We start from the raw sequence: 120,579 nt of genomic DNA, 5'->3' as shown, positions 1-120,579 counted from the left end.
ACAGTTTGAACTCAATTCGCACTCTGAATTCACGGAATCATCCAAACAGGAAATGGTAAAAAAAATCCCACAGGCATTAAGAGGGTGACGAACGAACAGAAAGAACAGTTCTTACTGACCATCATATACACTGTGCTTTCCCAACGATCTGATCATTTTCTTTTCCCCTTCTCCCATTTGTTTGCCAAGAGGACTCTATCACACAACTCCAATGAATGACCCTTGCACTTGTGATTATAATATTCAGCCTGTTTTTTTCTGCTGCTGACGTGCATTTTGTTCTGCAAGTAGCATTGCCTCCCTTAAATCCTTTCCCAGAATGGACATATTAACTCACAGCAACAGTCCCCCATCCAAATTACACTCTCAAACAAAACATCCACTGGCAATCTCGGGGAACGGACAAACATCAAAAAGAATGGTGGGTAGCCAGTTGTCTCATGCCTAGTGCAATTGTATTAGTAGGTCGGTGTGTTATGTGGCCAGTTAGCTTTAAACCGACCTCAGAGGCAAGGACCTTCACATGTCACCAAGAGTATGATTAAACCTTTCAGTCTGAACGTTACCCTATAGGGTGATGGGGCGTGGTATGAGATTTGGCAACACATGACAATTTCTACATTTACACAATCAGATCTTTCCAAATTTGCACTCTTGTCTGAATGGATCCATCCTGGAAACCCATATATACAAAATAAATTGTTCCACAGAACACGGGCAACAGACATTGCAGTTTGATTCAGACAAACATACAAACATGGAAGTTTTGTGAAGTGGTCGGTTATTACCAACACATCAATAGACGTATTATTGACATCCTCAGCCGACCAGAAATCGATACAAACCAACTCTACCGGTGCTGTTGTGGTTACAGACACAAGTAGTGCTCTGGCCTCAGGCCTTTGGAAAGACCTGTAACCACTGTTGTGAGTCCTGTTCTTGATCATGTCTTATTTTGAGTTTTCATGCCATGCCACGCCATGTTTTTGTTTCATGTTTGGTTTTATTTACAATAAACTGCACTTGGGTTCTCATCTTTCAACTTGCCTCCAGTGGACCTTTACAACTAGAATGAGTTCAAATGACAGCAAGGTCCTTTGTCTACTCGAGGAGTGGTCGTTCCTCAACTAGTTTTTCCAGTTTTACATCTCTTCTCTTTATTCCAGAGCATTTTATGTTTTGTATTGATTATCTTTGAATTGATATACCTAACATAATAAACTGTAAACATTTGATTTTATTCTAAGAACGTAATATTAATTTTGTTTGTATATGTCAAAACACATCAGCATGTTGAAACTTTGCATGCATGTTCATGATGATAAATGAGAAAAAGTCACAAAATATCAAGAAGAGCCTTACTGCTGTACACAGTGTGCCCTGTTGGTTGTTTCCATCAACTCTCAAGTCTTTCTGGATTCTTTTGCTTTATGTCTGCCTTCTCTCTGACAGTGACAAGGATCGTCACAGACCACCAGGCACTGCAGTTGAAACACGCAACAAAAAATTTGTTGTTATTCATTAGTATTACTTTTCATTTAATTCAGAGTCATTACATTTAAATCTTGGAACGCTGCCAGGCACACGTACAGAGACATCTCTAACTCGCATGCTCAGAATGCCTGCTCAGCTGACTCTCCAAGACTGCCAGAGAGTCCTCAGAGTGTCACAGACGGACATGCTGGACATCCACAGGAGGCTCCTGGTTCAGCAGCATGTGGAAGAAGACCAAAGGACACTGTTCTGGTACTTCTGCGAAGCCATCCTGGTCCTGAGATACTTCCAGCGACCAGAAGCAGTGAGGGCATTTACAGTAAGTACTTTTAATTTACAGTGTTTCCTCAGTGTGTATAAAGTCAGTCACTCACTGTGTTCTTTATTTGTTTTCCAGGCTTCAGACTGGGTCAACAATACAAATGTTGAGGGACGAATCCACATGGGGGTCAGTTAACCTTTCAGCGTCCACAAAGCAGAGTGCAACATTTTCCCTCACAGATGAGGACTCTGCTGTAAGTTCTCTAACAGGCTGAGTATGATTGGATAGATCTGTGTGTCGTCTGCATAGCTGTGGTAAGCATTTTAGTTCTTTCTCATTATTTGGGTCATTGGGAGCATGTACAGGTTGAACAGGAGTGGCACAAGAATCGAGCCTTGAGGGACTCCGCATGTCATGGATGTCCACTCAGACTTATGGTCTCCTATACTCACATAATAACCTCTCCCATCTAAGTATGTCCTTAACCATTTTAGGACTATCCCAGAAAGCCCCTCCCAGTTTTCCAGCCTGTCAAGAAGTATGTTATGATCAACAGTGTCAAATGCAGCACTGATGTCGAGTAGTACCAGCACTGATAATTTGCCTGAATCAGTATTTAAGCGAATATCATTTATTATCTTTATGAGCGCTGTCTCTGTGCTGTGGTGCGGTCGGAAACCAGATTGACAATTATCAAAGTATCCATTCGAGCATAAGAATTTGTTCAGCTGATTGAAGACAACTTTTTCAATGATCTTGCCTATGAAAGGAAGATTTGAGATCGGTCTATAGTTGCTTAATATGGTCTTATCCAGATTGCTCTTTTTCAGGAGGGGCTTGACATCTGCAGTTTTCAGGGACTTTACAGTGAGGCATTTACCACTTCTAGAAGATCTGCTTCTAAACTGTTAAACACACTTTTGAAAAAAGATGTGGGAAGTGTGTCAAGAGCACAGGTTGATGTTTTAAGACAGTGGTTTTCAATCCTGGTCCTGGGGACCCACAGCTCTGCACAGTTTGTATGTTTCCCTCATTTAACACACCTGATTCAGATCAACATCTCGTTAGGAAAGAGCTATAAACTGAACTGGGTGTGTCGGATAAAGGAGACATATAAAATGTGCAGAGCTGTGGGTCCCCAGGACCAGGATTGAAAACCACTGTTTTAAGGTGCTGTACAGTTTCTTCCAAAATTTTGCCATCAATTTCTTTGAAATCAGACATAGTAACTACTTTCTCGGGTGGTTTGATCTGTCTGACCTAGGGATGGGGAAATGAAGCCTCATGAATCACTGAGGCTTTCCCCTGACTGTTCCAGGAAAAGATTCAAAGCATCGAGAACAGCGCCATCTGGTGCTTATTATGACCGCCGCTAGCGTAGCTAGCGAAAGCGGTCATATAGGGATTGTCAAAGGTTTTTTTTTTTTTTTTTTCGTCATCTACTGAATTTTTCGTCAACGATACCAGGGACACCGAAACACCGGGGAACATGAAATTTGGTGGGCATGTAGCCCCACTAGACTTTTACGGAAAAATTTCGTTTGGTCCCCGAGGGCCACTCCCCCCCCCCCGCGCTGGGCCCCCCGAAACCCCAAAAATGCAGTTTTTCCTAAATAACTACCTGAACCGTGGCACCGAGGATGAAGAAATTTTTATGGTATGTTGGTCTTAAGGGCCCACATCAACCTAGCCCATAATCACTCATTTGTGATTTGCGCCCCTCCCATAAAAAATGAAAATGCAATATTATTCTGCTTTAATCGCCCCTATCTTCAGTTGAGATGTTCAGAACTGCACCATATTTCATGTGTATGATTAACTTGACATCCTCTGGGGGTATGCTAAGTTTCGTAGAATTTCATCCATGGGGGGGTATAAAATAATTTAATCTATGTGCACATTTAGTTACTGTACACTCATCGGCCTGTAGATGGTGTTGAGCGAAGGGTTGCTGGTTTAGGATGATACTGTCACACACACACGCAGGAATACAAACAAACGCAAGCATGCACACACACTGACATTCACACGCACAGACACACACCCATACACACACATACAAATCCACATGCACAGACACACACACACAAACACACATGCGCACACACATGTACGCACGCATACATACACGCACAGACACACACACACACAGACACACACACACACAAACACACACACAGACAGACATGCACATACTACTACTTTTTTTAGGTATATACATAAACACGCAATACAGCCAAATTGCTCCACGTCATTTATTTTTGTGGAAAGCCAGTGCAGGCCTGAGCGGCGGTCATATTTTGTACCGCCATGCGGTACATCTAGTTTAAAATAAAGCAGCCAGAAGCCTGTGTTAGAAGCTCTGGCAGATGAAGCAACCCCAACACACTCCATAGTTTCAATGTTATGTGTACAAATAAAAGCCTTACATGTTTGTGTTTGTAGCAACAATGGGTTGTACATTAATATTAATATTAGCTCAAATGATCTATAGGGAATTTTAATAATTAATCATGAATATGATTAATATTTTGTATGTTACAGTTACATTAATTTATCGCAGCTGAACTAGATTGATATATGAACGATTACCATAACGGGTTATGGTTCGTCATTAATACATCAATTGTTCTTATTTCAGCTCGAAGTTATGGGATAACTTTAATGGAATTAATTTAGTTATCAAACAATCTGTTTGTCCAGCAAACATACGTAAGATTAACTTAACTCTCAGGGAAAGTTATCCTTCTTACAAACACGAGAAAGAGTATCTTTTCCAGGCCTTGAAAAGACACTCTCGGTGTTTGTAGACTAAAATTAGGTTACTTAAATCGTAGCCTACCAAGATAAAGCATATAGCTAAGATCGAACATTTCAGGGACTAAGTAACATGGGCAATTAAAACAGAGTCAGTCAAGGACATATGGAATTTAATAATTAGACTAATACTACATTGAACTAAGGAATACAAGTTCTACAATTTACACAAGTAAATATGTATGTACAGGACACGTAAACAAAATACAAGACTAAACGGATAACAGATGAGAGAGGGAGAGGAAGGGAGAAAGTGAAACTAAAGTTCAGGATGAGAGAGATCACCGAGATGATCTCAGCATGGCAAAATCACAGACAGTAACCCGTAAGAGACAACAAAGAAATCACATTGTAAGTTCAATTCAATAATCGATACTTGCATGGCACATGGTTCTCTGTGTGTGAGGGAGGAAGGCAGGGTTCTGCGTGTCTTTCAAGCAGCGTGAGTCGTCTGAGGGGAGGTGTGCGCGTGCTGTGTCTTCCGGCGCGCGTGCGAGCGCGGGAGCTTCAAAGAGTCTTTCTTTGAGGTGAAGTTGCCGGGAATGATTCAGGCTAAGTTCATTCAGCTCGTGAATGAGCAGAGGCGAATAGGAAAATGAAAGAAATAAAAGAGAATAAAAGAGAAATTCATTCACGAGGACGGTGAATGAATGCTCCCTGAACGGGAGCCATATGGATCTTCTCGCTGGCGAGGCGGGTTCGTAAAAGTGCTCTCGAGGAAGTTCTGTGTCTGTCTCTTATGGAGAGGATGGGCTCACGCCTGCTCCACGTACGTGAACCAATCATCTCAGAGTATCTCGAGCGGGAAAAAGTTTCTTTGTCTTAGTTCCCAGTTTAATTTGCATGTTTTATGGCAGCGTTATTATGTGATCAGTTATACTCTAACGAGGGTAAAAATAGTATCATACATTTTACCAGATCCTGATGCATACATTTGGTTCCAGTACAAGGAGAGCTTTACGTGGATACCGAATTAGATATGTTTCGAAGGTACACGTCGAGATAGATTATTATTCTGTAAAAATAAGCTTAAAAGTTAAACTAACACCCTAGGAATAAAATGAACCCAACATGTGATGTACATTGATAAGTGGGCATTGAAGATTGGACTTTAGAAAGATCCACATGGCATATCTATGATTGCAACAGGGTGCACATCTGAAACATTATTCCTTTACGGTTTACAAGAATACAAAAACCCATCACAGAGAAGAACAATCATGAAAAAGAGAAATTACATTCAGGCTTACATATTTCTTCAATGGTTATACATATAAAATATCTAGGATGAACACCTAATTCTGCTCTTCTGCCAGGATCTCAGTGAGATTCCTGGCTGGCTAACATTCCGTTAGGTAATAAAACACAGTTCCACACAGGGGGGAAGGGATTGCCAGAGAATGTTAGTGAACCCTCTTTAACTAAAACACTATTGATTAAAGAATACATTTCAAAACCACACCTCTAGAAAATCATAATTATATGGTCAAACGAATTAATAAAACATGCATACAGGAAGATCAAACCCAAATCTGAGTTACATACATTAAAACTGTATTTCTATAGGAGGATGTTTGTTATGAAGGTAAAACAGTAGCAAAACTCGAGAGCATGTAAATGTGAATTTGAGAACTTGTACAATAAATATTCGTACTTGTACATGAACATTTACACTCACAGCTCCAATGTGAAAACCTGTAAAATAAAAATCTGAAGTTGAATGTTGAAATTTGCACTCGCAAACAATAGTCACAAACCTGTATTCTGAATCTGAAGCTGCAGACAAGTAGACACAAATGTGTAAAATGCCATTCACAGAAATACAACGACAGACACAAACTTGTAATATATATTTTGCGTTTAATCTTACGTTCACATTCGCGGTACTTCCTCAATTAAGCACTTGCAGCTTCTCAAATCTGTCACTGCAATTTCAAATTTCGCGCCTTGACTTTTGCTACTCTTTTCGCGATATATCAGGTGCAAAACTAACTTGTGCACTTGAAACTCAGAGGCGGTGAGAGGGAAAGGGGGGCGGGAGAAGGGGGGGTCAAAGGAGCCGTTTTATTGGTTGGCACCTAGCCAATGAAATGGGAGTTCGATGATGTCACGAAACCCGCGTGCACTGAAACACTAACATGGCTTAATGCATTAGACTGATATTAAAATAAATAAACGAAATTATCAAACTCAGTAGGCAAAATGCTAATGCATACTACAGAAAAGCAGATGAGCACAGAATATGACGTAAAACATATGACGTATGCCATATATATATATGCCCTATATATGGTATATATACCATATAGACTGTAAAAGAGTTTTGTGTGTCCAACAGTTAGGCTAGGGTGAATATTTAAAACATTTACATTTTTCCAAAGCGACTTACATTGCATATTAAGGTATACATTTTACATTCTTATCAGATAATTTAGGTGCATTTTCATATTGCAATGGAATTGGCACACACACACACACACACACACACACACACATATATATATATATATATATATGTATATATATATATATATATAGGCTATATATATATATATATATATATATATATATATATATATATATATATATATATATATATATATATATATATATATATATATATATGAAGAGTTCAGATGCAAAAGCCTCTAAATGCCATTTGAAATTTTCTTATAGAATGATAATTTTTATCAAGCTTGTATATTTAAGTTCAGTAATTTCACTTAAATGATAATTAATAGGTAATCTTCACTGCCATTTAAGTGAAATTATTGAATTTAAATATATGAGCATCTGAACTCTTCATTTATATATATATATATATATATATATATATATATATATATATATATATATATATATATATATATAAGCAAATGTGTGTTCAGTGCAAATAAACTTGCTGCCTAGTGTTTTATTAATAAAGTAACAAATTATGTGTTTTTTTTATTGTTTTTAATTTTTATTTTATAACTGTTAGTCCATTAAGCCTCATTAAGCGTTTTCTTGGGTTTCGAGGAAAACGTACAATTAAACGCGTTGCGTTCATATTCTGTGCTCAATTTTTTTCTGTATAGGCTATGCTTTATGGTGTTTCCTGTTTGGTCTTTTAATACCACTGTCTCAATTAAACGCGTTGCGTTCATATTCTGTTCATTGGTGAGGCATCGACCAATAAAATGACTTCATTCCGACCCCAGCCCCGCCCCCGACTCTGCTCTCGCAAGTCTGCATTTACAAGTGCACGAGTGAGTTTTGCTACAGGCATATCGCAAAAAGAGTAGCAAAAGTCAAAGCGCTAGGATTTGAAGTTGTACTGCCAGATATGAGAGGTTGTGAGTGCCGACTTGTGGTTGTACAACGAAACTGAACTAAAGCACAAAGATAAATGTGTAGTACACAATTGTGCCTGTCATTTTGTTTATGTAAATGACACTTTACACATTTGTAACTATTAATCTGCAACTTCGAATTCAAAACACAGGTGTTCTGAGTATTGTCTGTGTGTGCAAATCGATAGATGCAGCTTTTCACATCAGAGCTGCAAGTATAAATTTCAACTTACAAATACAAATATTAATTTTACAAGTTCTCACATTCAAATTAGCAAGCTCTCGAGTTTTGCTACTGTTTTACCTTCATAGTTTGTGTGTGTGTGTGTGTGTGTGTGTGTGTGTGTGTGTGTGTGTGTGTGTGTGTGTGTGTGTGTGTGTAGAAAGTTTCAAGTTTCGTTATCTCTCTGTGGTCCAGAGAGGGGAAGGGGGGGTTTGGAATGCAGAACTTATCCTCCAAGGTGCAATTAGTGTCGTAAAAGTCCAGTTGTCACCGACTAGCCGGAGCCAACACAACTGATTTACCTTCGGGGGTTCAGAGTGGGACAGCAAGAAGGAATGTGCTTAAACACAGAGAGTCCGAATTTGTTAATTCAGAATCAAACGAATGAATGATTCAAATAGCCCAGTCGCTACATGTTTGATTTGTTCATTAAATGAATTCATTTTCCCATTAAAGTGTGACAATAAAATATAATAGCTTATAAGCTTATGATTCAATAAGATTTAATGTAGGCATCTCTCTCTCTCTCTCTCTACACACACAATGAATAAGGACATTGTCTGATAGGATCATCTGTTATTAAATGTCAATATCAATAATTGTAAATATCAGCCAGACTGAGGCAACAATGACTCGTTAAATACGATCTGAAGTTCGAGCCTTCTGACACCCAAAGCGAAACGCGCACGTGACTGGACAGAAAGTGAGGCTTCGTTTGTCATCGATCACGTGACTCTGGTAAACCAATACACGCCTCGATACGGGGCTTCACTACAAATTGTGTCGCTTATGTGATACGCGCATCGAAGCTTCAGTGTCATATAACATCACTAGTCTGACCCCAGCGCAACTCAAGGATGTGCTGATCACCTTTCTGATATTATTGATTTTCTCAGAGAAGAAAGAAGCAAACTCACTGCACTTGTTCTCTGAGAGCATTTCACTGGGAATCTGGCTTGGAGGGTTTGTCAGTCTCTCTACAGTGGCAAAAAGAGTGCGTGTGTTGTTTAAATTGCTGTTTATAATATTTGAGAAGAAAGTCTGTCTAGCTTTGCCTAGTTCCATATTGAAAGCATGGATGCTGTCTTTGTAGATGTTATAATGGACTACAAGTTTAGTCTTCCGCCACATGCGCTCTGCTTTTCTGCATTGTCTTTTCATATTTTGCACTGCTGTTGAGTTTCTCCAAGGTGCTTTTTGTCTGCCACTCTTCTTCCTGACTTTCACAGGAGCAATATCATCAATTACACTTTTAACTTTTGAGTTAAAGGAATCAAGGAGAAAATCAACAGAGTCTGCAGATATGCTTGGTGTTAAGGATATAGCTTTCATAAATAGTACACTAGTGTTTTCATTTAAGCATCTCTTCTTGACAGACACAGATCTAGCTTCAGTGGCAGGAGAGATCAATATATCGAAGAAAATACAGAAATGATCAGACAGTGCTACATCCTTAATAACAATCGATGAAATGTTTAGACCCTTACTGATAAGTAAATCTAGAGTGTGTCCACGATTGTGTGTGGGTCCATGTACATGCTGAGTCAGATCAAAAGTTTTTAAAACAGTTGATTTCTTTTGCCATATTGAGAAGGTGCATGGAATAACTCAAAACATCTGATTCTTCATCATCGAAGCAATTTATTGAAAATCTCTCAGCAATGACTTGATCTTATTGTACTTGTTTTCAATGGATATTTCAGATGGTTAGCTTAATAACCTATACAGAAAACATATAAAAATATGAGTCACTACACACAGTATTGAGATAAATGTACATTCAAGGATATTTAAAGTACAAACAACATTGTTAAAATATTTGCAGTTTACATAGCATGTTAGAGGTTAAAACCGCTAGCATCAACAAACACCTTCCAAACATACACAATGAGTCTTTGTCCTACCAGTAGCATCTCCAAGTTGATGAACACATTGTGGCTTTTCCCAGCAGTCTTTTAACAAACTCAGCATGTGGTTTACTCCAAACTCAATTGTCACAATGCCGATTAGCAATCTTTCTCCTTTGGTTGTATAAACACTAAAACCACCAACATGGGTAGGAGAAGCACATCCACTGCTAACAAAGATCTCTCTGCCTGCTAGTAATCACACACACCTGGTTCTATGTGCCATGTGCAGTTTTAATGGCCAGTCAGCTTCCTTGTTTCTTCCAGGTTACAGTGTGCTCACAACCAATAGGCTGCACTCATTTTTTATCTCAAATATCTTTATTTAACAATGATGTGTATATATATATTATATATATATCTTCTTCAATTTAGCTAAACAATTAATGTAATGAAGAGAAAGTAAGAGACTCTATAACATCTTACTGCTACTGTCACGATTACCTGTATGTCTCGGTCTTCATGGACTCTTATTTTGAATTCCTTTTGTCTTGTTGTGCCTGGTTTTCAGTTCCTGTGGTTTAGTTCCTGGTTCCTGTGTTTCCATTTCCATAGCAACCCTTGTTTGTAACTATGACAACTTCTCACCATCACCTGTCCTTAATTTAGTCCCTTGTTATTTTGTGTATTTAAACACTCAGTCATTATATGTTAATTGTCTTTGTTTTAACGTTTCCTGCTGGGGTTTAACCCTAATGTTTATTAAATATAAGTGTTCATCGTCTTTCTGCATCAAGCCTCTTATCTTGGATTATCTAGTCAAGCCAGCGTGTGACAGTCACTGATTTATTATGAAACTCAAAGTATTATGTGTAGAATCTCTCTAAAGTCTATTCTGATTCATCAACAAGTTTCACTGATGATCTAGAATAAACCATAAACCCAGGATAGAGTGTGTCAGTGAATGTGGTCTGGACTGTGTGTATGAGGCTCATTGTGTCAGAGACGCTGTAGAAGGACAGAGTTCCTGCACTGTCATCCACATACACTCCTACTCTCCTGCTGATGAACTCTACAGGGAGTTTAGTCTCTATGTTATTGTGTTTGAATGAGTATCTGGAGTAAGAGCAGATCAAACTCCAGGACTGATCATTAGATCCAAACCGACACTCTTTACCATTTCCCTTCCTGCTGATGCTCTTATATGACACTGATATACACACATAATCACCACTCCACTCAATCTCCCAGTAACAGCGTCCCCACACACTCTCACTACACAACACCTGACGACACACATCAAATCTGTCTGGATGATCAGGATACGACTGCTCTGTGTTAATGTTAGCAATCACTCTTTTCCCCTCAGACAGATGGAGGAGTTTATGTGCTGTGTTCAGATCCAGAGTGAGCTGATGGAAATCTGATGGAGAGAAAACACACATCAGGAATTATGAATCTGATCTTTTAATGTACATCGAAACATTATTTTTGGTGCTTGTTAAACAATTACAAAGAGTTAAAACCACACAATTACTGAACATTTTGTCTTTACCTAATTTTGTTTAGTAAAATCCACTTGAATACGTAAAACTGAAGTTTACTTAATCCATTTGAACTTTCTGAATAACAAGTGTTGAATTAACTTAAACTGGACAGTGGATTTTTAGTTCCCAGCATGCTTTGCATAGGTCTTGATCAGGAGAGTAAATGTTGATATTAAGTGCTATAATTTGTTATGCCTGTTAGTGTTTAATGTTCAGTTATGTTTGACATGTAAAAGAGTTTCAGTTATGTCAGTGTTTGTGTTCAGGCTGTGGGAGGCCGACATCACAAACATCACGTGTGTCGCTTCACTCAATGAGCAAAAACTGCACTCATGCCAGCACTGAGACGAGTCTCTTCTTACTTCCTCATCCCGCATGTTACACACAATTACAATAAACATAAGTGTCTTTAGCATTTGCTAGTTATTATCTAGATCAGGACTTAAATCTATTTGGTTGGTTCAATAAAACATTATTTGTTTAAATGAACTTGTTTTAGTATTGTTGTACAGACCTAAACTAATTGTGTGGAAAAGTTTTTCTTAATTTAATTTAGTTCATTGAACAAACTATTTTTGAGTGTACAGAATAATTTCAAATGATGACATCTCAAAAATATTTTGTCTGTTCAATCTTTAATAATACCAGCTGATAGGGCTCTCTGTATGTTTACAGCATTATGTGAGATTTAACATGTAGGCTATCTACTGTAGCCTACCTAATATTTATCCAAATGAGTCAATATTGAATCAACATTGAAATCAAATCCCAAGAATTGAATTAAAATCGTGAAAATTGTGTTAAGCAATAATACAAACAGTAGCCTACCAGTCATTGTACCATGTAAACATTGTAACATGTTGTCACTAAACTTAATACAATTATGTTAAGTTACCAAATGTTTTGACAATCACAATTCCACCTATTGTGATGCAAGTTGGTTTTTTTACATCCCCCCCAATCCAAGTTTTATGGATGTCCTGTCTCTTAGACTGTAAAACAAGTTTACCTACGGGTACCAATAAAGTAACCTAACCTAACCTAACCTAACCTAACCTATCCATTTCTCTTGTGCAATTAAAATATCGTGATAATACCGTATACCGTGATAAAAGCTCAATCAATTAATCGCAGCACGAAAATTTTATACCGGCACATGCCTATTAATCTGTGCAAATAAATACCCAGATTTATTTATTTATTTATTTTTTTGTGGTAATTGAGAGATGGAGGGCAGGTGAGCTAAAGTAAAACCCCGTCATATTTTAAATTTTCTGTTTCACTTCTGTTTCAAAAAAATGAAGTAAAGTTGGTTGCAACTTCCGGCTCACAGGGACTTTAAAAGTTTAATCTCAAATCAATATATCTCTAATCAATATTTCATGTCTAATTATTAACTTATGTGTCAAGAAACCGTGTAATAAGCGGAATAATGTACATCCAGCTGGTTGTTATCCCAGAATAAACCCCTTCAGGCTAATGCAAGAACCCTCCGCTTCATGTCCTGATCAGCCTGTAGGAGTTTATTCTGCTATAACAACTGGCTGGATGTATTTCATCCCTTACATAATTGGTTAATGTTCCTCTTTGTATCGTTGATAAAAGAAATTCTACAGAAAAGACCAGGTGGAGCAAATGTGCTGAAGGAGTATGAAGATACAGGGACAATTAGCGATGACATGAGAAAACTGATGGTGAACATCTTGGTTGCACACATGATTGAGACAGAAGGGTAATTATCAAAATGTAATAGTCTTGGGTTATTTAATTTGTTAGTGATTATTATAGTATATAAATTGTGAACTATATTAGTTGGGTGCTACAAAATTTATTAAGTAATAAGCTGTTGATTGTTCTGAAAATAAGAGTAGTTTAATTATATATTTTTAAACAATTCTCATCAATGTAAAGTAACATTGAGTGTTTCCATTTTTCAGGAGAGTCCCACATCGACTTACCAAACAGAAGTATGGTTTGGGAATTATCACCTTGTTTCCCTCACTCAGAGATCCCCAAGGGAGGACTGGATATGTAAGTCATTATGTGAGATCAGAACATTCAGTATTTTTGTGATCATTTAGAAATGTCTTTCTAAGAAGTTGTCATTTTCGATGGAGGGTTACAATTTTTTCATCAGGAACATTTTTATGATGGCCAAAAAAACACTGGGTTCTTGTCATGGCGCCTCAAAACAGTACAAGGGGGGACAAAACCTTCTGCAAATAAGGATGATCCAAAAACAGAGGAAAAGGGAGGCCCTTTGCTTGACAGACAGCTGTGTCACCTTGAAGATCGGCTAGACAATCACCAAAGTTTAGAGGCTATCTCCTTGATGAATCATACAAATGACCGTGAGGTCATCATGCAGAAGATGAGGGCCACGTTTGAATACAGACAGCACCTTATCCATGATCCAGAGAGATCCACCACCATTCTCTCAGTTTTTCCTCGATTCCTGGATACTAAAGGATTGGTATCCTTTTTTTGACCAAATTGAAATGCTAGTGTAACCGGAATGAGTATGTTGCGCCTTTAAGTGGGCAGATGACGTAATGGGCAGGCTGTGTTTAAAGTCTCGCTGGCGTTAAGGAAACAGCGTTTGCTCTCGTTCTACGCTCGATGCACGAGTTTGTGTTTCTTCCTCTGCTGGCGCGTTGAAAGAACCGTTTGACCTACTGTGCCCGACAATTTAGAATGAGTAAACAAGTTTTAATAGTAGTCGATTTTAAAGGAGATATACCGGTATGTTAGTAAAAGTTGCGTTCACTATAGTAAATGTGTTCTAGGATTTCTCCTGCACCAATGACTGATGTGAGAACATAGTGCGCGTGCCATTTTGCGCTTGGCTTCAGCCACGAGTGAACGATCAAGCTTGTTTGTTTTATTTTAAATTGTTAAAATATTAAAATGTGTATTTTTAGGAGCATTATTAGTTGGCCGAGTTACAACTGCGTTGCAACACTTCTGCCTTTCATTGAGAGTATGCATCTTAATCATCCATTAAGTGAGCCTTAGCGTATCCGCAACGTGAGTATTTTTATGTTTGTTTTTAAATGTAGAATGTTGTATGTGTAATAAAAATTAAATGGTTTCGATTACAGGTCAAAACCTTTCTTGGCAAGTGGCCATTGTTTTTTTCCCCACCGAACTTTGGGATTTGGTTGCTTTATTTTTTGTTTATTTGTTATATTTTGATTTTTGTGGTATTCATTCTTTGCGAGGTCTGCCTGTCTTATTTAGTGGTATATCACTGTATGGGAGGTCTTGTTGGGTTGTGTGTTTTACATTTTATGGTTTGATTGGTTTTGATTTTTTTGGGGTTTGATTTGTTCCTCCCGTGTGGTGTATTTCCCATTTTATGATTTCAGGTTGATTTGTGTTATTTTGAGTGTCATTCATTCTTATCATTGTCTTTTCTTTATCTTTTGATCCAAATTATGAAGTGTCTGTTTAATTAATCTGAATTTTAGATTAATGATTTATTTCCTTAATTGTATTCCTTTAATTTGATTCTGATTTGTTTGGAGCATTGTTTTCATTTCTTTTGGAAATTATTTTGGTTAAGTCTACTTTAAATCCATAAAGTTGAATTGTTGTGGTTTGTTTATTTTTCTTTAAACATTGTGTTATGAATAACATTGTTACCAACCAAGTCATTTCAGCCATAAGAGAAGAACGGTACTTGTCATTTAATAAAGTAAAACAACTTTTTTGTACTCTGGATTCTAGATTATTTATTTAAACTGCCTGTGCAGAAAGATCGTTGTTGGGGTCCCCCATCCCAGAACGTGGGGGTGGGCGTAGTCAATTTGGTCGACAATTTGACAGACACGAAGTCTAGGTCACACTAGTTTCTGAGAATTGTCAAATAGTCTGCTTTGTTGAAAACACATTTAGCTTGTTAAGAAATGTAATATTTTATGGTAATTTCTTTACATGTTTTCTGCAAACTGCTTCAGATTCTTCGGGACTTCATGCTCCTCTTTGGGTCTGAAACTGCTTCCAGACTTTTTGAAAGGTGGCCAACTGTATTCAAAGCAAAGGTTATCAGGCTAGCAGAAACCTTGACTTCCACTCCACTGCTAAAAAGATTACTGTCATCTGCCAAAGAGAAAAGGGAGGAACAGGATTTCCCAGGTAGAGTTGTAGAGAACTAACTTGCAATGGCTTTGCAGTTAAAATCTGCTTAACTTAGTTATTGTAGTGTAGACATTTAACATATGTTTTGTGTTTTTCAGAATGGGACAGTGACATATCATCCTTCCTTCTACTTCTGCATCTCTTGTCACCCCAGGCTTCAGGAAGAAAGAAAACCCACAAGATCATTATTTCTCAGGCTGTTGACCACGTGGTGGTATTTCAAAAAGTAGGTAATTGGTGACAAAATACAAGGGCTATAAGAGTTATACTTAGATTTGCTCCGTTAATTTCTTCAGTTTATAATTCACTATTAGATGAACTTTAAAATGGGGGTAAATATAGTAAGTTATCTAAATGTGAATTATCTAAACCAGAGATGTTCGCAAGTCTTTAAGCTGAAGTCCGAGTCGAGTCTCAAGTCATTTCATGGCTTACAAAAAATAAATAAAAAATGTCATACTTAAAAATCACCCTTAACAGCCAGTTGGTGCATATACTGTTTTCTTACTCAGCTTCCTGCTCAGCTACTGTTCGGACGCTCTTGCTTACTGCTCCGCGCTTTGCTCTATCGCTTTTACATTTTATCTCCTATATTTTTATATTTTAGTTCCTTTTATCACCTAATTTTAACTTCAACAAACAGCACAGTGCTCAGACAACAAAGTTTTGATTACTACAAAAACGCAGAATTCTTTTACCCGACCAGTTACATTCCGGGAAAGGAAAACACAACTGCCTACACTCATAAGGATAAGAGAGAAAATGCCTCTTCAGGTTCAAGAATCTACTTGCTGCACTAACTGCCACGGACTTTTACAAAGGATTGCAGTTCTTGAAACAAAGTTACTTACGGGACCACCAAACCAGACGGAGCACACAACAGAGCTTCGTCATGGACACCCTCAGCATACCGGTGAGTCCCATGAAACTAGTGCTCCTCGACAGGTAGAGAAACAAGCCGATCGACTTACAAATCGATGGCACAAACAGGGAGCGAGACCCAAAGGCACTCGAGACATCAGATTGTCACGAGCCTCACATATTGCCGCAGTCGCATCCTCTACCCCAGATACAGCTCTGACAAGGATTGCAAACACTGGTCTCCTACCACCGCCTATACATCTTGAGAACAGATTTGAAGTACTAATGAATGTAAATGAGGAATCCCCAAATGTGATGAATGTGATCGAAAACAGACTGAATGGGCCAGTAGCTAACACTGATGCTAACTGGCGCTCAAGGTCGAGCAGACAGCGGCACTCAGCTCAGAGCGCAGCCGAGCCCAGGACTCCGATAGTGGGGGACTCCATAATCAGAAACATTAGCGGCAGGGATACAACTATGTGCTGCCTTCCACAAGCAACAACTTCTGATATAAACAGGGAACTTCAGAACATTCTGATGAAACATAAGACTGCAAATCGACTCATCATTCATGTGGGGAAGAATGATATTCACAAAGAGCAGTCAGAACTCCTTAAGAAGGATTTCAATGAACTTTTTGAAACACTTAAAAGACTGAAAGTTCAAACATTCATCAGTGGACCACTCCCAGCAAGAGGAACAAACAGGTTTTCACGGTTGCTTGGGCTAAATACATGGCTGCAAAAAACCTGCAATATAAAAGGAGTAAACTTCATTGACAATTTCAATCTTTTCTGGAGTCAGAGAGAGAGAGAGAGAGAGAGAGAGACTTTTTCATCGGGATGGCCATCACCCAAACAAACTTGGTTCAAGAGTGTTAAAGGACAATTTCTACTTCTCCCTCAATCATCCTTCTGCGATGTGTGCCAATCCACTTAATCTGAACGGCACACACACACCTGGACACAGTATGAATGATCACAGGACTTCACTTCAGCAGCAAAATGGACATGCGGTTGACATATCATACAAGGACAATGATAACACCACTCCGCCACAACAACCTCTGCTCACGGACTCAATCTCAGCTGAACCCTGCCCACAGAGCTCACCACAGACAGACACATTAGAACTGCTTCAAGATTCAGCACCCAAGGACAACTTCCTGGAAAACAGCCAGGGAAGCCAGGACAGCATATCACAGCCTCCTATAACACCAGAGCAACAGCCCCTTTCACCAGACACCTTTTCTCTCTCCCCAGCATCGCCACTACTGTGCTTCTCACAGAAAATGGAAGAACTGGTGTATGCTGGAACCAAACTATCCCACTCTTTTGCTGCAAGCCCCCAGATACCAACCAAAAAACGACAGGCACCATTACCACCCGCACCAAAGCCTGCGGGCCCAGCTCGCCCTCACCCTCTTGTGAGAGCTCTTCGGCCTCTGCCACAACGCCAGGGCCCACACCCTCCTCCATCTGCTCGAGGTGAACCAAAAACAACTGATACCAGCTCTCAGTGATATGTGTCGGGTCCCCACTCTGATAACAGTAACTTTCTCAAATGTTTACAGAACAAGCGGGAACCCAGTGTGCCTTTATCTTTCTCTATTGCTGTTCTATCACAAGAAAGAAAGTTTAAGGCCTTCAATAGCTGTACAGCAAACCCAACTAATCTGGTGCCTATTACATGTCAAAGTAAGATTGATGTGGGGACAAAAAGTAAGACTGTTAAGTTAGCACTTTTAAACATTTGTTTACTTAAAAATAAATCACTTCTAGTTAACGACTTAACCACAAACAACCTAGATTTTATGCTTCTAAATGAAACCTGGCTAGAAGACAGCTGCAGTGCAACAATCCTCAATGAAACATCCCCTCCTAACTTTACTTTTATGAGTGTCTGCAGAGCTGTTAAGAGAGTTGGGGGTCTAGCTGCTCTTTTTAAAGATATCTATCAATGTAAGCAAATATCATTTGGGAATTACCCTTCTTTCGAATATCTGTGTATTGTGTTAAAAGGTGCTCCACGCATTTTACTTATCATTAATTACTTAACAATAATTAGAAAACAGATATTCTAATTATTGGACAAAAAACTTCCTCACGTAATAACCTAGAATACTGTCTAACACTTGATGGCTGCTATGTTAAGTCTTCGTCGTCGGTTAGGAACCTGGGTGTGCTCTTTGATACCAATCTTTCACGTGTCTAGTATCTGTAAAACCGCATTTTTCCATCTTAAAAATATATCTAAATTACGTCATATGCTCTCATTGACAAATGCGGAAACAATTAGTTCATGCTTTCATGACATCAAGGCTAGATTATTGTAATGCTCTACTGGGTGGTTGCCCTGCACGCTTAATAAACAAACAGCTGGTCCAAAACGCAGCAGCTCGAGTTCTTACCAGAACCAGGAAGTATGACCATATTAGCCCAGTTCTGTCAAAACTGCACTGGCTCCCTATTAAACATCGCATCAATTTTTAAATATTGCTGATTACTTACAAAGCACTAAATGGTTTAGCTCCGCAGTACTTGAGCGAGCTCTTAACGCATTATAGTCCTTCATGTCTATTGCGATCTCAAAATTCCGGCCAGTTGATAATACCTAGAATATCAAAATCGACTGCTGGCGGTAGATCCTTTTCCTATTAAGCACCAAAACTTTGGAACAATCTTCCTAACATTGTCCGGGAAGCAGACACACTCTTGTCAGTTCAAAGCTAGATTAAAGACACATCTCTTTGACCTAGCTTTCACATAATACATTATAGACTTCTATAATTCAATGTTAGGCTACATAGATTAGGTCAGCTGGAACCGGGAACACTTCCCATAAATCCTGATGTACTCGTTACATCATGAGAAGAATGGCAACTACGCTAATTTTAGTGTCTTTGTTCATCCCGAGGTTTTCCCGCAGCCTGCCCGATCCAGGCCGTATCCAGATCTGACGAAGGACCTTCGCCTGGACCCAATGACAACGCAGTGCTGAAGTGCCAACTAGTCTCTCCCTATGGAGGATCCCTTTCCCACTCTACAGATAAAGCGTCGTCGGGAAAACTCAATTTGCGTATCTACCCCGAATTTATAAAATAAAATAAAATTCTGAATCAAAACTATAAGGAAACTCCAGTAATTTGTTTAGGCTTGGTTTGTAGGGAATTACAAACCTGCACACGTATTCAAACGCACATAACTATAGAACCAATTCTTAATGCGCATGTGAACTCCATCAGCGTTTCTCACAGGATCGCGTTTAAAGTTTGTGTAGAGAGAATGGTGTCGTCTTGGCGGCCCCTGATTTTAATAACATATGATCGTTGCGACGGAAGCGAATTAATCAAAACTAATTTTAGCTGTAAAATAATTTTATTAAAGAACCGCTATAAAGCCAAAACATTCTCTGTTACCTTAAATCATACGTTTATCTCTGTAAAGCTGCTTTGAAACAATCTACATTGTTACAAGCGCTATATAAATGAAGATGACTTGACTTGACATTATTTACAGGCCTCCAAAATACTCTCCAGCCTTCGCTGAGGACTTTACAGAACAGTTATCAACAATTACCTCAGAGTTTGACTGTTTTGCCATTGCTGGAGATTTTAACATTCACATAGATAATGCAGAAAACAATATGGCAAAAGAAATCAAAACTGTTTTAAAAACTTTTGATCTGACTCAGCATGTACATGGACCCACACACAATCGTGGACACAATCTAGATTTACTTATCAGTAAGGGTCTAAACATTTCATCGATTGTTATTAAGGATGTAGCACTGTCTGATCATTTCTGTATTTTCTTTGATATATTGATCTCTCCTGCCACTGAAGCGAGATCTGTGTCTGTCAAGAAGAGATGCTTAAATGAGACAACTGGTGTCCTATTTTCCTATTTATGAAGGCTATATCTTTAACACCAAGCATATCTGCAGACTCTGTTGATTTTCTCCTTGATTCTTTTAACTCAAAAGTTAAAGGTGTGATTGATGATATTGCTCCTGTGAAAGTCAGGAAGAAGAGTGGCAGACAAAAAGCACCTTGGAGAAACTCAACAGCAGTGCAAAATATGAAAAGACAATGCAGAAAAGCAGAGCGCATGTGGCGGAAGACAAAACTTGTAGTCCATTATAACATCTACAAAGACAGCCTTCATGCTTTCAATATGGAACTAGGCAAAGCTAGACAGACTTTCTTCTCAAATATTATAAACAGCAATTTAAACAACACACGCACTCTTTTTGCCACTGTAGAGAGACTGACAAACCCTCCAAGCCAGATTCCCAGTGAAATGCTCTCAGACAACAAGTGCAGTAAGTTTGCTTCTTTCTTCTCTGAGAAAATCAATAATATCAGAAAGGTGATCAGCACATCCTTGAGTTGCGCTGGGATCAGACAGATCAGACCACCTGAGAAAGTAGTTACTATGTCTGATTTTAAAGAAATTGATGGCAAAATTTTGGAAGAAGAAAAATGAAGCAAAAGCACGCACATCAGTCTCAAAAAGGGTGCTCGACTAAAAAACAACAAGTGAAAAGATAAAGTATAAAGTCGGCAACACCTAAGCTCCAAAATTATCAAAAATATTTATTTTTAAGACAATTATCGCATAGCGTATGTAACGTTTCGAGCACGCAGGCTCTTCATCAGACAAATTGACTACAGATGTGCAACATCTTTAAGGGTAGGAATGCCTCTTTGGACACTTATTGTAGGCTAGTAGAAAGCGATGTAACTTCTATATTAAAATCCAAAAGACAATATAAACTTGCACACAATTTATCAGAAGCACAACTGTCTGAATTGGCATTATTGAAACGAGATTCATCTATAGTTATTCAAAGTGCTGACAAAGGTGGTGCAGTGGTGATTTTGAATCGAAGAGACTATGAAGTTGAAATTCAGAGACAATTGTCTAATTCAACCTTTTATAAAAAATTGAGTACTAATCCTGTGATTAATTTTAAAACATCTGTACATAACACTTTCAAATTGTTTGTAGATTCAGGTCTGTTGACGAAAGCTGAATATGAATATATGTGTGTCGAACATCCGATTACACCGGTGTTATATACACTGCCCAAAATTCATAAACCTTATAGTGATATTCCCTCTGAGAGACCTATAGTGGCAGCAATTGGGTCACTTACAGAAAAAATTTCAGCTTTCGTTGATTTTCATTTACAACCTTTGGTGATGTCTTTACCATCTTATATTAGAGACATGATGCATTTTATTGAACTTGTCAACAATGTGAAATTACCGGATTGTCCTGTCCTTCTAGTCACTATGGATGTTGAATCGTTGTATACCAATGTTCCGTTTCAGGGTGGGCTAGAGGCAATTGAATTTTTTCTGAATCAACGGCTTTGTCAAACTCCTAGTACTGTATGTTTGAGTGATTTGGCAAAATTGGTACTTTCACATAATTATTTCTTGTTTGGGTCTGAGTATTATTTGCAGATTTCGGGGGTCAGTATGGGATCTAAGATGGCCCCAAGTTTTGCATCTTTGTTTTGTGGCATGTTTGAACATCAATTTGTGTTTAATCCGGTTAACGATTTTTTAAAGCACATTCTTTTATGGAAAAGATACATTGACGATGTTTTTCTATTGTGGAGTGGCACTGAAGCGGAGCTATTAGAGTTTCACAATTTGGTAAATAATAAATGCATTGCGTTAACATTTACCATTGATTTCCATAAAGAGAAAATGAATTTTTTGGATGTGCTTGTTCTTCATACCACATCGGGCATTGAGACCACTTTGTACCGAAAACCTACTGATCGTAACACTATCTTGCACGGACAATCCTATCATCCGGTGTCATTAAAACGTTCGTTACCTATTTCTCAATTTAGTCGGATTCGCCGTATCTGTAGTAGTGATGATGATTTCCAACAGCAGTCACATATTTTATCAGAGAGATTCAGACATCGATCGTATAAAGAAGAGTGGATTCAGTCTGCAGCGAGTCGTTTTAAAGATGTGTCACAAAAAGAGAGTCTAGTTAAAAAACATAAAAAAACGGATTGTCGTGTTAATTGTTATATGCAATATTCGCCTGTTACCAAAGATGTTAATAATGTTTTATCTAAACATTGGCATATTGTAGAGAGTGATCCCAATCTTAAAAAATGCTTCGAAAAACCACCTCGTTTAGTGTATAAAAAAACACCTAACCTTCGAAACATTTTAGTTAGAGCGGATTTAAAACCGGCTCCTCACTTCCTGAATAAAATACCTCATGGTAATTATAGATGTGGGAACTGTCAACAGTGCAATTTTACATACAAGACATCTACTTTTACACATCCTCATACGGCTAAAACTTTTAAAATTCAAGGCACCATTTCATGTAAGACGGCCAACGTTATTTATATGCTGCGTTGCCCTTGTGGCTTATGTTACATTGGTAAGACTAGTAGACCTTTGAAGAATCGCATTTCTGAACATCGATGTGCAATTAGACACCATGATCCAAAAAGTCCAGTCGCACAGCATTTTGCAGCTTTTAGACATTCAGTTTCTACTCTTCAATACATAGGCATCGAGGTAGTTAAGTATCCACGTCGTGGAGGTGACATTGATAAATTGCTTTTACAGCGTGAGGCTTTTTGGATTTTCACATTGGACACGTTGTCCCCTCGAGGACTTAATGAAGATTTTGATATTCGTCCATTTCTTTGAATTGTCATATAGATGTGTGTGTGTGTGTATTTTTTTTTTTTTTTTTCGTTTGTACATAATACATCAAAGGTTTTGGAGTGATTACTTTAATTTAGTTATTTTGATGTATATTTGCAGGTATCAAGAAAAGTGTTCTTTGAAGTGCATATTAATAATGATACTGTTGTATTTTGCATAGTTTCTTAGATATTTTTATGTGTGTGTAAATATATATATATATTTGTTTTTCTTTCTTCGTTTTGTATTGTTGTATTGATTAGTAATATGATGTTTGGACATGTGATCACCTGGAGATATAAAGGGTTGCACATCTGTAGTCAATTTGTCTGATGAAGAGCCTGCGTGCTCAAAATTTTGGAAGAAACCGTACAGCACCTTAAAACATCAACCTGTGCTCTTGAGACGCTTCCCACATCTTTTTTCAAAAGTGTGTTAAACAGTTTAGAAGCAGATCTTCTAGAAGTGGTAAATGCCTCACTTCTCTCTGGGAGTTTTCCAAACTCCCTGAAAACTGCAGTTGTCAAGCCCGTCCTGAAAAAGAGCAATCTGGATAAGACCATATTAAGCAAATTTAGACCGATCTCAAATCTTCCTTTCATAGGCAAGATCATTGAAAAAGTTGTCTTCAATCAGATGAACAAATTCTTGAGCTTGAATGGATCCTTTGACAATTTTCAATCTGGTTTCTGACCGCACCGCAGCACAGAGACAGCGCTCATAAAGATAATAAACGATATTCGCTTAAATACTGATTCAGGCAAATTATCAGTGCTGGTGTTACTCGACCTCAGTGCTGCATTTGACACTGTCGATCATAACATACTTCTGGACAGCCTGGAAAACTGGGTGGGGCTTTCTGGGATAGTCCTAAAATGGTTCAGGTCATACTTAGATGGGAGAGGTTATTATGTGAGTATAGGAGACCATAAGTCTGAGTGGACATCCATGACATGCGGAGTCCCTCAAGGCTCAATTCTTGCGCCACTCCTGTTCAACCTGTATATGCTCCCAATGAGCCAAATAATGAGAAAGAACCAAATTGCTTACCACAGCTATGCAGACGACACACAGATCTACTTAGCCCTATCGCCTAACGATTACAGCCCCATTGACTCCCTGTGCCAATGCATCGATGAAGTCAACAGTTGGATGTGTCAAAACTTTCTTCAGTTAAACAAAGACAAAACTGAAGTCATTGCGTTTGGAAACAAAGATGAAGTTCTTAAGGTGAACGCATACCTTCACTCTAGGGGTCAAACAACTAAAAATCAAGTCAGGAATCTTGGTGTGACACTAGAGTCAGACCTTAGTTTCAGTAGTCATGTCAAAGCAATAACTAAATCAGCATACTATCATCTGAAAAATATTGCAAGAATAAGATGCTTTGTTTCCAGACAAGACTTAGAGAAACTTGTGCATGCTTTCATCACCAGCAGGGTGGATTATTGTAATGGACTCCTCACTGGCCTTCCCAAAAAGACCATAAGACAGTTGCAGCTCATACAGAACGCTGCCGCCAGGATTCTGAGCAGAACCAGAAAATATGAACATCATATGCCAGTCCTCAGGTCTTTACACTGGCTCCCAGTTAGATTTAGGATTGATTTTAAAGTATTATTGCTGGTATATAAATCATTCAATGGCCTAGGACCTCAATACATTGCAGATATGCTCACTGAATATAAACCCAACAGATCACTCAGATCATTAGGATCACATCAGCTAGAAATACCAAGGGTTCACTCTAAGCATGGCGAGTCGGCTTTTAGCTATTATGCCAGCCGCAGCTGGAACCAGCTTCCAGAGGAGATCAGATGTGCTCCTACTGTAGTCACTTTCAAATCCAGACTCAAAACACATCTGTTTAGCTATGCATTTACTGAATGAGCACTGTGCCAATGTTCGTCCGACTGTTTGTACTGTACTGTATTTTATTTTATTTTTCTAAACTGTTTTAATTATTCTTATTTCTTTTATTATTTTAATTTCTTCTATGTAAAGCACTTTGAATTGCCATTGTGTATGAAATGTGCTATATAAATAAACTTGCCTTGCCTTGCCTTGCCTTCTTCTGGAGTGTCTCTTGTTCTTTACAATGTTCAATCGAGCTAGAAAGACTAAAACTTATGCTAACTGATAAACCTGTACTTGTTTGTCATTACTATTAATCAAATTTGTGTTTTTGTTTGTTTGTTTTCTTCATTCAGGCATGCCGGAGTATACAGGAACATCTTGAGGCGGAAGAGAATTGTCAACCATACATTCTTGCCTCAGGGAGCAGCAAGGAAGCTATCAGTCAGTTCTTCATTGTGGTTGATGAAAAGCTCATCCCCTGTCAAGAATCCTCTTCACTTGCAGCAATTGATGAACTCTTCAAGGTCCATTTTGTTTTCAGCATCAATATGATCTTCCACTCAAAAATATGTACACTTTTATATGTCCAGACTACAGTCTACGGAATTGATGTTGGCTCCACAAGTGAGAGCCCAAGGGTAAAGGAGCTCAGAGCTAAGTTATTGAATGATGTTTAGATGCTACATCTGTAAAACGCTGCTTGCTACAACATTAAAATGAATTCAGCACCTTAAACATGGTTTGTATCCTGGTAAGAAATTTGAGCTGGTTTGTGCTCAGGATGGTTGTTCCTTGCAATTTAAAAGTTATGCAGGGTTTAGAAAACATTTAACTAGATTTCATTTTAGTGGTGTAGCATCCAGCACTGAGAATGTATCACTACAAAATCAACAAGCTCCAAATCCCGGTGAAGCAGCATCACTTGTTGTGTCTAACACAGAGCAAAGTTCAGATAATGATGCAAGTTTGCATGAATGTTCTTCTGTTTCAAGGGATTGTTCCAAAGAAATGTATGCATCCATAATAGCTAAATTGCAGGGTAATGGTGTTGCAAACAGTGTTATTATGTCAGTTGTTGAAAGCATGGAGGATTTTGCCACTGATTTCCATACAAGTTTAAGTGAAAACATTTTAAACGTTGAGCCTGTTGACAGCACAAGTAGAAGTTCAGTTGAAGATGTTTTTAATAGTTTTCATAATCCATTCTCCGATTTTAATACCGATACAAAATGGAGAAAATATTTCAGCGAGAAAAGGGGGGTTGTTGAACCGACAGAAATACGCTTAGGTGTCAGATATGATTCAAGAAAGAATAAGATCTCTGGAATGTATGAACAGATTCCAGATGCCTGAATTTACTTACAATTAAATAAAAACATTTATTATGTGTGTTTCTGGCTCCAAGCTGATGCTAAATTAAGTTGAGATTGTTAATTTGTCTATACCATATAGAATAGATATAAATTTAGGTATGTTGCAAATTAGCGACAACAGGCATTTAGGGTAATTTTTTTACAAAATGGTAAAATTAATAAAACACATTTTCCCATCTCAGTTATGTAGATTTTATTCATGGCACAAAGTTATTAGAACTTTAATTGACAAATTAACCCCCTGAGGTCGGCAATCACGCCGGCGTGATCTGCTCGTTTTTTTTTTTTGTATATCAGTGCAAAATACTCTGTTGATTTTGATTTTACATACCTGTATTGTACATCTTTCAAAACTGTTAAATGTCTTCTTTTGTTTGTGTACACTCATAATAAAAACAAAATGTTGTGTTTTTCGTAAAACAAAGAAAATAAACATGATGCGCGTTCTGCCGTCTCTCTCAATGTGAAACTCATTCTGAAACGCGACAGAAAATGACCTGTAACTCAGCGAATGTTTGTCACACAGACTTGAAACGCATGTCTATACAACGCTTGGAATCTCTATTTTTAAAGTATGTAAATTATATAAAAAACAAATATTCTATTTTTAAGTAATCCATACGAAAGCAGCGGCATGTACAGTTTCTCAAACGCGTCCTCATTAAATTTAATTTGAACACGCCTACGAGCGCACGAGCGATTGACATGCAAATGATCCATGCGGAGAAACGCAGACCTGTAAACGCCCTCATCACCTCAAAACAAAGAAGCAGAGACTTCGTAACTTCGTTGTGTATCTTTGGGTTATGTTGTGTTGTATATATATATATATATATATATATATATGTGTGTGTGTGTGTGTGTGTGTGTGTGTGTGTGTGTGTGTGTGTGTGTGTGTGTGTGTGTTTAAAAGACGTGCCAGAGCTTACATTGGATTTAGGCTACCTCAGAAGAAGAAGAACGCGATTTGAAGACAAGAAAGATTTAAGGTAAGAAATTTTTACATATTAGTTTGTTATTGTTGCATAAATGTCACATTGCAGTTGAACTGTTGCTAGATATATGGGGAATATTATAATATTTAGACCCGTGTTTACTGTTAAGCCTACTGTGTTTGTGGATATCTGGTCAAACGTAGATATGTATGGTAACCATAATGTTTTATATTTGAGCGCGATCGCGTTTGAATGTATCAGATTTTGCAGCGCGATCGCGTTTGAATGTATCATTTGAAAATTTTAAAAGCAAAACACACCAAATGGCTTCATGTTTTTACTATAATCTCATTTCATATCATCATAACGAATGGAAACATTTGAAGTAACATGATAATCAATATATTTTTCTCTAGCTTGGTTGTTACTGAAATATTTTGGAAGATTTATACTGCTATCTATTGTTATTATTATTTTACCCAGCACTGCGCATAGCTTATGCCTACAAGGCACAACAAACCTGGTGTTCATTATATTATATATTGTTGGAAACATTTGTGTGTGTGTGTGTGTGTGTGTGTGTGTGTGTGTGTGTGTGTGTGTGTGTGTGTGTGTGTGTATTTTGTGAATTTTAAAAAGCAATTTTAACCAGAAAAATCTAATATTTGCAAAATCGTGCAGGCCTTTCTCTTGATATCAGTATGTTGACTTATTTTTCAGGGCCCAGATGCCACTGAGTCCTGCCGACTTCAACATTCACATGAGTCTCTGGAACATGAACATGGTAAAGTGAAAATCAAACACCTTGGAAACACCTTGTGAATCTTTGGGTTATGTTGTGTTGTAAATAAATCCAAACAATTTAAAAGCCATTCTTTTTTAAATCTCCTCATTTACAGTATTGTGCAAGGTTGCTCAGAATGACAGGGCTATTAGGAGCTATATTAGGATAGCTCCTAATAGGGCCGTTGGGGAGGTTCTTTGTCTTTCTCAGGTGAGAAAAGCTTACATATTAATGAACTTTCGCATAAGGCTTTTTCACACAAAACACGTCGTAAAATTTTTAAATCAATATATTGTCTTATCAGAATGAGCAGTCAGGGTGATTTTCACATTGTTTTGGAGCAAATATTCTAGGCTACGTCATACAATTTTCAAAAGTCTTGTGAAGAAATAATCAGTATGGGTTTCATGGCCTTATTTCAGTGAGATGTTTCTCTTACGAGAGATACTCTCGTACTGCGTAGAATACGCTAGGGGAAAATCCTTTTCCACGAGAATACTGAAACCAAAAAAATTATCCTTTAATTTTGCATTAATGTAAAACGCGTTGCGGCAGCATACAGACATAGGCGAGGCAGCTCGCGCGCCTATTGGCTGGTCTGCTGGCAACTGCTTAAGCCTATCGAGCGAGACCTAGAGTGACGTCAGACCCAATGAGGGCGCTTCGCGCCCTCTGCGTCACGTCCCGCCGAAACGGGCGTGGCTTAGGTCTATAAATACCGCTCGCAGGCATTATTTCTCTGATTTTTCATCCTTCAGCGAAGCAACTCACATCGCTGGATCCGAGAAGAAGCCGCGCTGTTGAAGAAGCACTTCAGCGGGACGAGTCGAGAAGCTGCTGGCCGCGCCGCCTTCATCGCCTTCCTGCTGCGCTATCCGGTGCTGTATCCTTTTCTCTTTTACTATGCCTTGTGTGTGTGCTCGCCACCGCGACACACACTCTCATTGCACTAAAAGAGCCGGGCGTCTTTTTCAAGACGCCCCTTTCCTGAGGATCACGCAGTTCTCGCGCTCGATGACGGCGACTGCCCTCACTGAGCTAGGTACTGCCTATGGTGACTCTGAGGACTCACCGGGCATCCTTCTCCGAGACTGCTCCTCCGTCCTTCCAAGCCGCAAAGCTCGCCGGTTCGCCCGCTTGCCTTGCCTGCTTGGGGGATGATACCTGCTCGCCCTCTGTTCGAGCCGCGCAACCGCGCCGTTCACAGGGGATGTCTGGAGCGGACCGTCACGCGTCACTCACCGGCGAAAGGAGAAAAGTGTTTACAGTCCCGTCGAGACCGGACTGAACACATTTCTCGCACACGTCTCAGTTCCCTGATCAGGCGACTGGAAGTGCCTATACTGCAGCAAACGTGCCTGTTTAATACACGCACGCCTGCAAGCAAACGCCGAAGAAAACATGTTGACGCTCTTTCATATGCTCGTGCATCTGAAAGCCTTTGTGTTTCCCCCCTGTGGCTCAGTGGCGGAATCCAAGGTTTTTTCACACGGGAGACCGGTGTTCGAATCCCGGTCTAACGGCAGATAAATTATGCCGCCAATGCTTCGTTCTGTCAGTTCCCTGGAAGGCGACTGCAGACGTGCATTTTGCAGCCGACGAGCGCGTTGTACAACCCGCTCGCCTGCATCCAGACACCGTTTCTATGGTTCCCGTGCGTCACTGGCGAAAGGAGAAAAGTGTTTACAGTCCCGTCGAGACCGGACTGACCTCATTTCTCACACATGTCTCAGTTCCCTGATCAGGCGACTGGAAATGTCTATACTGCAGCAAACGTGCCTGTTTATTATACACGCACGCCTGCAAGCAAATGCCGAAGTAAACATGTTGACGCTCTTTTATATACTCGTGCATCTGAAAGCTTTTGTGTTTCCCCCCCTGTGGCTCAGTGGCGGAAACCTAGGTTTTGTCACACGGGAGACCGGTGTTCGAATCCCGGTCTAACGGCAGAAAAATTATGCCGCCAATGCTTCGTTCTGTCAGTTCCCTGGAAGGCGACTGCAGACGTGCATTTTGCAGCCGACGAGCGCGTTGTGTAACCCGCTCGCCTGCACCCAGACACCGTTTCTATGGTTCCCGTGCGTCACTGGCGAAAGGAGAAAAGAGTGTTTTAGTCCCGCTGTGGCCGGGCCGATCTCAATCTCTTACACATTTCTCATTCCCCTCTGATATTCAGGCGACTGGAAATGTCTTTATTGCAGTGAGCGAGCCTGTTGTTACACGCACGCCTGCAATCAAACGCCAGCATGTTGACGCTCTCTGATAAAACTCGCGCTGACTGAAATCTTATGTGTCATCCCCTGTGGGCCAGTGGCAGAATCACAGATTTCCGCACGAGAGACCCGTGTTCGATCCCGGGTCTACCGGCAAATAAAATTATGCCGCCAATGCTCGCTCTGTCAGTTCCCTGAAGAGGCGACTGCAGATGTGTATTTTGCAGCCAACGAGTGCGTTGTACAACCCCCTCGCCTGCACCCAAACCTTGCCGCTCGTCCAGTTCCAAGAAATGTGACTGGTCCAGCGTATTTAGCAGCCAACAAGCCGGTTCCATTGCCCGCTTGCCTGCATAAAAAAAAAAAAAAAAAAAGCCTTTTTATGGCTACCCAGATAAATCCCTTAAAGAGTGTATTTTCTGGTGTCCCGGCCACGGCCGACGGTGTTTTCATGTGTAGAAAAAATGGCTACTACTCAGTGCCCATTCCTACACACAAACACAGCCCTTCACACAGGGCTTGCGCACATAAAATCGACTCAGATCGATTGCGCTTTAAACGTAGCAAACGTGCACACTACCCAGTGCCCACAAACGCTACTTCCCACATGTCTCACGGTCTCTGTAAATACAGGACCAGTATGCATACGCTCTGCTCACGCGAGCAATGCTGTAAAAGTGGTGTATGTGCCCGCTGCTCTGCGCCCACGCCCACATACAGACATGAAACTAGCCCAGCCCTCCTCCTCTCAGCTAAACACTGCGGAGGAGTCGAGCGCGGGCATTCTGCCCGCTGTTATCAGCGCGCCCCCTGCCTCAGATGTCATGAGCGCGACGCTTATGTCACAGCACGCAAAAGCCGTTGTATCGCGAGCCGATCAGAGCGCGCTTCGCATCCGGCCCCTAGCTACTCGCGCACCTGCGTGGGAAAAGCTTCCCGGGGTTTTCGAGATGGGTGCTGAACATCATAAAGGAGGCTATTCGCTGCAGTTTCGCCGACGCCCTCGCCGCTTCATGGCGCGCGTCGAGACCACGGTAGAATCGAAAGTAGCCCATCTACTTCGAGCCGAAATTTTGAAACTGTTGAGCAAAGGGGCTATAGAACCCCTATCTCAAGCTCAAAGCGAGGGGGGCTTTACAGCAGATACTTCCTGGTGCCCAAAAAAGACGGGGGTCTCAGACCCATACTAGATCTGCGGCAGTTGAACAGAGCGCTTATGAAGCGCCAGTTCAGGATGCTCACAACCAGAAAAATCCTCGCGCACGTCCGCCAGGGGGACTGGTTTGTGTCAATAGATCTAAAAGACGCGTATTTTCAAATACAGATAGCGTCACGTCACAGGCGATTTTTGAGATTCGCCTTCGAGGGCCAGGCATATCAGTACACAGTCCTGCCTTTCGGCTTGTCCCTGGCACCCCGTACATTTACGAGGTGCATGGATGCAGCGCTCGCACCCCTCAGATACGGGGCATACGAGTGCTGAACTATCTGGACGACTGGCTGATTCTAGCCCAATCTCACTCAGAGCTCTTAGAGCACAGGACCATTTTACTCGATCACCTCGAGAATCTCGGTCTCGCAGTGAATTGGGAGAAGAGCTCACTTTTCCCCAGACAGATTATATCTTTTCTGGGAATAGAGCTGAACTCGCTGCTAATGACAGCACGCCTGTCATCTCAGCGCACACTAGACATTCGTCGCGCAGCCGGCGCGTTCCGCTGCGGCGCGATAGTCCCTCTCAAAGCTTTTCAAAGGATGCTCGGCCTGATGGCCTCAGCATCTTCAGTTCTCCAGTTGGGCCTTCTGCGCATGCGCCCACTGCAGTTCTGGCTCAGAAAGAGAGTACCACGCTCAGCGTGGGCCTCCGGTCGGCTTCGCGTCAAGGTCAATCGAGCATGCATTGCAGCTTTGAAACCTTGGGAGGCAAAAGACTGGTACCAATCAGGTGTAAGCCTGGGGACTTCCTCGAGAGTGATGGTGGTGTCCACGGACGCATCCACCTCGGGATGGGGAGCGCTGCTCGAGGGCAGACCGTTTTTTGGCCTATGGTCAAAGCAGGAGAAGCTCTTACATATCAACTGCCTCGAAATGTTGGCAGTGAGCAAAGCGCTCACGCGCTTTTGTCCCCTCATACAGGGGCACCACGTGCTAATACGTTCAGACAACGTCTCAGTGGTGTCCTACATAAATCGCCAGGGCGGCCTCAGGTCCCTGACTCTGTACAGGCTAACCAGGCGCCTCCTGATATGGGCCCGCAGCAACCTGCTCTCGCTGAGAGCAGCGCACGTGCCAGGGCTCCTAAACATAGGACCAGACAGACTGTCCAGGAACCAAGTTCCGACAGGGGAATGGTCTTTGCACCCACAGACAGTCCAGCTGCTGTGGAAGAAATTCGGCAGAGCGGAAGTAGACCTGTTCGCGTCTCAGGAAAACGCTCACTGTCCAGAATTTTTCTCGAAGAGCAAGGACGCGCTGACCCACGAGTTGCCTCGCCGTCCTCTCTACGCTTTCCCCCCCGTCTCCCTCCTGACTCAGGTGATAGAACGGGTCAGGGAAGAAGGATGCTCAGTGCTGCTTGTAGCCCCACTTTGGATGAGCCAACCTTGGTTCCCAATCGCGATGCAGTTAGCAAGCACCGCCCCGTGGCCAGTGCCTCTGAGGAGGGATCTCCTCTCTCAAGCCAACGGCTCGATTTGGCATCCTCACCCAGAGCTGTGGTCCCTCCATGTGTGGGCCATCAATGGGTACCCGCTGACCTCCCACAGGGAGTGCTAAACACTATCACACAGGCCAGAGCTCCGTCTACGCGACGTCTCTATGCCTCAAAATGGTCAGTGTTCTCTAGCTGGTGCACAGCTCGTGGTGTGTCACACCTGTACTGCGGTGTGACGGAGGTTCTTTCCTTCCTACAGGAGCTGTTGGATAAGGGCAGGTCCCCTTCCACGCTCAAAGTCTATGTAGCGGCCATAGCAGTGTTCTCTTCGACCACGCTCGGCCAGTCTATTGGAAGGAATGATTTAGTTATTCGCTTCCTTCGTGGAGCTAAGAGACTGAATCCTCCCAGACCTCCCACAGTCCCTATATGGGACCTTTCTACGGTACTGGAAGCCATGAAAGGTCATCCATTTGAGCCCTTGCAGGAGATTGATCTTAAACACCTGTCTTTCAAGACGGCGTTTCTTCTGGCTCTCGCTTCAGTGAAGCGCATAGGGGACTTACACGCGCTCTCAGTAAGCGCGACGTGCATGGAATTTGGGCCGAATGACTCTAGAGTTATACTCAAACCTAAGCACGGTTATGTTCCTAAATCCCTCAATACACCGTTCAGAGCACAGGTCATTTCCCTGTCTGCCCTGCCGGTCACTGAAGGAAATATGGACGAAAGCTCCCTTTGCCCAGTCAGGGCGTTAAGAGCTTATGTGTCTCGCTCGTCTGTTTTCAGACAGACGGAGCAGCTATTTGTTTCGTTCAGCGGACGTTCTAAGGGACAAGCCGCTTCGAAACAGACCCTATCCAGATGGGTAGTGGACGCGATAGCGCTAGCTTACACAACCAAGGGCATGCAGTGCCCGCTGGGTGTCAAAGCGCACTCCACGAGAAGCATGGCTTCATCGTGGGCATGGTCAAGTGGGATTGCCTTGCAAGATATTTGTATGGCGGCAGGCTGGGCCTCTCCGTCTACATTTATAAGGTTTTACAACCTAGAGGTTCCCGCACTACAGGCCAGACTACTGTCGGTCTAGTATGGCCAAAATCTCATAGCTGGCGCTGTCAGTTATGCAGCTATTGAGTACTGCAATCCTTGCTCTATGCTGCTATAAGGAAGATAGTGGCTAACCCCCCTTTCTTCCAGGATTCCCTGTGGGTCCCCTGGGTGATTATGTACTGTATGAACTCCGGGCTGTCGCCCTTGAGTCTATGGTATCAGATCCCAGCACGCACGGCGTTTTACATTAGGTTCCCCTTGCGTATTCTACGCAGTACGAGAGTATCTCTCGTAAGAGAACGTACTCGGTTACTAACGTAACCTCGGTTCTCTCTAGAGAGAGGAACGAGTACTGCGTATCCTGCCGTGCCTGCACGCGCTCTGGTTGCTTCGACTATGAAAAACCAGAGAAATAATGCCTGCGAGCGGTATTTATAGACCTAAGCCACGCCCGTTTCGGCGGGACGTGACGCAGAGGGCGCGAAGCGCCCTCATTGGGTCTGACGTCACTCTAGGTCTCGCTCGATAGGCTTAAGCAGTTGCCAGCAGACCAGCCAATAGGCGCGCGAGCTGCCTCGCCTATGTCTGTATGCTGCCGCAACGCGTTTTACATTAATGCAAAATTAAAGGATAATTTTTTTGGCTTCAGTATTCTCGTGGAAAAGGATTTTCCCCTAGCGTATTCTACGCAGTACTCGTTCCTCTCTCTAGAGAGAACCGAGGTTACGTTAGTAACCGAGTACGTTTTTTGTATTTTCACAAACCATGCATAAATGTCATTATCTCAAAACTACAAACTTTTACATACATGCTGCTGATATATTATTGTAGCAGAGTTTGTGCTGAATACAGTTTAATTAGACTTTAGCCATGAAAATGTCACAAGTAACAGAAATAACCAGAAATGTCAGAGCATGTCAGAACACCTCCAGGGCCCAGAAAACAGCTCAGACCTCAGAGGGTTAATGAATCTTGACAACAGCAAGAAACAAAACACTCTCCTACTCCCTAACATTGACAGTAGTTTTTATACAATCCATGTTACACTCTGTTTAACTCTTTCCTTGTTTCTCCGGTGCATACATTATATATTCTTATAGTGTTATATCCTAACATATATTTTTTGTGAAAAAAAAAAAAAATTTTTTTGGCTGAAACCATCTAAATACAGCATTATTATAATAGCCCAATCCAGCCGTTATGGACGAATGTCGTGAATTTGCTACAAACAGAAAACCAGTGCGTGCAAAAGGTTCCTAGGTATGTATCGAATATGCACAAACAGGCATTGGGGGAAAACACACGCTATCTCGCCTGCAGTCTGAATGGAAGGGGTTTGATGCGAATTTGCGACAGTCGGCGTTAAGGGATGACACTTTCATACATATCTCTCTTCTGAAGACTCTTGAATTCATTTTTAGGAATAATGAGGTGTGTAATCTTATTCAAGAGAAACGGCAAAGTGACACGTATCGAGATTTGTGTGACGGACAGTATTACAAAAACCATCCTTTGTACTCCATCCATAGCAATGCACTTCAGATCCAAATTTACTACGATGATTTCGAAACGGCAAACCCATTAGGATCTAAACATGGGATTCATAAACTTGGCTGTTTATATTTTGTGCTTCGTAACCTGCCAGCACACATAAATTCTTCCTTAATGAACATACATCTAATTTTTTTGTTCCATTCTGAGGATGGAAAAAAGTACGGCAAATACTTGAGCAGGAGGGTATGAAGGTGTCATTTTCTGAGGAGCCCATCTTTGGTACTATTGCGCAATTTACTGGCAATAACCTAGGTCTAAATGGTATTCTTGGTTACGTTGAATCTTTTTCTGCGAAACATTACTGCAGACTGTGCCTCACTGACAAGGTGTTGGCACAGGAAGTATTTAGTGAGGATGATCCGCGGGTGATATTGCGTAACAGAAACCTAAATGAGGAACATCAGTGTTTCCCCTACCATTATATAAGGGGGGCGCCCTGCCCTCCTAGCGGCTCGCCCCGCCCCTCTTGAAGGTCAAGTAAATTTGATTTGACTTTCTTTATAGCGCCAGATTACAATTTGTTATTTTATTAAACAAACTAAATAGCCCTTAAGTAATATGTTATTTATCTTTTTTCCACGATGGCATGTCTTTTCTGTCTGTGTTTGCGTGTTTACAATTATCCCAATGAGTGCGCACGCGCGCACACTCACACACAAACAGACACTTGCTTCACATACAGATGAGCACTAGCGGACAGAGAGCGCGCGGCGGGAAATATGCATACTGCCTATGGAAATATGTTGCATCAACCAGATGAAAACCAGACAAAAATGTTTGCGTTTTTTAAACGCTCACAGGGAACTGAAGAAGGCAACACTCGCTCTACTGCGAGTAGCAGCCAGAGTAGCTCTCCTGCTCCAAGTCTAACGCCCGTTTCACACATACTCCGTTTGCAGTGCGTATTTTTTGTCCCGTACCCATGTTAACAGGTTAGAGCTTTCACACTGCACCCGGTTGCAGTCCGTCGATCCGTTCCAGGTGTGGTGCGTATACAGCAGTGTAGAGATTGTTTCCACACCGAGTCTATTTTTGCTGTGCTGCACGCGCTGAATTAAAGTGACAGCGCATGGTTCGTGGTCAAAATGAACAGATGAACAAAATGAATGAGCAATATATTTGTTAGTATTTATAAATCTCTTTTTAGTTGTTAGTTAAAAAATAAAACTATTTAAGCTCTGGTCCATTAATATTAACAAATACTTCTATAAATTTAACAAAGGTTATTTGCAAAAGTTCATTTTAAAAAGATTTAAATATGTTTATTTTATTTTTTTAAAGAGATATCTTATGCTAACGTATTTTAACTTTTACAAAGCATACACCCCCCCCCCCCCCCCCCAAAAAAAAAAAAAAGCTGTAAACCTAGGGGAAACACTGAACATTATAAGTATCTAGCTGACAGCCCAAATGAAAACTCCTGTTATGGTATTAAAAGAAATTCTGTACTCAATACCTTGACTTACTTTAATGTTTCAGGGAACTTTGTGCTGGATATTATGCATGATATCCTGGAGGGAGTTGCACAGGGAGGGAGGGAGGGAGGGAGGGAGTTTTATGAAGTGAAACTGCTTTTTGAATACATGAGTTGCAATCTAATTTCTGGCGATTCCATTCTTAAAAGATTGTATGCCTTCAACTATGGCTATTTGGATAAAAAATAATCGCCCAACTAAGGTCATCCTTCAACAAGCTGGAAACAGCATTGGACTCAACGCAAGTCAGACATTGTATCTCATTAGGAACATCCCCCTCATATTTGGAGATGTAGTCCCAGAGGGGGATAAGCACTGGCATTTGATGTTGCTCCTCTTACAAATTGTTAACATTATATTTTCTCCTCGTATCTCTGAAGGAATGACAATATTTTTGAAGCATCTGATAGTGGAGCATCATCGATTGTTCAAGGAGTTGTACCCTTCTAGGAATCTGATTCCAAAGCACCACCTTATGATTCACTACCCTGAATGCATCAGGCAAATTGGTCCATTAATTCATGTATGGACTATGAGGTATGAAGCAAAACAAAGTTTTTTTAAGAAAAATCAAAAAAATGTCAAAAACCTGACCAAATCACTTGCCAAAAAACACCAGCTAGCCATTGCCTTTTACTGGGAGCACTGTACTATCAAAGGTATTGAGTCTGGCCCTGTTTCAAAAGAATTGTTGTCCGACCTTGAAAACAGTGATTTTATTTCTGAGCAGCTCCACATTGATCTCTCAAGTGAATTAACGGTCACACCGTGGGTTAAGTGTCATGGTGCGGAGTATCATAGTGGTCTTGTTGTGTGCTTAGACTTGGTTGATGATGCACTGGTCTTTGAAATTTTTTTTAATTTTTATTATGGATGGAATTTTTTTTTGGCATCATGTATGGAATCAGAGAAGGTTGAACATCTTCATGCTTTCAATGTTCTTGCACAAGAGAACAGTCTTGTACTCAAAAAACCTGATTAATTGTTTTACCACAAGCCGTTTGATTTACAAATGTCCTATGGAAATGACAGTCTATTTTACATCGTTTTGGACTGTTTTTTGTAAAAAAAAAAAAAAAAAAAAAATTATTCATGTAATTTAAAGCACTGGCTAGATGGATTGGTGCTCTGTGCTAGAATAAAGTTTTGAAAGAGTAATACAGAGTGATGTTTATATTTCAACACAAGTAGGCTACCTTACATGCTGTTTCGGTTCATTTATGTATGAGACAAGCTCCAGTTCACGCGCCAGCGCCTCCGTGTCCTGATTATCTATTGACTGCTATATAGGGCTGTGACGGTGGCAGTTTTTTACCACCGCGGTAGTAATGGACCCAAATACCGGCGGTGTTGCGGTGGTTGGGGGGGGGGGGGGGGGGGTGTTTTGAAAAAAAAAAGAAAAAAAAAAAGAAACAACACACTAAAGCCTGAAAAGCATTGAAATAAATCTCAGTAAATACTGGTAACTTACATAATATAATAAAGTTGAGTCTAAAAAAAAAAAAAAAAAAAAATTTCCACACAAAGGCGCGTGATAAAGCCTACCGCTCTGCGCTTTGAGAGGGATGTGGACACGAGCAGGAAAGAGACCATCGATCTCGTTTCTGATATCCTCATGTTTTCTACTTGTAAAAGGTATGAAGAGCGAATTTTATCTTCCACAAGGGCAAGGCATTTAAGCTGTTTGCGCGCTGCCAGAGAAAGCAAAACTAAAATCACCCGCGCGTGTGAAACGCGCTTTACAAAATGAACTTGACGCGCCTTACCAATTATCATATGTCTAACAAGCACAAACTGTGTTAAAAATAATTTGACTTACAAGTAAAAATGTTGGCTATCTGTCCTACAGCGTTTTTCTACTTTAACACAGTAAAGAATACGAAAATAATCGACCTAAAAGCGAACAAAGGAAGAAACGTTTAACGCGTCTTTGGGTGAGACGCGAGTGAAGATATGGGAAAAGAAAAAAGAGATTCCATGCAGGGATGAGTCACGATTTTTGAATATTCGATTAGTTGATTTAATTATAGAATATCTAATGTTCTAATGTCTGTTGTGCGATCATTCTCTAAAATAAAATCTCCATGTTCTGGTGCTGATGCAGTGGTGACGCGTTCATGTAACCGGAGGGTGACGCAGTGCTGCAAATAACGCACATAACAGCTGTCACAAAGAACCGGCAAAAGTAATGATTATGAACGTGTCAAATATAACAAGGAGACATTTGAATTGTTTATTAATAAAGTGTTTTGTGTGCGTGTGTGTGTGTCAGTGTCGAGCTGCAAAGATGAAGTTGACGATGAGAAATGCACACTTCATACGGAAAACATAATGCTAGTCGGTTTATTTTCGTTTTGAATTGTTTTGTTTAAAAGTAGATAATTCAAGCTTTCTATAAGGAATAACTAATGGAATATTTTTAAATTCGCTAATAATCGGGTGACCAGATCGCAAACCAGAATTCAAAGCCGACAAAGCTTAAGTTTATAGTCTCACGTAGGCTACAACTCTCTCATTCGTCATGAATTCAAACTTTTCCATGGCTGCGATATAACATTTAATTGCTAAACCTATTATTTCTTTTGTAAACAAAGCTTTGTGTGTCATAATATTAATGTAAAACAGCATTCATATACAAACATTTTTTTTTTAGACAAAACACCGCCGTACTACTCAGCCACCGCGGTGGCGCTTTACAACCGCGGTGGTGCGGTTGTCAAGTTTACCGGCACAGCCCTACTGCTATATTCTGCTTATTTATTTAATCCAGGCAATTGGTTGATGAAACACTGATTAAAATTAAGATACAATTAATACAAAACGAATTCACTTTAAAGTCTTTGTGCTTTCTGTTTGAGGTCCCTATGAAAGCCAGGGCCGGCCCGCGGCATAGGCGGAATGGGCAAATGCTAGGGGCGCCACTCATCCATAGGGGCGCCAAAGAGTGAACGAGTGATTTTTTTTTTTTTATATATATATATAATTTTTTTTATAATACTATTTTAAAATCATTAATTCAAAATACTATCAAATAAAGCAAAAAAAAAAACTCCACAAAAACTTAACCAAGTCCCCCGACTCCGGTCAGGCACATCAATCTCCCCCCGCCCAGTGAGTGCTTGATGTGCGTCAGAAACAAAGCGCGCGCGATCAGTTGTTGTTAATTTGTTTTGTTGTCGCCTCTCGCCGCATCCAACGTAGACAGCATTGCTTTTGTTTGAGGCCGCTTAACACACTCATGCTCCCCTGTAGAAACGGGCCTGGAAGCTCGCGCCAGCTCTAGACACGGTGAAAGTTTCCTGATTGTGATGGGTGGCCGAGTTTACATGACACATTGTAAATTAGTATTATAGTGTGAGATAGATACAGTGCCAAAAAGAAGAGAAGAGGATAAAAGGGGATAAAGACAGAGGAAAAGTGATGTAATAATTGAACAGTTTATCTAATTGCATAGTAGTATGATACTATAATTTAATGGCAGTTATTTTTACCTTAAACTTCATGCTAGCAGTTGTTCTGAGTTCTCCAGAGGCTCCAGACAGTGTGATTTTGTAACAATCATGTCAGTTTTTAGATGCTTTTTTAAATATTTTTTAATAATTAATGTTTTACTCTAAAGTTGTGCAGTTTTGGGGGGGATATATGGTATTTTTGAAAATAATTTGCCAAAATTAGTAATGATATTTATATACAGGTTTATTAAAAATAGCAAAGTTTTATGTAAAATTCACATTAAATCTATATTGTAAAAAGCTCTATAAAGATAATGGGTATTTGACTTGAATGCTAAATGTAATGCTCTTGCTGAATGCTAAATGTAATGCTGTTTGTGTTTAGGCTGTATTTAGTAATGTATGTGTGTGTATATATATATATATAACTGTGATGCATGGGGCACCAGGTAAAATCTTGCCTAGGGCAGCAAATTGGTCAGGGCGCTTTCAGAGCGCTCACGTCCGTAACAGAGAACTGTCACGTCCGTAACATTGTTTTTTCCTCATAAATGCGAACACGAAAAATTTAATAAAATGAATATTTTATGTTCTGTGGAGAGCCAACCCTTCTTCATCCGGTGGGTAGTATTACTTTTGGTTTGCGCAGTATAATTCACAGAATTACTAAAAAATATTTTGCCACCTAAAAGTTAGATTTTTTTGTGTCATGCATGCATGGATGTCTATTTCCCTCATATTAAATATAAAACGCATGTGTAGACTGATATTTTCTGGACTCCTTTATTAAGGTAGTAGCCTATGGATATATAAACAGACGTTTATAAATAAGACGTTAAATGCATTTTCTGAGAATTTATATTTCAAGTTGTTACTGCAAATGTCACGTCCATAACGCTGGAATTGCCCAATTTTAAAGAATTTATCCTCAACTAGCTTTGTGGTGTAGGCCTACGTATTTTATAATGTTAAAGGTGCTGTATGTAACTTTTTTTATAAAATGAATCCTTTTTTTATTGCCCGTCTGTGAAGGGGTTGTAATCACACATTACATTGATCCACTTTTCGTGTTTTGCTATTACCTCTGAAGGCCAGTATTCCTATTTTTATGTGAAGTCTCCGGGTCGGATTTTCTGCGAAATCCACCGGATGTGACGTGCATGCGCGCTCCCGAGCCTACAGTCTATTGCAACTGCACTGCAGCTAACGACATGGAGTCTGATAACACCAAAAAACGACCTGCCTCCAGCACAACACAGACTCCAACACAAACTCCAAAAAAAAAAAAAAATATATATATATATATATATATATATATATATCTGCTGAAGCTCGTCAGGCCAAACGTCAATCGGATCGACTCAGGACGAAAACACGGATCAACATCGGCAGAGCGTTTGAATTGTGGAGAGACCTCCGTTTTGAAATAGCAAGGTAAAATATAACATACATAAGACATGAAATGAATACAAAAGACTGTTCCATGATAACAAAAAGCAGGTGCTTTAGGATGTAACTTTTATTTTATGTTCTAGATCTACTGTCTAACGTCACTCATCCCACTACTATCATATTGTTTATAATACACATTTCCAGACATGTTCAGTACAGTAATATTACTTACTGTCTTATTGTTACACTGAAATTGTCCAGTCTAGTTGACTAACCGTTTTCGTTTTCATTCATTGACCTTATATTGACATTGCTGATTGTGAAAGATACACAAATAGTTAGTAAAATAATGCTAGATAACACCACATGTCGGCAAAATACAGTCAATGTAACGTTATCATGGTACGAGCATGGAGCATTAGTTCTACGTCAAGCTGATAAAAGTAGCCTATTATGGTAATGTTGCAGTGGGAGTTTACATGAGTTTCCAGCATGTTGTGTGATGCTTTCTCCGTTGTGTTGAAAAGTGTGGCCGCCGGTAGTGAGTTCGCGCTCTTGAGTTTGAGCACGCGCACGAGCACTGTTGTTGCAATCTGAAACATCACCGCTAGAGGCCGCTGGATCCTACATACAGCACCTTTAACTTCAAATAATTTAGAGATGTGGTAGCATTGGATCTGGACGGGAAGGATAAATCTGGGAGTTGGAAGGTGTGCGTCGCGATTCTGCCTTCTCACACCGCGACACAGGTTTGTGGATCTGAGTGTCGCGATTTTGGTTTCAAATCGCATATCGTTACATCCCTAGTCATTTTAGAATGTTAAGTTCTACTTCTGTAGTCATTTTGGTGAAAGTAACTCAAAAGTAATACAGGAGTAATGTAACGCATTAAAATTCTCAGACAGTAATATTGTAAGGTAAAGAATTACTTTTAAATAACAGTAACAAGTAATCTATAATGTATTACAGTTTGGAAATAACTTGCACAACACTGGCTAAGACTGTAACCCTTGTTCCCTGAGAATAGGGAACGAGACACTGCATCTCGTTGCCATACCTCCGGACTGCCTGCACAGTCCCCTCAAACGAAAAGTGGATGACGTTCTCTAGGCGCCCCTTATATTTTTCCTGGTTGCACTAGTATGATGTCATAGGCTTTCGCTGGGCAATATGATTGCTGTGATTTGACAGTTGCTTCTGATACCTGTCACGATGAGGTGTTCCCTATAGGCGTCTTAGGTCGCAGATACAGTCGTAACCCAAGACTATTATTGCAACTACATTTAATCTCTCTCTAATCAAACATCCACACTAATAAATGGCTCACCACAAACCGTACCGGGGCAGATCCTAGACAGAGCTTTCTTCTGTTTACACATTAATTTGCGTGACGTGAAATACTCATTTATCGTTTTAAATATTAATTTACGTGACATCTGCTCTCACAACTAGTTTTACATATTTGGCAAACTTATAAGCCTACTTTTTTAGCTGACCAACTCTCAAAATCTGTGTGCCAAAGCTGCGCGACACAGTGGACAGTGTGGAGAGAATGCACAAGCGACATTGTAGTGAAGCGCAGAGCAGAATCGATTCAAGGGTAGACTATGAAATAACACTTCTTTTATTTTATTTTTTTTAATATTTATTGTCATCTATTACTGTCAGAAATTAAGCCTAGATACCTCAACTTTTTCTAATCGTATTAAATATATAGGCCCATGACATCTTTAAATTTAAACTCTTAAATGTAGTCAATAAAATGAGTTTGACACTATATAGGCTGTTTCAACCAAAGGCATCTTGTGCTGCAGAGGTGGCATAAAAGCAGCATCTGAAGTTGCTTTTAGATGTATGTACACAATTTAATGCTGCTCAGAGTTACACAGCAACTGCAAAAGCATGACACAATAGCCGCGTTTCCACTGTCGGGCCAGGGCCGGGCCGGGCCAGGGCTTTAAACGGGCCGTGGCGGGCTAATAGCCTCGGGCCAATAGCACCGGGCATGCGTTTCCACTGCCGGGCCAGAAGCTCCACAGCGCTTCACTAAAACACGCCCGTAACACGCCTCTCTGGGACAACGTCACACTAACCCATCATTTCACCAACAAATGGAAGTTTTTTTAGAAAACTAATCAGAAAGTTTTATTTTCTCCTATTCAAAGAATTTGGGTAAAATACCCCCAATGTCAACATTAGAACAGCTGACATTACAAAACTGCAACAATAAAGGATGGATTACTCAGTTATATGAAATATTAAGAGAAAATAATAAAGAAAGCTGTGAAAATAAAAGACAAGCTTGGATTCAGGATGTAAAAAACGATATCTCATTAGAAGAGTGGAATACAATTTGCTTAAAGTCGCAAACACAAACCATAAATACTCGTCTTAGACTTTTACAATATAATTGGATAATGAGGACCTATATAACCCCTGTAAGATTAAACAAATTTAACCCAAATATCCCAGATCTTTGTTTTAAATGCAATAAATTCCCAGGTACATTTTTTCACTGTGTTTGGGAATGTGAGGAGATTCAGAAATTTTGGGATGAGGTGACCCAATGCATTTCTCAGTTTACTTCTTCTCAAGTCACGACATGTCCTATGTTATGTGTATTGAATTTATATGCAGAAAATTGTTCCTTGTCTGTAAAAGAGAGAAAAATGGTGGATTTGTGTTTACTGCAAGCCAGACGATCTATTGCTTTATATTGGAAAAAGGCTGATTGCCCCTCTCTTGGACTATGGCTAAGAAACCTGTCATCTTGTTTGGCTCTTGAAAAGCTTACATATATAACAAAGAAGAAATCATCTGAATTTGCGAACATCTGGGAGGTGTTTCTGAATTTTCTTAAAAGTGGAAATATTGAAGATGCATTAGATGTGTGAAGTTTTATATGTAGGAAGAATCTAGCTAATTTTGTAACTTGCTACTTTGTATTTCTATATGCCTGCCTGGGGTTTGGTTGGGGAGTGAAATTTTTTTTTTTTTTTTTTTGTCCTAAAAATGTGAAAACTCAATAAAGACATGTTAAACAGAAAACTAATCAGAAATCACTGGAAACAGCGTTGAAAACAAACACGATAAAAGCGGCCGTTTGCTAGCTTTTTTTTTGTTTGTTTGTTTAGCAGCTACTTGAATATTTAAAACCCAAGCATCGATGTTTTACCACAGGTTTACAATAAAAAGTGATACATTGATCATAATGAATTAAATTTATGTAAAAATTGCACATTAGTCACTCAGAAATAAATTACCGTTAGGTCTATTTCACAAAAGAAAGAGGACACACTTAGGCCTACTTTTTCAGTCGCGTCTGTTTCTTTATCTGGTAACTTAGTTACAGGACATATTTACATCACATTTAGAAAAAAATGATACTTTCTACAAATATATGCCATACGACCTGAGGAGCTTTAGCACTCTCTCGACTCCCATACAGATATTTTCAGTCAGAGAAACAGAGGAAGCTCCCGAAAAAAAAAGTTACTTTATTTTTTGATAGTCCGGTTTAAAGAGACGAGACGTAGGCTATGACAGATAAAATAAAAACTGTGATAGCCTTTAAGATTGGTCTGATTTCTTCAAGCGTTCGATATGTTTTGTTTTTTTTACCATGCGTATCTTCAAGCGTTTACTATGTTTACTATGGTAACGGCTAGCGCGCATAGTCTTTTGCATCACAAACAGAAGGCATTCAAACATGAACGCGATTTAAATTATTTTATTTTTAAGTCTTAAATGCTGACAGAATCATCCGGCGCTGCCGTCTCCCAACGGTAAACTCCTCCTCTGTTGGTAACCACTCCTCTAGCCCGAGCTGGCCCGCTTTGGCCCAAGGTATTCGACGGGCCAGAAATCCTGGCCGTTGGCCCCGAGTAAGCCCCGATCAAGCCCCGGAAGTGACAGTGGAAACGCGACTGGCCCTGGCACGCACTAGCACGGCCCGGCCCTGGCCCGACAGTGGAAACGCGGCTAATGAGATTTTTTTTTTTATGTTTTAAACAACGTTTTGAATACAGAGCTATTACATAAATTACAAGATGAACACAATTATGAAATATCACCAGTATGTGGCAGCAAGTGACTGTGTTAATGAATGAGTCATTTTATTTAATCGATTCGCTCAAAACGCTGATTCATTCAGTAATAAAAGGCTGTATGGCTGGTGAATCACTCACTCAACAGATTTGTTCGAAGACACACAGATTTCAAGAGTTGGTCAGCCAAATAAAACTGGTGGTGTGCCAAATATGTAGGCTAGGGGTAGTTATGAGAGCAGATGCAACGTCAATTAATATTTAATACGATAAACTAATTTCACGGCACGCAAATGTGTGTGTACAGAAGGAAACGTGTCGAGCCATTTATTAGTGTGGCTGTTTGATGCGAAAGACATTAAATGTAGTTGCAATAAACTCTGTAATACAACTGTATCAGATGACTATTATTCTTTTGCACAAAGCTGAATAAGAGCTGATGACAGCACAGCTTTATCTTGGGTTGACAAATCAGCAGAAAGGGGCATTTTATTCCCGCCTATGTAGAGATTAAATATTCAAGCTGTTTATCCATTTTGGTTTTATTGTGTTTCCATTTGGAAGATTAGAACAAAGTGTGATGAAAACAAAAATACAAATATAAAAAATGAAGCTAGATTTGTTTATGTGTGTTCATGAGAAGGGTCGAATATGTGATAAATGAACGATTTCTTCATTTTTCCATTTCCATTTCGAAGAAATTCGAATTCATTTCTGCTTATTTATCCTTTAAATGTTTGATAAGTTGTAAATAATATGTTCAGTTCATTATTAATTGCTTGTTTGTTAATGCTTAACTACCGCATAATTATGGACCCTTAAAATAAAGTGTTACTCAGTGTTATTATTTTTTTCAGTGTATCTGAACTCTTCATGTTCAATATATCAGCAGTGTCTCAGTACAGTATACCAGATATCCTGTGCAAATCATCATTTACATGATCAACTCTAAAACTTTTCTGTCATGTTTTCTTTCACCTTCTACAGGAAGAACATGAACACACTCAGTGAGTTATTCTGCTTGTTTTCTTAGTGACTTACATTGTAGGAAGTCGTTCCTGGTCTTGGGAACAATGTTGGTGGAAGTGACTGTGGAAATCAACAGATGTGAAGAGTGTGATTATCATGTCAAGAGAAAATGATCCCTGCATCTGTTCCTAAGACATTTCTAATATGATCTTCCACATGATATGAGATGATGGAGGATCATTTCTGAGAGCAGAATCTCCTGGACTTTACCTCTGTTAGAGATCTTCTTCAGCTCCTCTTTGAAGAAATCCTCCAGTTTGTCTCTCAGCTGACGGACAGATTCTCTCACGCCATCATCAAAAGAGGAGAGAGAACTGAAGGGATTGTCATTTACGTCTGTAGATTCAGGAGGAGCTGAGAGAGACTGGAAACTCTACAGAAAACAGAAATCAAAGCTCATCACCTCCACACTTCATCAATAACCTGCACTGCTGTCAGATTTGTGCGGCTCTTGTTAATCTTTAGTAACTCTCGTCAATCCAGTCCCTCTCATATTCATTGTATGACATTAGAGCTACAAATTCTGGCGTTTGCCATTTACACTATATGTGAGCTTTCTAGGAAATCATTTGGATGATAAAGGATTTTCATAAATGTAACAGGTCAAGTGGATCAGTGGTGTCACATTGAGGGCTGTTTCTAGACACTGATTAAATAGTTAACACGGTAACATAATGACACTGCATTTTATCAGAAAATCACCATGTGCTAAGAAAATTTAAGCATAAGACACATATTAGCATAATAAAGATATGCTGAATGGGTCAATGGGAAGCTGTCAGTGGTATGGGGTAGTACTTATAAAAGCACATTAAAACCAATAGTAATGCTGCAAAAAAGAGCTATTCGATTAATTCATAAGGTTGGGTTTTTGGACCACACAAACTCATTATTTTTAAAATCAAAAATCATGAAGTTTTGTGACATTGTTGACTTTCAAATACTACAGATGCTATACAAAGTAAGGCACAAATTGTTACCAAGCCAAATACAAAGAAGGTTTCAGGAACGTACTGGTTATTATGAATTACGTGAAGAATTAAACTTTAGGATTCAGAAACATAGCACAACTTTGAAAAGTTTAAGCCCTACAGTTAATGGGGTTCAATTGTGGAATAATTTAGAGATGGAGATAAAAAGATGTCCAAATATCAATCTGTTCAAATATAAATACAAACAAAAGATTTTTGAAAAGTATAGAGAAGAAGAAATGAGTTGCCATTAGGGGTATTTAGGGGTATTTCTAGCATTATCAGATACTGAAAGTGTGTATAATCCATTTTTTTGTTTTTTGTTTGTTTCTCTCTCTTTTTTTGTTGTGGTTTCCTTGTTGTTTTGTTGCTTTTGCACTATGATTCTTTGTACTATTGTGAAATGAGTTTTTTATTGTATTAATTTGGGTGGGCGCTTATAAGCTCTTTTGCTTCGGCCCACTCCTTTTGAGCAGAATGTTTACTGCTCAAATAAACTAATAAACTAAGATATCATTTTAAATGTTATTAGAAAGACTGCGATCATGAATCCAAATATTTAGCGTATATTGAAATTATATATTAAAAAATTAATGACAGCAACAGCAAAATACCATGTTGGGTTGGACAACAACAAAAAAAAACCCACAATTTTCCAGAAACCACGAAAGTGATCCATTAACATGTGGAAATAAAACCTAAAGGTCAGTAATATACCAAAATCTATCTTGTATGAATTATTATGACCTTTTGACCTATTATGAATTTTTCGTCAACGATACCAGGGACACCGAAACACCGGGGAACATGAAATTTGGTGGGCATGTAGCCCCACTAGACTTTTACGGAAATATTTCGTTTGGTCCCCGGGGGCCACTCCCCCCCCCCCCCCCCCCCCCCCCCCCCCCCGCGCTGGGCCCCCCCAAACCCCAAAAATTCAGTTTTTCCTAAATAACTAGAATTTTTTATGGTATGTTGGTCTTTGTGATTTGCGCCCCTTCCCATAAAAAATGAAAATGCAATATTATTCTGCTTTAATCACCCCTATCTTCAGTTGAGATGTTCAGAACTGCACCATATATCATGTGTATGATTAACTTGACATCCTCTGGGGGTTTGCTTAGTTTCGTAGAATTTCATCCATGGGGGGGTATAAAATAAATTAATTTATGTGCACATTTAGTGACTGTACACTCATCGACCTGTAGATGGTGCTGCTGAGCGAAGGGTTACTGGTTTAGGATGATACTGTCACACACACACATGCAGGAATACAAACAAATGCAAGCATGCACACACACTGACATCCACACGCACAGACACACACACACAAACAAACACACGCGCACACACATGTACGCACGCATACATACACGCACAGCAGACATCCCAACCTACAAAAGTTCATTTCAGGGAGGTACACCCCCCCCCCCCCCTAAAAAATATAAAAGTATAATACATAATTTCTATAGGCTATAGGCCTATGCATTTATTTGTTCATAATGTTACAATGTGTAGATTACTTTACCATTTATGAGCTGCTTATAGGCTACTATTCATGTAAACTGCTTTTATTTATATTCCATTGCAGCTTTAAACAGGTCTAAGGAATAATATGCACGAATGAAATGAAACTTGTTGACAATCATTTAACCCGCCATGGGCAATGCTGAAGTCACTGTTACAAACTGTACAGCGTGCAAGACTATCATTATGTTTTACTCTTATAAGACAGGGGTACACTTTCATGTAGTCTGCCGTAAAATGTATCTTATACTTTCGTTTTTTGCATGTTTTTTGTGGCACTCTCCCTTTGCCATGGCGCTCCTGTTTCTAGATACACTGGGTTCGGGATAAGAGATAAAACCCGCCCACACTGACAATTGATTGGTTGATTTACCGAAACAGGCCAATCAGATGCTCTCTATCTTACATGCGCACAGATGCACACACGCAAGGTCTCTCGCTCCCTCTCCCTCTCTGCTGTGCACGCGCGCTCTGGCTCGCTCGCCCTAGATTCCGGGAGATTTTAACTCATTTGCGGGTATCAGGGAGCCGCTATCAATATGCGGGAGACTCCCGGAACTTCCGGAAGACTTGGGATGTCTGCGCACAGACACACACACACAGAGACACACACATACACAAACACACACACACACACACACACACACACACACACACACATACATACACACACACACACACAGACAGACTTGCACATACTACTACTTTTTTTAGGTATATACATAAACACGCAATACAGCCAAATTGCTCCAGGTCATTTATTTTTGTGGAAAGCCAGTGCAGGCCTGAGCGGCGGTCATATTTTGTACCGCCATGCGGTACATCTAGTTTTAATAATCATAACTTTATCTGCTAACACTTTACAATTATGTTCAGTTACACATTTTTAGTTATTGATGAACTAATAATTTACAAACATGACTTTACATTCATAAATTATTAAGTGGTATGCCAATGACTTACAAATTTGATTTAAATTCTCTTTAAAAATTTAATTTAGTAAATCATGAAATAATCTCCTGACTGTGAGTCATTCATAAATTATAATAATTCGTTACATTTATATAGCGCTTTATCTGAGACCTCAAAGCGCTTTACATAGAAGGGGGGAATCTCCTCAACCACCACCGATGTGCAGCATCCACCTGGATGATGCGACGGCAGCCATATTGCGCCAGAACGCCCACCACACACCAGCTTACTGGTGGAGAGGAGACAGTGATGAAGCCAATCAGTATATGGGGATGGTTAGGAGGCCATGATGGATAGAGGCCAAGGGGCAAATTTGGCCAGGATGCCGGGGTTACACCCCTACTCTTTTTCGAAGGGCATCCTGGGATTTTTAATGACCACAGAGAGTCAGGACCTCGGTTTAACGTCTCATCCGAAGGACGGTGCTCTTTTGGCAGTATAGTGTCCCCATCACTACACTGGGGTGTTAGGACCCACACAGACCACAGGGTGAGCACCCCCTGCTGGCCTCACTAACACAATGTTTATTTGATGAATGTTTATTTACTTGAAATCAAATAAATTATGCTTCTTAACCCTCTAAGTGTCAGGGTGTGGTGCAGTCAGAAGAAGATAAGGCAAAAGGGTCCAATACAAACTTTTACTTACAATATAATTCCAATAGGTACAGGCAGACAGGATGTACACACACACACTCACTAAGACTTAGAATGGACAAAGACTGACTGAACGGAAGGAACTTAAATGCTAACACTGATGAACACTAATGAAAGAAACACAGTTGGAACAGATAATTAACTAGACACAGGTGATACAGCTGAACTAATAATGACAGTGAAGAAGACACGTGATGACAGGCAGAAAAGTCCAATGAAAACAAACTAAACAAAACAACTGTGACATTACTCCCCCCTCCCGGTAAGCACGTTCTCGCGCCGTAGAAGGACTAACTGCGGAGGGAGGGTTCTCAGGAGGAGGACGAAGAGCAGGTGAGGGCAGACTGAAGGCAGGAGGGACCAGGGTGGAGCAGACAGTGCAGGCGCCCAGGGCGGAGCAGGCGGAGGGAGGAGCCATGGAGGAGGCAGGGCTGACGACTCCAGGGGGCCGACTAACGGGGTCGGAGCAGGAGGGAAAGGAGACCAGGGTGGAGCCTGAGAACCGACGTGTCCAGGCGACACCGAGGATCCGGCTGGACCGCCGACTCTGGCGACTGAGGTGCAGGCGGGGACACAGATGGGCAAAGTGGAGACAGAGAAAGTGAGGACCAAGGACGAACTGAAAGGAGTGAGGAGTCCAATAGAGCCGGGGGGACGAAGGGATGAGGCGTAGCCAGAGGAGTGCAGTCCAGAGGTGAGGGAAGGTTGACGAGTGAACAAGGTGGATTCAGGGGAACGAGGGAGCCTGCCGGAACTGGTGACCAGATAGTCCACAGTGGAGCTGAGGGAGGTAGGAGCCAAGGGGACGTTGATGGACCATTGGGCTCAGGTGGAGTCCTGGTTGCAGAGGTTGGAGGTGGAGACCGGGGATCCACCGACCAGGCTGGAGCTGTAGGCCAGCAGACCCACGGCGACTCCACCCCCCTGAAGGTGGTAGGAGGAGCTGAGGGGCTAACAGGCAGTGGTGGAAGAAGGGTTGAGAGGTGGTAGATGGGAGGAGGTGGAAGAGGGAGGCTGGGTGGGAATCCGGAGACAGACTTGGGGACAGAAGATTCAAACTCATCCGGACTGACGTGAAGGGCAGGCTCGGCAGGACTGACCTCTGGAAGGGCGGTCTCGGTTAGATAAGACCCAGGACGGGTGGTCTCGGCGGGACGAGACTCTGGACGGGGCATGGCCATGCCTATCCTGGCTGAGGGCTCAGACGGTGAGGCGGTGGCCTTCTTGGCTGAGGGCTCAGGTGGCAGCAATCTTGGCTGAGGGCTCAGGTGGCAGCAATCTTGGCTGAAGGCTCAGACAGTGAGGCGGCGCCCATCTTGGCTGAGGGCTCAGGCGGTGAGGTTTTGGCCTTCTTGGCTGAGGGCTCAGGCGGCGAGGCTTCGGCCATCTTGGCTGAGGGCTCAGGTGATGAGGCGGAGGCCATCTTGACTGAGGGCTCAAGCGGTGAGGCGGTGGCCATCTTGGCTGAAGACAAGGGCTCAGGCATGGCGTGAGGATTCCTGGCTCTGTTCCTGATCGAGGCCCGACACTTTCCGCACACTGGAGGACAGTTTCCCTCCAGTTCAGTCCTGTGGTGTAGGGGAGATCAATGGGACGGTTGAAAGTGGCCCCGATCAGGAACAAGATCCTCAGGCTTTCGTCGTCGAGGGTGCTGGTGACAGCAAGGCTGCAAAAGCCCAGGGTAAAGAAAAAAAGTTCTGGCTCTCCTGAGCCAATACGATCATTTTAACCCTATCGTCCATTTTAGGGCGGCCAGTTCTTCTGTCAGGGTGTGGTGCAGGCAGAAGAAGACGAGAAGGCAAAAGGCTCCAATTCCCACTTTGGTAACACTTTATTTTAAGGATCAGAAATTAGACACTAATTAATGACTAATAACTGCATTTGTAAGTAACTAGTTGTGTACTTGTATGCCATTACAAGCTATTTATAAGGCCTTTATTGGCTGTTGTCTTATTTTTGTCTTATAGCCCTTTTATACTTGTTTCTGTCCTAACAATGTAATAATTATCGGCAAGTGGACATGCTACAGGAAGGCATCACTGGAAGCTCTTATACACGGACTAAACTTGCTTATTGTCTGCGTGGAGTCTGCAAATCTGCAATTAAAAGAATAAAAAGAAGAGGTGACCTAAAAATTGGAAAAAAGACATGAAATTGTTTTTATTGATGAGAGCAAATTTGGCCACAAAAGAAAGGTCATATATTTTCAGTTACATCTGTTCACACTTTATAGTAAAGATGAATGATACAATAAATTCTTAAATTCTGTAATTTTAGTACAACCGAGGAAGACAAGGCATCATGGGTGTTTGGAATGCTTGGGGTCAAAGAGGAGTTCAGAAGACCCATTCTGAAAGTTGTCAATCAGCGTTCAGCTCAACAGAAGCACGTGCGACAAGGAAGCACTGTTGTGTCAGATGGGTGGAGAACCTATAACTGTCTCAGAGATGCTGAATATAACCATCTAACTATGAACCATAAAGAGGTTTTTGTTGATCCTCAGACAGGTGCTCACACTCAGAACATTGAGAGATTGTGGGGAGTTTGCAAGGCAACTGTGTGGAGATTTAGGGGGAACCGCACAGAAAGCAGGCTCAAAGACCACTTAAAAGTAATTGAGTGGATGTACTGGCGTGGTGACATACATAAAAATGGCCCCCTGGGAATGATTTTGCATGACATCAGAAGGAAGTATCCTTTGTGAAAAGATGTAAATGTTCAGTTTATTCTGTGACCATCATCATCTTTTGTGTTAAAAACAAATTTGTCAATGAACTGTTTGGCAATTGATTGTGATTATTCAAGATGTGTCTCATCAGTTTGTTCTCTTGAAGCATAAAAACAATAAACACTGAGTTGTTCACTGCAATATTACATGTCTCTTTTCTTATTGGAAAACAGCAAATGTTTACTTTAGAATAGGGAACAATAGGCAACTTTTTTCCCACACTTTGAACCTCGCGGCTTAAACAACGACGCGGCTAATTTATGGATTTTTCCCCCTTTCACAAGCTTCATGCAGCAAAAACTGAGTAAAAAAAAAACACATTCTGTGACGTGCTCAGTTTTTTGGCGGCATGAAGCTTTCATTAGACCAATGAAATTGCTGAACGGGTTAAACAACTTTTTTGTTTACTGTTTAGATTAAATCGAGCGCGCTCAAACTTCCCATCATTCTGATTACGGTAGTCATTTTGTCACCCTCATCATGGCAAAGACACGAAGAAATGCATATGATGCAGCTTTCAAGTTGAAGGCGATTGATCTGGCTGTTGGAAAAGGAAATAGAGCTGCTGCACGGGAGCTTGGTCTTAATGAGTCGATGATAAGACGTTGGAAACAGCAGCGTGAGGAATTGACTCAGTGCAAAAAGACAACTAAAGCTTTCAGAGGGAAGAAAAGCAGATGGCCCGAACTAGAAAATGAGCTCGAAGACTGGGTCAACACACAGAGAGCAGACGGCCGAGGTGTTTCAACTGTGCAGATCCGACTGAAAGCCAAAACAATCGCCACCGCAATGAAGTTTGAGGATTTTAGAGGTGGACCATCGCGGTGTCTCAGATTTATGAGACGTAAAGGCCTGTCCATCAGGGTACGGACGAGTCTGTGTCAGCAGCTCCCTCCCGACTATGAGGAAAAAGTTTCAAACTTCCACAAATTCACTGATGCCAAGATAGCGGAGCATTCCATTGGCCCGCACGACATCATAAATATTGATGAGGTTCCTCTGACATTTGACCTGCCTCTCACTCGGACTGTCAACGGGAAAGGCGAATCATCCGTCACGCTGAAAACAACTGGGCATGAAAAAACTCACTTCACCTGTGTTCTGAGCTGCACAGCATCGGGAGAAAAGCTTCCACCTATGGTGATTTTTAAACGCACAACGATGCCAAAAGAAAAATTCCAGAGAGGAATTGTTGTGAAAGTCAACAAGAAAGGATGGATGACGGAAAGCCTAATGCATGAATGGCATACGGAGTGTTACGGCAAGCGACCGGGAGGATTCTTTCACAGGAACAAGGCATTGCTCGTTTTGGACAGCATGAGGGCCCACATAACAGATTCGGTGAAAGAAGCCATCAAGAGGACAAACTCAATTCCAGCTGTGATTCCTGGGGGCACAACAAAGTATTTGCAGCCACTCGACATCAGAGTAAATCGTGCATTTAAGGTGGCGCTCCGTGTTCAGTGGGAGGCTTGGATGACAAGTGGGGAGAAATCCTTCACTAAAATGGGCCGCATGCGAAGAGCAACTTATGGTCAAGTCTGCCAGTGGGTCCTGACAGTGTGGAGCATTGTCAAAAAATCCACAATCATCAACGGGTTTCAAAAGGCTGGACTGCTGCATGTTGAAGAGGGTAGCATGAGCTCAGCGGGGAATTTGCCTCCGGATGAAAGTGACGAGAGCGACAATGATCCAATATCGGATGAAGCAATTCTGAGGCTATTCAACTCCGACACCGAAGGAGAAGACTTCAGTGGTTTCAGTGCACAGGAGGAGGAAGATAGTGACCAATGACTTTCTTGGTAGGCCACTGTTTACCGCCAATTCTTTATTTTTTGTTTAGCCGTGTTTCGTTAAAGCCTATTTATTTTCGTTAAGCCATATTTCGTAAAATTTTCGTTAAAGCCTATTTATTTTCGTTACAAGCTGTAATTCGTTAAATTTTCGTTAAAGCCTATTTATTTTCGTTACAAGCCGTGTTTCATTAAAGCCTATTTATTTTTGTTACAAGCTATTTCGTTAAATTTTCGTTAAAGCCTATTTATTTTCATTACAAGCCGTGTTTCGTTAAAGCCTATTTATTTTCGTTACAAACTGTATTACGCTAAAGCCTATTTATTTTCGTTACAAGCCATGTTTCATTAAAGCCTATTTATTTTTGTTACAAGCCGTGTTTCGTTAAAGCCTATTTATGTTCGTTACAAGCCATTTTTTCGTTAAAGCCTGTGTAAAGTTCATTTGTTTCAATGTACCGACAGGCACCTACGGCTTATAGACATGTGCGGCTTATTTATGTTCAAAATAATATTTTTTTTTTAAATTCAGTGGGTGCGGCTTATATTCAGGTGCGCTCAATAGTCCGGAAATTACGGTAACTCCAATAGGTACAGGCAGACAGGATGTACACACACTAACTAAGACTTAAACGGACAAAGACTGACTGAACTAAAGGAACTTAAATGCTAACACTGATGAACACTAATGACAGAAACACAGGTGGAACAGATGATAATTAACTAGATTAAGGTGATACAACTGAACTAATAATGACAGTGAAGAAGACACGTGACATGATGACAGGCAGACAAGTCCAGTGAAAACAAACTAAACAGAACACAACTGTGACACTAAGGTGTTTTTGGGGTCCTTGAGATGTTCTGACATGCCAAACATTTGTGCTTTTTTCAGTTGCTTAGAAAACATATTAAATGGCAAAGGTGTAATTACACTCTATTCAGCACAAACAGGGCTACCATAATATGTGAGCAACATGTATGTGGGTCAATGACGTATAAGGATTTTCGACAGGCCAATTTTAAAATACTAAAAATAATAATATCTGTTGCAATTGTTCAAACATTAAGGATGTTGTGTACACATAAATTCATTTAAAAAATTTAATTTAAGTGATTTTAGTGTTTTTTCATCTAGATGAATTGTCCGTATGTGGTGCGACTGTGATTTATCTTAAAATGTATTCATTTCCTTAACATGCTTAAACATTTTTTTACAAGTTCTTGGTAATTAAAGTGTTTAGAAACCAAGTATTTGCATTTCTTTTGAGTTTTTGTAAATAATGATCTCATTTTTTGTTCTATAATTTCCGAGTTGCCTTCTTAAATCTAGTTAACAGACTTATTTTTCCTGTTAATCACATAAAACTGATAGAATTTACTAAAGCATACTGAATCAGTGATTCATTTTTCAGCCAAAGAAATAAGATATAATTAATACTTGTATTAATCAAGGACACATTCAGTGTCACTGTCAGGCGCAGGCTATAATGTTACGAAAGATTCTATTTCAAATAAATGCTGTTCTTTTGAACTTTCTATTTATCAAATAATCCTGACATATAAAATGTATCACAGTTTCCACAAAAATATGAACATTGATAATAATCAGAAATGTTTCTTGAGCAGCAAATCATTAGTGACTCTGGATCACAAAACCAGTCACAAGTCGCACAGGATATTTGTGGCAATAGCCAACAATACATTGTATGGGTCAAAATTATCATTAGGATATTAAATAAAGATGTTTTATATTTTGTAAATGTCCTACCATAAATTTATAAACATTTATTTTTGTGAGTGAATATAGCAAACATAAATGGACAACTTTAAAGGCGATTTTCTCAATGTTTCGATTTTGTAGCACCCTCAGATTCCAGATTTTCAGTTGTATCGGCCAAATATTGTTCTATCTTAACAAATCATGCATCAATAGAAAGCTTATTTATTCAGCTTTCATATGATGTATAAATCTCAATTTAAAAAAATTGACCCATATGACATTGACCCATTGAGTGGTTTTGTGGTCTTGGGTTACATATTAGAATGATTTCTGAAGGATCATGTGACACTGAAGACTGGAGTAATGATGCTGAAAATTCAGCTTTGATCACAGGAATTAATTACAGTTTACTATATATTCACATAGAAAACAGATATTTTAAACTGTAATAATATTTCATTCTTCTCCTATCAAGGTACTCTGCTCTTGCTGCAGGGTCAGAATTTTTTCGCTTGGCAGAGAGTAAACATAAAACTGTCTGTAAACAAATATCCCAAAATGCATAAAAATCTATTCCAAATGATACTAAAGTAAAGCACTTTTTTATATAAACTGTCAATTGAATATAAAAGCATAAAACTGCCAATCTAGGACATATATCATATAAACAGTCTGCAGTGGTCGCACCACATGATATTTGGTCGCACCACATGATATTTTCAAATTCAGTCATAATTTACAGGCACAGAATTGGCCACCTAAACAAAACAAGCTAGCCTGCCAAAAAGGTCACTATGAAATTTGTAATAAAAATATATATTTGTAGAAATAACTTTAACCCCCTGGGGTCGACGGTATCGCCGGCGATACCAGCTCGCTTTTTTTCAGTTCAGTTCAAAAGAAATTCATTTTGCTCTGTGGACTTTGATATTATTACAAGCAAGTTTCATACATCAATCGATTCTGTTAAATGTGTATTATTTTTGTGTATACTCACAATAAAAACCAAGTGTTGTGCTTTTTGCCAAATAAAGAAAAATAAACGTGATGCGAGTTCTGCCTTCTCTCTGTCAGTGAAGACCATTCTGAAACGCGTCCGAAAATGAACTGTAACTCAGTGAATACTCAGTCAAACAGGCATACAGATACACAGGCATGACGCTTGAATTCTATTCTTTTAAATGCGGTAATTTATATAAAAAACAAATATTCTCATCTTGTGAAATCTGTATTAAAAAAAGAGCGATTCCAGTCGAGCTAATTAGAGCCAATTCAAAGGTAATGTGACTCCGCCCCCGGAGAGCGCGTGCTATTCAAACGCAAATTACTGAGGCAATCCAAGCAAACCTGTGAACGCCCCCATATTAGCACGAGAAAACACAAGTTTAATCATATCATTGTAGCCTACGTGTTTACACCATCTGGCAGCGCTGTGAGGAATAATAATAATGGAAAATCTACCTCAGAGTGAGGGTATTGCAGGAGAGAGGATCCGAATATGTAGTAAGTTTTTTTTTCCTTCTCAAGTTAATCGCGTTTCTGTGAATGAATGAACGGCAGCCGCAGAGATGCGCGCTGTTTACCACAGCTCGCAAAAAGACAGTTTAAATTTAAATTGCGTCTCTGTGTGAATGAATGATGATGTTTTAGCAAACTGTATTGCTATAACTGAGTTGAGTAAAAATCGACAGAAATATGTTGAAACTAGATGTACCGCATGGCGGTACAAAATATGACCGCCGCTCAGGCCTGCACTGGCTTTCCACAAAAATAAATGACGTGGAGCAATTTGGCTGTATTGCGTGTTTATGTATATACCTAAAAAAAGTAGTAGTATGTGCATGTCTGTCTGTGTGTGTGTGTGTTTGTGTATGTGTGTGTCTCTGTGTGTGTGCATGTATGTATGCGTGCGTACATGTGTGTGTGCGTGTGTGTTTGTGTGTGTGTGTCTGTGCATGTGGATTTGTATGTGTGTGTATGGGTGTGTGTCTGTGCGTGTGGATGTCAGTGTGTGTGCATGCTTGCGTTTGTTTGTATTCCTGCATGTGTGTGAATGTGTGTGACAGTTAGGGTTGCCAACTTCAGAAAAGGAAAATGCGGGACAATCGTGGTTATTTATAGGAAAATGAGGGACACTCAAAATATTTGTACTGTACAGTGTACGTCATTTCAGTGTCTGCAGTTAAGTTTGTGTTTAAAAGGTTATCAGACATAAACACATTTGTATTGCTTAACCTATTTATGTATTTAATTCTAAAAATAATTTTAATGTCATACATGAAACAAGTCACATTACAAACAAACCATAGTTCAAAGTAACAGCATTTATCTAAAATAGAAAGCTTTTTTAACATTATACACTAGGCTTACAGTTCAAAAGTTTGGGGTTCAAAAAAAATAAAGTAATTGCCTACTTTTATTCAGCAAGGATGCATTATATTAATCAAAAGTGACAGTTAAGATAATGTTACAACAGCTTTCTATTTTTAAAAGCTTTAAAACATTAATAATAATCAGAAATGTTTTTTTGAGCATATTATTCCCTCAGGTAGATTACATGTTTTCTTGCGTGGCTGGATGTTAGACTCATGAACAATAATCACGTTGTTTGCATTCGCCAAAATTGATTAGCCGAAATCAAAACATGGACAGTGAAAGGAAATTACCGTTAGCGCGAGACGAGTCCGGATTGAAGCGGAAGCGACCAGACGGCAGAGGATGTTCGCAAATCAAACAATGATTTGTCTCAAAACAGTGATTAAAAAAAGCTGTGATTGGATGATGACAGGTGTCGGTGATCATTCTCAAGTGTCGTGGTCAGCACTGCTGCTGTAGCTGTTGTATCAGTCAGTGGTTTATCAGCTTGTCAAAAAACGGGACACGGGAGGTCACGCACATGACAAATAAATTAGGCCCAAAATACGGGACGTCCCGCCTAATTCGGGACAGTTGGCAACCTTAGTGACAGTATCATCCTAAACCAGCAAACCTTCGCTCAACACCACCATTTACAGGCCCGATGAGTGTACAGTCACTAAATGTGCACATAAATGAATTTATTTCATACCCCCCCATGAATGAAATTGTACGAAACTTAACATACCCCCAGAGGATGTCAAGTTAATCATACACATGAAATATGGTGCGGTTCTGAACATCTCAACTGAAGATAGGGGCGATCAAAGCAGAATAATATTGCATTTTCATTTTTTATGGGAGAGGCGCAAATCACAAATAAGTGATTATGGGCTAGGTTGATGTGGGCCCTTAAGACCAACATACCATAAAAATGTCTTCATCCTCGGTGCCACGGTTCAGGTAGTTATTTAGGAAAAACTGCATTTTTCGGGGGGGCCCAGCGTGGGAGGGGAGTGGTCCCCGGGGACCAAACAAAATTTTTCCGTAAAAATCTAGTGGGGCTACATGCCCACCAAATTTCATGTTCCCCGGTGTTTCGGTGTCCCTGGTATCGTTGACGAAAAATTTCAGTAGATGACGAAAAAAAAAAAAAAAAAAAAACTTTGACAATCGATTATGGGCTAGGTTGATGTGGGCCCTTAAGACCAACATACCATAAAAATTTCTTCATCCTCGGTGCCACGGTTCAGATAGTTATTTAGGAAAAACTGCATTTTTTGGGTTTGGGGGGGCCCAGCGCGGGGGGGGGGGAGTGGCCCCCGGGGACCAAACGAAATTTTTCCATAAAAGTCTAGTGGGGCTACATGCCCACCAAATTTCATGTTCCCCGGTGTTTCAGTGTCCCTGGTATCGTTGACGAAAAATTCACTGGGGGCCCAGCGTGGGTGGGGGAGTGGCCCCCGGGGACCAAACGAAATTTTTCCGTAAAAGTCTAGTGGGGCTACATGCCCACCAAATTTTATGTTCCCCGGTGTTTCGGTGTCCCTGGTATCGTTGACGAAAAATTCATGGGGGGCCCAGCGCGGGGGGGGGGGGAGTGGCCTCCGGGGACCAAACGAAATTTTTCCGTAAAAGTCTAGTGGGGCTACATGCCCACCAAATTTCATGTTCCCCGGTGTTTCGGTGTCCCTGGTATCGTTGACGAAAAATTCACGGGGGGCCCAGCGCGGGGGGGGGAGTGGCCCCCGGGGACCAAACGAAATTATTCCGTAAAAGTCTAGTGGGGCTACATGCCCACCAAATGTCATGTTCCCAGGTGTTTCGGTGTCCCTGGTATCGTTGACGAAAAATTCACGGGGGGGGGAGTGGCCCCCGGGGACCAAACCAAATTTTTCTGTAAAAGTCTAGTGGGGCTACATGCCCACCAAATGTCATGTTCCCCGGTGTTTCGGTGTCCCTGGTATCGTTGACGAAAAAATTCAGTAGATGACGAAAAAAAAAGAAAAAAAAAATTTGACAATCGATTATGGGCTAGGTTGGCTAGCGGCGGTCATAATAAAATGTAGGCTATTCACGGGGTAGGCTATTAAACTGAAAATTAACATTTATATGCCCTAATATTTCATAAAAACAATGTTACAGTCAGGCGTTTCTGTTTGTGTATGTTTGTTTTCGGTTTTAGCAAACTGTATTGCCATACTGAGTAAAAATCGACTGAATTATGTTGAAATAAAATGTATTTGTATAAGCAACGTATTAAACTGCAAATTTACATTTATATTTCTTATAATAAAAATGAAAGACCTATGTTACAGACATATGAAAGACAACATTTCGTTGATTAGTTTTGGATAGATTATACATTTTTACTGTAAAATATCTGCCACCTCAAATAAGCTTTTGTTTGCCAATATTTGCTTATGTTAAATATAGTATGTTGTGTCAAAAATAAAGTAATCAAATAATCAATCTAATCCTTAACTTTGAAATATGTATGATAAAATGTATACTTTAGTTTTTACAAAGAAAGATTACACTTGAATTGTTATTGTAATTGTAACCTTTTTAATAAAAAAATATATTTACAAGGTAGATGTAAACAAACTATTAAAAGGTAAATATAAGCCTTTTCTTTAAATAACTTTTATTGTGTTTTATTAGTGACAAATTTGGGGAGAGGATAAATATTCCAAAACTGAAAATACAGTATGAGAATTAACTGCACAATTACTAGACATGTTTTCCTTGGATATTATAGGCCAAATTGCAAGCACAATTTGTGGAAAAATAAAAAAGAATTGAGATGCTTCAAACTGTTGCTCTTGCATTCTTGTGGCTCAGTGACACACCTGAATGAATGGCTAATTAAGTATGCAGGCCCCATTGTCTCCTCAGGTGTGAACCACTAAATATGTATGATCGTTGACGCCCACTCCGCATATTGCCTTTCCAAACAGTAAGTGCTTTGCAAAATTCAAATCAATGTATTGTGTTATGTGAATGATTAGGCAGGGTGATTTTCACATCATTTTGAAGAAAAAACACTAGGTGATGACATCCATTAGACAAAAGTCTTATTGGCACATATTTAGAATGTGTTTTATGGCCTTATTTCAGAAACTTTAGTTTTTAGTTTTTTCAATAACCATGCATAAACATTATTCTCTCAAAAATGCAGACATGTACATTCTTGTTGCTCATATATTATGGTAGCCCTGTTTGTGCTAAATAGTGTGTAATTTTTTTGCCATTAATATGTTTATAAGCAACTTTTTTTTTTAGGTCATACCACATGACATCCAAATTTGGCAACTACATACCAACCATTCCAAAGGTTTTTTTTTTTTTCCAATTTGAGAGAATTACAAACCTGCTTGCTGCTTTCATGAGTCCTTGGTAAATTGGTAATGATGTAACTTCCTGTTTTTAAATAGTTTTCAACATATAAGACCCAAAATGGTAGTTCCTTGATGGTCGCACTACATGATATTTCATAAAATGTACATCATCGGACAAAGTTTGTTTGTATATTATGATGGAATTATAAATGCAAATGCTTTGAATTTTTTTAAAGGATTACAAAAAATTTGGGAAATCATGCCAAATAGTGCAGAAAATAAATTTGAATAAATTCAGAGTAATTTCAAAGATGTTTTCAAAACAGAAGTTATGGCCGGACAGACGCACCACATGATGTTTTGAAACTTTAAATAAAAAAAATAAAAAATAAATAAAAATAAGTAAAGGTTTTTGAAAAGTTAAAGTGAGCACATACATGGGAGAGGTACTACAAATATAATCTTTTTAGGCATTTAAACCCATTTTTGCCTGAAAAAAGAGAAAAATGTAGGCATCACGTCATTGACCCATGTACATGTTTGTATTTTTGAGAGAATAATGTTTATGCATGGTTATTGAAAAAAACTAAACATTAAAGTTCCTGAAATATGTCCACAAAACACATACTAAAATATGTGTCCACAAGACTTTTGACTAATGGATGTTTTTACTTCAAAATAACCTGAAAATCATCTTGCCTAATCATTCACATAAAAAAATATTGATTTAGATTTTGTAAGACACTTTTTGTTTGGAAAGGCAAAATGCGTGGGGGTGTGAATAATAATGAATAATGCTGTGATTCACACCTGAGAAAACAATGACCCACATAATAAGCTGCATAATGAGCCTTTCAGTCAGGTGTGTCACTGAGAGGGTAGCCAACCACAAGAAAGAATGCAAGGACCTGATGCAACATTGGTGAACAATACTCAAAATTGGTACCATCAATTTCACCATGATGTAAGAAATCAGAAGGGAAAGTCTGGTTTAAAAAAAAGTTTTAGAGTTTTGAACTGTTCTTTGCACTAGTGGAGTTTGTCAGCTAAACATATCTCCCATAAGAAAGAGCTAATAGTTTTTCTAAGAGATTTCCTGAGCTGAAATGCATTCACAAGTGTAGTCTATTTTAAGATGATCAGATGAGAATCTACCTTATAAGTATATAACACAACAAACTGAATTCCTGACAACACTTCAGTCAACAGCTCATTCTGCTCTCATGAAATGTTTCTCTGTGAATCTCTTGCTCAAGTCCACTATGGCCCTGTTCTTCTAGATCTCTGTTACCTGCAGGAAATGGATGTGATCCTGTGTGTGTGAAAGCTGCTCCAGCTCAGCGTCTCTCCTCCTCAGATCATTGATCTCCTGCTCCAGTCGCTCCAGACGTTCTTCATCTCGACTCACTGCAGTCTCTTCCTGATCTCTGATCCGCTGTGTCGCCTCAGATCGGCTTCTCTCAATGGAGCGGATGAGCTCAGTGAAGATCCTCTCAATGTCCTCCACTGCTGTCTGTGCAGAGCGCTGTTAGGACACACATCACAATCACACAGTGAGCTTCAGTGAGTCCTGACTGAGAATTCTCAAACTTCTCTTCTTCTCCAGACTCACCTTATGAGACGCCACAGTCTCTCTCAGCTGCTGAAGATCTTTCTCTCTCTGCTGGATCCTCTGCTGGAACGACCTCTGCGTCTCCTTCAGCTGCTTCTGCACCACAAATCAATAACAGAGATTTCAGTTTATACTGCTGTCACTATATCTGTCAGGCTTCTGTCACTTTGTTCTAGATTATTCTTGGTTTTGTGCCAGAGCCCAGACACTCCTGTATTGTCTTGTCTTTATGTGAGCGTACGGTCTCTTGTCTGTGTGCCTTATTTCATGTTCGAAGCTAGTGTTCGGATAACAGCACTCATGTCTAGTTTGGTTTCAGTTCTGTGCCGTGATTCAGACATTCATACTCCACCCAATTCATGTTTCCATCGACCGCAAGCTTTCATGTTATGTTTTTGTCTTGTGCTGAGCAGCATGCACCCATTTTATTAACTGATTATTGGTTCATTTGCCCCACCTGTTTTCCCTAATCACCTGCCTTGTTTGCTCCCTATTTATTCTCCTTGTGCTTGTAGTCCTGTGCCAGATCGTCATCAAATGTTCCCCTTGTGCCCTGCCCTGACAGATCCTATTTGCAAAATTTATTTTGAAAACAGAGCTGAAGCCAAAGCCTGAAGTGAAGCCATAAACGACTGAGAGAAATTTACTGAAAAGAAAGTGTTTTTGTCTGTCGCTGCATTTAACTTGTGTTATTCTTGACAGAGATATATTTTGTCAAACAATCTGTGAATATTTTCTATTATTTTATGTTGCTTCATCAAAGCCTGTTTTACAAAAGTTTGTGTTAAATATAAATATGATAAATATGTTAACAGTGCATTTTCACCATATTTTCTAAGTTCAGTGTGAAGCACAAATACACTTGCAGCTTCTGTTCACTTCTGCTGACGTCTGCAGTGTGGATGATGTTACCTGATCATATGGGTGCCAATATAAATAGTGTCAACATTATTTCATCAGTGTCTACTTTATAGTTCATACCTGTTTCTCTGTCCTCTGCGCTGCAGCTGATACAGTGTCGTGGTTTTTATGGTCATCCATCGTACACAGCAGACATATAAACTTCTGATCAGTGCGGCAGAAAACCTCAAGGAGTTTATCATGTGTTTGGCAGATCATCTCCTGCAGTCGTCCAGTGGCATCAGTCAGATTGTGTCTCTTTCTTTTAAAGAAACTCTCATGTTGTTCGAGGTGATTCAGACAGTAAGAGTTCAGACACTCCAGACATGACTTGACGGCTTTGCGTTTTCTTCCAGTACAGACGTCACACTGCACATCTCCAGCTCCAGCGTAACATTCAGCAGGAGGTTTAGTCTTCTTCAGTTTCTCCACCACTTCAGCCAGCATGGTGTTTTTAGCTAAAGCAGGTCTTGGACTGAAGGTCTGTCTGCACTGAGGGCAGCTGTAGACTCTCATCTGATCCTCCTGATCCTCCTGATCCCAGCAGCCTGTAATACAGCTCTCACAGAAACTGTGTCCACAGGAAGTGGTCACTGGATTCTTCAGGAGATCCAGACACACTGAACACTGGAACTCATCCTGATAAATGCTGACTTCTGCCATTTTATTGCTTGAATACAGAGACACAAACACACACCAGCTCAACTACACTTCAGTTTCAGTTTCTCTGAACTGAAGAGTTTCCTGTTTCCTGGTTCTGTGTTTGAGTGACGTGTGAAAACACGTGTCTTCAAATCTGTAAAGCAGGTTCTTCACTCCTAGTGTAGTGGGTTTCCGTCTGCGTTGTGTTTTCTTCTTAATAAAAGAGATCCCACACGATGATGCAGTTGTGATGTGATTTACTCTCAACTTCTTTCAGTTTCTGTATCAAAATATAACAGACTCCATCAGACACTTCTAACAAGGAGAAACTCTGGTACATGCCTCTCATCACCATGACATCCCGCGAAAGAGAGGGGGCGCCCGGAAATATCATCAGCTTTAGCCTCACGCTTACACGACGTAACTTACGTAATGGTGCTTCCTTAACATTTTATACAGATTAACACATTTATAAAAAGGGTAAAAGAAAGACAATAACACGGATATATATATAATATATATAAAATGTTTTTTAAATATGTTGCTTATGGTCACATGACCATAGATTACTCGCTTGTACTTTCTTCCAAAACAAATTATTTCAAAATAAAATGCCCTTAAATTGAATACCATTAGTTAACAAATCTTCCAATAGTCGTGGTATGAATGATTTGGCAACACCTGACAATTTCAACATTTCCACGATCAGAGAACTTTCAGAATTTGCACCATTGTCTGAATGGATCAGACCTGAACACCTATTTACACAAAATAAATTGTTCCACAGAACACAGGCAACGGACTTTGCAGTTTGATTCAAGTGATGTGGTCGGTTATTACCAACACATCAACAGACTTGTTATTGACATCCTCAGCTGATCAGAAATCGATACAAACCAACTCTAGCGGTGCTGTTGTGGTTATAGACACAAGTAGTGCTCTGGCCTTAGGCTCAGGAGTCTTAACACACATCTCTTACATTGCATCACATACAGTTTTGTCTTTTTACCATAGATTTCCAGTAAAATCTTTGTCTCGCTAGCCAAAGAGTGTGGTGCTGGCACCGATGACCTGCGTCATCATGGAACCCTTTCATTACCAAGCCTCTTAAGGCTGCTGGCACAACATACTGGAAAGACCTTCTCTTGGTCGTCGGATTCTTAGATGCATGGTAAAGTATAGCTAACCTGGGGTGCGTTTCCCGAACAACGATGTAACTCGCTGCTTCACTGCTTCATTGAAGAAATCAACTAGCTAGTCACGACCGTTTCCCGAAACTGTATTGTCGCAAAGTGGTCATTCAACCACGCTGGTTTATGACGTCACGCACGTGGTGGAGTAGTAACTTCTTTTAATGAATCTGTTTGAGATTGAATTAATGTTAGATGTTTTGCTATAAATTACAGACATGACATCTGAGGACTATTTCTCATTTTTCTCAGTTATTTTGCTTTATTTCCAGATTCAATCATAGGCTCGTTCTTACATAGTACATGCGCACTCTTCAAAAACGCTGCTTTAAATCTCTTGACAAACTAAAAGACGTAAATTACATTTGTATGTATTCTAAATAAAAGACACAGGTTGTACTGAATGTCAGCTTGCTTATTTTGCTCAAGATAAGGATTTATTGAGTCCACATGTCATACAAACTAGAAACTCTGCTTCTAACCACAGGTCGAGATCTGTCGTTCCAAACACACAACTCTGCGATGCTGTTTGCGAATGTTCGTTAGAACAATGGTTTCAGGAAACACAGACTCGTTGAACTGCTGATAACGATGGAACTTGCGAACATAGTTGGCTAACAGTGCTTTTGGGAAACGGACCCCTGATTGTGAATTTGCCCTATTGTCTGAGTGTTCATACCATTACCTTAACCCCCCCCCCCCCATTATTATTATTATTATCTAATCTAACAACGTACATAATGAAAGCACACGCTTAACATAAACTAACATTGCAATTTAAGACAACATTAACATATTGGCTTGAAGACATCTGGCTGAAATTTGTTGCTACATTTTAGTATTATTAGTATTATACATGTAATCCCTATGCAAAATCCCTATGGATTTTATAAACATACATTAATGTTTGTATGAAATGAATTATCATTGATTGGGTCTTTCAGTCACCTTAGTCTGTAAAACCTGATATTAGGAAATCTGCCTGGCAACTAGGGTGTGTTAGCAAATGGAAAATTGCTATTAGTGAAAAAATACGAAGCCCCGTCCCTTTGTGGGTTGCACGAAATAAAAATTTTGGCGGAGTGATGAGATGCATTGCCGTGCAGATGCAGAGAAGTTTGATTTGATTTTAGAGAGGTAATGAACTGATATTAAAGGAGAACTCCGGTCAATTTTAACATTGAGCTCATTTTTTTGTACATTTGGAGTGCTGTCAATACAGAGAACAACGACAAAAAACGGTGTTGCCTACACCGAGTTATTCTATTTTTAAAATTTGCACCCTGTTGACTTCAATAGGGCAAGTAGTAAGCCTGCTTTTTAGCCTCTTAACATCCTTTAAGTGTCATTACAAGTGCACAGAAAATGTGAGTGATTCCTTCCGAGTGAACACGGGTGGATCTGACTGCCGTAGATGTTAGAGATATTAATAAAAACGAAGTTAATTCAGCCAGCGCTCATACCTTTGTTTACATCCGGTTTTCGGTGGAACGCCATAGTAATCGATTGTCGAGTTCACGCGCGTGATCATTGGTAACTAAACCTATGCGCGTGAACTCGACAATCGATTAGGTTATTGACAAGGGCGTTCCCGTAGCGTAAGCAACTACGCAATACGAGAGAACCTCTCGTAAGAGAACGTTTCGGTTACTCACGTAACCTCTGTTCTCTCTAGAAGAGGGAACGAGTATTGCGTAGCCCGCCGTGCTCGCACCACGAGCTCATTTCGCTTCATGCGACAGAAACCAGAGAAGCAGCCTCCGAGCCCTGTTTATATACGCTAAGCCACACCCCTTTTCGCGGGCTGTGACGCATTAAGCGCGCCAAGCGCGCTCATTGGTCGTGACGTCACGCCAAGGGCTCAGCGGTAGGCTGCTGCAGTTGCCGCAGGGCAGCCAATGGGCACGCTAGTAAGCTTGCCCTAGGTCTGCAGGCTGCCGCACTGCGTTGACAAGATTATAAAAATTAAGGATAATTTTTGGCTTCAGTATCTCGAGAAAGAAAGGCTTTACCTTAAGGGGTTAAATGTTCTTGGAACATGACCTAAAGATAAAGACGAGTTAATAATATTGAGGAGAGGCTCTTCCACTACAGGTAACACTTCTTTCAATAGTTTAGTTGGTATGGGATCTAATAAACATGTTGTTGTTTTAGAGGAAATGATAAATTTATTTAACTCTTTTTGTTCTATAGTTGAAAAGCACTGTAATTGTTCTTGCGGCGTGATAATTGAGGCTGAATTATAAGGCGCGATTGAGGATTGAACGTTTACAATTGTGGTTCTGATGTTTTCTATTTTCTCAGTGAAGAACTTCATGAAATCATTACTACTAAACTGTAATGGAATACTTTGTTCAGGAGACATCTGTTTATTTGTTAGTCTCGCCACGGTGTTAAATAAGAACTTAGGATTGTTATGGTTGTTTTCTATTAGTTTGCGTAGATGCTCAGCCCTGGCCGCTTTTAGGGCCTTTTTATAACGTGACATACTGTCTTTCCATGCGATTCTAAAGACCTCTAAGTTGGTTTGTTTCCATTTACGCTCTAAATTACGGGTTTCTCTCTTTAGAACACGCGTAGTACTGTTGTACCATGGTGCTTTACTTTTCTCTCTGACCTTTTTTAATCTAATGGGCGCAACAATATCCAATGATCCAGAGAGAATGGTGCTCATAGTGCTAGTTAATTCCTCAAGTTCATCTGTTTGTTTGGGTTCACTGAGCAGCTGAGACAGATCCGATAAGCTGTTTGAAAAATTATCTATGGTGGATGGAAGGATTGTTCTGCCTAATCGATAACGCGGCGCAGCATGATATATTACAGGAGTACGTAATATGCAAGTTACCATGTAATGGTCAGTGACATCGTCACTTTGTGGAATGATATCTATATCGGTTGGATCGGTTCCATGTGATATAATTAAATCGAGTGTATGATTAAATCGATGAGTCGGTCCGGTAATGTTTTGCTTGACCCCAAAGGAGTTTAATAAATCAGTAAACGCAGCCCCTAACGCATCATTTTGATTATCTACATGGATATTAAAGTCTCCAACAATTAATGCTTTATCGAAGTTAACTAATAGGTCTGAGAGAAAATCTGCAAACTCTTTTAGGAAATCAGCGTAAGGCCCAGGCGGTCTATATACGGTAGCCAAGGCTAGAGATAATAGGGATGTTTTTCTATCATCTAAGAGCGTAACATTTAGTACAAGTACTTCAAATGAAATAAACTTATAACCCGTTTTCTGAGTAACATTGAGAAAATCTCTATAGATTGTTGCAACACCGCCGCCACGACCATTCAGACGGGGCTCGTGCTTATAGGAGTATCCTGATGGAGTAGACTCATTTAAACCGAAATAATCATTTGGTTTAAGCCAGGTTTCAGTAAGGCAAAGTACATCGAAGCTATTATCTGTGACTATTTCATTTACAATAACTGCCTTAGGTGTGAGTGATCTAATGTTTAAAAGACCTAGCTTTAAAAATTGTTTTTGATTACCAATAGCAACATTTTCTGGTTTAATAACAATTAGATTTTTTCTAGATCCTGCAGTAGATTTATGATTTGATCTCACTAAACGAGGAATAGACACAGTTTCTATGCAATGTTCTACACTATTTATATCAGTTAAATTGGTGCAGCAGAGACTATGATTTGGACTTTTGTTTACTAGTCAAAAGGTATTTAACATTTTGGAGATGTTATCTGACAGAAGATCCGATCCGAATCTGTTTGGGTGTAAGCCATCAGCACGGTAAAGCCTAGGACGCTCCCAAAACAGATTCCAATTATTTACAAAGAGAAGTTTCTGCTCATTGCACCATGACATTAACCATTCATTAAGCGCAAATAATCTACTAAACTTTTCATGACCTAGTCGGTACGTGGGAAGCGGTCCTGACACAATAATCGTTATATCAGGCAATGTGCTGCGTACCGTATCGATCAGATTCCTGAAGTCTTTCTTCAAAACTTCCGTCTGGCGCAGTCTGATGTCGGCCCCTCCCGCGTGCAGGACAACGGTTCCGACGCGCTCGTTCAGAATCTCGGGAACGTGAGCAGCGACTTCGGAAACACGAGCACCAGGAAAGCAGTGACTATGCACCTTACTTTTATTTAACGTAACGTGTACGTGTCGAACGATGGAATCGCCGATGATCACAGCATCGCGTTCTGTTTCGCGAAGAGGGGAGAAGCGGTTTTGTGTGGATATCTCGAAAACCGGGAGGGTCGGAGAGAGTTTTCTTGGTCTAGACCTGACTCGCGACTTCCGCTGCGGAAAAATCCAGGCTTCGTGATGGCATGTTGGAGCCGGAGTGAACGAGACCATGGCTGATCGCGACCTCGACGTTCGGGACCGATGTTGAGGAACGCACGGAGTAGACGAGGTCGGAGTCAGCGGGTTAGTAACATTAATCTCTGATTTGTGTGCCTCGGCGCGCGATGTTTCGAGAGCCAAACGCCGGTCTATCAGCTCGGCTTTTCTTACTAAAAGGTCGTGGATCTGTTTCTCAACAGCTTCCAGCTCAGACTGCACCGCGTGCAGCTCAAATGTGTCCTCACCTGCACCAAAAGGTAGACTACTTACATTTGATATATTCGCCATTTTAACAGATGGACAGTAAGTTAAGTTAGCAACGACGCTACCAGTGGTGCTATCAATATTAATACTAATTTATGGCTTAAGTCTTGGATATAATCCGTCTTTTCAGTGGTACGGGTGTAGAGTAGACGCACGATAGGTGAAAAATGTTTGTTTGTAACTTAAATGAGTGCGGAGAAGACGCGTTCAGCCGTGATCCACGGACGTAACCTATAAGAGTATCCAGCGTTGGATCACAAGGCTTGAGACGCGTCTGCTCAACAATCCGCGTTATAACTATGAGGTGAGGAAAAGTAGAAAATGTTCGTTGTAAGTGAGTTTAAAGAGAAATCAAGAATTATAAATCAATCGATGGAGCTCCAAAGACAACAACGCGCTCAGACGCGACGTAAAAGAATTTAGAGATAGGTAGAACAGTTCAGTCATTCACAACGAAACCCCAATAGACACAGTAATGTTAGACACTTTAAACAGCACTTCAGATTGTAAATTTAAAGTCTACGTTACTCTGGGTGAAGCTCGGCCTTTGTGTGTCCGTGCGTCGAGTCGGAGTAGACAAAGCGTCTGGTCACGTGGTCACCGAAACAGATGCCACAGCGTCTAGTTGCTATGGCGACTGGAAACGAGCGAAAACTTAGCAAGATGATTTTAGCTTTAAGTTGATTTCGTTGGTTGGTTGAAGGAGACTATCAACTGAAGTAAAAGTAGTTTAAGGAAATAAACTTGGAAGAAAAATGAAAATAAACGCGAACGAGGCTTCCAAGGATGGAAGAAGGCGTGTCGTTTCTCTCTCTCTGGCGAAGTGCGTCGTTTGTGAGAGATGCGCGAGATTTTGAAGGAGCCAAGCTTCACGCCCTCTGGTGTATGCCGGCCAATCGTCTTTAACAACGTATTGTCCCAACCTTCTGACGTCGCGAGGTGTATACGCCCTTTATTACTAGCTAGTGGAATTATAACTCCGTTCTTATCATCAATACTGCGGATATTTAGTCAAATAACACATTTTCTGCTATTTTGTGTCACAGATTCGTAACGATTGGAATTTTTGGAACAAAACGGTACCAAGAATGACACTTTTCTGGTCGAATTACACACGGAGGTATGATTTCTTGCGATTAAAATCACATCAAATTGATTACAAACAAATAAAGCTATATAAGCATAATATTTGGTATAAAGGATCATGCATACACCAAGAGAATACATTTTAAACATTTCACAAGACGATTTTGATTCACACGTGGTGGGATCTGTGTGTGTTTCGGTGTGTGTGTGTGTGTGCTGACACAGTTCGAGAGTTCAAGCAAGTTGAAGAGTTCACGGGGTGTTTTGATGAGATTAGCAGTCAGCACATCTGGTCAACAAAGTCTTGTTGTTTTCTGAAGTGTAAATCAGGGTTAAAGCTGGGGTAGGTAGGAATGGTCTAAAAAACTTATTTTTCAAATTTGTTTAAACTTTATGTATATATCAATACATAATTAAAATGTAAGTATTCTGAAAAAGAAAGTATAAAAATCGAGTGTATGTAGACCTCTAACGACTGTTTTAAAGACAGCTCATTATTTCCATTCAGTCCACCCTCTCCCTTCTGGGCACCTTCCAAAGCCACGCCCCCAAAAAGCATGAACGCGCGACTCCGGCAGCTGAGCTGGAAGACGCATTATTATTTACCTGAGACGAGTGGAGAGGAAGGAGCGCAGTGCATGTAGCATCATGTCAGAATCACATGTAATAAAAAAATCTAACTTTATCCTTATGAATATAAACAAATAAGATGTATTTTAGTAGCCTACTCACTAAGCTAGCATATCGATATTGGTAAAGTTTAAAATATATATTTTTTGATTCGCTAACGAGCTAGTTATAGGCTAACTATAAGGCAAAGCTAAAAACAGGTTGCATTGATAGGCTACACGTTTTTCCATAGCTAGTAAGATAATATAACGGTAACTAACGTTGCAGTAGGCTATGTAAACAATTATTCTAGCCATATGTAAGTGCTAAATAAGGTTTGCTAGTACATTATTTCAGCAGCATGACAAGCCAGTGAATTAGCAGGTTTCAGTTGTTGCTTTGCACAGTGCGTGACATTTTATCTGTATGTTATGCGGCTAGAGTTTTAACACTCAATGGGCTCCGACGGGCTTGTTTATCGTCATCGGTCTTTTTCCGTTTACCTGTCTTTGTTGTATGAGCAGGTTCCACTCGAGAAATTGGCAGTTTTGGTTGTTTGTCCGCCATTAGCACAGCTGCTCGGCACACCGGCAATCTTGATTTTGAATGACGTACGCGCTGTGCGAGAGAGGGGCGATCAGCGCGTATGCGAACTTGATTGACAGTGCTAAGACACTCCTCCTGGCTCTGATTGGTTGTTTCTTACCGGGAGCGGTGTATTTCTGCAAATGGCAATAGGACCACTGGGAGGAGCCAGAGGAGCTTGATTTTATCACAGATTATCTGTCTCATATTCTACTGTCAGGACATAATGACAGTTTTAACAAATATGTAAAAAATACATTTTTACAAAAGTTACCTACCCCAGCTTTAAATGTAAATAAATGTCCAGAGCAAATCCCCGGGAGGGTTCTCTGAGATTGCTCTTATTGGTCAACGGATGTTCGCCAAGCCATAAATCCGAGGTCAGCAGTAAGGAATCTCTGTTTTCAAATAGGCAGTTAATGATTTGCGCCATTTGTTGGCGCCTTTGGGTCTGGTGTCCAGGAAGGGAGAATCATGAGACAATAGAGGTGTTTGTGGATTAGGATGTCAGTGATTTGATTAGGTCTCAGACCAAAAGGGGGTTTGATTACAGGGTGATTTCAGTAATTTAACATATAGAGAGAGAGACGGTGATCTGGCCATGTCCCTTGCGTTACAGGTGGAACGGATCACACTAGATTTGGTAGAAGAATAAAGGAAGAATAGCCAAAAACCCGGACTCGCACAGCCTGTACTCGCACAGTATCTGTATGCACAGCCAAACACACTTGAAGCGCAGAGAGAGGGAGGCGCATTTCAGACAATGCTCGAATGCTGAATTGATTCCTCTTTCACGTTTCCTTGCCCTTGAACGGACACATAAACACAAAATTGTCAAAATACCGGTCTAAATGACCGTCTCAACAAGTATTCTCATATGTGAACAGCTGAGAAAGAAACGGATATTTCGGTCCGTGCAGTCGGTCTTAAAATGACAGCACACACTTATTATTATATATAATAACTGACGTAACTAATAACTGAACTGATAAGAATGTAAATGTGTACCTTGAAATGCAATGTAAGTCGCTTTGGATAAAAGCGTCTGCCAAATGCATAAATGTAAATGTAAATGTAAATCTTTCTGGCCTGTACTCTGCACAGTACATCTAAAACCAGCAAGCACATTTCTTTTGACCATTGCCCTTACTGAGGCCAAGCCCAGATCACTGGACTTCATTAAAGTCATAACAGATGAACTGAACATGACTCTAATGAATGGCTTTGCATGGGGAGAAACAACACTCAATGTGAGATTGAGATGCATTACATGTGATGCACCAGCAAAAGCCATGCTGAAGTGCATCAAACAATTCTCTGGTTACTATGGCTGAGACAAATGCACCCCAAAAGGCAACTGGGAGGGGCGCATGACATACCAACAAGTGCATGACCTCACTTTGAGGGATGGTGTCTCATTTAGAGAGCAACACCAGCCAGAACATCATCACGAAAATGCTGTGTCCCCTTTCAGCAATCTCCAGATTGACATGGTGAAATGTTTCCCTGCTGACTACATGCACCAGTGCTGCCTGGGAGTAGCTGTGTTTACATGGACCCTTATAATTGGATTGACGGCTCAATCGGACTGAAAAACCTTCATGTAAACGCCTTAATCGGTCCGATTAAGCTCCATCCGATTGGAATTTCGATCCGATTGAAAGGGGTGGTTAATTCCTTTTGTAATCCGATCGAGAGAACATGTAAACACTTGATCGGATTGAGAATCGAAACTGAAAGGACTGCGCATGTGCAATGACGTTGAAATAGTGTAACGATGCGCGGAACGAGCTGTTCCTCCTGTTGAATAAAGTGTTATATAAATGAGTTTCCCGTCATACTAAACTTCTCCTTTCACTGTGAAGTGGAGCAGCAACGTCCAACCAGTCCTTGTTTCGGATTCTCATCCACAGACGACTGGTTTGGGCATTTTTACTGTGTAATGATAAGCAGCACGGCAAAACAGTTCATATGCTCATTATCCAAATCATGACCAGAGACGGATACATATTAAGTGAGCTGTTTTAAACCAATAAAGAACCAATGTAACAGAATTATGCGCGAACAGTGGGAAACTTTGTATATTTGTGCAGTGTGCGCATGTCAAAAAAATCTTTTTCCGATTTTAAGCTTGTGACATATAAACGCGCACATCAACCTGATTACTTTATTTATTGTTCATGTAAACACCGTGTTCAGATTCATCAATCGGATTGATTTCATTCCGATTGAAACATAAGGTGTCCATGTAAATGTAGCAAGAGATGAGAAAAATGCTCCTACTATGGTCACGGGGCAAGTCAGGGCATCGGCTATCGCCGGCTCAGCTGAGGGAGGTCAATCAGAGGCTAAGGAATTTGAGAAGTGAATCCCATCAAAATACTGGACAGATAGTGAAGGTAAACACATGTGACTGCTTTTTCATGCATTACTCCACTGTTAATATATAAAAATCATGCCATATACCATGCATGATTACAGAGATATCTACTGTATAAAACTAAACTATTTAGAAACTGTCTCATCCTGAATTAATAGGAGATTGTGAGATGTCTACTGAAAAAAAGGAAAAAATGTCCACATCCCCTCAAAAGCCACCACCAAGCCTCCCAAAGCCTCTGAGTTGTAAGTAACAGATTACTGTTTTGGTGTAATTTCTTGTTTTGTGTTGATTTGATGGTGGTGTGTCCGGTGTGGGAGTCAGTTAGTGAACAGGCATAAGAAGTGCAATGGCAGCTGACGGGAACAGGCAATACAAACAGATTTCTGATGAGAATCCCATTTTAGAAATGTTTTGAACAATGAAGTGAATTCGGTGGAGTGTCTTATATTTTGTGTGTCATGATTCCTGTCTTGTGTGCACTTTTGTTATTTCCTATTCTGTTCCATGTTTTGTAGTCCTTTGTAGTTTTTGTAGTAGTCTCCCCATGTGTTTCTGATTAGCCACACCCCCTTGTTATCTTGTTTAGCTTGTTTGCCTGTGTATTTAAAGGTGATCTAAGTAACTTTTTACCTTAACTGAACAGCTTCGGAGTAAGTGGAATGGTTATATTACTTATTTCGGGTTGAATGGTGGTGGTTTCGCACCCCCTGGTGCCCGAGAGCGGAAAAAACTCACTTGCATCTTTGGGCCTGCGGGTCGACGGCCTCCTACTATAAACTATAAAGGTTACTATATACTACTCCTACTATAAAGGTATAAACCACCAGGTGGTGGCCGACAGACACTGTCATCCTTTTTTTGCCCTCTTTTAAAAAAAGAAGCTGTGATTTACCATTGAATTTTATAGCTTTGTAAGATAAAATCCTTCTTTGCTAGACCTTATAATTATTTTGGTATATAATCATATCAATATCAAAAAGTAGAATAAAAAAAGTAGCATTAAAAAGATTATTTTGACTAATAGTCTAATTTTCTACCTTTTCTACGACCTCACTCCAGTCTAGTCTAAACTAGGGAAAATAATTTTTTAACCCTCTGGGGTCCAAGGTGTTTGTGGGGTCCTTGAGATTTTCTGACATGCCCTGACATTTGTGCTTTTTTCAGTTGCTTAAAACATATTAATGGCAAAGGTGTAATTACACTATTTATCACAAACAGGGCTACCATAATATGTGAGCAACATGTATGTACATGTTTGTGTTTTTGAGAAAATGTTTATGCATGGTTATTGAAAAAACTAAAAATGAAAGTTTCTGAAATAAGGCCACAAAACACATACTAAATATGTGTCCACAAGACTTCTGAATAATGCATTTTGTCGCCTAGAGTTTTTTCTTCAAAATGATGTGAAAATCATCCTGTCTAATCATTCACATAAAACAATAAATTGATTTTTGATTTTTTGAAAAAGACACTTTTTGTTTGGAAAGGCAATGTGCGGGTGGGCGTAAACGATCCAACACCATCATGAATAATGAGTGGTTCACACATATAAAATTGGTTCACAGTTGGAAACACAGTTGTTGTTTTTTTCACAAATTGTGCTTGCAAATTGTATAATATCCAAGGTAAACATTTCTAGTAATTGTGCAGTTAATTGTTCTCATACTGTATTTTCAGTAAGTTTTGGAATATGTATCCTCTCCCCAAATGTGTCACTAATAAAGCACAATAAAAGAGAAGGCTTATATTGACCTTTTAAGATTTTGTTCTATCCTTGTATATATGTTTTTTGCTATTTTAACCATTTAAATTTTAACAATATTTCCAGTGTAATCTTTCTTTGTAAAAACTAAAGTATACATTTTATCATACGTATTTCAAAGTTAAGGATTCATTAGTTTGAATACAGCCTACATTGGAACAAACACTATAATAACATCTTAGTTGATGACTTTTTTTCGACAAAACATAATCTATATATATATATATATATAGAGAGAGAGAGAGAGAGAGAGAGAGAGAGAGAGAGAGAGAGAGAGAGAGAGAGAGAGAGAGAGAGAGAGAGAGAGAGAGAGAGAGAGAGAGAGAGAGAGAGAGAGATAGATAGATAGATAGATAGATAGATAGATAGATAGATAGATAGATGTGGCAGTATTTTACAGTAAAAACTTTATAATCTATCAGAGTTTTGTAGTCGATTTTTACTCATCTCAGTATAGCAATAGAGTTTGGTAAAAGCTGTTCATTCATTCACACACAGAAATGCGATTCATATGTAAACAGTCTTTTTGCGTGTACAGACACTATTGCGATTACAACAAAGCAAATATAGAACTGACCTATTCCTCAGCTGGATCTGTTACTCCTCGAAATGAAACTTCCAGCACTTCTGAGGTAAATTTTCCAGGATTATTATTAAGATAGTATTATTCCTCACAGCGTCATAAAGTACATGACTCTGATAACTCGCTGTGTGTTATCCAGCTGATGTGGGCGTTCACAGGTTTGCGTGGATCGCCTCAGATCATTTGCGTTTGAATAGCGCACGCTCTCCGTGGGCGGGGTCACATTAAAAACATAATGAGCTGAAAGAGAACAACTGACATCTCTCTCTTTTCATACATATTACATAAACTTAGAATATTTGTTTTTTTATAAAAATTACTTCGGTAACGCTTTAGATTACAGCCCGGAAAGTACTGCGTAATTATGCAGAAATTACAGCGTACCTTTCGGTAATTATAGTGTACTTATAAAGTACGTATGTGTAATTATAAGGGAACAAGTTATAATATTTGGGGAATAAAGGGGTAACAACCAGGAAAAGTACTGCGTAAGTACACCGAATTTACAGTGTACCTTTCGGTAATTATAGTGTACTTATAAAGTACGTATGTGTAATTATAAGGGAACAAGTTATAATATTTGGGGAATAAAGGAGTAACAACCAGGAAAAATATAAATAATATGCAGTATTTCATAACTAAGGGCTAACTATTTTAATATTACATGGTATGTATGACCTATATGCTAAAAACGTGGAAAATTACAAATGATTTATACAGCAAGTAATTCATAGCTTCGGGCTTGCTATTTTAATATTAGGCCTACCTGATATGGCCTACAAGCTACATGCAAAACAATAATCTTATATTTGAGAAGAACACACAAATTTAGCGAGAACACACATTCACTGGATTGGCTCGATCACACTCCTCTCCACATATAGCTGGTGTGTGGGGTTATTGCACTGGCGTCGTAGTACCATGGCTGCCGTCGCATCATCCAAGTGGATTCTGCAAACTGTGCTGATTCAGAAGAGACCTCTGACATGGTTGTAAAGTGTGCTGGGTCTTCATTCAATCATAATCATACACCATGTCTTTTTGGATTAATACATAGGTATTAAAATATATTTAGGCCTAGGTATTTTTTTAACCACGGGGTACATCTTCTATCATTTCATGATGCATGATGGAGATTACTGAACAACAGAACTTGAAATTTTGTTTAGAATTTTCAATATAGGTTACTTACCTTAAGAAATAAAAACAGGAGTACAGGATTTTGTTGGGTCATCAAGCAAAATTAAAAATAGGCAAGGCAACTATGATGAAAACAAGGCAAGCAAAACTAGAACTATTTTCACAGTTACTGTGTAAATATACCATTGTTTTGTGTTGTTACAGTGTAAGTCAAACTTGTTACCCCCTTGTTTCACGTAGTTACAGAGTAATTACAACATCTACGGACTGTAAATTAAAGTGGCACTTGTTACCCCCTTGTTTCACGTAGTTACAGAGTACAATTACAATCACAAGGTGCAATATATATATATATATATATATATATATATACACATACACACAAAATATAATATCCTTTTTGTCATAAACTTTATTTGACAAACAACTTCAAAAAAGATTGTGAACTTTTCATTTTAAATGATATAGACATGATAATAAATTCTAACATTATTTTTTCCCCTTTTTTTGTTGCTCTTCCTTCTTCATTTTTTTCTTCTTTTTCTTCCCTTTCACAGAGGAATCTGATGATGAGGAGCTGGTGGAATCCCACGAGTCTTGCTGTTCTGCATTATATATAGAGAAAAAAAAACTCTTTAGCAAACTATTACTTTAAGTGGCATTAGTAGCAAATACGTTTCTTTATCATGATTTGACAGAAGTTTTCAGTGTGCAAACAGAACCAGAGTTTCTCTGTCTCATCCTGTTGACCTGATGAAGCTGACTCTCAGTCCACGTTAAAGTGCATATGCAATCACATTTAACTATTGGAGAAAAATATACAAATTGTGGTTGGATAATAGCCTATTAGTTTGTTACACAAGGACTAATGCTGATGTTGTCAAGCAGTCCATCTGCACCATCGTAATAACTGTAAATTGATTTTTTTTAAGAATAGTGTCCCTATTCTACTTTTTAGAGGTCGAATAAAGTATAACAGGTTTATATGTTTTGGACTTGTCCCAGACTGCTGGATTACTGGACAGCTATATTTAAAATTTTGTCTGAGGTATATGTTAAGGATATCAGGCCTAGTTTTGAGATGGCTGTCTTTGGAGTACCTGAACAAGATGTGGTCATGTCCAAAAAGTGTCAGGACGCATGTGCTTTTGCATGTCTTTAGGCTCGTAGAAGAATATTACTTGATTGGAAGTCAAGTAAACCACCCTTAGTTTCACTCTGGCTTAGTGATGTGGTAAGCCCTTTCCTTTCCGAGATCCTAGTCAATCCGGTCAGATGTCCCCATATGTTGTGATAGGTCCACTGCTTACAGAAAAATCCATTACCATATCTGAATTTCAGCTAAGCAATGGCATTGGTTTTACCGTTGTTTGAGGGCCGGTCAAAGTATGAATTGTACACTGCATTACATGTACAAACAGCTATAATACACACTACATCAAAGATTATAAATGAAAAAGCAAAATATAGGGACACTTTAAATTAGGGATGCAACGATACCATTTTTTCAGAATCGATCCGATCCGATACCAAAAATTCTGAGTATCGGCCGATACCGATCCGTACCGATACCAGCGCAGTTTTTTTTTTTTAACAAGTCGAATTTCTATAACTCTGTGTTGAACTGATAATAAGAACTGAAAAAAAGAAAAACAACAACAACAAAAAATATATGATCATAATCTGACAAATGCTTTTATAAACTAGGTTAGTGGATAATTCAGCAGTAAAATTTAGTCTAGAAAAATCACGAGTGCACAATAATTGTATAAAATCTGAACATTTTGTGAAAAAAAAAAAAAAATGTTTAGTGGGGAACAAAAATAGTATACACAAGGCTTGGCCTCGATCTTGATAATTATCCAATCAGAATTAAAAAAAAGTTTATATTACATTATATGATCTCTTATTCATGCAAATGCTTTTAAACTATGGAATTAATTTTGTTCCAATAATAATGAACGTAACTTTTCAAGAAACTAATTAAAATATAAATTGAAACTGAATAAAACATCTTTGAAACTGAAAAAGAATAAATCGCAGGCAAATTTTTTGACCTTGTTTTTAATACACTGCATGTTTTGCTAACTATTTCTCATATTGCGTTCGCTGATCTGAACTTACAAATGCGCTTCCAGAGTTTTCGCTTACGCTTCTGAAGTTTTCGTTTACGCTCCCAGAGTTTTCGTTTGCTGTTCTGACACATTTCTCTCGTGGGGGCGGGGCTAGTAGCAGTGTGCTCTTATTGGCTACTGAGTTTTTGATTGACAGCTTCTTCACCTGGAAGTGAAGACGTCAGTGCTGTGTTTATGTGTGGATGTGAGTGTCTGTAAGCGCAGCTTTCTATTTCATTTTAATGATATTAAGTTTAAATCTGTATTTTTTTGCTGCTACACTATATTGTTGAGATGATTTCTTATAGAAGGAATAGTAGCCTACAGACGAATCATTATCATTATCATTAGCCATCGTCGCCATCAGGATACTGGATAGCCTACTCGTGGTAAGTCAGATTTATTTATTTTTAATCAATACTATACTAATGCTATTTGTAATACAGTACTGGCTTTTTTCAGGTGGAGAGGCATTTTAGAGCTCAGTGAGAGCCCATAACATTATACAGCTGAGCTGTGTTGTCTTGATTTAACTGTTAGCCCAATCATTACATGACTTGTTTATCTACATTCGGTTACAGTCTTCGATTAGATCATATTTCCCCCCAGCCACCCCAAACAACATTGGGCTAGAGTAATGTACAGTATCTGTACTGTAGCCTACAAAAAGTACTGTATCAGTCAATGACCGATGCCAAAGGACCAGAGCGCTGTCAATCACTGCCTGATTCAACTTTGGCAATGTAAAGCCTTTTTTTTTACCATGCCAATAAAGCTATTTAAACCTGAATTTCTCAATTGCTGATTAATTTGCGATGCAGAGTTTTTGAAAGAGGAGAGACACGACTTGACCACAGAACACGTCTCTGTTCATAACATGTAAACACTCAATTATTTTGAATCTTGAAAATTATTTAATTATTTAGAAATTATTTATTCTGAATACTTTTGTGTGATAAAGATGACTGATAGATAAAGCTATTATATGTAGCTAGTATGAGTAAATGCTTTTTCTGTGTCCATATTTGACTAATAATAATGCCAAAAATTGCACTTCAAATGAACATTTCTGAGAAAAATGCTTAATCTTTAATAGTCTTTAATAATAAATATATGTCCAAATTAAAACCTTAATACATGCAAGTAATTATGACTGAAAACATCCAGCAACTGGGGAATACACAGCCATGGATATATGTTTATATATAGGGCTATACAGCCATCTACTGGTTACACAACAGTATTACAGATGATAAATGCTTCATGACTCCCGAGGTAAATATTTAAGCTAGTACTGTAAAATCCCTTAAAACATTTATATAATTTGTTTGGAAAAAATATTTTAAATCTGCAACTTGTTACTGTATGTGGGAGTTCAAAGTAGTTTGTATTGTTAGATTATAATACATTTCCTCTCTCATTTTCCAGGGAGTGGAGCAACTTTTCCATAAACAAAATTCTGATGCTGACACAGAGTGATGCTGATGGAGTGATAGTACCAGAGATCCACTGTCCCTGTCAGAAAATAATCTTACTTTGTTCAGACACATCACCTTTGAATGACTGGGATCTTGATCTTCAGACACCTGATTTATTTTATTTTAATATAAACTAGCAAATATTTTAATTTCCCTTTATTCTTATTAGTCTATGCTGATCTTGGATTAGCATACCAACAGCAAATGAATGTTAAGGGGATAGTTCACCCAAAATTAAAATTCTCTCTTATTTTACTCACCCTCATGCTGTCCCAGATGCATTTTACTTTCTTTCTACAGATAAACACGAATCAAGATTGTAAGGAAAGTAATCCATCTCTGCGAGTCCTAAAGACGCTTTAAAAACCACACACAGTGAGCTTGATGGTAATCCATGCGAAAAATCACTTCCGACCAACTGTCTTACGTACATGGGTTACAATCCACTTGTATTATGGACTCACAGAGATGGATTATTTCCTTTAAAATCTTTGTCTATGTTTATGTGAAGAAGAAAGTCATATACATCTGGGATGGCATGAAGGAGAGTAAATGATGAGAGAATCCTCATGTTTTTGGGTGGACTATCCTTGTACTGCTTGTGTCCAGTCACTGCTTTGTTACTTGTACTGCAACAGGAACTGCTCAAAGAATCATTGCAACATTTAAAATGTATATGAATTTTTAAAATGTATTCTGTATTTGTAATTTTTCATTTTGTATAGTAATGTATCATGAGAATACTGTGCATTACATGTATATTATGCAGTTAATGTTTTGTGAATTCTGGTCTTTCCTGTCACAACATAATTGCATCCAAGACCTTCACTTTGATACTTGTGTATATGCTTTAGTGACAATAAAGAATGTAAATTTAATTGAATTCATATTTTCAATTACATTAATTTAACTGGTTGTATAAGTCACAATTGAAATGGTTGATGATTGTTAAAATATATTTACAATTTTAAATCTTAGAAGATAGTATTAATTAAATGAAATAACTAAATACAATTATAAATTAAAAAAAAAATGGCAACAAGAACATTCTTTGTGTGACATATGTAATGAAATGCCCTTTGAGGTTTGTATCATCTCACAGCAGGCCACGATTGTAATTTTCATATTGTTTAAATTCCTCTTATTTAAGTGATCATTAATTTTGATGGTGTAAATGTATATCATGCTAACAGTGAGTAGTGTGATGGCCATGGTTGCCAACCTTGATTACCTGGTTGAAGTTTGACTTTCTTGACGGCTGAATATATCACACACGTTTGCTAGTATTCTCTTTAAATTGTAACAGCTCAAACTAATCAGAGCCTAACATGCAAAAGAATCATCAGGAATAAACAAATATTCTCCGAAAACATTGGACACTATACAATATTTTAAGTATTATATACAGTACTTTAATGTACAATTACTCATGAATAGACTGAATAGATCTCTTGTGCTCCTAAAAGCTTCTGTCGACAAAGTAGTAGCAGCAGGTAAATACAGATAAAATTAAAAAACAAACCTAACTTAATATCATTAAAATGAAATAGAAAGCTGTGCTTACAGACGCTCAAATCCACACATAAACACAGCACTGACGTCTTCACTTCCAGGTGAAGAAGCTGTCAATAAAAACCTCAGTAGCCAATGAGAACGCACTGCTACTAGCCCCGCCCCCACGAGAGAAATGTGTCAGAACAGCAAACGAAAACTCTGGGAGCGTAAACGAAAACTTCAAAAGCGTAAGCGAAAACTTCAAAAGCGTAAATGAAAACTCTAGAAGCGCATTTGTAAGTTCAGATCAGCGAACGCAATATGAGAAATAGTTAGCAAAACATGCAGTGTATTAAAAACGAAGTCAAAAAATTTGCCTGCGATTTATTCTTTTTCAGTTTTAAAGATATTTTATTCAGTTTCAATTTATATTTTAATTAGTTTCTTGAAAAGTTACGTTCATTATTATTGGAACAAAATTAATTCCATATTAAACAATCCATGTGCGACAAGACAAAAGTGTGACTGTGACCCCCAATTTCCACCGGCTGCGTTACGGCTGCGTTACGGCTCCGGCACGGCGGCGGAGTCAATAGGTTTCCATTAAAGTCAATGAGTGTATTTCCACTGAATGCGGTACAGCTGCGTTCCGACTCCGGCGATCCGCAGCCCTCCGGACCAGATACGCAGAGCTTCTATTTTTGTCGGATGCCGGAGAGCTACGCAGCACTACAGGGCAGAATGCGCAGGACAGGAAGCCGAGCAAAATAACAGAACAAACCAAAACAAAATAAAAGATCCGGTTAATTTTCTAAATAAAATACACCGTGATCATGGCGGATCATATTTCCCTACACTACACCTTGAAAACGTCATAATATGCCATTCCTCATAACTTTCTGTTTATAGAAACTATATATCGCGCGATCATACGTGAATTAGCGAGATCTCGTGGGTCCTCGTGACTTCAGCTGTCAGTCATGGACGCAGCCGTTCCGCAACAAATCCGGACCTGGTGGGTATTGACGGACGACGGAACACGGAGCTGTCACGCAGCGGAGCCGTTCCGCAGCCGTTCCGCATCTGGTGGAAATTGGGGGTCACACACGCAGAAAGACGCGCGCGTGCCAGTATCGTGCGCAGAGACAGCACGCCAGAATACAGTTATCTTTCGTGCTTGAACTTACAATAACACACACAATTATGCCAAAATGTCAGTTTTGTCGAGTATCTTCATAACATAAGAGCTGTCTTATGATGAACGTGAATAGTTGTGAGAGAATGAGGCGTGTGTGAGATCCGCGTCTCCGTCAGCTGGTCTTAAAGAGACAGCAGCCAATAAAGCTTTCTGTCAGTAAAGTTAATCAAAGAACAAAAAGAACAGAGAAAATGACTCGCTGCTGTTGACTAAAGTTTTTTTTTTTTTTTTTTTTGCTATAAGGATTAGTCTATATTTAATTTATAATTTATGCAGTGCAGTTTGATAACTTTATTCAATTTCGGTGTCCTACCTGTTAGACAGGCACAGGTAAATATGACATTTATTTTTAACTCTTGTATTTAATTTTTTAAAAATATTATTTTAATTTGAAAACACAGTGTATTTAGTTGTTGTTTCTAGTTTGAGTTGAGAAATAGGCTACAAATTTCAGCATTATCACTAATCTGTGTGTGCATTTTACTTGAGAAATAAGCAAGTTAACTCATGAAACCATTTGTTTACTATAGCGCAATCGCATATCTCAATATTGACCTCAATAATCCCAATATGACATTTTCCCCAAATCGTGCAGCCCTACTTTTCAGAAAAAATTATTTTGTATCATTGTCTTGTGAACTAGTCATTCAGCTTTTGATCCGTAGTGATTGGCATGTTAAATCCCACACCTGGTGGGCCACCTCTGTTCCTTTGGAGGGTGTGGTTGTCAGGTAGGGAAGGGGGGCCCATGAGCTTCACTGCCCAGGGGCCCCTGGGGGTACTAATCCAGCCTTGAATACATTCATGAAAAACAAGATAAAAATCAAAAATCAAAAATAGCAATTATTTTAGATATAGCCTACTATAAAATTGAGACGTTTTTTAAATGTATAGCACAGCTGTTTAATGAGGTAGCAATGATAGATAGGACAGAACAAGAACGGCTATTAATAATCTTTCATTGTGTCACTGTATTATGATATGAAAGGCTCCAATACAGTGCAGCACACAGCGCTTATGCGCATCCCGAGCGCAGAATGATGCGCTTGAAGCAACATGAGTCACAGGCAGCGCGCAGCGCGTCGAGTCCGCATTGAAAAGTTTAAAGCACAAAGAAAATACATATTGATTTGTAGTGTATTATACACAGTGGCGCAAAAAGTGGGTATGCGCTATATGCGGTGCATAGGGGCGCGCAGCACCAGGGGGGCGCCAAAGCGATGGTATTTTTTTTTTTTTTTTAAATCTATACGTAGCTGCTATTGTGCGTTTCTTAATAATTTCTGCATTTCCTCAATGTTATATAACTTTTTAGAGGACTAACAGGCTAGAGTAGGATATTTATAAGATTCCATCATATAATTTTGACATAGAGAAGGGGGGATAATATCGCGAGCAGGCGGGGGCGCCGTGAGCGCTGAGCGAGCAGGTACGTGTTGAAAACGATGGATAAAGCAAAAAAAGCTGTCGGGACTAAAAATAGAAAAAGAAAGAGGAAAAGGAGATGGCATGTCATTTGATGCGCCGGCAGGTAAGTGGATGGTCAAAGGCAACAGGTAGGATTTAAAGTGTGACGTCCACGCATGTAAGCTCTATTCCCGGTGGGCCGACGTGCTTTTTGGGCCGATACATCTAATAGGCTTTTTTTTTTTTTTGTCTTTGTCTTAACGGCCCATAAAACTCGTACATCGGCGGCCCATTCGTTTTGTTTTGTTTTGCTTAATTGGCGGCGCTGGGTTAGTGCCGTTGTAATGCATTGGTCAAAAAAAAAATAAAAAAAATAATAATAATCTTTAATGTGAAGTATAGAAATTAGTACAAAACTAATTATGAAAGTTTCCTTTATTTTTCAGTGCATTTGTTTTGCAATATATGGCTATTACTATCATGGGATTAATATCATAACTATTATTATGTAGTGTAATGTAGACAGACAGTGTTACTAAAAAAGGTTTGATTTTTTCTTTGTTTAATTTGCACACTGAATATGGGTTGGAGCTTTTAATTTTGAACTCTCAAAGTGCACCAGATTGATGAATTCAACATAAAAAAGCACAAAATTTTCTTACGGGGGGGCATGCCCCCAAACCCCCCTAGAGGAAGAGAGGTCCAGTCAGCAGTGGATTCATCACTGTGAAGTATAGTTCAATTTTATTAATAAATGACAATTTTGTACTTCATCTGTTAGCTATCACTCGTTCCTCACTCATTAGGCTACATGGTACAGTTATTTATTTTTTTTGGGGGGGGGGGGGGGGCGCCAAAATTGTTGCTGCATACCCCTCTGACACTTGGTAGTTGCGCCCCTGATTATACAGTATCTATCTATGCAATAGTCTATTCAGCATTTTCTTTTAACAGTTTTAAATTTCAGTTACTGTGCGCGTGAAGAACAAATAGTGCTCTGACTTTACTACAGTGCTGTGATCTAACAGACACCCGGTAGAAAGTAACATGATTAAGGTACAGCAATAAAGTCACCATAGAAACCATAGATCTTTATCTACAGATCAAGTATAATAATAGTAACATTGAATCATCTTGGAGAGAGTTTCATCGTGTTAACTGTGTAACCGAACGCGACGTGCTGTTTGAACGCTGAATGGAGAATGATTGACAGCCGCAGCTGAGGGAAACGTTTACGTGAGCTTGAATTTAACGACTTAAATATTAATTTATATCTCACATTATACTATATAATGGCTTCAGAACACTTATAATATTGTGCACGAAAACTTATGGTGCTTTATAATGTTTGTGTGCCTTTTGTGAGGCTTAACAATAACACAGAATAGTATACGCACAATATCGGATTTGGATCGGCCTCGTCTGACCGATACCCGATCCTGCAAAAATGCAGTATCGGAGCCGATACCGATACTGAGTATCGGATCAGTGCATCCCTACTTTAAATATAAGCCGAGTATGGATTTTGAAGTTGAACAGCATTTCAGTAAATATGCTTAAATTTAGTGGACATTAAAATACATGTAGTCATTAAAGGGATACTTCACCTCTGGAAAGATGAATGTGTATTTAAAATGTAATTTATGTAAATGTAATTTATGCAGTAGAAATGTCAAATTATTTTTGCATTTGGAGCCTTCTAGACTAAGAAAAGCCAGAAAATGTATTTTTAGCTTATGTGGATGAAAAACAACAACTCACAGAATGCACTTGCTTCACTGCCCTAGGAAGCCACTCCTACCGATGAGAGAGCGCAGTTAAACACCAGAAGGCTAGCTACTAGTGAGTCTCCGTGACGAGTCTGACAGGGATTTCGAGATCGCCCAAAATGTCCGGTATTCGGCTTTTGCGTTCTACAGTCTCCATTCATTATGTTAGTGAGGGGTCGCGGGAGAACGACGCGAGGCCTAAAATGCACATCAACCGATTACTTGGCATTCATGTAAGCACTACATTCAGATTCACCAATCGGAATTAATTCAGTTTGATTAAAACAAAAGGTGTGCATGTAAACAATAAATGGCGACTACAGAAAGCAAAAGCTGAATCCCGGACATTTTGGAGGATCTTGAGTAGACGGCCGTACATGTCCGGGAAAAAGACGATGGTAACCCCTACTACTTAGCTGTCTCCTACTACTCTGCTTTCTCCACAGAATAAGAACCTGTTATCTAATGGCTCGTTTCCACCGAGCGGTACGGTACGGAACAGTACGCATTTATTTGCGTTTCCACTGTCAAAAGTTGAGAATGGTACCAAAAAGCCGAACCGTACCGTACCACTTTTACTAAAGGGTGGAGCTAGACTCACTGCAGAATGTTGATTGGTTGACAGAGGATTGTCACTTGCGCGTGCTACAAGGGGAATGACAACACTAGAAGCGCCATTTTTTAATATAGGCTACAGTTGAAATATAATGCTACTTTATTGTGTCACGAAATGTAGTTTTAAGAGTTTTTCAGGAGAGAATGTAATTGTTTAAAATCTCAAATCTGTGGTTTATTTATAAATGTGAAATTTTGATCCAGGTTGTGAGATCCAGGTTGTGAGATCCAGGCGATCACCGAGCGCTCGTCGCTGATGTTCTGACTCAGCGTCCTTCTGACGTTTGCCGCCGACTCTGGCGTCTCTGTAGTGGTTAAACATGAGATATAATTTGTCTTGTGTACATCTAACGGGCGATCTTTGGTCTTGTGAATCTATAATTCGTTCCCTGGCCAATCGTTTTGGCTGAGGGCTAGTGAAGTTTCATATATTTAAGCTATTTAACTTTACTGTTGTAACGTTAGACTAGAGCGCTGAACATGTATATTTAACTGAATTGTTTGCTTTATTTCTTATTTTATAGCTTCTTGTACCGTTTACTTATACCTTTATAATGGCTATATCCTATATTGATAAAACTGAAATTTAACAAAAAGAGATATGGGTCGACTTTTATTTTATTACAAGATTATCACTGTTGTTTATTGCAACATTTGTACAAATGCACATATTGCCTGGAATATGTTTATTTTTATTTATTTTTTTTTTTAAACGAAAAGAGGCAGCGGTTGTGTTTTATATTCCGTTTTGTTATGAATAGGCTGGCTCACGTTATACATGCAGTGAATAATCAATACGCGTTGCATGAACCACATTTGTGTGCCACATTTGTTTTAAACATTTTAATGTTTAAAATGTATTTAAATGAAAACGAAAAGAGGCAGATTGGTGTTTTATAACATTTCGTTTTATTGTTGCATAGAAATGTAGGCTACATACTGGAGTAGCAGAGTGAGCTGAGGGACGCTTTCAAGAAATTTCAAGACCAAACAGTTAACTGGAACCATTGACTTCCATAGTACTTTTTTTTTTCCTACTATGGAAGTCAATGGGACCCAAAAACTGTTTGGTTACTGACATTCTTCAAAATATCTTCCTTTCTGTTCAGCAGAAGAAAGAAATTCATACAGGTTTGAAACAACTTGAGGGTGAGTAAATGATGAATTAGAATTTTCATTTTAAAGTGAAGTATCCCTTTAACAGTAAACAGTTTTGACCGGATGAGAAGTCGTTTCGAGGGGGGAGGGAAGGGTAATGTATTTGATTAAAGATTATAAGGGTACACGAATTTAAAAAAAAGAATTAAGTGCATAGATAAATCATTTATAAAAAACACTACACTATTACATATAAAAATATGAATGGTAAAATTTGATTTCATGACGACTTTAAATTCTCTTCCACTGAGGAAAGAAAGACATGGATATCTTGGATGGCATTGGGGAGAGTAAATTATTAGGAAATTTGAATTTTAAGGTGAACTAATCCTCGTGAACTGATCATCTCTTCCTTCTAGTTAATTAATAGCATCAAATAAACATGAATGAACATAAGAAGGAATATTGTTTTAACCGTGGAAAGGCGTCAGTCCATTTCCTTTTTTAAGTTCAAATCCTCCTATGTTAATCTACCTACTCCCCTGAGTGCTTTGTTGGACAAAATGGCGGATGGCGAAGTATGATTGGTCAGATCACCTGTCAATCAAGCTCCCTGCGAAGGGAGCCACTTACATTGGAGCAATGTTCTTGTGCGTAGTTTGTCAAAAATAAACTTGCCTTACAAATGAATGGCACAATAATAATATGTATGAAAATGAAATATGTATGCATTGTATCATGAATACATATTTCCACTTGTGAAAATAAAAACAGTCCACGGATAGGTAGCACTAAAGAGCTGAAAGGAGTCGAAATATGGTGTAATAACCATAAAAGGTTATATGTGTTAGCTGGTCACAAAGCTCGGGTGTTAACAGAGTTAGTAGCTAATTAATTACTATCAAAACAGAAATAGAGGGAAAGGTAGGTTCTCATCTCACACTGAAACCCAGTCGAATATGTTTTCGAAAAGTTGGCGGTGCTTGTCTCGCTGCTCCCACATGTGACCTCGGCGTTTTCCTCCACCGTCCTGTATTTGGCTGGTTTTAATATATTTCTTCTGGTGCGTTTCATCTTTGAAAAAAAAAAAAATCAAAAATTGATAGAAGCCACAAACAAACCAAACACTTATGTGATCATAAATGTAATCGAAATACCTACTGTCTTAGCGCACTGCTATCCTGTCCTGCTCCACGCACATGTGTGAAGTAGGGCTGGGAAACGATTCAAAAATATAAGATTCACTGTTTCAGAGTCGCTAACGCATATGAATCGCGAAGCCTCACTAAAGCTGGGAATCGAGCAAACATTCATTACCATCAAGTAGCTACAATTTGGTTTGGACTTTTTGCTTATTCTCAACAGAAATGTGTGCGTTAAACCACCGAAGGTTTGTTTCTTTTCTTTTTTTTTGTTTTATCACATTAAATTTATATAATACATTAATACATTATTTTCACGCGACGTTATGTTAACCTCGGAGGACCTCTTGAAACCTCGCTTCAGAACAAGACGCTATCAGTTTCAGTCCGCTTCAGCATGTGTCTTCATCAGGTCAGTTCCTAGTTGGTATGCCTGTTCTTCCTATGTGGAGTAGGGTATCAAATTAATGAAAGAATAAACCCTTTACCTTAAACATGCTCATCTGACTGAATGGCTTTTATATAGTAGTTCTGTTGTGTAATGTTTTATGTTTGTTCGAATAGACATGACATGACCTCACTGGAATTCCTAAAATGCAACATTCCAAAACAACTTTTTGAGGCATTAATACATGAATGCAATTATATAATGGCATTCTATGTATTCTACTCATGTGTAATAAAGTAAACCAAGCAACAAAGCAAAGATCCGCACACCGGAGAGCTCTCATTTACAATATTTTATTAATGTGTGACGTTGCAGGCCTGAGGAAGGGCCGCGAAAGGCCCGAAACGTCACACATTAATAAAATATTGTAAATGGGAGCTCTCCGGTGTGCGGATCTTTGCTTTGTTGCTTGCATTATATATATATATATTGATCCAGCACCCGTACTTGACTGGGATGTGCGTGTTTCAACTGCTCCTTTTAATAAAGTAAACCAATCATTACGTGTCACCCTCAGGCTGAATAACACAAGGACATTAGAATTCTGTCAAAAGTGTATGTCAGCGATTAGAATATAAAGCTTTACATTTTCATCATAACTAGCGCTAAGATCCAGTATTTTCCCTACCTAAATTTTTGGCAAGGACCCACTACTATAACGCATCGATCTACAATGAAAAAATCATAATCAGTTTGAGGACCTTATAACTTTAGCATTGCCACTAATATTAAAAATGTAATTCATATTGCGTGTAAAAAATAAATAAATAAACGTGTTATCGACAAATATATATATATATTTATTTATAAAAAGGTAAGTTCCAATCCTTTATTCTGATTGGTCAATAGCTGTGCTTTATTCACGACCGCTTCACCCAACGGTTCTATGTATCACTACACACAACCCAGTCTCACGGCAGTTCGTGACAAAGTCACGAAATTTAATCTATTGATCTATTTAATCTATTTCCCCTTCTTTCGTGTCACTCAGCACGACTTTCAATCTAATGTATTTCAATGGGACGTATTTTTCGTGCCTGCACCACATTTTTCTTTCGAGAGCACAGTATTGTTTTTTCTTTTTCTCATTTGTTATTCATTTTGCAAACTTTAAGGGCTACATTGCCCAACATTTAATCAGGAGATTTTAATCCTTGTTTTATTGCTTTATAATCGGTAGGCTACTCAACATTGTAAACCATCGTCAGTGCTTCATAACACTCAAAATATATAGTAAATATATTATTCCTGAACGCGACTGCAGAGTTGAGTTACGGCTATCGCTTCTAAATGTTCCTGTTTCTTTTCTGAGAAATACCAGTTTTCCATCGGTTTGGTGTGTCAAATCTAACAGTAACTACATTTCCCACGAGCCTTATCGACCGTTACTATAGTAATGACGACAGATAAAACTGAGGACTCGCCGCCGATTCTCTTTTAATGATATCCTCATCTATTTCAACACAAACGCGAAAGTGTGCTTGATAATTCAGTCAGTAATAACAATATTATCACTTGGTCTAACGTTATACTGCACATAACGCTGCCTTTAAATCTGGGATGACGAACCCCAGACACATGTTACGCGCCTTTAAAAAATAAAAAAATTAATTACGTGCCTTTTAAAACAGCGTTCCTAGCTTCATTCATTTGTCTTCTAACACAATATAACAGTGGGCAGTTTTAGAATTCCATGGATCATTATTATTTTTAACATATTCTTTAGAGTGCTTTCAAAGATGTCATTTCCACCACTTTTAAATGTATGTATTATATTACAATATAATATTGTAAAACTGGTTATAATATTATGTATCAGTCAAAAACATCAGTGGCAACCTAATCATGTAACAAAATAAATCTTAATACTTTAAATAAAAAATGCATTAAGTTCATTAAGTTGCTAAATGCCACGAGTTGGGATTTTTGCCTACAGCATTTATTTTTGCTCAGGTCTATGTTTATTATAAGTCACACATATATTGTAAGTAATGAACTATTACTACTTGATTTAAAATACATTAGATCCACATCATTGGTTATTACTTTTTTCTTAAAAATTGTAGTGGTGGAAAGGATGGTTTATGGTGGAAAGATTGTTTATTTTTACTGAAATGGCCAGTCCAAAATATTTTTAACCATGTATTTTATTTAACATAGCTATAAGTTGAACAGTATACCTAATAGTTTTAAAAATGATTACAAATGATATGCAAATTATATAACCCTGCTCAAAACATTCATATAAATATAGCTAAATAAAAATACATTTAGAGTGTACTGGAATGGTGATATGTAAAATTCTCAGTCCAAAAGCACAAATATGTCATGAGAATATGCAAATAGCGCACAATAACAGCATATATCATGTCCAAAGCTACGCCTGTAACATCTCAGAGGTGGAAATTACATTTTAGCAGTTTCTCTGCAATATTAGCACTCCCTCATGTCAGGCTTAGCTACTTTTGGACTTATGTTGTTTACTTGTAATAAACATAAATACATAATTTTTATATTTGTTGTGCATAATTCAGCCGAACTGCAGCCAAGGTGGAAATGACACTGAATAAAAATACTCTGTATAAAAGCTTGAGTTACCTACAGACCTATTTCATTCCAAAAATAGTTTAAAATTATGATATACATATGGAATTTCGATGGTGTGATTTTATTTTATTTGTCCTTAAGACAAACATGTTAAACAATATTTTTAAATTGATCCTTTAATATAATTTTTTAACATTCAAAGAGGGCCAGTCTGGGTTGGGGACAAGCATAAAAATGCAAAATCAGCTAATAATCAGCCTTGCAAAAGCATTTTTAAAAGAAAAAAGGGGCGAGATTTGATGCTTACTAGGATGTTGGAGCATGAACTTTAGAATGACAATTTATTTGTGCACTAGTTTTTTTATTTACAAAAAAAGGCCAAGGACACAAAAGTGCTTGTAGTTGGAGAATCACCCATATATATTAAAATATATTCTTATTATATAAATAATATATTTACCTGTATTTATCTTTTTTGTTTACATTTATTCACAAGCCTGTCTGAAGAAGGTATTACATATACCGAAACGTTGCGATAGTCTTGTTCTCCATTTTATTTTGATTGTTTACATTTATTTATCTGATTTATGTTTGGGGTTTCAGGAGATACTGTTAGGATGGGTGTCTTTAGAGGCCGTGTGAGACACAGAAGCGCTCCACGTTACAGACTCAGACTCTCCAGCACTTCTCCAGCTCTGAAGAGAACAAACAGTCTCATTTTCCTCCAAATGCACGATTCCTTGCGAGCGAGACAGATTTCACTCCTAGAGAAAGGGGAAGAAATAACATCAGAACTTCTCAAGTGTTTTTTTTTTATATACCTTTATTTAACCAGGAGAGAACCTCACCGAGATTAAAATCTCTTTTACAGGAGTGTCCTGGCCAAGATTATTCAAACACACATATAACAATAAAACAATACAGCACACAATAAATTGGCATTAAAAATACAATCTCAGAAGCATTTGCAAGTCATTCGCATGTGTAAGTGTTCTGAAATTGCTGAAAGACATCAATAACCTGGCAAGCCTACATCAAGATGTTAGGTCTGGCAATCCTCCATAGACACGCTCAATCCGAGGGGAGGGACAAACGGCTGTCTTTCAAATTCCCCCTGCACGCAATAGGACAGCGCTTCAACCAACCAGAGCATTTTCCTAACAGCGGAGCTAGTTGATAGATGACATTTTTTTTCCTTCCTTTTTTTAAGAATGACTAAAGTGCCATTCTTTGCTCTTTTCTCAAAGAAAAACCTAACTCCAAGTCCTCCAGAGTCACGGCCAAAGACGATTCAATTTTGCCATTCTTTGTTTTCAAGTAGCAGGGAACCGTCGCACTCTGTCGTCATATGTTAAGCCCGCCCCGCCTACTCTATACACGACGTGATTGGCCTGACACAATTTAGGTTTTTGCAGCTGGAAAGTCAATGGAGAGTTGCTAGACTGCCCTGGCTGTAAAATACATTTTGCTGCCGCTAAGTTGCGTCTAGATTTCTAGGCAAAGGCCACATTTACACATAGCCGGGTATTTAGCGAATGATTCCCCCCCCCTCCGTTTTCTAAAATAACATCGTGCACACAACATCGTTTTCAAAAAAGTTGTCGTTTACATCAACTCGCATAAATACGCCGTCAAGCAACAGCATAACTATGCCAAACCTATGGGCGGCACTGTAGGGAGAAGGATAAAGCCATGCAAGCCAATCAGAATCCTCAAAATCGACAACAACGAATAGCTTCGACTTCCTGTTCCTTTGAGGTTTGTTTGTGTGGACAGTGAAGCAAATGAAATAGTTTTTTAGAAATAATCGTTTTCGTGTAAATGACAGGCCAAAACGCTGGGAAATATCTGCGTTTTCCTATCATCAGGGTGGTTGCGGGTCCTTAAAAAGTCTTAAAATGTCTTAAATAAAGTTTTCCTAATAAAAGGCCTTAAAAAGTATTAAAATGTCTTAAATTCAGATTCGATAGGTCTTAAATATTTCTGGTCACGTTACCGCAAAAATTTCTCCAGTCGGACCTAAATGTCCGTCAGATAACCAGTGAAGCATTGAATCGCCAGAATGATTCAGATTTTATTACATAAACAGCTATTGATAATGATAATGTAGGCCTTTTCTGGTAACACTGTTGAGGCTCGCGCTGCTTGTCTCTGTGTCTGTGATAGATTTTATAGGAAGAAATCAAAACAAATGAGCATAACGGCAAACAAAAATAAACATACTGAGGTAAAAATTCAAAATGTTTGTCATAGTTAATAACAAATAACTATGGGAATCACCGAAACCGTGAGAATGATTCTGTTTTATTTATTACCTAATGTACTGACGGTAACAATGTTGCACTGTTGAGGCTCGCGCAGTTTATAACATATTATAGTTAAGAAACAATATATAGCCTGGGGGCTACACGCAACCAGAGATGCCATCAAGATTGAAACCGAGACTGATTTCATAACAGTTCAATAAACAAATAGTTAAAATTAAGTCACTTACATTTTAGACGCAATGACTGTTTTTGTTCTGTTTCAGCAGCGAAAATAGTTCCAAACAAAGATCACAGCAGAACCGTAGCGCATCACAGCAACACTTGTTGCAGCAGCATTACTGAATGATTCAGCGTTTTGAACGAATCGGTTGAATCAAAGATTCAATTACCCATTCATAAACTGCCTCATTCTGAATAAATCAGCCGTTTGAATGAATCGTTTGAATAAATGACTCAATGACTCGCTCATTAAGACGGTCGCCTGCCGCCTCCTACTGGCGGTTTAGTTTCATAAAGTATCATTCTTTTCAACATTCCTTATTTGTATATTTAAAAATATTGAAAATAATCAAATTTAATACAGTTATAATTTTTCAATATAAATTATTTAATTTGATAGGTAATTTAAAATGAAAAGATGCAGCATACATTTAATAAAATTAGGGGAAAAATGCCCATTATAAAAGGTACAAAAATTTTGTGTTTTCAAACAGTGATGTAATGAAACATTGATAATTTAAGCTTGAAGGGAGTAAAGCCTCTGTTTAGGCTATTAAGGAAATGTAATTTTGCCAAAAGAAGAACTTTTATTTCAAATACATGGTCATTTTAAATCAGCCTACTTCAGTGTGATATGTAACCATATTATCATGCTTAACACTGAGAATTTGAATAATTGTAATGTGATGATCAGATGCAGATATCTAAATCAAAGAATAAGGGCGGTTTGCGGGTGGATTATCTATTTTTAACAGTGGATTCGGTGACTCAAAGTGCACCAGATTAATGAATTAATCTTTAAAACAACATTTTCTTCCGGGGGGACATGCCCCAAGAGGTACCAAGCTCCACCCACAAAAATAATGTGGGAAACACATTAGGCTATATGATGATCTACAAAAAAATACCACCTCCGCCTCATTTTGAGCCAGGAAAAACCCTGAGTAACATAACATGACAGGAGCTATTTTGCTGAATATTCTCACAATTGTAAATCGTTTAATACACGATTGTTACATTGATTTTAGTTCAATAAAAAAGTAGTGAATATTAAATGATTTCAATTACTTAGGTTAAATATTACATATTCGCATGTAATAAAATGTGTATTTCCATCACAGGTTTGGTCTTAAATTTAATTCAAAGTGGCATTAAAAAGGTCTTAAAAAGTCTTAAATTTAACTTGTTTATATCTGTAGACACCCTGTATCATGTAAACGGGGCCTAAGACACCAAATGATTCAGCCTCAATGTCATTTGGAGAGAGTTCAATCTGTTGGTACGGCATAATTAAAAGCAGTTTCACCTAACTTAGTTCTAGCTCGAGGTACAGATAAGATGGTAAAAAAACTAAACATTGCTTTGTATATCAGCAAGAGAAGACCAAGAAACTCTGTTGTATAATGCACAATGATGTGTAGAAAATTTACAATTCATAATAAATCTTATGGCACCGTGATACACAGCTTTAGGGAGGCAAGAATATAAGAGGGAGCGTGCTGATACACTACGCCCCCATAATCAAGAATCGGCAAAGAAGTCGCTGTTGTCCTGTTTGTCCACAGGACAAATCCACAGATTGTGCTCTGCATTAAGGAATTCAGAATATACAGAATTATAATTATTAATCTGAGACCCAGATGCAATAAAGTGACTATTGAAACAGTTTAACATTTGTGATTTATCTACTATGGGGTGCCCAAGTGCTCCTGCCGATCGACTGTCCTGCACAGTTCATCTGAGCCAAGAGTTAGAGCCAAGATTTGGATATTACTATAACATCCGCATTAGTGTTTCTAGCCCTGATATGAACCATATCCAATTTAGGTAACAAACTACGGATGTTAATATGGATAAGGCCCAGTCCTGACCTAGATTTTAGTTCAGTTGGGGTAGTAAAAGTTGAGGCGCATGTATTATATGGCCCTGGGTTTGGCCAGACGTTCCCAGACATTAGTAGCATAAGAACTATAAACCTCCACTAACAGATCATAAGGCTGTTTGTATTAAAATTTAGCTTTCTTCTGAAGCTAGTTGTAACAGGGTCTCTTCTTCTTGGAAGATGAATAGCTTGCTACTTAACCATAATGAGGTTAAAGGACAATTCCGGTGAAAAATGAACCTAGGGGTAATAAACACATGGTTGCCGAGTCAATCGTTCCCTGGGATGCGTTTTCATGATAATCGAATGTAAAGTGTTTTATCTCTAAAAACAGATTAGCTCATGAGTCATAGTATAAGTAAAAGTAAATCGCTAGTTAATACTTCTAACAAGGCTCAAAACAGCCTCACACTAACACGGTCGCATAATGAGGGTCCCTACATGCAAACTGAAGCATGGAGAACTTTGTAAGTGTACAGTTTAATAAGAAGATACTTTATAAAGACAGTACATTATGCATATACAGACAGGACCCATCTTGGAAAACAGTCTCGACTAATCGAGTCACGAACACCTGCTGCAGACTGCCTTGTCCATGAGGGCAAACCAGGGCCATTTTGCTGCCGTCGCCTTGCCATCCTCTGTCCCTCGACCTGTGTTTAGGACACTTGCATTCCTAAACAGTGAAGATCAAAAAGTTGTGACGTACACTACCGTTCAAAAGTTTGGGGTCAGTACGATTTTAAATGCTTTTAAAAGAATTATCTTCTGCTAACCATGGTTGGGCTTATTTGATTAAAAATACAACAAAAATCTGTTATTAAATATTATTCCAGTGTAAATCAGCTGTTTTCTATGTGAATATCTAGTAAAGTGTAATTTATTCCTGTGATCAAAGCTGAATTTTCAGCATCACCAGTCTTCAGTGTCACATGATCCTTCAGAAATCAATCAAACCAGTTGTTGGTCTGTCAGTTGTGCAGTTTTTTTATTTTTTTCAGGATTCTTTGAATATGAAGATCAAAAGAACAGCATTTGTTTGAAATAAAATCTTGTACAGGGTTCTTGCAGGTTTCAGTTTGTTACATTTAAGACCTTTTAAGACCATTATTTGTGAAGTTTAAGACCAACACGACACATAAATAGAAACATTAGAATGATCCCAGAAATTCTTAAACATTCTAGTTTTTATTGATACAATTAGAGAAAAATATCAAAGAAAAATATCAAAGAAACTCAGCAATAAAACAGATGAAAATACTGAACTTCTGATATCCATATTCCCAACACAACACTAGTACATACAACCTAACCCTACATATGTCTGAGTTCATCCCCTTTAGCATCACTCATTTTCAAGGGCTTTCAGTTCTGCAAGTTTTTCTTTGTGTGCCCTTCTCAGGGCATTGGACTTTGAGAGAAGCTGAGCCATCTTGGAGCCGGCCGTGCCCTCAGCTTGTTCTGCTAGTGTATCTGCCTCCCTGACAAGACAGGCAAGTTTGTCTTTCTTTTCTTAAGGTCCACCAGACACTGCTCAGCCAGCTTTCTTTTCTGACTCTGAGATTCCTTTTCTTTTCTGATGCGCTCTTGATCAAGAAAGAGTCTGTATTTTGACCGGGCTGCACCCACAGATGCCATAAGTTCCTTGGTAAGGGGGACCTGAGTGACATCCCCATGCATTGTAACAAAGTCACATATGAGCCTTTGTGCAACAATTGTGTCCTGTTGCATGTTTTCGGTCTCCACCTCCTTGTTGATAGAAAATCCCCTTTCAACAGTGGCCTGGCCATGTGAAAGGAGCAGTAACTTCTGGCAAAAACCCAAAGCAGCAGGGTAGGGACCTCTTAATCTCTCATGCAAGAAGGTGTCTAAGCGTCTCTCAAATGGCTGGAAGGCAAGGAATTCTTCATTCCTTGCCTCAGCAGACAGGAATGATTCAAACTGTTGGACAATGGCATCCCCTACAAAAAAGTGTGAGAAAATAAGTCAGTCAAATATGCAGTCATGACTGAAAAATATTGGCACTCCTGTCTTTTTTCTCTCTGCATTTATGTATTGTTCCAACGCACATAAAGGAAACGTGTATACTAAATCCTGTACTGTATACCTGTGTAAGGTAAAAACACTATCTCTAGATAGATAGATAGATAGATACTTTATTGATCCCCAAGGGGAAATTCAGGATTCTCTAAATGTCTACAACAAAAACCTGTACAAAATGATGAAACTTATTCAGTGTATCTAAGCCACTGCACACAGAACAGGTACAGGACCATCAGAAGGGGGAATGACAAAAGTGAAACATCCATGCTAAACCAATACCCTGATAGGACATTGGACAGTGTCAATTGTCAGAGCAAATGTCTGCAACTAATGGTCTGAATAAAGCCCAATAAAAAAAATCTAAGGATAGTTGAGCATGGTATTCAATCTTTGGTTCATAACCCCTTCCAAACCATTCCTACCAGCAGGTACACCTCCTGTCACTGTATTTAAGGGAACGTCGAAAACTATACAGAACGAGCTTCTAGACTGTATGTTATCTGTTACTAGAGAAGAAATAATCAAAGAAGTCCAGACAAGTAGTTTTTTATCAATCCAGGCAGATGAAACCAGAGAAAAGTACAAGATGTGTATCCAAATGCCCACTATATCCACTGCTACGCTCATCAGCTCAACCTGATTATGCAGCAGGCCACGTCTCACATATCCAAGACGAGAATCTTTTTTTCTAACATTGGTGGATTTGCCAGCTTTTTTTCTAAGTCACCCAAGCGGACATGTTTTCTGGATAAAGTGGTTGCCCATAGACTGCCAAGATCCAGCAATGTCAGATGGAACTTTCATAGCCGTGCCATTAATACAGTTTATGAGCACAGAGAGGATCTCATTCACTGTTTTGAGAGCATACAAGACTCAGGTGACCCCAATACTGCCAGAGAAGCAGGTGCCCTGGCCATGCTACTGGAGGATGATGATTTGAAGTTCTTTCTGGAACTTTATCACCACATCATGCCACATGTAGACTTCCTCTATGCCAAGCTCCAGAAGAAGAACATTGATTCGGTCCATATCAAAGTGGGCATCCAACAGTTCCAACAGGAAATACAAAAGATCAGGTGTAATTCCTGTAATGTGATCATTATTTGGTTTCTCTTTCATTATTAACTCTCTCTCTTTTGCCAATATTATAATAAATTAGCTTTGTCCTTTGCAGAAACTCTCTCCACTCCATTGGTGAACAAAGCAGTGGTTCTCAGCCAACAAAGAGACGCCGGGTGCTCAGTCCGGAAGAACGTGAAAGGATTGGAGCAGAGGTGAGTTTGTTATAGAAATCAGTCAAAATACTATTTTACAATATTGTTGTGCTGCAGAAATGTCCTGCCTGCATTATCATATTCTACAGACTCAAGAAAACAATTTTAGTTTGGTATAAATCATTACAAAAATCATCATTTTAATATTATACAACAGCATCCCAAAAATAATAAATTGGCAACATAAATATAAATGATCAAATTAGGGATGCAAGTTATCAATTAATTCATTAATCTTTAGTTGATTGACCTTATCGATCGATTAACGATTAACTGATAAGTGGCTATTTTCCTGAGAATGTAAATTTCTTACGGTATCAATAGTGTCTTTAACATAAAAAGCAAAATATTGCTTATATACTGAATAAAAATGCATGTTATATTGATGTTTTATTGTAACAGTTGGGATACGGTACAGATAATGGCATTTATGTAGTTTAACAAAATAAATTTTGCACAGAAAATTAAAATGCATAAAAAATAATTGTGGACTGGCACCTGTTGCATGTGAAACATTAAACAACATAACATACATTTTAAATAAAAATCTATATGGGTAGGCTTAGCCTACACAATATTAAAGGGGAAATGAAGCAGTCAATCAAGTTTACATGATTTACTAGATGGATTTTCACTTTAATCAACAATTATATAAGAAACATGACAATGTAAACATATAAAAGAAAACTTTATATATTTCGCGACCAAGGAGCCGACATTGTGCAGTATTCTAAACAGGGTTTTAAATTAACTTTTTTGATCACCAGCCAATGTGGCTGGTAACTTTCTAAAGTTACCAGCCAATCAGAATATCCACTAGCCAATTTTTTTCCGGTGAACTGGCAAAGTTTCAAAGTCTAACAATAGTTCAGGTACAGAAATGAATAATAATGAATAATTAAGCCTAAATGTAAAATAATTCACTGTTTGTTTGTTCACTGTAGAAATTAAATATAGTTTTTTCTTTGTTAAAACTGTATTTTGTTGTTTCATTACAAACACAGTGGGACAACAGTGGGAACATTAGTGTGTTGTCACTTTAAGACCGACTGCACGGACTGAATAAACGGACGGTCCTTTACTGCCTCTACTTTAAAATTATTAGATCCTACTACGATAATTTTTTTTTATGCGTAACGTTACATGCGGCAATCCTGACAATAAATGACGACATTATGATCAAACACTAGCCATTCACGACCCATCAGCCATTTGGCATTACATTTTCTTTTCTTGGTTTCTCTGTTGATACCCTCCTCATCCCCTGCCTCGTTCCTCTTCTTGCCCCCATTAGTCTGTCCCAACCACCACCGCATTTCGTTTAATATTAACCTACTTTACTAGCCAATTCCGTTCGTCTTATTTCTTGTGTTTTCTGTGTCCGTTCGTTTTCATGTTTTCTCGCACTGGTTTCACTGCAAACTACGCGCAGCCAATGGGCGTATGAAACGTCATCACGTAGCATTACGGCACAGTGTTCGTGGGAAATGTAAGAACTGCCAGGGGGATAAATTACCGAGAACAGAGCGGAACAGAGCCTTATGTATCATGCATGTAATGCCTCATGCATCACCGGCTAAACTGGCTAGTAAATTTTTATTTAATTTTTATTTAATTATTCTAGTGTTAATTTAGAATCCTGTTTCTAACCTATAACGTCACGGGGTTGGTTGGCTCAGGAATATAATAGGAATATGTAGGAATATCCCGTCATCAAACTGTCTACACCACGACACTTTGACCACAAACAACTAACGTTAGGTACAGTCATTATTAGCTAACAGCTGTAAGCATGAACTAACTCATGCTAACTTAGTGTTTAGCTAACTTAGTGAAGTTTATTAGTACCAGACAAAAACACAGCATGGTAAGTGTGTGCGCCATGGTGATGCAGGATTGACTGACAGCAGATGAACTCTGACACGGTGGGCATCGCAGTACAACAGCCACATTACGACAAACACATGCTAACTTACGAGACGTTGAAGAGAGACAGGAATATGATGGCAGACATCGCAAACATATGTTTCAAGGTGCAGTTTGTTTACATATAACCTTAGACGTCGTCTTTTTGTCTGGTACTAATAATCTTCACTAAGTTAGCATGAGTTTTATTTATTTCATATTTATTTGACAGGGACAAATGCATAGAACATTGTTTTATAAAGAATACAAAGTAGATGCCATGCATACAGGTTTATAGCCATGACTAATTTGCAACCCCTGTCCCTGGTTTGGCTTGTAAAATTAAAACAGAAATTACAGAGTATTGAATTAAAAATGTATAACCATTAAAATACATGTAATAAATACATCCCATACATGAAAATAAGATATGGGCTTAAATAGATGTAGAAATCAATATGAAACTAGTCTAGACACATTTAACAATACAAAAACACAAAAATGTGCATATGCCTGTGCATGCTAACAACTTTGTTTGTATGCATTGTTGTATCCTGTACAGTCAGTGTTCACACAGTTGTTTTAAATGTGTATTAAAAACCTTGAGTTCTGTCAATGTTTTAATATGGAAGTCAATGGTATCTAAAACTGTCTGGTTACTGACGTTCTTCTAAATATCTTCCTTTCTGTTCAGCAGAAGAAATTAATTCATACAGGTTTGAAAAAAACATGAGGGTGAGTATATGATGACTGAATATATTGTTTAATTATCTCTATAGGTCTGTGACACAATCCTGGGACACACTAGGGAGCGTTTCTCCTTCACAGACCACCATGCCTGTGCCACCTTGTTGCAGGGGGCAGGTTTGGCGAGTACAAGGATACCTTTCCTGACGATGCATTGAGCAGCACCATCAGAGCGTACCCGATGCTCAATGCAAGCAAGCTCAAGACAGAGCTCAGTCTTATCTACAGCAAGCAAGAGTTCAGTGCCTGCCGTGGTGCTGTGGACCTATTCCAGCTGTTTATGGAGAATAATCTCCAAGAAGTCTTTTCCGAAACTGTGACTCTCCTAAAAGTTATCATAACCACACCCATGACCACGGCTGAAGCTGAGAGGTGCTTTTCAACCTTTCTCAGAAACACCATGACCCAGGAGAGGCTGAATGCACTGGCATTGCTGTCCATGGAAAAGAGACTTGTCACAGAGATGACTGACTTTAATCAGAGAGTAACTGAGAAATTTGCTGGCCAGAAAGAGAGAAGAGCTAAATTTATGTTCAAGTAGGAAAGATGCTTTTTGGTACTGATTTGTTGGTCTGAAATGTATATAAAGAAGAGCATTGTTTTATGTTCAAGTAGGAAAGATGCTTTTTGTTGCTGCTTTGTTGGTCTGAAATGTACAGACCCTTTCGTCGGAGATAACGTGAATTCACTTAAGAGACCTACAGACCCTTTCCAAAAAATTGGAAAGCTTACCCTATATTTTTGCTAAAATAAAAACCATCTCTGGGTCTCATTATTTTTTAAATATTTTATTGTCAAAAGGTTTTACAACTCATTAGACATTTATTAGGTGCACCTTTGTGGTATCCACCTGAACTACACCGAACCCAAGCACCCCCCATTCTCAAGTAAGTAACACAGAGTGGTTGTACGGGTGCTACATAATAATGCTACCAAAACTTTCACACACACACACACACACACAGAGAGAGAGAGAGAGAGAGAGGGTCTGAGTAACTTGTTTTTATTTCTTGTTTTTACAATTATTCAGACATAACACATTCAAAATTAAATGAGCAATCAGGGTCCAGGCACCAGCGATAGTATAACCACTTATTTATTTAGATTATTTTCCATCTTCACATCCATATCCATATCCATCTCCATCTTCTTCTTCTTCTTCTTCTTAAACACTATCATCTTCAAATGATAAGAAGAACTGATTAGGAAGCATGCTCTAATCCCCTTGGCTTGCATTTATAATATAGAGAGATTTATACATTTTCTTACACTACTCCTTTTGACGTGTGTTTTGTTTCTTTATTACCTGCCGTGAAGTACTCCAGCTCTTGTTCTGAGATGTAATGTGCTCCTTCTGGTTAAAAATAAATAAATAAATAATTAATAGAACTGCATGCTCATTTCTTATTTTAAGCTTAGGTTGCATGTTTCTATCTGTCTAAGTTCTTTCAGTAAATTTGTATAGCATTTTTTTTATTCTATAAAGTTGGCACAGGCAGACTTTACTAATGACAACAACTTTTGTATTTATACAACTGTAAATCTGCATTAAAGCTACAATATGTAATTTTTTCGCTGCTAGGGGTCGCTAACCTCTTACAATAACAAAACCGTTGGTTGATGACGCAGTGATAACCGGAATGATGGGACCTGTCATGCCGAAGGATCTAATAATGAGTGAATACATTGATGTTTTGCTAATTGCTAATGAGAGACAGATATCAGCACCACACGCGAGTCCTGCGGATATAAAGGAATAAGGTTATTTCATTCTACCGAACTAACTTAACCGCAAGTGCTGAATAACTACTTACATAGGTAAGGGCTGGGTTTCCCAATAACGTTGTCTCTTAGCACACTAAGAAGACTCTTAAGGTATAACTTAACTAAAGATATACCATTGCTAGGCGTGTTCCTGAACCATACCTTAGGAAGCTGCTTAAGATATTCCTTCTTACGTGAGATGTTATCCGGCACTGTCCGTGGCGATGCTGCTGAATCTGCTGATATCGATGGCTCGAGAATCAATTATTCTCTCGTGCACAGGCAGCTTTACTGTGTTATGTGAGAAAGCTGTGTTCTTTATAAAAGAAGCACTTCAGAAATGGTTGAAATTGCATTTATTAGGAATAATTACCACACGACCTGTTTGTCAAAAAACAGTAGGTACACTAAAATCACTGACTTACCCCTGTAAATGTTTAAAATACCGTACAAGCCCATGAGAAACAATTAGCGTTCGAATAGGCCTAGGACTTAGCTGACAGTAGCCTATGCTTTCACTGGCCTTTAATAGCGCTCTTTAATTAAATGAATAACATAATATATATAATAATATAATTAAAAATCGAACTATTTTATTGTTTGCATGAAAACACTTGAATTAGCCTAACTGAACACTGTCTGGGTGTATTAAAAGTTCAGAATTATATTCATATAGACCTGCAACAGTGATAAGGTAAAGCTAAGAGTGGTCCAGACCAACCTTCCGAAAGTATGACTTACAGAAGGTACACTTAACTAAGAACGTTTCGGGAAACATGTATTAACGATAAGGTACAGCTTAAGGTGTAACTTCAGAACGACATAGCGTTAAGAAGGTTTCGGGAAACGCAGCCCAGTTTATTAGACGAATTAAACTGAGGTAACGCAGCGTTGTTTCACTTGGTCTACACTATCACACTAAACTGCATTTGAGTGTGTTGAAAGTTATAATATTATTTTATGTGTTAGTTTGTCTATATGAGACTAGTCGTAAGCTAGATCAACATTAGAATAACATACTGATCATAGTCTAACATTTCATCATGTTCAGCTATATAACATTAGTTTTATGTACATTTGCTCACCTGTCTAACAAAGTACGTGCAAGACATCTCGAAAACGCCACGCTGATATTGATCCTCGTTTTAGTTCTCCTTTTGTCCCTAAGTCTGCTTGCCATGGTCCATAATGTTTGAAGGAAACAACAACAGCGTGACGCTAGACATAACGCGGTTGTCCATGTCTGTTGGCATGTTTACTATGGCAGTGTGAGCGGAAACCAGGGATAATATGGATATTACGTCATTGACAGGCGACAATGACCAGGGACGAGACATTATTTAAAATAGAAATTTCTCTGAAATTAAAAATCTTTGGGAACTTTTGGGATATTGTAAGTATACAACTGCGGGAAATATATCACACTGTGCAAGTAGATTTTTGGATATTTTATTACAATAATCTTACATATTGTACCTTTAATGTGAAGGTAATTTCCACGCTTGGATGGCATGGTATTCACCTTTGTATCATGAATAATAAACAAAGGTACAATTAATTGCTTTGTGGAAAAGCAACCACATTTATTACCTTCCCTGATCAAGTCCTTCAAGTGTCTAATCAGCCACTTCATGCCCATCTTCATCAGGGTGTGAAGTGTGATCTTCAGAGCTTCCTCGTGACCAAGATGCTCTATCATCAAATGTGCCGTGTCATGTATACCAGCATTTCTCAGATGATCAGCTGGAATTTGCTGATGTTGTTCGATATGCCCCTTAAATGTGTTTTGATGGTGATGTTCAAGTGCATGAAGTACGGCGTGAATGATTGAATGTACCATTGTATTTCACTTGTTCACTTCTGTTGAACAAGATAGAAAGGATTTTAACTAGGTTTACCGTTACTATGGACCTACACACTGATTAAATAATCAATTATTACTCTGACCTATTTTCAGGGATAGAACATGATTCAGCTCTCAGTTTTGTGCCATTTACTAAAACCATTTTATTTCTAAATCAGTTTTATAAAAAATATCTCTGTGTTAATGTATATAATTACTTTGACATTAGTTTAAGGAACATTGTGAAGAACCTCTGTGATACTGCTATTAGTACATTGCAACAACATTTAATGAACGTATTAAAAAATTGAGTACTGATCTAAGTACATATACCATATTCAGCTACAGTATTTGCTATCAGCTACTGATATTTAAAATCAGATGTAGGAGGTCAGAGACCTGACCAACTGAATGCTTGAGTTTATCCCCAAAATATGGATTGTCAGTAGACTACATTAATAAATTGCAATCATGTTATCTCTCTATTATTTAAGCGATGAATAACTGGGCACATATAGAATAATGACAACGGATTAAACAAATATTCCCAAATGAATGAAGAAATGGATTCCTATCATAATTTAGAAACAATCCTAAAATATTCTAAAGCTGAAACAATAATTTCAGTCTATGAATTGTATTTGATTTTTAAAGTGTTTCTAAAATTCTTTAGGACTGGTTCAAAAGTTAGAAATCCACAAGCAAATTTGTTAGCTAATAATGTTTTTGTTGAGTTTACATTAGTGTTATCTGCTAAGTCTTTGAAAAGATGTAAACGTCTATCTCTAAGTATTTCTTGCTCTAGTATTGAATAACTTACCTTGAATAATGTTGAACTTGAGTCGTGTCTTTCAGACCTGCTCTCTGCCTTTATAAAGGAAAAGGGCGTATAGCCGAGATGTTGCTCAAGGGACTTTCACAAATTTGTCATTTTTAGTGTCATTGAGTGCGGAGCTGATGGGTCTGCGGGGCTTAAGCCACAAATGTTTCTTGTAAATCCATGAATATGTTCAACCACCTCTGAAGGCCAGGGGGTATTACAGACAGCAGTCTATGTGACATAGGAATGTATGTACAGGTATGTTTAAAGGTAAGTAAGTGGATAACCTCAACTTTGGGCTCCAAAAACTGATGTAACTTTTAGGGTGTGCAATCAGTGGTGTAGTCTAGTTTTTGGAAGTGAGTATACCGTGATACTGTGAAATGATATTCCTTTAAAATAACATTTTAATAGATTTAATTATTATTATTATTATTTTTAAAGTACATTTTACTGTACAATTTCTTTCTAAATTTCTTTGAGTTAGACCAAAAGGGGAGGGGAGAAACTGTCATCGCCAGTGGCCCATGCATATCGACTGTCACTTAAAATCAGTGGTAAAACATGAGGAAATGCTAGATTTTCTTTATAGCTGGCAAAGTTAAAGTCTAATGAAATACACAGACACCTTGTTTTTGTCCTTTCAAAAGTAACTGAATGCCCTGCTACATATTAGCCTACTACAGTAATCATAATTGTATTTAAACATATAAATGTACATGTATATGTATAATTATGTCATTATAAAATATATATTTGTTTATATACACACTATAAATGCATATATTTGAAAGTAATACATTTTCCGCTTAAAAAAAACAAAACGTTCCGTACATAGCCTAGATCTACGCGCCCCCTGAACTCACATAATAAAGATAGACAGTGACATAGAAGTTTGCACAAATTAAGCATACGTTCCATACAATTGAGGTATTATCGAAATCTATATACATTCTTATAACGAGTGATTATTTAACTAAAGGCAAGTAAAACGGTCAGGGTTACATTTTTGGACACACACACACACACACCTCTGAAGCGATAGAAAAGTCCTCGCGACCGCATCACTCGCAAGACGAAACCTGCATTGGTGTACAAGTCCACCATTCTCCAGTTGAATGGTTGCTACACACACATAGATGTGACCGTGGTTGATGGGCAACCAATCGCCCGCAGTCAGAGTCTAGCCCGGGCAGCATCGCGGGGAAAGACGCACTGGAACTTTTGCACCACGAAAACAAACGCTCGTCCCATCATTGCCTCTCTCATCTACTACGCGATATCACAGTTTGACATGTCTGTCATTGGAAAGTTCCACGTGGTGTCATGAATAATTAAGAGAAAGTGTCTTCTCATTGGATAAGAAAACTCAGTACATGAATAATTATGAGACACCGATGAGTCATCAAAATACTATAGTGCTCTGCCACGTCACCGCCTGTGACATGGACACAATTAAGATTTTAAACCTGGAAGAAGAAAATAGCAGAAAAAAACTAAAATTTAACCAATTTCCCCCAACTATTAAATCTAACAGATGCTAACATTGTCTTCAATGGTGTTCAACACACATACCTCTGTTAAAATCTCAGAAAATTTGGTTTAGGGTTTCATGACCCTTTAGTCTAGCTTTGAACTGACAGAGTGTGTCTGCTTCCCGGACAATGGTAGGAAGACTATTCCAAGTTTTGGTGCTAAATAGGAAAAGGATCTACCGCCAGCAGTCGATTTTGATATTCTAGGTATTATCAACTGGCCGGAATTTTGAGATCGCAATAGACGTGACGGACTATAATGCGTTAAGAGCTCGCTCAAGTACTGCAGAGCTAAACCATTTAGTGCTTTGTAAGTAATCAGCAATATTTTGAAATTGATGCGATGTTTAATAGGGAGCCAATGCAGTGTTGACAGAACCGGGCTAATATGGTCATACTTCCTGGTTCTGGTAAGAACTCGAGCTGCTGCGTTTTGGACCAGCTGTAGTTTGTTTATTAAGCGTGCAGGGCAACCACCCAGTAGAGCATTACAATAATCTAGCCTTGAGGTCATGAACGCATGAACTAATTGTTCCGCATTTGTCAATGAGAGCATATGGCATAATTTAGATATATTTTTAAGATGGAAAAATGCGGTTTTACAGATACTAGACACGTGACTTTCAAATGAAAGATTGGTATCAAAGAGCACACCCAGGTTCCTAACCGACGACGAAGACTTGACAGAGCAGCCATCAAGTGTTAGACAGTATTCTAGGTTATTACGTGAGGAAGTTTTTTGTCCAATAATTAGCATCTCTGATTTTTTCAGAGTTAAGTAGTAGGAAATTACTAGTCATCCAATTTTTTATATCAGCTATGCATTCTGTTAATTTAGTGAAATGGTAAGTTTCGTTAGGTTTTGAAGGTTTTGCCTTTTCTAGTATCTTTGACAGAAAAGGTAGATTCGAGATCGGCCTGTAATTGACTAATTCTGTAGGATCAAGTTGCGTTTTTTTAACAAGCGGTTTAATCATAGCCAGCTTAAAGTTTTTTGGTACGTATCCTAGAGACAAAGACGAATTAATGATAGTAAGAAGAGGATCAATGACCTCTGGAAGCATCTCTTTTAGTAGCTTAGTCGGTATTGGGTCTAACATACATGTTGTGGATTTAGATGATTTAACGAGTTTAGTAAATTCTTCCTCTTCTATAGCAACGAATGAATCAAAGTTTTCCTCAGGGAGACTACAATACCCTTCCTGATGCTATACTGTAATAGACGGTTGTATAGTTATAATTTTGTCCCTGATATTATCAATCTTATAAGTGAAGAAGTTCATAAAGTCATTACTGCTGTGCTGCTTGGAAACTTCAGTGCTTGAAGCTTTATTTTTCGTTAGTTTAGCCACCGTTTCAAATAAATACCTAGGGTTGTGTTTATTTTCCTCTAATAGGGTTGAAAAATAAGCAGATCTAGCAGCTTTTAAAGCCTCTCTGTAAGTAATCGAGCTCTCCTTCCATGAAATGCGAAATACCTCTAGTTTTGTTTTCTTCCAGTTGCGCTCAATTTTTCTGGCTGCTCTCTTAAGGGCCCGAGTGTGCTCGTTGTACCACGGCGTTGGATTATTTTCTTTAATCTTCTTTAAGCGCAACGGAGCAACTGTGTCTAAAGTGCTGGAAAAGAGAGAGTTAAAAGTTTCTGTTGCAATATCAAGTTCTTCTAAGCTATCCGGGATGCTGAGATGATGAAACTGATCAGGAAGATTATTGATAAAGCAATCTTTAGTGGCAGAAGTGATAGGTCTAACATATTTAAAACACGGAGTCGGCTTTGCAGCCTTGGCTAAATGTAATTTACACGAGACTTGATAATGATCTGAGATGAAATTCAACGGCATCAACATCTATTCCGTGTGATAATATTAGATCTAGAGTATGATTACGACGATGAGTAGTTCCTGACACGTGTTGTCTAACTCCAATTGAGTTTACAATGTCTTTAAATGCCAATCCCAATGCATCTTTTTCATTATCGATGTGTATATTAAAATCACCAACAATTAGTACTTTATCTGCAGTCAATATTAATTCTGATAGAAAGTCCGCAAATTCTTTGATAAAATCTTTATGGTGCCCTGGTGGCCTGTATACAGTAGCCAGCACAAATCTCAAACGTGATTTATCATTTATACTATATATTTTTATATAAATATATAAACGAGGCCGCTAGCAGACGGTTGGTTAAGCCAGTCTGTCTGCTTCCTGACCTGAGCCCCAGATTGTCATGTTTGAGCTCTAAGACTATGTGCCATATTACTAGAGAGAAGAGCAGCACCATCCCAGGAGGGATGAATACCATCTCTTTTTAACACCATCATCTTTCTAAATTAAGCGGACACAACTTAGACAGCCAGCGATTCAGTGAACACAATCTACTAACTATCTCATCACTCCTGCGAACAGGAAGGGGGCCAGAGCAAATTACAGTGCTTGACATCGTACTTGCAAGTTCACACACCTCTTTAATATTAATTTTGGTGATCTCCGACTGGCGGAGTCGAACATCATTAGTGCCGACGTGAAAAATGATCTTAGAGAATTTACGATTAGCATTAGCCAGCACTTTTAAATTTGCTTTGATGTCAGGCGCTCTGGCTCCCGGCAAACATGTGACTATGGTGGTTGGTGTCTCTATTTTCACGTTCCGTGTAATAGAATCGCCAATAACTAGGGCACAATCATTCTCAGTGGGTGTTTCACTGAGCGGGGCAAATCGATTTGTTATGGTAATCGGAACGGAAGAGTGGTTTTTTGATCCGCGACTAGAGCGATCCCTCACTGTCACCCATTTGCCCGGCTGCGCAGGCACTAATTCAGCTGGAACCGTATCATGTAAAGAGTGTACTATGCTAGGCGCATCCAAAATAGTATCTAAAGCTCTAGCACTCTTACTATCCTCAATTAAAGTTTGGATGCGTGTTTCTAGTTCTGAAATCTTCTCTGTCAGCCTAACTGACTCCTTGCATTTATCACATATAAATCCTATATCGCCAACAGAGAAGGCTATGCTAAACATGTGACATGAAGTGCAGGTGATAATAACAGGACAAGACATTACTCACTGTGTTTGTTGACTGATTCTTACTCACCTGAGCTTTTATGAACTCAAAGGTGCAGGCGCACGAGAGAAAAAGAAATAATAAAAAAATAGCTGAGCGCACGGGTGGTGCGTTAACAGGCTAGCGAATTACTAGCATGTTGTGCTAGTAGTAACGGAAGCTAGCGATGTCAGGAGATGTTGAGTAAGCTGTATTTAGTAGTAGTATAAACAACTAGAAATTGTAGTAAATGATGGTTCAAAACAAAGAAATACGAGGCTAAGACAGAGCTTACAGCACCGAAGCAAACACACTCACAGCAGGCAGTGAGGCAGACAGGAGCAGGCATGTAAACTAGAGACGACTAGAACAAGACTGTTGTGCAGTGAAACAGATAGTTAACAAGACACACAGCCAGAGAAGCAAAAAAAGAGAGAATCATAAGTAGTGGAGAAAATTAATGCAAACTGGGAGACAGGAGTGTGTGTGTGTGTGTGTGTGTGTGTGTGTGAGAGGAGAGCACGAGCACTGATAAGAATGAGGTGCAGAGTGAAAGAAACTGACAACCAAGACACAAAACTTCACAACAGAAAGGCTGATAAACAAACCAAGTCCTGACATTATAAAACAGCACAAATGTCAGGGCATGTCAAAACACCTCAAGGGCCCCAAAAACACGTTGGACCCCTAGGGGTTAAACCTGTTATATTTGTTTTCTTTGAGACAGTAATTATATCTGACTTAATAGCAACAAACTGAATGTCAGAAGTACAGTTGAAGAAAGAAACTTGTTTTGCTGGATTTTGCCATTCTCTCAACTGCATGTTTTTCCATTTCCCATGTCAGTTCAAAATGTAAAATATGATGTGCCTGTACTTTTTCTAGAGAAGCATTTATCGTTGCATTTAGAATATTTTTCTCAGGTTTCCTTGTTTACAGCCTCCTCCTCTTGAACTCTTGTGTGTCTAAATAGATGTTAAACCTCTGGGGTCTGAGGTGTTCTGACATGCTCTGACAGTTGTGCTTATTTCTGTTACTTGTAACATTTTCATGGCTAAAGTCTGATTACACTGTGTCCAGAACAAACTCTGCTACAATAATATGTCAGCAGCATGTATGTAAAAGTTTGTAGTTTGGAGCAAACAACGTTTATGCATGGTTAGTGAATTTTTTTAAAGCTCTTTCCCCGCCATTGACGGAATTTTCCGGTTTTCCGTATTTTCACTGATAAACAGCAGGGGGCGCTTTTACACATCTTCTAAAAGAGTACAGAATCTCCTGATCAAAACACATGTGAAGAAGCAGAAACAAATGATATCATCTGTAAGCAGAGCTGCCAACTCTCACGCTTTCGCCGTGTGACACACGGTTTTGCCTGTTTTCACACGCACTCACGCCACACATCACATTTCTCACGCGCAAAAAAAAAAAAAAAAAAAAACTTCCCGACCATAGATGGCGCTGATGAGCGTCACTGAACCCTATGCGCTGCACCCCGAACTTAGTAACAGAAGAAGAGATACAAGAAAGACGGCGGGGAAAACCGCGACGACTGGTGATGAGAATCTGAGCTCAGCTGAGAGGTATGTCACAATGAAATGTCAACCTTGAGTACTTACGCTCTTAAACTTTACATCTTGAAATAAATAATTTGCTTGTGTGTTTCGTTTGTTAACATGAGTGAATCAGCTGTCATAGCAGGAGAGCACCTTGTTAACCTAGTATAGGCTGCTGCATGTTCAAAACATCAGTTCCTAGCATTGTTTAATATTCACATGGCATTTATCTTTTTATTAACAGGCCAAAAGGACTCACTTTGGATGAAGATTATTTTCTGTAGGACTTAATAGCACTTTTTCGAACAGGTAAGAGATGTATTCCAAAGAATTTAACAAATATGGAAAATTTGTGCAACAGAAGTTAGGCTCGTTTTTTAACCGAGAGTAAAGTTATTAAACCAACATGACCATGAATTCTTTAAGGTTTCAAAGATGTCCCGTAAGAGACCTCTGCCAGGACAAAAGCGAAACCTTTTATTTTATTTAAAGAATCATCCAAGTGAAAAAAGACAGACAAACACACTGACAGAACAGGCAGAACAACTGATAGAAACGACAGGACAGACAGAGGAGCAACGAACAGGACAAAGGGAGCATCAGGCAGAAATGATAGAAGAACATGCAGAAGAGCAACAGACAGGACAAATGGAATGAGCAACATGTCAGATGGAAGAAGACACAGAGGGGGACAGATAGAAGACACAGAGGGACAGATAGAAGAGACCCCCCCAATCCAACAGCAGGGCCAGAAGAGTCGTGCTCTGGCTGGAGCAGCAACATATAGATCCATTTTCAAACAGGAGTGGACCTCTTCATGGCCATTTATTACCAGAGGGAGCCGCAACACGCACTACTGGTGTGCAGTCTGCCGTATTGAAAATTCATGTTGCCACCAGGGTGTTGCAGATGTAGTGCGCCACATTAAAACCAAAGGCCACCAAGAAAAGCAAAAGGCTCTACAGTCCACAGCCACAATATTTCAATATGCAATGCCTGTTTCCTCTGTTGGGGGGATGTCTGCACAAGAGGTTAAGGTATGATATGTGTAAAGGTTCAGAAAAGAGTTTTGAGTTATAGTTGATCACGGTAATGTCATGGTTGATAGTTTTGACTAATTTAAGGTTGTGTATTTCAGTGTAGTATAGTCCAATTTTCTTAATTTGAGATCTTAGTTGCTGAATGAGTTTTTTTTACCTGTGCCCTATTATCGCAGGTATCTATTTGAAATAAACTATGGTCTTTTGGGAGGATTAATAATTTAATTTATTACAGACAAGAAGGGCTGAGGTCAAATTGACAGCTGGGTTGGTAGTTCACAACATCCCCCTAGCCTTTGCAGACCACCTGGGGCCTCTCCTAAAAGAATGTTTTGGAGACTCGAAGACAGCGCAGGAGTACAGGTGTGCCAGGACTAAGTCATCCTGCATTATCAATGAAGCACTCGCACCATATTTCACACAGGAGCTTGTGAAGGAGATGACAAAAATCCCCGTATACCCTTGTTACTGATGGGTCGAATGACACTGGTATTTCCAAAACTTGAGATTTTTCTCCTTTGCAAAGCACATACTTTTTTTTGCATTCTTAAACATCTATCAACATAAACATCTGTATGATTCTAACTTGTCATTATTATAGGAGTGGAAAAGATGAACCCGCTTACTGTCCGGGTCTTTATGGGCAGCAAAGTTGTTCACCAGTTTTTAAGTATGTGCACAACAAGTGGGACAAGAAGTGGGACAGCAAGTGAGATCTTCACCAAAATTAACGTCACCTTAGAGGAACATGGCATCCCTTAGGATAATTGCATTGGTCTCTCAGTCGACAATGCAGCTGTGAATATTGGACCACATAATTCCATTGCCTCTAGGGTCCTCCAGAAGCATCCCAACACCTATATTCATGGTTGTCCTTGTCATGTGGCACATAACACCGCCAAAGCTGCAGGAGTGGGATTTTTTTAAAGTGAGTTAAGGCTTGATTTATCTTTACATGTAACTTTTTATCTGTATCCTAATTACATGCATTGACTGAATGTGTTATAATTTGATTAATGCATTGCAGGTGTCCGGTTTTGATTTGGAGGATTTGGTAGTGGACATCGGTTACTGGTTCAAGGGTAGTACAAATCGGAAAGGATACCTGACAGGTATGTATCTTTGATACTATTAAGTGCAATATTGAAATGTTGTGCTGTAGAAAATATATGATATGGAATTAAATGTCTGAAACAGAGTTTTGTGAGCTCCATGAAGCAGAGTACATGGAGGTCCTCCTGCATATCTCGGTTCGTTGGCTTAGCCTTGAACGTTGTGTGACCAGGATCCTGAGGCTGTATGAACCTCTGGCCAGCTACTACAAATCTGCTAGTATGGTCATCAATTTTCAATTTCATTATGCAGCAACTACATGGATTGTTAGTCACAAATTTGTATTAATGACAACCTCTTGTTTGGTGTTATTTATTTATTGATTCAAGATGAAAATCAGGCCAGGTTCAAGAGGCTTGCGAAGACATTCACTGACCCCATGACAGAAGTGTACCTGCTGTTCTTCCAAGCCACCGTACCAACTTTCACTTCTTTCAACTTGCTTCTTCAGAGAGAGCAGTCGTCGATATTTTTGTTACATGATGAGGTGGGATTGGATTTTGCTGTTTTTTTCCATTATGTGTTTCTTGCTGATATCTGTAGGGATCCTCTAAAACAAGTTTGACCTACTATTTTTGTAAATGTCTGTTACAGATGGTGAAATTCGTACGCAAGCTATGTTCCAAGTTTATGGTTCCAGCAGCTCTGCAGGGCCATGAGGAGCCTTGTGAAATTGCCTTTAAAGAGAAGGCAAACCATTTACCAGGTTAGTGTTTGACTATTGATATGATCAAACACTGTGATATGTTAAATGTGATATTTAGCCTTGTATCTAGCCTTTTTGCCACTTCATGAGTAGAAACCTAGAAAGGTTTGTGGTAGTCCTTCCATTAACCGTGAGCTTCTGGTTGGATTTCTTGCCCTATGTGTCTAGCTGATATTGCCACATCAGCATGTTAAACCATTTATGTTAACCTGAAATGCTGTATCTGTGACAGGAAGAAAGTTGAACATTGGGTTCACAACCAGGGCTAAACTTAACAGATTACTCGACGAGGGTGACATCACACCACAGCAGGTGGATTCATTCCGTGAAGCTGTGTTGTGTTTCCTGACAAGTGCTGTGGATTATGCACTTAAGAAGCTGCCACTGAAAGAGCCACTGATCAAACATGCCAAATTCATAGATGTACGGCAGAGGGCTGCAAGTGACATCGAAGATGTCCTGTACTTTGTTGAAAGGTTTGTTTTTTTTCTCTAATTATTATCTATCATCTTAGCTAAAATACCCTGTGTTTTATAAAGAGGTATGTTCACTCCAAAACTGCATATGAGCTATTCTTATGTGGCTTCTCCTCAAAGATCTGTATGAATTGCTGCTGGTTGATGACAATATACCTAAAACTTAACAACTTGTAACTCTACTTTCATAAACAGGTTTCCCCATCTCCTCCCATACCATGGACCAGAGGAGCATGACCTTCTGGGTGAGGAGTTTCTAAATTATCAGACCATGCCAATAATATCCCTGCAAGACGAAACTGAAATGGAAAGCTTCTGGGCTGAAATGGCAACTCGGAAACATAAGGTAATTTATTTATTTTTTTGGCAGGTGTGTCTTGGTTACATCTGTTGCTTAAACTTTGTTGTATGCATATGTGTCATGCATGTTGCAAATAATGCATGTTTTTATCTTTGTTAATGGATCAACCTACAGTATACTTGGAGTATTAATTAATCAAACATCAAGCTATGTTTTTCCATTGTGTTCTTGGTGCATTTTCCATAGGTGACTGGAGCCAAAGAATTTGAGAGGCTTGCTGCTGTGGCCAAGCTGGTCCTGGTGTTGCCCCATGCAAACGCAGATGCTGAGAGGGTGTTTTCAGTTGTGGGACTGAACAAAACCAAAAGAAGAAACAGCCTAGCATTGGATGGCACCTTGTCATCAATAATGACCATAAAGATGGCCAATCTGGAGCCCTGCTTCAAATGGGAGCCCCCCTCAGATATCATCAAGGCCTCCAAGAAGGCCACAGGCCAGTATAACCATGCCCACAGATCATAGGCAGGACTTTACCCAGCTTCTGATCTG

At 39.1% G+C, this 120,579-nt stretch overlaps 1 protein-coding gene across 1 annotated transcript; it reads right to left on the bottom strand.

Annotated features, from left to right (window-relative positions):
* Window positions 1-9,760: 9,760 nt before the first annotated feature.
* Window positions 9,761-66,627, bottom strand: LOC308689940 (E3 ubiquitin/ISG15 ligase TRIM25-like). Its single transcript, XM_081364065.1, has 6 exons — window positions 65,699-66,627; window positions 64,718-64,813; window positions 64,397-64,630; window positions 47,250-47,412; window positions 47,052-47,099; window positions 9,761-11,398 (listed from the first exon to the last, which is right to left on the bottom strand). Exons 1-6 carry the CDS (start codon window positions 66,278-66,280, stop codon window positions 10,866-10,868), a joined length of 1,656 nt encoding a protein of 551 aa, XP_081220191.1. The 5' UTR covers window positions 66,281-66,627; the 3' UTR covers window positions 9,761-10,865.
* Between the last annotated feature and the right edge of the window lie 53,952 nt (window positions 66,628-120,579).

This window comes from Scardinius erythrophthalmus (genome assembly GCF_964197995.2).
Source record: "Scardinius erythrophthalmus genome assembly, chromosome: 4".
Lineage (NCBI taxonomy): Eukaryota > Metazoa > Chordata > Actinopteri > Cypriniformes > Leuciscidae > Scardinius > Scardinius erythrophthalmus.
The sequence above is the reverse complement of the archived record's forward strand: the minus strand, read 5'-3'. Positions and strand labels throughout refer to the sequence as shown.

Excerpts from the sequence above, each read along its gene's own strand:
- LOC308689940 (XM_081364065.1), bottom strand. The coding sequence starts at position 66,280 with ATGGCAGAAGTCAGCATTTATCAGGATGAGTTCCAGTGTTCAGTGTGT. Across the intron at positions 64,814-65,698 it reads CGCAGAGGACAGAGAAACAG|AAGCAGCTGAAGGAGACGCA; the intron begins GTATGAACTATA and ends TTTGTGGTGCAG. Across the intron at positions 47,413-64,396 it reads ATCACATCCATTTCCTGCAG|AGTTTCCAGTCTCTCTCAGC; the intron begins GTAACAGAGATC and ends TGTTTTCTGTAG.